We start from the raw sequence: 114,899 nt of genomic DNA, 5'->3' as shown, positions 1-114,899 counted from the left end.
CGTCGAAACGCTCGTAAAGTCGGCCCCTGGCCAATTTTGTTTTCTTCCGTGTTTAGAAAATATATATCATAAGCTTTCCAATGATATATCATTTCACTTTAAACAATATCCAGAAGCGGAGTTATGGCTTGTTAAACGTTGCTCCTTCAGTAAAAGGGTACATTACTTTGGTCCTAATATTATTTCTCTTTTTCCACATCGCTGGTATTACATATCAAATTGTCATAATTGGCGGTCACTTCAAATCATCCCCAAGTCAACGAGCTTCAGCAATGTCCTCTCATTGTTGATTCTTAGTTAACCCATCACAGAATTTGGTCAAAGCAAACAAAGACTAGAGCTATTTACTAACTATATGCATAAGTATAAGCTTTTTATTCTCTTCAACAATATGATTAAAGATTGGCGTTTGACTGATACTACATGTAAAATGAGAAACACGTAGGACAAACATTACATAAATATGAATACAACCTTTATGCACATTTTGCACTGTAACTCGAAATACAACTTGCCGACTTTACGAGCGGTTTGAGATGGATGGTCCCATATTGTCTAATGGTATCAAATGAGTTTAAATTAAGCGAATTACGAAACATGCTTAGAAAGGTAAACACAGATATGAATAAACAATTCAAAATTATGTACATGTAAACACATTCAAGATGTTTCAAAATGTGAATGACACAACGCTTAGTTTGAAAAACATCGGTTCAAGTGTAAGGCGGGACCTCATTTTAGGGCCGGTAAAGCTATCGTCGCACGACTGGGGATAACAACATTTTAGTTAGGGATCTAAAAAAGACCAAAATAGCTCGAAATAAGTTTTAGACAGTATTGTGCACGGTTAAATCGTATTTAGCTTGTCGTTGTCGCCCTCATCAATGCGCTGATAGCATTATACTTATCGTCCTTAATATACGCCCCGGAAAGCTCAATTTATACTACATCGCTGAGCGATAGCGATTGGATTTTGGCCAATGAGGTGGAGCGCTTTTTGTTGCGTTGGGTTAAGCGCGCTACCTCATCGGTCAATACTAATCGCTCGTCGCTCAGAATGACAAACGATTACCATCATATTTACCTGGTATTATTGTCTCCTCATAGGCATCGCATACTGCGACGCGGAATAGCAGATAAAATGGCAAATTATATTGAAAACAATTAAATGTATATAAAGAGATGTACATACAAGCTAAGATATAAACTAAAATATGTCGTATGTACCATAATTGCACTTTTATGATAAATCTCCAAAACGCAAGTTATTTGAAACCAAGCCCTTCAAGTTGGCAACTCGCCAGTTTAATTCGGACATTGGCCATATATCCCACATAACACAACCTGATCAAGTAAGTATTTTTGAAAAGCCTGAAAATTGCCCATTTGTTTATGGCATTAAAATTCAAAATATATGGAGGATAAACGACCTACAGGGCAATCGTCGCACTCAACCTTCAATCGTACTTCGTGTTCTAGATACTCCTTCCTCTATCTTGTAGTGTATGAACTAAGAAATAGTATGCTAGAGCTCTTCGTGTTCTTCAATCTTTAAACACGTTAAGCTATAAGCCTAATAAATGATCGACGCGTGGTCAAGAAGTGGTTATGAACATTAGTCTAGATAAGCTTTGACGGACAGCCCGCGGCTTGAATTTGAAACCGTTCCACTATCACAACAAATAAAACTGGTATGGAATTACATCCTATTCAAAACCACACAATCGAATTCAACAGCAAATTTATACAGGCACTGTAGTGCCTACTTATAAGACCACAGTTGGCCGCGTGACCAAGATGTTATAACCACGCTTTATTTACAATAAAAGTCCCTGTCTGCCTATCAAACTATAGACAGATATGCAGACGATACTTCATACATGTTTTTTTGGTTTTTTTGGCAGCTGAATTGAAATGATTGGCCGCTTTGTGCGACAGTCCTGATTAAGTTAGTGTTTCGCGCAATAATACCGAAAGTTTACTGTCAGTGGACTTTTCGTAATAAGTTGAGGGGCACCTATCACATCATGGCCACATACCCGATACTTCAAATTAAGAAACTTCTCTCAAGAATACTTGTCTGGGACCACTAAACCTAAACATTGGCGCATCATATTAATATTAGTTTAGCTATACATTTTGTTCAAACTTTTGTGACATTTTAAACTGATTCACTTCGGGCTTTGTTCCATCCAATACAAATCTTAATACATAATATTAATATAATAGTCGCCGGTGAAGAGCGATTGAGATCTCTTCAATGGGGTGGATTTTTACTGAGGTAATGTAATGACGATGGCATTGATTGGTTAAAATGTTTATCGCTTGCCACCGGATGATGGACATAGCTTAAGTGCGGAGAGGCTATTTGCCAAGTTAAATAAACCTACTTGTGTCGAGTCTGGTAAACATATCCTTGCGGTCATCTCGTCTTAAATCGGCTTCTTGATCCAACATGTGATAACTGAAGTTAGTGTAGATACAATGATCCTCTTGCAAGACATAAGAATTATGTTCGGGATAATGTTTTCCAATCTCATCAAAGAAAAATGCCCTGTCAAAAATACATTTTATAACATTGTTGATTTGAAAGTAATGGTGTTATGTATTTTTATATCCGCAAGCATTATCTTGACATGTTATTATTTCCCTATGCGATTCAGTATCATGATTTTGCTTAAGGGAAGGCTATCGTTTACGAGATACTTCCTGAATAATATAACTCTTTATCCTTGAAGAAACACGTATATCGATCCATTTATCTGAATGCTTAATAATACTACTATATAGGGTTCCCTGCACGCAAAATGTTAACGAAAACAACACGATTCTTTTGAAATAATTAACAATCGAAACCAAATATGATGTTATCAAGTAAAATCAGTCGGAAGACGGATACGTTGGTTTTGATATATAGCCAAACAAAGGATGTACTTCCCTTTGTTTTCTTTTGTTTTGAAAACTCTTTAACTGCTCACATCTTTTGAACTTGTCGTCCAAAATGTAGCTTTCTGCTTGATTGATCACAATACAAATGTGAACCGCATTGTTCATTGGATTTCGATCCACGTTAGCACAAATTATCCCAATGGACTTGAATATACATATTTGCCATAGGTATCACCAACAACAGTCCCAACTAAAGGTTACCCATAAACCACAACTTAACCGTTCATTATACTGAAACCGGATCATCCTAGATGGAACCCTTTGTTTATAACCTACATTTTAGTGTTAACAAGCTGGAATAAGACTTTCAAAACATCGCACACATCGATTGGTTATCAAATTACAGAAAATGTGTTGACTAGAAAAGGTTATACAAATATACCTATCTGATGTACTGGCACGTTGACACTATGGACATTTACGATTTGTTTAAGATAGGAAGGGTCATATGTTTCTAGAAGTGAAGACATCTTAGAAGTTAATCGACAGATGTAAGCTAGTAATGTCTTTATAATAAATTGTGCCTATGACCAATATGGTCATTCACTTTAACTTAGGTTTGTTTGCTTTGTTGGTAAGTCATGAATTGCCCTTTGTACAGCGACTAAATAACTAAGGAAATAAAGACTGCGTTGACAAATATTTCACTAAATATCAAAAAAACATAATTGTCAATTATTCTCTTATCCGCAATTTGATATATTACCAAATTGTCATCATAAATAAATTAAAGTTCACGTTTTCAATGTAATGTTCATAAAGAAATTAAAAGCAGAAAAAAAAATCAGTGGGACTATTCATCTGTTAATTGATCAATCCCCTCGTGCAGAACCAATTGTTTTGTGCATATACGCTACAGAAGTCTTCACTAAATTGGTTCTATTTTGGCAACGTTATAGCTTTAAAAGGGTAGGAACTCATTTATCCAATATAACTAAAATACTTCAAACATGTGACCTGGCATTCTGAAGTTGGATGGAGCAAGGTCATCTGATATTTTATTGTTGTTTTTTTAAGAATTGCTGTCAAGAAGAATTGCTTAAAATTTAAAAGGGAACAGTAACGTAATAGAAATTAAACAATCAATGGAGGTACAAGTACATTTTTTTTCTATTTCTTAGATTATCATGATTGAGGATCATAAATTCTAAACAATTTATTGAAAGACATATTTACGTATAAATATAAAAGACAATTCTAATGAAAAAAAATCTTAAGTATTAATGTATTAATTTGAAAGACAAACACATGGTGCGAAACTAGTTAAATGAAACTTATTATAATGCCATCACGGACACCTTTAACTCCCTATGATCATAGGAGGACACATTTACTACAACCTATGACACCCAATACTTTCTCGTTCGTGTAAATATTTACAACCCTCTTTCAAATTACCTGCAAGTAAATTCTTTTTCGTCTAAGCAAGCACGTGCGCATTCCTCCACATCACCGGTTAAGATCGTCTTCCGATGCTCTCTCATGTGTAAGATAAAAGTAGTTGATATTTTCCTCTGAAATCCAGCTAATAGATTTTCTGTTGAGCCTGTAGATGGTAAACATTTATAGATTAGTTTCAAATCGAGGAATATGTGTAACGTATGTACGTTATCAAAAGTTGCTAATTCCTGCCATTTGTCATTATTATTATTGCCAAAATAAATAAACCAATAAAATGCATGAAGAGCACTCAACATAATGAACCAAACTGCAATGGGAGAGAAAAAACATAATTATAATCAATCATCAGGAACGAAATGGTTCTGGAAGATGTATATAGACAAACGCCGCCTCTCTGATGCCAACAGTCTGGAGGCTGGTTCCAGAGATTGGGGCAGGCCACATGAAAAGATTGTCACCAGCTTTCCTCAGTGTGCTTCAAGCACACCTGGTTCGTTACCAGAGTCTAACTGTGAGCATGGTTTGAGTATTATATATGCATGCCGTGAATTATGTATTTTGATGGGGTCCGTGAATTTGAGTACGCATATGAATGTCAGTCAGAATTAATAGGTAAATTTTCACGGGAAAATTTTCTGGACACGTGACACCCATGGGCGCAGACATATTAGCATTATGGAATGTGACCCCGAGCACAGCGGGTGTTCTTCAATGTATTTGAATAGGAAGAATTCTTCCTTTGAGGCAAAATAAGTTACTTGTCGCAAGTTAATAATGTTATGGTAAGAGTTTCCGTAGATAAATATTTTTTCCGTAGATAGATATTTTTGAAATTACGTTTTGATGATATTGTGAAAAAATTAAGATAACATAATATTCAATAAATTTGCAATGCACAAATTTCTATCAAAATTGCGGTCAAAAATACTATTCCAATTCAAAATTACTAAGACTTGAATAGCGAGGTCACCGCCGGGGGTCAGAGATCAGGCTCGAGGTTACACTCACATTGATACGCATTGGTCACGTGTCCAGAAAATTTTCCCGTGAAAATTTACCTATTAATGTTGACTGAATGTGTATGATAATGAGGGTAAGAGGGAATGTTTTTGGTCAACTTTTGTATAAATTGGATATTATTTAACACACCCATCTAACCCTAAAGTCGAACTACCTCTTTCCTGGAAACCACTTTGCTTCAATCACACTGGGTGCGTTACCGTAGTCTAACTGTGAGCATGGTTGACTACGAGCCTACCTTAGGACCTGCATAAACAAGTCACATGGATGGGCCCAAAAATGTTATTTATTTGTGACACCTAAAAGAATGAAAATTTATGATGCATTCAAACCCATTGTGATGCTGATAACAATAGGCTACTTCAGTTGGAAGTTTCATGACAATAGCCAGTGGCCACTTTAACCAGTGGTGTGTGAAATTATGTATTACTAGCCAAAAACTAGTCATATTCAGACAATCATACAATTCTTGAGGATTGGTGTGCTCGAGAATTATGATCCCCAAGTCAATCCCTGAGTATGTGTCCACATGACTCAATTACAGCCTGTTTTCCAATATCTGACTCTGATGTCGCAAGATCTGGAATTGCAACCGGTAGCTTACTGTAACCATAGATTTTAAATACCTGCTGTAACCCAAATTGAGCCGTATTAAATATATTAATACAGGGTTATGCTCAGCACCCAAGAATCGGAAAATGTATCGGTTATATGGCAGTGGAACCCGAGGATCACTTGGGAAATCATGAAATTTCTTGGGGATAAATTTGGGGATACATTTTGGGGCAGACTTTAGAGATTAAAATCCTCGAGAGCGTATGTACGGCAGATTTCCCGAGGCTTTTGCTTGAGAACTGCATTGCTTAAGCAAAAAGCCCTCCGTGTGGACGTGCCTAGTACTGTGATCAGTTTGTCCTTCATTGATTTATCTCTATTGTCTGGTAGGTGACAAATCTATGAATGGACTGTGTATTCAGTCCTATTCAGTCAAATGGATGAATGGGGTTTATTTGTTGACTTTCTTGGGATTAAAAGTGTGTCCTAGTGCAGGAGCCAAGGTAGACTCGAAGTGACATGTTGAGTACTATAATGCATGACGTATTAATGTTGTATTTTGATGGTGTCCGTGTACTTGAGTACGCATATGAGTGTGCATGATAATGCGTGTAAGAGTGAATGTTCCTGGACAACTTTATGTATCGAATAAGAAAATCTTCAACACTCTAGTATGTGATCTATCAGTCGTTGTCCTCACTTATTGGTTACTAGTTCAGTTGGAAAGAATTCTTATTGAAAAACGAGTATTACATTTCCAATTTCGACCACTTGAATGTTTGAAGCGACAGAAGAAGGTCGGAGATTGACTCTGGCCTCCTGACCTATCTATATGGTGAGTTAGCATAAAATTCCTTTTAGCGATGTGGATTTCTATGCTATGTGAAGCTGGTCATGCATTTCAATGGACTTTTAATATGTTGCCGCCTTCTTTTGATAAATATTCTGAATTTTGTGCAATTTGTACAATTGAATTCAATAACTGTTCTGATTGTAGGAATCAAATAAATGTCGCCTTTTGCTTAATCTTAGTTTATCAATTTTTAAATTTTCATGTATTTGATTAAATTCATTTACTGCAGCAAAAATATGTGACATGTTATATTATTTATTTGTTTGCAATAATGGTGCACAATTACTAAAGTATTAATGATTATTTTGAGTATTTAACTTTTATTATATGCCAAGAAACTTAAACACTTTTAAACAAGCAATCTTAATAGAGGCTGGTTCCAGAGATTGGGTTCAGCCACATGAAAAGATATGTCACCAGCTTGCCATTTCAAGCAAGGTACCACAAGCATGGAAGCATCCTAGAATGAACGGAGCAAACATTGTACATTACAATATGGGCTAATTATTGAGAAACGTTGGTGCTAAATATGAAGAGACATATAAATCTACAGGAGAATATTTTACTTTATTGTTTCCTTGACAGGAAGCCAATGAAAGGTACACAAAAGCTGTGGCGAACTTTGGTCCAATCTACAAGAAAACACTTATCACGCAGGCTTATTTTGCATGCGTTGAATATGCTTGAGGTCGACTTCCCTAGTGCTGTATAATAAACAGTTGGCATGACTTCTCTCTAACTATGATTGGGGTAAATATCATATTAATTTACTCCAAAGAGTACAGATAATCACTCCAATAAAATAATTTAAAGAAAGAGTAGGAAGTAAATTCCACTCTTACTAGAGAAAACTAGTCTCCTGCGCAAAGGGCGACATTTTCATAAGAGTGAAATTGGGTCATTTTGTGTGACCACCACTGAGGCACTTATTAAAGAGTGATAGATGAAACTGTGAGAAATCTTTCCTTTGGGATTATATTATATAGTAGCCACAAACAAAATGAATAATGATGAGCCCTAGTAGACGTACATCTATCTACGCGGTGATTTCGAGGTAGTTGATTATTACGTTGCTAATTATTAATTAACGATGTTTGTATATGTGGACGAATAGACGTTTATTGTACACAGGTCAGCAAGCCCTAATTATTAACAAATATATAGTTTTATGAGGTATAGCAGCCAATAAATGCGTTTCCACGTAATATAAGAAAAACCGTATGAGAAGAAAGTAGGACACACAAGCTAAGAAATCACAAAGCCCAAGGCTACATGCCCAGCAACAAGGGTATTTGGATAATAGCTTCGCATCGACAAATGAGATGACGAAACCAGCACAAAAAGAATGAGCGTTTGAATGAAAGCGAGAGGGGATAATCGAATTATATTTCACCACACTCGTGACGACTATAAAAGCATTTTACTTCACGTAAAATGTCACAGAAAATTTGTATGAGGCGGTTCGTATTGTTTGATTGGATTATAATACCAAAGTAAATAGCAAATGCAAATGACAATGCTTCCTTGAATTTTAATTTCCCAGTTTTGCTTATATTTCCCATAAACCTGTGGGACTAGTGTTTGTTGGTATTAAAATGCCACGTGTTGGTTTAAGCTCAATTTGCTTTACGTAACATTCACCTACTCAAATATTTTATGGTAACCATGGTGACAGAAAAATGCAAGGTTCATCACAAAAAACGTGGAACCGATATTTGTCAAGGTCAATTTAATCTACTTTCAGAATTTAGATTCAGAATTTTTTTCGCTTATGTTGTCGAGGCGGCAATTAATGAAAATCTGAAGGTTGGGACTAATAGCATACCAATAAGTTGTTCTCCTGCCAGCTGGCAAGAACATTTTAAACATAATACTAAAAAGTTGTAAAGTATCAGTTTACCCAAAATACGTTAGGTTGTACTCCTGTTATATAAGAAAGTTATTAATACCCCCAAAGATGTTTCTGGTATTTTGGCGAGGGTGTCAGACTCAGTCCACAAAAAAAAAAAAATGAAAGTAACATCTAGTATTTAGATGTAAAATTCACAAAAATAGCTCCACAACTGAAGGAGGGGTGGGCCCCAAATGCCCAAATTTTTGTCTTGGGCCTAGCCCCGGCTCACTGAATAGGCCTACTGCTCATCTAACCTCAAGTCGTACTACCTCTTTCCTGAAACCATTTTGCTTCAATCACACTTAGTCAGTTACCCGAGTCTAACTATGAGCATGGTTTGAGTACTATATATGTATGACGTTTTAATGTTGTATTTTGATGGTGTCCGTGTACTTGAGTACGCATATGAGTGTGCATAATAATGCGTGTAAGAGTGAATGTTCCGATATAGGAAAATCTTAAACACTTTAGTAAGTGATCTAGCAGTCGTTGTACCCAATCATTGTGTACTAGTTCAGTTGGAAAGAATTCTTATTGAAAACGAGTATTACATTTCCAATTTCGACCACTTGAATGTTTGAAGCGATAGAAGAAGGTCGGAGATTGACTCTGGCCTCCTGACCCATCTATATGGTGAGCTAGCATAAATTCCTTTTAGCGATGTGGAATTCTATGTTATGTGAAGCTGGTCATGCATTTCAATGGCTTTCAATATGTTGCCGCCTTCTTTTGATAAATATTCTGAATTTTCTGACTGGACGTATTAAAGTGTATAAATTAAATGGATTGTCAACTGATTGTAGGGCTCAAATACTAATATAGCTGTCGTCTTTTGGTTAGACATAAATTAGAAAATTTGTTTGTTGTCATGTATTTGATTGAATGTGAAGTATGTTACAATAATTTATTTGAATATAACTATACATTATAATAAGGAACATACTTTTAGAGATAAATTTAGTAAATCTTTAATTCTGCAAGCTCTTCAATTGCTTTATGTTAACATTTTCATTTATAGTATACATTGTGACAATAATAAATTGCTAATTTTATATCAATATTAAAAACACAACATAAAAGTAATTTAGTATGTATTATAATAAAATTCCGACAAATTTAAAGTTAAATGTCTCCACTCTACGATGTTATGATATATAGAACAAATCCATTCCAGAACAGTTTCCAATTACTAAAGAGTATTACGCGTCATTTCTGGTATACATTCTACAGTGAAGATATATTTCCGCGGCATTTTTGTTCATCCGAATCCTATCTTATGTACATTGTGAGTATTAAGCATTCAAATGATTCAATTACCACAATATATCGCATGTTGCATTACATGAATGATCAAACAGACAAAAGTAATAAATTGGATCTGCAGTTACGTATTAAATGTAAATTGATTCTGGATGTATATCCCAATATTCTTCCATTTTATTGCATTTAAATTGAAACATATACCTGCTGGGAACAAATTCTTATTTCAAATTACAAATATTTGTATAATTCAATAAGCGGATACTAGTATTTATTTTTGAAAAGACGTGGTGTTATATTTAATTCGTACGTTTATGGTAATTTATGAGAGGTAAATTACATTTTATAAATAAGAAATGAGAAATATTTTGGATATAAGCCGCACTGAAGAGTTGGCAGACAGGTTCTTTATGGTGTAACCGCGTCTCTCCCCATTGGAATATTAAAATTAATGTATCCATAATAACAAACTGTTAGCTGCTCTCTGTAATATTTATATAACACCATATAAACTAGGCCAATACGCTCTTTTTTACAGGGTGCCCCAAGGACCATAATTGTGCCCTGTTTTTCTCCTAATTCGGGAAAGTTGATCAAACATATTTTAGTATGTAAAGAAACCTTTAATCGTTAGCTTTAGAAATATTTTAATCGGCTCACTACATTTTAAGAAATGTGCTCGTTTTTCACTCTGTCCACGGATGAGGTTGTGCTATATCAAAGATTTAAATGAAACACACATTTAATGACATGGAGAGATAATACGCAAGGCCATATTTACGGCAAAGTCGAAATCGAGCGGTGATGTTGTCTTTAAAAACATGTACCGATACTAATAATATCATTGCATTTATTTATTTTCTGCAACCATACTGGGGCGCAGTGCGTACGCGAATCCTCACCCTAACCCTAACCCTAACTAAACACTAAACCCAGCCATAAGTTGAACCCTAACCTGAAATGCTCGGTGTATTGCGGCCCAATATGGTTGCAGTGGTCCATTATGGTTGCAGAAAAAAAATTAGCGTCCGGGCAGTCTCTACACTACATAACAGTAATTTATGTTGTTTAACTTATTTAACGATAGCTTGATATAGCCAATCCGTCAATTCTATACTTACATATAGGCACTGGACAGTCTTCTCTTTGAATAATATCATTCTCATCACGATAATAACACCATGGAGTTGAACTATTATCAGGACTTCTACAATACGATTCTACTAAATCTGTAAGTAAAATAACAGATAAAATTCGATGAATTTTGTATTCAAAATTCAAACAATTTTTCACTCTCTGCATGTAATCAAAGGCAACATGTATTGTAATCTTAGATCGCAATGCATTGCTCTCGTCCTGACCAGTCATGTCATACATACGAAGACGGGGGATGGGTGTTGGGGTGTGTGTATGCCACATCTGTTTGGGATGGATTTTCTGTACAAACAGCCTATTTTTACCTCTAGTCTGCTGGTTCCATTAATACCAATAAGCTAAATTCTATCCATATGACGTCACTATGGAGTCATTAAACAGGAAATATTTTAGTTCCTGGTTGACCCAATATAAACTTGAAGGCCAGTATAGTATTTTCTATTAATATTAATTGTCAAATAAAAGCATACGATGTCCAACATAAACGCCTCATTATAAAATACTGATGTTCTGTATTACTTTTGGTGCCCTCTAATTAGCTATCCCAAGATAACAAACGTAGGTACATTTATTGAAATATTGCAAATTACAATTTACGGCAGTTACGATCGAATTGCACTCTGTTCAGGATATGTGACCCGATTGACCAAAAGGACATTGTCGGTAAATTCGTTTTTGAGTTAAGAGTTGATTAACCAATGCATTTAATTGTTAGTTTCATAACATTGCCAATGGTAATATCTAACGATGAGGCGAATTCAACGTGTGAATGTGCATATTTTTACGCATGACCCTGATAGGTTGCTTTCCATGGATTTTGGAAAAGGTGCAGGTCTGTAGCGATAAAGGGTCTTGCTAGATGAAGAGTTATTTTTTTAAATGAAAGCACTTGTAACTTAAGTACGTAGCCACCAAGCTGAACACCTTTTCGCATTCTACTCTGATTAAGCTGATTGTTGGCTCATTTTGTGGAATCGCTAGGAGCATTTCATTCAAGTATTGCAGCATCCAATAAATAGAGGTGTTTGATAAAATTTGAATACTGAACACCTCTGTTTCGTAGATACCGCAATATGGACAGTGATGTACATGATCTGACTAGAATGATGGTAAAAAATTCGATGTCTTCCGAGGGGATTATAATTCCAAATCAGAACTCACACTATTGCCTATTGCCATGTGTCATATGAAATGACTTAAATAATTCTTTCAAAGAGTTGGATAAAAATCAGCCCTTCTGCCATAAAGTAGTGATTGCGGGTGAATATTCTAAAGAATGTTGTCGCATTTGGGTACCAATAGTGTCAACTAACTGTTTATTGAATTTGCAACATATCAAACGTATCATAGTCCAGAACTTTTCTGTTGTGACACATCGATTCTCTCAATATGTTTACATTTCATTCCGATATCTATCTCAAAAGTAAAAGTCATAACATTTGTACGTGAGCAGACATATATTTTATCATAGTTAAAAGGCTTAAAAGATAAAATGGAAAACATACTTCTATACTAAATCGATTGCAATGTTATTTTTATCACTTCTGGATAACCAAAATCTTTGGTCAAGACGGAAGTTTATCTTGTGCCTTAATCGGGGCTGAAAATCTCCACTAGAATTCTTTATTTGTTGAACGTGTTATATAGACGTAATAGAAGCTTTTAATGGTTGCAGACATGCCGTCTTGGGGAAAACGTGTTTATTACAAAAACACTACAGAGCAATAGCTGTCTGTATATAGTGCCCTGTTATAACCCATTAAAAAAATCTGAACTGGTCAGTCTAAATTTACGACAGGTTATGATTTTATATTTCATTCCAAATCATGACCTCTATTATTATCATTATTATTATCAATAAATACTTTCATGGACGAGGTTCTTTTTAGATAAAGTTAAAAAGGCACAATCACTTAACCATCGTCCAATCCATTAACCCAGGTCCTATTACGAGGAAGTGGTTGGAGTTTGTACTACCCCCATAGGCGTAGATCGGGGGAATCCCCCAACATTTTGTCAGGGCGAGGGATGGTCCATACAATCACCCCCCCCCCCCATGTTGACGCCTGTATGTGGGTTTCTGAACAAATTAACCTCATATTTGACAATTGTAGCCCCAAAAGTGCACATTTTTTCGCGCTTTGCGCGAATTTATTCCATTTATTCTATTTATACCATATTTCAACAATTTAGCTTCAAAATAGCAAACTTTTCCCCGCGCTTTGCGCACATTTGTACTATAAACTTATTATGTCGCCATTTACTTCAAGAATGTTTTTTCCAACCCCATCCCCCAATGTCGAAAAGAAATCTACGCCACTGACTACCCCAGCTCTTCACAAAGCATACTATAAAAACTATTAAAACTCTCGTATTTGTACCGGAATGACATGAGCTTATCGTTAATCCATCCTGTGCACATTTTAACCTAGCACCTTACCCTGGGATAGAGTCAAAGCCCACCATAGGTTTTTTTAGTACAATCTATGATTCTTTTTCGTCTTGTGAAATTCTTCTGAAGGGATATTGGGATGTGCCCTGTGTAATTTAATTTGATCGTTTATTTTTATTTACAATTTAAAGCTACTTCATGAAAGTTGGGAATCCCTTTTGGTCTGGTTTATGAAACAATACATCTTTGAATGTAAATGGTAACAGGGGGATGCAATGCAGGCCTGTTTTCCATTGGGAATTGTGTGAAACGTGAAAGAGCTTCATTTTGGAGATTGTCATCTGTGCGAGGAGTTTATACACAAAGGATATGAAAGTATTCGGAGGACTTCGCTGAACAGTGATCTTTGCAGGATAAGTGAACCAGGATATACATCAAGAACAGAACTTTGTAATCAACAACAAGAAGAAGGCTGCTGGTTAAGTAATATTCATATCTATGTATTTGATTGGTTATACAGTGCATGTATTTTTTGTATAATGTATCAGATAATTAAAAAAACCCAGATTTTACTTTTCATTAAAGATTCAGATAATTGTCAACGTAGTCAAACGATGTGTTTTGTTTTGCATCCTGAAGTGAATTTGGGTAAAAATGTGTTTTTGGCGAGTTATTACCGACTCGTAACAGTATAGACTTAAATCTTGCAAGTTATAGGTTTTATTGGAGTATTTGTATAGAGTATTTGTATAGAAATAGAAATTGGACATTCATATTCATATTTTGCAGAACAACCAGTAAAAGTGTATGTTCTTGGAATCGTTGGCCGAAATCCAATTTCGACCAATACTTTTATTTATAGCTAGAGTTTGCACCCAGTTCATATTATGAAGTCATTCATATTGCGATATTACGTGGAAAAAGTTTGTACTTATATATTAGTATAACTGGGCAGAGGAGACCATACCTATACATCGGTTGGAAATATAATAGCTATATTATTCAAAATGTTCGAGGTTGGTGTTAACGAGGTTAATTAATTTTCTTGGTTATGTTGATATTCCGTCATCGGTGAATGCTCATATTTATTATTTCTTGACAACCATTTTAATTTAAAAATCTTAAGTTAAATAATAAAAAAATGTTAAATTATTTTAGCCGGTAATACACGAACTTGTTATTTATTAATTTTCAGACCTCGAATTTTCAGATAAAAAACTCGTATTTGCAAATTTGGATACAGTATACAAAATGGCTTAATATTAACACTTGGTACATATTCAGCTGTTGGGCTTCAGGAACAGCATTATACTATTCTAAATCAGTTTGCATAATGCTTGAAAATCAAGATACTATGGTGAAATAGTATTAATATCTAAGAAATGCTAATGTATACCTCAGAAAAACCGACATGGTAATGCATTAATCATTTGCTGCTAGGCTCCTTTTTAAAGAAAAAAGCAATCCTTTTAATTTTCACAGATCCATGTTGCATATTTTTTCTCGAAATGTTCAAGAACCTCTTTCAGGTAACTGAATATTCTAACATATATTCGGAATTACATGCGTACCTGCAAGTGGATGAGTTGATGGGTTAATAGTTTGGTCTAAGGCTTCGTTCCAAGGCACACACTGGTATCCAGTTTTAGTAAACATCGCCGCATCCCTGTATTCAAAGGCTCTGTTTTCCACCATGCATCCCGCGTGGGCTGTAATAGGAAAACATACTTAAAAATCAAAAACAACACTTGATTTACACTTAGTGGAGGTCATCTGGAATATAAATGTAGTATTAAACTAAAAACGTGAGGATATCTGTGCAAAAAGTATTTTCAATAGAAAAAGGACAAAAAAAAGACAAGTACATTAGTACACAAATTTGCAAAAATAGAGCTCTCGAACTTGATGATAGACAGATATAATGTGAAGTAAAGAAATAATGTTTTACGGGCTAAAAGTATAAATGACGGTAGAGCAAATGACCATAGGTATAATAAATGTGTATCACTTGTTGACAAAAATACACACATACTGAGATGTTGTTGCGTCTAATGCACGAGCCCTGCTGGGGGTATGGCATTAGACGCATCGGCATCACAGTGCAGTATTTTGCACAATTTCTCGGGCAAGAAGTGATACGCATTTTAAACCTATTTCATACACAAGAAAAAAGCCCAATGATTTTTGTGATTATTTATAAAGCTTTAAACGGATTCGCTTTCAACAAGTTTATTTTAGAGAAAGAACATTGGAAATTTATAACACTTAATTGTCGCTTTTAAAATACAAGTTCATACGAGGCAAGTGTTCTTCCGTTTTACAGGTGCATTAGGGATCTAAAATGAGCGTTTATTGCGTTTCGACGGTATTTTCTGTAGGACATGAGAGCACCTCAGACCTATCGAATTGCATTCTGAATACGAAGCATGTCTTTCTGATATCAAATATTTTTCATTTTTGAAAATCACAATATAATACAAATTTTATGACAAATTATAAAAATTTGATATTTTTCAAATTTTGATATAAACAGTCCTCGAAGTAAATTATATAAATCTAATGATATATTCTTAAAGTGTATGTAGCAGGGAGGAAAAGCCGACGGTCAATTGAAAATTTTGACCTTTCATATTGAAGATATGGATTTTTTTCCCAAAAAGACCTATTTTTTTGGGTGTTTTGGGAAAAAATCCATATCTTCAATACGAAAGGTCAAAATTTTCAATTGATCGTCGGCTTTTCATCCCACCTACATACACTTTAAGTATAAATCATCAGATTTATAAAGTTTACTTCAAGTACTGTTAATATCAAAAATATCAATTTTTAATGATTTGCCATAAAATGTGTATTAAATTGCGAATTTCAAAAAATCAAAATTATTCGATATCAGAATGACATTCTTCGTATTCAGAATGTAATTCGATATGTCTGATGTGCTCTAATGTCCCAAAATAAATACTGTCCAAACGTTCATACCCCACCCCTTAAGCCTTTCAAATGTCAGAAGGGCTCTAACTTGTATCAAAATTACGAGGTGAAGTTTTCTGTGAGTGGCGCAAATGATATGCGATAATTTTTCACTTGCTAGTTTCCTCCTGTAACATAGCATTTGAGACAAAGCAAAACACTCCTAAAATTTATTCGGCTTATTAAAAACAATAGCTCATATGACGTGCACACTACTGTTGCGAGTTGCGCAATGTGTGACTGTCGCGCATAATACCGCAAAGCACAAACTAGCCTAAGTCTTGCGTTGAGTGATGCGTGACTGGCGCCCGCTTATGTGAATTTACGCGAGCGTAAATTGGGACTTAATTAACGAACGCTGTAATAAAAACGGAATAATTTTCAGCAATATTACAAGCAGAAGAAACTTACATTTGGATTATTTTACACGACAAACAATTTGAGACCAGTTTCGAGCATTGTTCAGCTTTTGGCCTGTGGAGACGAGAACTTACGTCTATTGCACACTCTTATTATCTTTACCCCCTTCCGTGTTGCAGTTATTGAGAACACATACCATCACAGGGGCTGATATGACATGGTGAAAAATGAATGTAGTTTATCTCAGTATCGTAGACATAGCAATGCGGCGGAATAGTGTGGTTACTGATGAGCCGGCAGTAGTTTCTGTCCTTTTCCGGATCAACTATAATAATGAAAAATAAACAAATAAATAAAATAAATAAATAAAATAAATAAATAAATAAATAAATAAATAAATAAATAAATAAATAAATAAATAAACAAATAAATAAATAAATAAATAAATAAATAAATACAGCAATCAATCAATAAATAAAATCAATAAATTGTCCAAAACAGAATAAATAGATGCTTGTTTTGGAAGAATGTAAGATGTCTAATAACGACTCTCTCAAACATCTGAAATGTGTATTGCTTATATTGACAAGTTAGTACAATCTGTGAAGATTATACCGACAATTTATACATAATTGTGTTGTATGCAATCCTCCTGTCATTTTGAATGTTAAATGTTACATATCGAAGGACTCGATAAGTACTATAGTTGCGTTATGTCATTGTCAGCGTAAAATAAGCTCAAATTTATGATTTAAAGACAAGATTTGAGACATTTTTATATCATCTAACAAAAAAAACAAAAACAAAAAAAACATGGCGTAAATCATATGGCGTTCTTAACAGATTTCGGCTAGGAAACATGGGCGGCAGCGATCTCACCTTGTCATTGTTCTATAACCTTGTCTTTAGAATGGTAAAATATTCTGAATTGCTTATCATCTTCATATAATTCAAGACAATGTTTATATATTCATCCACGTCTATTGTCATATAACATATGAAATAAGAGGAATTTGTTTTACATAAAAACCGCTGCTGAATTTTTAAGCTCTCGCATAAAACCAATTTACATTGTAATTTTACGTTTTGAAAATAACCAATTTATTCCAAATGGGGGATTTGTGGCCCAGTCTTATGCATCAGGCTGGATTTACTACTTGTTATAAATCTAAATAACAAAATCCGATGTGTCGTTCATCCTTGCCTTATTTCAAGGTTGATTTGCCAGAGATAATTTTATGCGAAGTCTCCCACTAAATCGAATAATTGAATTCACAGTAGTAATACCAGATTTGAATTTCCGTGCGTGAAGTTGCTGCTGATGTTGGAGGTGTCGGTGCTTGCGGTGGTATTGGTTTTGTTGTGGGTGGTGGTGGTGGAGGTGATGGCAGTAAATTGTGTGGTAGTAGTATAATTTTTATGAGAAGTCTCCCACTAAATCGAATAATTTAATTCACAGTAGTAATACCAGTTTTGAATTTCCGTGCGTGAAGTTGCTGCTAATGTTGGAGGTGTCGGTGGTATTGGTTTTGTTGTTGATGGTGGTGGTGGAGGTGATGGCAGTAAAATGGGTGGTAGTAGTACAGGGTGTAACAATAAAATTTGTACAATTTTAAAAATACAATGACACAAGTATACCGCTTATTTTTCTGGTTTGATATTTATATATCTATCAAGATAATTTCTGTAGCCACCTAATAAGCTTTGTTCCCATAAAATCGATGGTATACAAGTGAAGATATGACCAATTATGTAACCTAGTCTTAAAACCGCTTGGGCCACTTTCGTCTAAGTGTTACAAAATTGACTGCATAGAGTTGAACCATGGACCAGTTGGACGGTGCTCTTAGGTAGTTTTAAATAATGGGGTAATCGAAGTGGTAGAAATGATTACATAATCCTTGAGTTTTTGAAAATCACAACTAAGCACTGACATTACAACCTCATTTACTAGAAATCGTGGCTGCAGCTCAACAACTTCAACCCCCATTCACGTTGGAAGAGCGTATTTTTATGGTTGTGACAATCGGTAGCACATGGAGTCAAGCAGAAACCATAAGATTGTTTATAGCTCATTTTCCAAACTCACATCTTCCATCAAGGCATACAATTACATATAACTGTGAGAAGTATGTAGAATCTGTTAACAGAAAATGCTGGCAATAATGGTCGCCCCAGAACAGCTAGAAGCCCAGCTGAAATTAATTTCAAAATTGTATTGTTTTGTACTTATGAATGCAAAAACTGTTCTCATTTTATCAATGATATCTCAGAGATAATGGGAAATTAATGTACTTTATTTTAATTTGAAAGAAATTTCATGACTTCATTTATAGATTTTAAAGAAATATCATATTATTATTAAGTTCATGTTAATTACATGAAGAAACACCGCTTATAATTCTTTTTTGTCAGTTCTTTAATGCACGATATCTACGAGGTTCTAACTTGATATGCGCAAAGGTGGCAAAAGTGGCCCAACACGTTTTCTGGACGATTTAATTAATCGGACATAACTTTTGAACCCAAGCTAAGGAAAGAAACCAACTAAACGTCTTCTTTTAGCCAAGATATTACTGATTAAAGTGCAAATAACATTTGTGCCAAAACTCTTTTAGTTTTTTCCCGAGAAGTCAAAATGCAATTGTACATTATTTTATTGTTACACCCTGTATAGGTTGGTGATAGTTGTGGTGGTGTGGTGGTGGTGGGGGTAGTGATGGTGTTCGTGGTTGTGAAGGTGGTGTTGGAGGTGGTAATGTCTACTTCATGGTTGTTGTTCAGTAGATGAGGCTCGCAAGTAATATCATGTACAAGCAATATTATATTACCTGAATATATTGGCTTCCCTTCTTGTTCAGCGTTTCTCCACGACATGCACTCGTGACATGTTCCTTCATAACAAGCCTCTGCGACGGTGCCTTGGTACATCTGTGTCTTTGTAATGTAACAATCCCGTTGTCCTGTAAAAAAGATAAAAAATAATCAACACAAGGATTATAGTATTTTCTTTTTTAATTCTATATTGAAATGTACTCTGTATTTTCCGGTGCTTGCGATGGTGGAAATACGGAAATTCGTTTGAATGCAGAGGCGAAGAAGCTTTAGGTCCAGATGCCTTTACAATCGTCGCCAAATGGTTGAATTGGTTCCTGCAAGGTGTTAGCAAAATAGTGGTGAGAGAAATAATGGATGTGTCTTGCGGAGGATTTTACCAGCCTTAGGTTCTTCAAGGTCAAATGGGCTCCATAGGGCACCGGATAACCTTGAATCGCACCAAAACAATACATTTTGTGTTTTGTATGTTATTATGACCTTAATGGAGTAACCACGCGACTTCATTACTGCAATTGAAATTCTTCAACTCTCGCAAGATGTCGGCCATCTTTGACCGTTATTTACTGGGAGACAATAATCCGTGATCGGTTAGAAAAATCCGTGATGAATCTGTAATCTAACACAAATGTTCACGGATTTTTCAACTAGTCGCAGATTTTCCACGGAAAATTGTCTTCTTACTTCTTGTCCAAACAACACTTCTATACAACCGTAGTCAGTAACCATTTTCCTGATACCTTGCACAAATCAATTAAACCATTTAGCGACTATGATTCTAAAGGCATCAGGGTATTTTGGGGACTAAAGTTTCTTCGTCTCCGTGTTCAAACGGATTTTCATTTAAGGACTTGAGTTGCACACATTGCAATCTAGCACATAATGATGAAGCGACAGAATATGGACGAATGTGCAATTTACAGTTTGCCATCTTTTCTGCGATGTTGAAATACATATTGTACGGGGTATGTACCATCTGTATATATAGCGTGTGTATATAAAATCTAATGAAAAACTATCAGTGCAATATTTTACCAAAAAAAATTGTAGCTGACTGAAAATATTTACAATTTGAAATTTTTGTTTGAGATATTGTTCTTATGACATATGAAATGAAATAATAATGTTCTTTGAATACGTAAGAATATTCTAAGTGCTTCTAACTTGTGATAAATGGCTTAGACCTACTGATGTGTCACATGTCACATCGAATATGAAAAGGTCAACTGATTCTACGGCCAAATACCTTTCATAAATTGCATTTATCGGATGTGACAATATCGTGTTTATTCCGGAGATGTTATCTTTACCGAACAATAATATTATTCTTTGAACAAAACGTTTGGCACATTGTAGTGATTTTTTCTTGATGTCATGTTTCATTAATAGGTCCCTGTTGGAGGCTAATGACCTAACGATTGTCGTGAATTTAACAGCGTATTAGTACTTAAAGCGGAGAAAATCGTAACTGCTAATATCTTGCCCACAAAGAATTGATTTTACTATAGGAACCTATGATGACCTCATCAATCCCCATTGATGGCCAGCCTTACCGACGCGTAAGGTGTTAAAATGGATATCTCTAAAATGAAAACAAATGACGGATATACACTTAGCTTTTCATCTGAGTGTACGGTACAGCTTCGCTAAAACCTTCGATACTAACAAGCGAACAGTATAATAGTTTGCTGATATGTATCAGAGCCTTCAGCAAAGCAGCAGGATTATAAAGACTGGTCGATGAAACAACCGTAATCAATAAGCCTTAGTGTTCAGTAATTACATAACGATATACTCAAATGTGTGGAGTCATTGTCTGCGGTCAATAAAATGTCAATTAGGTGTCAATGGGTTGTCAATTCAAGCATGGTCGTAAAATAGATTCAGACGATTTTTAGTCAACGGTAGTATCGGAGCGGCGTGTAAATTCACCAAAGCCTGTCAGTTTTCTACATGCTTTTATGGATTTTGGTAAAGCCGACGCTAGAATGCGTCACCGAAGGCAGCGAAGCTTGACTAGGCTCAGTGAACCACTTTGGCTGTCCTCCCTTAGAAACAAGCTCAATATACACAATGTAAAATTTACAATTTCGTTTAATTTTGATTCTAAATGTGGATGGAAAGAGATAGTGGTGTAAGTTTAGATACACCGTATGTTTTAGCCATTATTGTAAAATATATTAAATCCTTTTATGGTTTTAACTTACATCCGAAAACCAACACGCGTGATTAGTATGTCATCGATATCTTTTTGTTACCAAAAGTCAAGGATCCTTGGTAAAACGAGTAAAACGACATGCTCAATAGGTATATCACATTATTGTCATGGCACTGAACTTCATCATAACATCATTTTGAGGTTCAAGATGACATAAGCCGATAACTGGAGTAGTTAAAGTTATAATGTAACAAATCCATACAAAAATTGATGTGTATTTTGTATCACAAAATGTTTGTTTCCATGTCAGAATTGTTCATGTTTAATTTTAGCCCGAACAAACTAGACAAAACAAAGGACAATCTTTGCTTTTTAAACAGTTATATCAATTATTGCTAGAATATATTCAAAACTTATTTCAAATTTCTTAGTCAGACGTCAGTCAAAAGAGGATAAGAAGAGCATTTTATGATGTTAATAATTTATGGAACTTTACCACAAGTATCAAGCTTATGTTTGTCCATGTCTCCTGGGATAAAGCTATACAATATTTGACGATGCGAATAAACTGTCATTAACATGTTACAGCAACTCCTGCGTGCTACTACTCCAGAGGGATAACATAGCTCATTTGATTATCCTCAGAGACGATGATTATGTTCTTAATATAAAAGAATAGAAGAACAATATCCTGTTAATTTGATATAAAAATGATATTGAATCGATTTTATTGACGAAGATATTTACTTGGAATTCGATATCTGTTTAAATGAATTTTCGATGGACTAGGACCAGCGCTGAAAACAATCTAATGTCGGTTGTCAGTAGCAGTCACTTACCATATGTAGCTGAAAAAGGCATTAGGGTTTCCACGCTTGCATTATTGCATTATTTAAACAACATTTAGAAACCAATGTTACAAATACACTGCTGCTAAAAATAAATTCCTCACGGAATTTGATGTCTACAGGACTTGACGTCAACGATTTTAACATTTTTCTGCAGATGTGCCATAATTTGATGTTTTTCTGTTTTGTTTAGATTCATTCAATGATAGATTTCTAGTTTGTCAATTTCTATTATTTCATCAATTATTTTGTTTCTCTTTACCCGACTGAGTCGACCTTTAAGTTCCTCTACAGTTCCCCTAAAATATGAAGAGACAAGATAGTACTAAGCCGTGTCTATATCGCCTATAGTAACACTCTTAGCAGATAATGTAAATTCGATTGTACGTTTTATAGTTTCTGCTTCCCTGCAGAATGATACGTTGTACCGTTACTTTCCAGCATTCTAGTGTAATAATTATTGAGTAATAACCCGTAATAACCACTTGCCATCAAGGTCAATAACTTGTTGCTCACCAAGGCGATAATGACTACATAGATAATTCGTCGGCTGTATTCCATAGTGGCGTATAGTGCTTTTTGGTCATTTTTTGAAAATTGGCACATATGTTTTTAATGATGTTCTCTTTCATTTTTCTAAGTCTCATCAGTCATAATTAGCTATTTTAAATTAATTAGTAATTAATTAATTAAATGTGGCGTATAGTTACAAAGTGACATTTTTGTATTCCATAGTGGCGTATCGACTTTTCGCTTTATTGATTCGGCGTTCTCCGAGATCGACACACCGGCCCAACAGAACGCTCTTCCGAGTCATAGTGGCGTACACGTATCGGACCTATACGCCACTATGGAATACGAACGACGAAAAGTAACGCCATAGGGATTACACGGCGACCGAGGTGGCGTACAGTTAACGTTAGGTTAGGGTATTGCGTTTTGTTTGTTTTCCATAGTGACGTATAGTTTTATTTTCAGTTTGCCAGCAATAGTATGTATTTATTTCTTTTGAAAGATATATAACAATAAAATCTATTTAGTTTACTACAGAAATTTCACATCATTTACAAAATATAATGAATGTCTGATTTACACAACTCGATTTTAAATTGGCATTTCATCAAACCCGATTTTCTCGAAAAGTTGTTTATTCGCGGCGCCCCACTATACGCCACTATGGAATACAGACGACGAATTGGGATGTTTTGAAAATAGGTAAAGACGGGTTAAGTCGTGTCGTAACAAATGCTCACATGTCGAAATGCCCATCTCTTTTTTATTGACGCTTGGGCCAGACTCCCCTGAATTAACTTATGGTAGGTGGAGTCGCAACATCCCCCGTACAACGAGTCGAGTCTGTTCTACCTTCCCAGCAGTATATTATGCCGGTACCAATTTGCACACCTGGGTGGAGAAAGGCAATGGAAGTTAGGAGCCTCTAATAAAGGATACAAAACTGTAGAGCCAACGCCAGGGAACCAACAGCCTTCCAATTATGAGACAGGTCTCGCACCGCTAGATCACCATGCCCCCAAATGCTCTAGAGGTTTGAATAATAATAGTGAACGTATCACGATGGCTCATACTGTTAGTACACACTGCTGGGGTAGTACAACACTATAGGAACATGGCCTCTACTTTTATCATACTACGAAGAACCTAAGAGGTTTATGGCTTTTATCTATGAGGAACCCTAGGCTGTGTACTAACACCACGGTTAGGAAAAACATGCTATACGTGAGTTACATGTAATTTAGCGAATGCGTTAACAAAATATTATACATTAATGATTAGAAACTAAACAAATAACCTTGACTTGGTACTTGGCGTCAAGTAAACAATGTTAACGTTGATATAGCGCACCTATAAAAGTCACGCGTCTATTTTTATGAAATTGAATATTTGATTTCTACATTTCTTTCTAGTATGGCATGCCAGTTCTTACATAATTTACTTGTATCCATTAATGTGTGCAAAGCAACACTAAAATTTGGTTAAAGGACATATATATATATTGTTCGGACAACATCATATCATTGGCAAGCTAATATTATGAGGACAATGAAAATTACTCCTTTTTTTTAATAGAAAATAGGTCGTTTAAAATTGATATTCCGCAAAAACCAACTGTAAGCAGTGAGTTCCTTCGAACGAGACAGATTTGACCTAGAAAATAGTGTGATGATGTCATGAAATGAAGTGTGCCCACTTTGAGAGAATGGACTGTCAACACTCTCAATGCACAGAACGTATGCTGTTTTTGTTATCAGAAAAAAACTCTGAATCAAGTATTACAAGTTTAATGGTCTTTACACATATGGATAAAATCAGGCCGCTGCTTTATTATATCTTAGTAAATTGTGATATTACAATTCATATCAACTTAATTAGAAACATTTGGACTAAAAAATAAAAAATGTTACCGTCCGAGCTTAGAACTTGAGCGTGTTGTACAGACTTGACATTTAATATGGAATATTTTTTTGCAAAATTCCAAGACTGGTCTGGACCGAGTCTGTGTAAACCGCACGGGCTAAATATTAATTGGGGTGTGTCGGGAGATGGTGTTAAATAGTTGTTGAATAGAAAACGTGCTTTCCATAAGTTTACATTATGGTGCTTTTAATGTAGCGAATTTGCCTAAAATGGCGGATTTAGGGAGGCTGAATTTGAGCTTTGTGGGGGACACAATTTCGGACTTTATGCAATATCGTGCTGCTATTATCAAATTTATAGGGGTTTGAGGTGATATTTCTTACACTTTGTCAGCAATTGGCATTCATCACAGCTGAAATACGCTTGTAATGTACCAATTTTTTGAACACGGGAGGAGCTTAAAAATAGGGTTCTTAAGAGTGGTACATACTCAGAAAGTTTGAATGGGCCCCTGGGGTCAAATGTTATAAACTTGCGGTACAACAACAACTACAAGGATTCCTGGTTGTCCAATAAACTCACGCTGTTCCTTTGTGTATATTAAGTTTATAACATTTGGCCCAGGGGACCATTCAAACTCCCTGAGTGCGAACCACTTTTAAGAGCCATATTTTTTAAAGCTCCTCCCACTTTCAATACTAGTAGATTTCAAGTGCATTTCAGTTCTGACGAACACTTATTGGTATTTATGTTCAGTAAAATCGCCTCAAACCTCAATAAATTTAATAATATCAGAATAATCTTGCTCAAATTCAGAAATTTTACCCCACAAAAATCAAATCCAGTCTCCCTAAATCCGCCATTTTAGGCTAATTCACTACATTATGAGCGCCATAATGTAAACTAATGGAAAGCACATTAAATTTGTCAAACAATATTTTCAACCATCTCCCGATACACCCCAATTAATATTTAGCCCGTGCGGTTTATGCAGATCCCTTCCAGACCAGTCTTAGAAGTTTGCGAAAAAATATTCCATATTAAATGTCAAGTCTGTATATCCATATTGTATTTATTATGCAAATAAACAATTTCAATGGCCTATTGTTGAACATTCCCGATTTCTCGTGGTACAAGGTCACGCATTATACACATGACTGACTATCAAAAGAGCTCATATCGAGGGCTCATGTGTATAACTGCTTGTGAACATTTACTCTTCATTTACTGTGACGTCATCAGTATCCTGCATTGGAAATCAGTTTCGCTTCGAACGGGGGAAGGACCGTACGAGGCAGTATTTTGCCGACACAATCTCTCTTTTGTCAGGAGGAATACGAATAAAAAATTGGAAAGAGTGTCAACTTGTAATATAATAATTATTCTCTTCGAATGGAGTTAAACTTGCTTTTGCAATGGATATGCCCTTTAAATATTATATGGCTGAACCACTACGTGTATTCAATTAAAGCACAATAGTTGAACATTATATAAACATCTCAATTGGTATTAAAGGTACGTGGTGATAATTCAGAAATTTATTGAAGGTTGACCAATTTTTACGGATTTAAGAGTGTAATTTATTTTCTGCTCCTGGATATCCTCACAATATGGAAGTCTATCCTGCTCCTGGATAACCTCACAATCAGCAATAAGGTAGTCTTTCCTGCTCCTGGATAACCTCACAATAAGCAATAAGGTAGTCTTTCCTGCTCCTGGATAACCTCACAATAAGCAACAAGGTAGTCTTTCCTTCTCCTGGATAACCTCACAAAAAGCAATAAGGTAGTTTTTCCTGCTCCTGGATAACCTCACAATAAGCAGTAAGGTAGTCTTTCCTGCTCCTGGATAACCTCACAATAAGCAATAAGGTAGTCTTTCCTTCTCCTGGATAACCTCACAATAAGCAATAAGGTAGTCTTTCCTGCTCCTGGATAACATCACAATAAGCAATGAGGTATAGTCTTACCTTCTCCTGGTTAACCTCACAATAAGCAATAAGGTAGTCTTTCCTGCTCCTGGATAACCTCACAATAAGCAATAAGGTAGTCTTTCCTGCTCCTGGATAACCTCACAATAAGCAACAAGGTAGTCTTTCCTTCTCCTGGATAACCTCACAAAAAGCAATAAGGTAGTTTTTCCTGCTCCTGGATAACCTCACAATAAGCAATAAGGTAGCCTTTCCTGCCCCTGGATAACCTCACAATAAGCTCCTTCATTCACATCATAATTAGCAATAAGGTTGTCTCGCTTGCTCCTATATAACCTCACAATATACAATAATGTAGACTCCTGCACCTGGATATCTTCACAATCAGCAATAAGGTGATATTTCGTGTTCCTTGAATATCATAAGAAGCGATATGGTAAACTTTCCAGCTCCTGGATACCCTCACAATATCCAATAATGTAGATTGTCCTGTGTCTGGATACCTGTTTGGCCGATAACATTCAAATGTCGCGTTTTGAAATATTGATGGAAAATAGTCGAACACAATGCTATGTTGACGAAATATTTTGCCAAAATGTTTGCGAAAAAAAATTACAATAAAGTTTAAACAGTAATTTTTAAATGTTATTGTAGTGTTTTCTTTTCATATGAAAAAATTACGAATGTTTTAAGACGTCTATGTAGTTAATACTCCGACCCGTGAGATCAGCAACCTCAGCATGATTATTGGGTAGGAAAAAAATCGAAGAACACGTGTGTTAGTTAGTTTGTTTTCTTTCTTTTTTCCTGGGACACTCATTCAGTTGAAAACACAATTAATCATCTATACGTCCTTGAGGCTCAAGGAAAGACATCGATTTGTTTGTTTTTGATGTTAGTAGCCTCATCTTCACATTATCTACACACTATAAACATAATAAAAATAGAGAATTCGATACAGCGGAGACTCATTATTTTTGTTATAAGCCTCACAAAGTATTGGGCTCCAATTTGGCTGTTCTGTTGTATCATGCAAACAAACACGTATACTCGATAGATACTATGTCACCACACATATAAGGCGAGAGATTAAGGGGAAGAGCCATTTAATCAAGGTGTAAACTGATGCAATTCCAACATCCTCTACATTATCTCAAACGCGCCTTAGAAAATTAGCTCGTTTGTCGATAGAAGTAAAAGAGCCCAGTGGCACGTATATTGCCTTGATTATTAGTACAAATGAAGCTTACTTCTACATAGTCAATAACACGATTTGAAGTCGGCACTAGGATCCTGGTGTTTTTAAACAAATACGATACGATAAAAAATTACCATCGGTACCTCTTCGGGCACCGATAGTGCTATAGGACCAAAAAAGATATTGTGCCTAGCAATTGAACAGCCGAGGGCGCAGTTGAAAAATTCAAATATCAGATAACCAGTTTGTATAAGTTATTTTGGACACAAACGCGCCAGGAAAGTATAAATATAACACACTCTATTATGCACAATATTAGTTTTATGATCTAGCTGTTTTTGCATATTTTTGCCATTACAAGCTAATAGCCTTCCAAATTTTAGGTAAAAGAAACTACACATATATCAGTGCGTTTAAGTCCATATAAAAAATCTGTTTTCCGTTTTTAAACCAGAACACCTCAAAAATTGAATCGTTCTTCAAAACAAGAAACATTTTGTAGAAGAATGGATAACTGCTCTTTTTTAACGTAAATATTTCTAACAGTGTAACATTTCATAACTAGAGGATAAAAATTTTCATTCAGAATAAGGTGCCATGATTCTTCCAGCGATGTTAAGGACATTCAGGCAGTTTAAAGCTTTCTAACACCTTTTGAACCTTTTTATTACAGTTCAGATTGCTGTACCAGGCGCCTGTCTGCTCAGCAGATTCGTAATGTGCGATTGCAAAGTTGACCAATAAAGTTGCTTATACGATTACTCTTATTGGTAAGATTTGTGTATCATTGACTTAAAAGGTCACTTGTCCATCCAATACATGGAAGAAAAAAAAGGAAGGTTTTATTTCAAACTCTAATGGTGACCCGCAGGTCAAATTGCTAGAATTGTACATTAAACACACCTAAACAGACACAGTGTAATTTGCAAGCAGCAGCTTAATCAGCGCCAATATTGCAACATTGAAACAAACAACTATTATACAAACATCCAATCCAACCCAACCACATCCCCCAGTAGGCAATGAGGATAGAGTGCCTTGCCCAATGACACAACACGTGGGTACGAGCGGGGCTCGAACTCACAACCTCCGGATTATGAGTCGGGCGCCTTATCCACTCGGCCACACGTGCTCCCACTGGATTGGGTAAATGATGTCAATAATGAAAACTGTTCCTATATAATATTGGATTATATGTGTAAATCTAGAAAATGGCCAATGTCTACAATACATTCCTCTATATCTCAGTTACGTATGGCATATATTTTATTTTGCTTCTTTACAATGACGTTGAACGGTAATTTGTGTGTCCCCATCGAATTGACAATATTGCTTAATTGGATGAGTTATATATAACTGTTACCTAACAGTGAAAATGCACATTATGAGTTCTTCCCGCCCAATAATGAAATGCTACTGCTTGAATACCAAACAGTTGAGTCTAAGAAAATGTCTAACTCAATCTACCCCATCTGATATGCAAAACCACTCACCAGACTCACAAAGTGAAAGTAAAAGCCTGCCACACGTACAGCTATTAGCATTATGCAATTCCCCACTTTGCAAGCATGGCTGTAGATTTTTTTAAATTGTTTTTGATATATGAGGCATTGTCGAACAAGAAATTCGAATAAATATTTCACCAAATTAGAGTAGGAAATATTTATAGGTAATCAATTCGTTGATCGATAAAACGATTGGTAAAATTGTTTTTATTGGTTTCAGGTGACATAAACCACCAATCTCAGTACTTCCTAAGAAAGCTTATAAACTACATCAGCATACCCGAAAAGGAAATAACATGCCTACGTTTTTAGTTTCGGATACGCGTAGACATGCCAGCTAAAGATATAAACTGTGCTACAGGTTTTTGAACCCTTCATATTGAATTAATATAAATGTCGATAATGAAATAAGTCATACGTGCTATTTAAAATGTTAAAACAAATACAAACTTTTATATTTTTGATCCAATCAAATTAGTTAGCTTCGACTTATATATTACTCGACAGCCGATTATCATGCATAACTTGTTCCCTTTCTCTTACCATTAAAGTTTACAATTACAAATTCCATGCACGGACCTTTCTAATAGATTCTGATGACTGTTTATTTTCAGAAATTTGTAAATTGATTAAATAAAATCCACGTTTTGCTTTAAAGACACACCATGTACCCCCACATTGGGTGCACTCAACATACTCGTACTATTGGATATATTAGCGATATTACAGTCATGGACAAAAGTTTGGAATATTTTTATTTTTTTGCATAACCCTGTTTATTAGTGCAGATTTCTTACCAATAATGACCCGTCAGCCATTCAATGGATCACGGGTGTCTGACAAGGTCTTAGGTACCATTCCATATCACACAATACCTAATGTAGGACAATGACTTCTTATGCCTGACCAATGAACCATCGGGCCTCCTTTTTGCAGTTATTTTAGCGATATAATTTAAGGTTACATTGGCTTTTGCATTACAGTGTGAAGAAACCAGCTTTATTTTGTTGCATCTGTCTGTTGTATACGATATTTCTGATCATGGGGTACGCCCGGTTCCTCCTCTATAGCCAAGATGACCGATTCAAGGTCCGAAGACAGGTTGGTCAAGCGCTGCTTGAGGATTGTATCCTTCTTAGAGTCCATGGAGATGTTGGCAGAATCACAGTAGCTCGAAATCCCACCTCTACATGCTAGAAGGACACGTGAACCAGGACCAATACCTGTATGTTATTGATATACATGTAGTTATGATTCCGTTTGCAAGAAGAGACTTCGGGAACAATTTCGTGATCCAAGATGACAACACCACGGCACACAGAGCCCTACGCGTGAGGGAATTCCTTGAACATGAGATGTAGAACACCTGGACTGGTCGGCTTTGAGCCCGGATATGAACCCTATAGAGAACTTATAGGCAGAAGTATCCAGCAGGATAGGTAACATGGACAACCAACCAATCACCCTGCAGGAACTTAGACACGCCCTCATTGCTTGCTGGCAAGATATTCCACAAGGGACCTTAGCAAACCTGGTCGAGGGAATGTCTCGTTGCGTAAATGACCTTGAACTGGCAAGGGGTGGACACACCAAATATTGAGATGTGTTTTCTTAAGCAAGAGACTTATCTGAACATGTCACAGTGAGAGTTTAAGTTTTTGTTTAAACAATAAAGTTTGCTAGTGTCTTTATTCTCGTTTTGTGATACAAAGAGGCCGCCAAAAAGTATTTCGATTGTGTGATCCTTCCATTGCAATGCGCTTCTTCAGGTTATTCTTTGTTTAATTGACAAACTGTGTGATATAAACATCAAAGGACATTCATATCTTTCAATTAAATTCAACTGAGCACTACTCCAGAACAATAAATCTGTTCCTAATATGATTGAAAACTGCATTTGATACAAATATTCCAAACTTTTGTCCATGACTGTAACTAATATGTTATGATCACTTCATAAACAAGTTTTTATTACTTCATTGATATTTATCAGAATTACCACACTCGTTTTGATCATACTTATTCTGTTCAAAGGTCAATTATTTTCTGTAAGCTAAGTATAATATTAGTGTAACTCATACAGATCATACACCAAGCCTATACCCACAAGGATTTCTTATTCCTCTCACAACTAGAGATTGAAACCCATTACTAGAAGAGATCACCAACATTACCAGTACTAAGTCATTCAAAGCAGCAGCTACAGAGCACTGCTTCAAGTAACTTCGTCAGTGACGACTGCTTAACCATCAATCATATCCACTTAGCTCCAACTTTTGGGGCGTGTGACAGTATTCAACAATACAAGACGAGACAAGACCAGAATAGGCTTATTTCAAGAATTGACAATTCAAATATTTCACTATTATTAGTCTTGTTTTGCTTTTTTTACCTTTTCTTCTCCTAATTGTTTTTCTTTGTTGTTTTTCTTATTATGTTGCTCTAGTCAATCTAGTATCTCCTATTGCATTCATACCCACGAGTGCAACCGTATTGACTCTTATAAGGTGACAGAAGAGTCGAAAACTAAAATCACGTCGATTGCAATTAATTCATGTATATTAGGTATTGAAAACATCAGGTGTGCATTAAGGCTTTCCATTTATGGGAACGTTAAGTGTTTATTTGTCTCATCTCTTTTTTCGTCCTTGCTTTCTTTCCTATCCCCACTCTTTTGAAGTCATTTCCTCTATTCTGTAACATTTAAGGTGTATGCACCGGATTTGCTTCTAAGTTCTATTGAGATCCGCCCCTGAAAATGGATTAGTATGATTCGAGGTTATCGTGGTTGTAGCACGATAGCTTGGCTTTGGGTTGCTTTTCATATTACTCTAGGGTGCTGAAAAACCATAACCACAGGTATTGGTTAAGACTCATGTGTCTTTTTAACCCACATGTCTTCATTTTCTTGACAGTTATCTAACCTAAACAAGTTACATGTAACCTTAAAATGTCAAAACAAAATTGAATGGTTACCAACTTCGCACGGTTATTCATCTTGTGTCCAAATATGTCACAAGTAATCATTGAAATGTTTCTGGTTTCCTCTGGTACTCATAATATTAAAACAGAATGATAAAGATTAAGAGTATTATGAAAATGCATGCCAAGAATTCAAAAAAATGTCACAATTTTCAAACAATAAACGGCTTTTCCTCCCAGCTACATTCACTTTAAGTACATATCATTGGATTTATAAAGTGTACTTCGAAATATCAATATCAATTTGTAATAATTAAGTAAGACCAATATGCAGTGTTTGGGTTTTACAAACTTTTTTCTCTTAATCTTTTCCGAGCATTAACTATAGATCATTTTTGACCTTAAATTACAAAGAAAAACGGACATTTTCCTTAAATCAACGCTGACCTAGACATGGTCAAAACTGCACTGAAAACGTCAATCATCTGTAACTGCATGTAATCTATCTACCACCAGTCAGCGGCCATAGCTTTGAAGTTAAGCGTGTTATCCGTTAGCTTAGCGTTACATGGTGCGTGTACATATAGTTTTACGTGCACGATCAACGTGGCGCATATGTACACGCAAGAAACAACGTTAAGCCAACGCAGTACACGCTGTACTTCAAAGCTAGTGCCGCTGACAGGAGGTAGATATAATAGACTATAGCTTTGGTCTCTGTTAGTTATCTGTTCATGCAGTCACATTGAAGACAAACATAAGTCACTAACGCGTTTTATAGATGGATGCCAAGGTTATGTCGGTGAGTGATAAAAACAATGTTATACAATTAACAGAAAAAGTTCAACAAATTACTGCATTTTAAGTTTGAAAAACACCTTGGTGATATTTTTACATAGCTGATTTCTGTTTAAATTAGTAGTAATCATAGTATTTGTTCTAAAAAAAGCCTTTTAATAAAATAGTCCATCGCAAATTCAAAGTAAATGTCACAATTAGCTTATAGTGAGTAAAAGTTAAGGACCTGATCTTGAACGAAAAACATCAATCGAAATAGAAATATCGTGTTAATTAATGTTTGATATGTGTAAATAGGTCGGTTGAAACGGAGTGCTGAAAGTAGCCAAGTTTATTAGATTTATCATACAGTCTACGTTATAGAATAGAAAGTGAAACTAGTACACAGGCCAACCTCCTTTATCCAGACCTTTGCCCTAAAGCATTTATAAAGACATTTATAAGTTGAATGTCAAATGCCATCTTTCATTGTTACTATCTGGAGTAATACTTTGTTTCGTATTCTTTTGACGAGAACACGATAACCGAACATTAATGGCGTTCGACAAGACCACAAGGTTGTGGATCCAAACCCCATTTCCTCGTCAGGGCCGATTACTTGGGTCCTTGGAAAAGACAGCTGCCCCACTCTACCCAGTTGTAAATTGGGGGAACTTTTTTGCTGGTAGGTACACTTTGTGATACACCCAAACATCGCGGATAGAGTTGAGTTCACGCTTGTTAGATTAGAATGGTGATTGATTTCATATTTAGCAAAAGATCCGAAGAAAGAGATATCAAAAATACTACTTTACATCGGTAATGGACAACAACTTATTGCAACATGTGGCCAACGTATGAACGTATTCTCAGTTTTCTCCTCTATTTGCGAGAACTATCTATCTCGCTATTCCACCAGAGACTTTAAGTAAGCAGAAAAAAGGTGTCATAGAACTGGCTACGTCAATTAATCTGAAGTTTGAAGTTTACCTTGTAACAATAGAGGATTAACATATTTGGTTAAATAAGATTGCAGTTACATTGCATACAGTCAAATTTTCGCTCTCTGTGGGATTATCTGGTAGCAAAATAGGCATTACACAAGACAAACAACGTTCTTACATACATCGGATAAGCAGTTCCTAAGAAGGTCACAGTGTGACATTAATATTAACCAAGACATGTTCTATACGAGGATGAACAATAGGTAAGCAAGCACACTAGTAAAACACGTAGGGTAAGAGGAACAGAGGATTAACAGATTTGAGGTGAAATATATTTAACTTTGTTACCTAATACCATGAATACTAATACTTCCCAGATAAACCGGGATGCTAGTGTACATCAACACATATCTTGGGTATGTTGTTTTGCAATATCTTGAGTAATGTTGCCCTTTACTCAGCTGAATGTTATAGAAAGTAAGTCTCCAAGGCTTTCAATTTATGTAGGGAAGCTTCAGATTCTGTCCACAAAAAACTATACGTATGTAACCGCATCGTGTATTGTAACCTTTGGCTGGAAGGTGGTAATATGACGGTTTATTTAGTTTCAGATTTGCTGGATTTCAAAGTTAGTTGCTACAAGTCGGTCACAAATAGGGTATATGCCACATTCCTTGTTTAAGTAGTGTCTGGATTCTGTATCTATGTGACCCGATTCCAATATTGATTGAACATGGGAATGTGTAACTCAAGTTTCATGCATTAAATACAAACTGTAAGGTCATTAAATGAATAAAACATATCAGTATGACTTGATGAAGCCATCACCAACTTCGTTTGACGTAAACTTAATTAGGAAAAGTCTAGTCTAGAAAGAAGTAAAGAAAGAAAGAAAGAAAGAAAGAAAGAATTAAAGAAAGAAAGAAAGAATTAAAGAAAGAAAGAAAGAATTTAAGAAAGAAAGAAAGAAAGAAAGAAAGAAAGAAAGAAAGAAAGAAGGAAGGAAGGAAGGAAGGAAGAAAGAAAGAAAGAAAGAAAGAAAGAAAGAAAGAAAGAAAGAAAGAAAGAAAGAAAGAAAGAAAGAAAGAAAGAAAGAAAGAAAGAAAGAAAGAAAAAAGAAAGAAAGAAAGAAAGAAAGAAAGAAAGAAAGAAAGAAAGAAAGAGAAAGAAAAAGGAAAGAAATAAAGAAATAAATAAAGAAAGAAAGAAATATTAGCTATTCTTAAATAGGTGAGAACGTTCTTGTAATCTTATTGGTACCCGTGTGATATGAGACGATAGATGCACGGCAGCGGCTAAAACAATACCCTTATTCTCTAACAATAACAACAATAATAATAATAATAATAATAATAATAATAATAATAATAATAATAATAATAATAATAATAATAATAATAATAATAATAATAATAATAATAATAATAATAATAATAATAATACTACTACTACTACTACTAATAATAATAATAACAATATTTGAAATGCAAATAGCTTAAGAAAAACTAGGACAGATTTTTAAGAATGAACTGTGACTATCACTATAGGGAGCAACAAGTACGATTTGTAATAATGACAGTCTACAAAACGAAAAATACAAAGAAAGACTAATCTCGTTAGCATTATGATAAGAATGTTTCTAAAAGCAACATACAACTATGCCGAAGGGACGACTAACGCAATACATGATGCAATCTGCGTAAAACGTCCCTACTATGAGGTGCCTGTCTCGGAATTTGACGATCGACTCGGTTGATTAATGAAAAAATACAACACTAGCAATTGATATACAACATTAGCAATTAATAAACTGGAATCAATTCTTGAAGAAGGCTGAACAAACAAACTTGGGTAAAAATATTTTGCTTCCGTGTTTGTAATCTTTCAGAGTAACAACTTAACGTAATACTTACCACGACTCATATTCGAAAATATATTTTCGTCAAATATACATTACGTTTTGTTACCTAGAGAGATTTGATCATGTCTCACTTCCTTTTCCAACCAAATCAACGGTAATAACTCTTGTAGTGAGGGATCAACATTTAACCACAAATTGCCTCAGGCAAAACCCACTTCCTGGGAACTAAATACCACAAAGGTCATTTTTATGTAACTCATTAACCCATTTGTGTTATATACTGCCTCTAACTATACGGTCCACAACTTATAAGTTTCCTCCCTAATACTTTTTAAAATAAGACAAACAATATTTTACGAAATGTAGAAATGTAAACAGATATTTATAGCCCTATTTGTTTTACACATGTGTCAAACGTCATTGCGTTCAGTCGCAATGGTTAATTGTGTAAGAAAAGAGGCCGTTTTAAAAGTTGCATCTGAGTCCATAGTGAGTCAGATTTTCTTTAACAAACACATGAATAGACCTGGCTTACTGTATTGTTTGAGAGCTGACTCCTATGACTCCTAAAACGATTTCTTTTTTTTACATAATGAACCATTGAGACTAAACGCAATGACATGTGACGCTATAATTTGGTCCATATGTGTACAACAAATACGGCTACCCATACCGTTTTACATATTGGCATTTTGTCAAATATTTTTTGATTTATTTTAAAAAGTATTTAGAGGGAAACTTATAAGTTGTGGACCCTATATAATGACATCCTTGTGATCTGGTCAGCTCATTGACAGGTACGAACCTTAGGAGGGAATTCAATTTTGATCAATTCTCTCAAGGTAATGAAACGTAATGAATGGCTTTTTGATCATGAAAAATGAAAAAAAAAAAAAAGAAAAAAGATAGCAAACAAATTAAGGACGTCATTTGTTCATCAAATTCCCATTTTCTTTTGGAAATATATTTGGTTGCAAGTTTTATCTCATTGATTCTTACCAACGACAAACCAAGTTATATAAGCTATATACCAGTCACATTGAAATTCATGATACACTTAAAATAATTAATATGTTATGTTTGTTGATAAGGCAACTAAGTGAGATTTACAAAGCAATCTCACAAGTCTCACGACTTGTAACAAACACTCTACTATTTGACTCTTGCATGATCCATTTCATGATACAACGACGGGGTGTTGCCTAGTTGCCTATAAGCAACAAGGTCTCCCTTTGTTGGATTTTTAAAACATGTCGCCTCGGGTCGTTCTCAATAGAGGTTGAACACTCGCGACGTTACATTGCTAAGGGGTTTTGACAATAGGAACTATAACCTTTGCACTCAAAGGAGTTATATCAATATTCAGGTGACTAATAATGTTTTGAATCGCGACCTGTAAATTTATTCTTGATTAAAACAAACAATGGTTTTTTTATGGATTATCTTAAGAGTAATACAATGATATAATGCTTACATTGTACTTCTATGAAGATTTACCGATGTCAAATAATTTTGATTTTTCTTTTAAATACAAATTTATTTGAAATACAGAAATCTTCGACGTGACACTTTGTGTCAAACATCAAAATAATTATTATTATCATTTTATAGTTGTCAATATATAGCAAGGTATGAAAAACATCTGAAGACTATATAAATAAATGCTACGGCGACAATTACGTCCACACCAACTACGTCAATGACTCTGCAAAGATAGTTGCCTACACCTCAACATGTATCTCATGACATTGTGCCAAGAACAAATCCACATTGAAGCTCAAAGTATCGCGGCTATTCTTTATTTAGCTAACGTATTATTGATTCATCATGTGTGCGAGTAGTTCAGCTCAAAAATATAGAATTTAGATGAAAAACATTGGACTGTGTGTATTTAACAAGATACGTATGGATTATAGGGGTAATGCCATCAAAAGTTCACGATGCAAACATGTAACAGTATAACCAAATTCACTGACGCCTTGTAATAAGATTACAGTGTAACATAGCTGCATCAGTTGTACTGTACTTTCATATTGATTTCAAACCTAGCTTTGAGGACACTGTGATATATTTGTCGTGAATGAAGGCTGACAAGTTCTCAAGAAGTCGACATGACCAATAATGGGCTTTCGAGCCCAGCTTTCGAGCTATATAATCCGCCAAAAACCGATAATTTTGATTCATAGGTTAGATCCAATCGTTTCAGTGTAGCGAATGAGAATGCGTGTTTATGATGCGTTTTTCAGTGTTGCAAAACGATTTGTTCAGTTAAAATATATACTTGCTGGAAAATTGTTTACGATGTAGGAATGTTCTGTTTTTACTGGTACTAAATCAATTTTATTTAGAAGCAGGTGACTTACTGAAAACACAGAAAACAACAATCTAATGTCATTATACATTTGTACTTTTAAAACGGGTTTAACATTTTGCCGGCGTTCAGGTCCTCACATTATTTCAAATATTTTTTATCTCTTACGCGTTATGGTGCTGAAAGGTATGTCGGGTGTGTAAGATCCGCCATGGGGTTGCTGTTATTATTATGATATACCGGATATAAGTTTGTGTGTTGCCTATTTTGTAACGGTTGTGTAAACAAATTTTTATTTAACTAAAATGATTTATTGTTGATTGAGATCCCAAATGAGATGTCGTTGCCTCGATTTAACATATTAGATCTATGTAAGACTATTAGAGAGTAGCATTTGAGTCAAGGCATTAAGGTGGTATTACACCCCCTGCAAAATGTTGTAACTAATTTTGCATTTTCCTCAAAAAATAACTACACACTGGTAACAAAAGTTATGTATATTATAGGGGCAAGGAATCCAATTACTTCACTGAAATGTCAGTGATTCAAGACAAGTGGTTTATTAAGAAATGATGTACCGCTTGTCTTGAATCACTGAAATTCCAGTGTACTAACTGGATTCCTTGCCACTATAATGTGTTATTATTTTTTGAAAAAAAAAGCAAAAATAGTTAAATTTATCAAGGGGTGTAGTACCACCTTAAGGATAACGATAGTAAATGACACATGAACACCTCCACTTACAAACATCACCACACACCAACCGCCTCGCTATCCCACCTACCATGCCATCCTATACACACATACACCAACAAACAATAGCAGAGAGATAACAGAAGAGACAAATTATAAAGTCTGCATAAAAAGTAACTCAGCTGTTGTAAATACGCCTATAGCTTCAGGACTAATAATTGTTTCCACAATATTTAAACATAGAAAGAAGGACGATTTATTTGCGTTTCAATTTCGTTCAATATTAACATCACAGCAGTGTTTTTAAAGAAAATTACCCGAATTTAAAAGTTGCAGCTATTTGTATTGATTTGAAGTCAGCGCGAAGATAAATGGAGGGTGTTACGTGCCACAATGCTTGCGTAAAAACATTGATCGCTGTAAACTGCAACTTTTAAATTCGGGTTTTTTTTTCTTAAAAAGCACTACTGTGTTGTTAATATTGAGCGACATTTGACAAATGGGGTATCAAAATGCGCGTAAATAAATCGTCCTTCTTTCTATGTAGAAATATAGTGGGAATAATTATTATTTCTGAAGCTATAGGCGTATTTATAACAGCTGAGTTACTTTTTGTGCAGACTTTATTTCAACTCATCGGGGTGTGTGTGTGTGTGTGTGCTTCATTTCGTCGACATCTCAACATATCCTAACACAACAACCCAGTTTCTAATCATTCAATTAGGCATACTGAGGACAATATCATTAGAATCTATCAGATTAAGTTAAGGATCATTAAATGTACCTTTCTAATTAGCCGCAGTAGACGTCAAAATAGCCTGGCATTCTGTGCCTTAGGGGCGGGGAAATTACATCCGGCGCTGGCAAACAAACTAACCGAATAATTAGATTATTAGATCAACTACTTCAAATACGCGACATTCTTGTTCCCGATTCCTTGTGAGGTCTCTGATAGAATTAGAATTAAACATGTGGGCAAATAAAGGGTTCATTCGATGATTCTTTTGAAAATAAATTTATATGTGTATTCTTTATTCTTAAAAATAAATGACTGACTTGAACAGCGAGTGATGACATTCATGTAAAAGATACAACATTTCTCACAACGTCATGCCCTGCAGTACCCTAACCTCGACAAAAGGACACATATTGATTATATCCAGGTAATGAAGCAAGACTGCCATGTTTTCATTGACTTGCACACTCTCATCAATCGTAAGGGTTGAATTTTTGTCAGTTATTATTTAAGTACATTTTCTTGAAGCTATCCAAGGTGGAAACTCATTGAAGGTACCTTTATCGTGGCAACGTAAGGCAGTGGGCTCCGTTTACATTGAAATGCGTTTGGGCTTTTCAAACCTGTAATATACATGTACTATAAATAGATTTACATTTACTATAGATATTTGTTGGCATTTACGACCCATGACCTTTAATTACAAAGAATACAAAAGGAAATTAGGTGAAGATTGTCTAAAATCAACATTGACAACGACATGGTCAGAAGTGCACTGGAATCGACAAGCTACTGCCTAGAGCTTATGTTTGTTTACGTTTTCGTCCAGATACATTTAGTAAAGCACACTAATGAACGATTTTGATAAAATGGCAGATAGAGAATACCACAGAAAAGTGATAATATCTATGTTATGCCTCCCAAAAAGTCCTTATTTTGCCACAAATTAAGTGGCTGTAAAATCTTCGTATAGTTGCCAATATACAGTTAAGGTATTTCTACAATTGAATACATGAATACAAAAGCCACCCAAGTCCATGGGAAGTGATTTTGAGAGAAAAACCCGTGTATCATTTTAATTCCTTCAGTTAGATTTACCTGGTCAATATGCTAAGTTTTACGTGCAAATGAGTGGATTAACCTGTTTTAGGTATGACGATTAGCATTTCAGGGACTTCGTGGGGTTCATTTTAAATTTTGGACTTGGGTGGTTTTTTGAATCATATACAAAGAGAACAATGTTAGAATGAGATTACCACTAGTAAGATAATACAAAATAAAGCACACCGGTATGTATAATGTTGATAAGCATTCTGCCATGTAATATAAACCACACACTCTCCTTTATTAAACCCGTCTTTTTCAAAAGTCACTCTAGCAATGAATGTGTTACAAGTGGACTTTTATACATACTGGATTTCAATCAATGTGTTACAAGACTCAAATCATGGAATTGGGTGATTCTTTCATACATGCTATTTTTCACATGCTCAATAGACACAGAGGATGAATTTGAGTTGTTCTTTCATACATATGACAGGCCTATGTATAGCAACAATTTCCCATGCTTAACTCAATTTGGCCAAAGTATGGACTTGGGTGGCTTTTGTATTCATATATTCAATTTATCACACTGGGTTTTAGAAAGATGTTGGTGATTTAATGTCACCCTAAAAATCGCAATGATCTAGCGTAAAAAAGGCCAGATGGTAAGAAAAGACTGGAGCTAGTACCAGTTTATGGTCTGATTTTGAATAACTCAACTCAATCAAATAATCAAAAAAGAATGACACCTTCATTACATGATAACAAGAATTAGCCTACACTTTGGAATACATGGTATTATTTTAATATTTTAGTAATCATATGGTCGCTGAAACACTAGATCATAATCCCTCTCCGATATTAACCATGGAAAATGGTTGAATATCCTGTAATCTGGAAAGCCCCGGATCGATTCCTACTGGCAAATTTTGTCAGTCCACCCACGTACGTTTATCTTATTATTTTTAGGCATCAATAGACTAAAATCCTTTGCCCAACAATAGAAAATGTCTTGGTTAAATAACCAAAATCATTACAAATACACTTTTCATTTACTTAACAAATCATTTGAAATGGTCACAATATTTTCTCTCTAAACCTCGCTGGTTTTATAAGAGCCTCATCAAAACACTTCAGCGGTCACTTATAATTATCACCTTGGCGCTTCTGCTTATTCTTCTGGATTTGTGTCTTGATATTTATCTATCGCGTTTACAAGTCGTGAGTATGAATGAAGAGGATTATGTATGAGCAACAACCGTGTCCAATTGAGGCGCTGAGATAGCAGCAATCTCTTAAGACCAGTGTAGATTTACATTTTACATCCGCGTTTTAAGGGTAGACTAGGTATTGTTGGTCGAAGCTGCAAAAAATCGATTTCCATTATCTAAATCAATATATTATTGAAAAATAATTTGATGTTTTGCAAAAGTTCATTCTTCAAATCTTATACTTTGAAAACTGGCTTGATTTATTGTTTTGAATGAGTTATGTACGTTTTAGAAAAGTATTGTTGCTTCAGCCCTCTTTACATATTACAACACAACTCACGAACCACATGACCTACAAAAGTATATCTGTGATATTTGGATTTTTCTACGCACTAGCTATGAATTGTAATGATAAATGCAGAATGCTGTGAACTACCAACTCGCAACAGTTTAAAATAAACATTTCAAAAAAGTTTGTATTACAAATCTGTAAAATGCGTTGGAAGCAGAATTATTCATTTCTGCCCATTTTGACACCTCATTTGAAGCAATTGACTAAATATTGACGTCATCGCGTACATTTAAATCAATGTAACCCAAGATTTAAAAGTTGCAGTAAATTGTATTGATTTTGTATTCAGTATAATGGAAGGAAGTTTTTGTAGTGATATCTAAGTGTTTTTGTAATGTATGTAAGTGCAACTTTCAAATCTGGACCTTACTACATTAAATTGGCCTGTGTTTTATTGTTTTCTAAGCTATCGTATCAAATGAGGTGTCAAAATACGCAGAAATAAAATCCGCTTCCAACGCATTTGTAATACAATAGCCCCTTGTTGAATAATGGCCATTATTTAAGGGGGTTAGTTGTTTAGTTTAGAGATGTTTAGTTGCTAACCTTAATATCACATGCAACATAATACTAAGCTTTTGTATTAATAGGGGTTAGTTGTGTATGTTTTGTACTGCATGACCAACTTTACTACTGTACTACCTCTTTCTTGAAAACAGAAACTCAAAATATATTTATACTGGAACAAAAAAAAAGAAGCCTAATGTTGTTCTGGGAATTATTAGTTTGAAATACTGAAATCATTGTGCAAAATATTTATACTTTGTTGATTATAACTATTTTAACACGCTCTTAGTTGCCCCAACAGAATGTTCTTATTGTACGCATGTTTTGTTACATAAACATGATAAACGTCTCGAGATCCTTATTGCAAACTTAATACCCCTATCCTGGACGATCTACAAGCTTAGCACATGAAAACAAAAAAGAGGCTAACTGCAGAATGTATAAGTTAACTACATTTGTTATCCTATATTTTCAGACAAAAGGAAAAGTTAAGGGGTACTACACCCTCGATAAATTGTGTCTATTTTGCATTTTTCTCAAAAACTAATAACACACTGGTTACAAAAGTTATGTATATTATAGGGGCAAGGAATCCAATTACTACACTGGAACTTCAGTGACCCACGATAAGCGGTTCGCTATTTATGATAAGAAATAAGGTACCGCTAGAATGTACCTCATTTCCTATCATATATACTGAACCGCTTGTCTTGAGTCACTGAAATTTCAGTGTAGTAATTGGATTCCATGCCCCAATAATATACATAACTTTTGTTACCAGTGTGTTATTATTTTTTGAGAAAAATGCAAAAATAGTCACAAATTGACCACAGGGGTGTAGTACCCCGTTAAGCAAGTCATGTTTTATAAAAGCATGATCATTCGTCTCACTATAATATGTCTATCTCAGTGATATACCGTTGCACTGAGCACATAATTGGAGTGAAATACATTCAATGGGGTTACCTGACTCTAATACTCCCAGATAAACCGGGATATATCAACACATATGTTGCGGTATGTTTTTATTAATATCTTGGGGAGTGTTGTCCTCTTTCTCAGCTGAATGTTGCTTACAACCAAACTTTCCAACGAATTTCTCCAAGGCTTAGACACATTTCAATGTATGTAAGTAAGTTGTGTTTGTCCACAAAAATACGCGTGAAACCGTAACGTGTATTGTAATGTAACCGTTGGCTGGAATGTGACAATATGATGGTTTATTTACTTTCAGATTTCCTAGATTTCAAAGTTACTTACCACAAGTTTTGCAAAATAGGGTAATATGCCGCATTCCTTGTTTAAGTAAGTGTCTGGATTCTATATCTATATGACCTGATTCAAATATTCATTCAACATGGAAATGTGTTTAAAAGTTGAGTATATTTCGTAGGACCGGAAGATCACTATAGAAATAAAACATATCCGGATGAATTGAATAAGCATATGTTATGCACCACAAATCTAATAATGTTATTCAACTGCTGAGATAGGGCAAGTATTGTTTTCAAGGTCATTTTATTATTTGCTCTCCCCAGGAGTATAAACATGCACAGCCCATTATGGTGGATATATCTAGAGGAGACCCTTGTTAAAATAATGTGCGTTAAAAGATTTACGTACTGGTTAATTCCATAGGCTTAGTTTACACACGGATAAAAAACGAATAAGCAAACGTAACTGTGTGAAGTAATCAACACTATAACCTTGCCATATACCAATGTAAACGAACAATTGCTGAGGTCATAGACTTAAAATAACGCGTGTCTAGGATGCCAACTTTACTAGAAAGTGTCTCATGAGTGCTTTATTGAAATCTTGTCTAGCCTATAATGCCGTAGGTAGTTAATGCAAATAACTCACCGAAAAACACAAGATTAACAAGTTTGAAGTGTGCTGTAAATGAACGAAGTTCAATCACAAAGAGCATATGGAGCAACAAGTGTTCTGACCTTGATATAGCACTCTGTCATATTCAAAGTCTACAATCGGAGGATACAAGGTAATCTGCAAGAAACTTCGAAATAAAAAGACTAATCCTATCTGCATTATATGCTAGGCTAAGACTGTTTCTAAAAGCAACATATAACTATGCTGAAGGCGCAAAGAGCGCAAGACATGGTTCAACTGGGTAAACCTTTCCTATGGCTGTTTTGTGTGGAACTGTATAGGAATTAAAGGACCGATCTGAACGGATAAAGAAAAAACTACGACGGTTGAAATAGACAACACCAGGAGTTGGCAAACTGGAATCAATTACGGAATAAATCTGAACAAACAAACTATTAAACAAATTGATTGATATGAAACACATAGAAGTGCAATTGACATGATTGATATAAAATATCAACCAACGAGACAGCGAACTTATCTGTGCAATATCCACACGCTAACATTACCATTGTGAACAGTTGCTGAGGTCATAGATTCAAAATAACGTACTGGTCAATTAATTGCATAGCCTTTAATTTTAGACATAAGATGTCAACAATGTGGTTAACAAGGATAAAAACGAAACAGCGAACGTATCTGTGAAGTATCGACAATGAACGCTATAACCTTGCCATATACCAATGTGAACGAACAATTGCTGAGGTCATAGACTCAGTACGATACGTGGCTAGGATGCCAACTTTACTAGAAAACGTCTCATGAGTGCTTTTTAAAATCTTGTCTAGTCTATAATGCCGTAGGAAGTTGAAGCAAATTACTTACGGAAAAACACAAGATTAACAGAGTTTGAAGTATATGCTGTAAATGAACGAAGTACGATCATAGGGAGCAACAGGTTTTCTGACCTTGATCCAGCACTCTGTCATAATCAGAGTCTACAATCGAAAGATACAAGGTAATGGAAATAAAAAAAGACTAATCCTATCTGCATTATATGGTAGGCTAAATAAGACTGTTTCTAAAAGCAGCATATAACTATGCTGAAGGGGAAAAGAACGCAAGACATGGTTCAACTGGGTAAACATTCCCTATGGCTGTTTTATGTTCAATGTTGAACTGTCTGGGAATTAAAGAAAAACCAAACAAAACTAGACAGCACCAGGAATTGGCAAACTTGAATCAATTACTGAATAAATCTAAAATTAAACAAATGAATGTTAAATGCATTGATATGAAAAATACAGAAGTGCAATTGAAATGGAAAAACAAAATGTCTACGGAAGAAGTCGTAATTGAGGGCGCCATTAGTGTTCATTCAGTTTTAGTAGCGTTTTATTTGAATACTATTTGCTTTAGGCATATATGTCATGCACTAGATAAGACCTTGTCCTCAAAAAATAAATGTAAACCTCAATGCTTAAAGAAACAGGTGCTCCAGTTGCATTATCATTGCACCTGTTGATCTCCATACAAAGAACAGGTGCATCCGAGAAACAAACCAATTTCATGGCTAATTTAGCGAACTCCACAAAGACATAAAGACATGAATTTGGTTATGGTAAAATATAAGAGCTCATTTTGCTATAAAGGTTTAAAAAGGGGCATTGCTTAAGGCGACTGGCAATTCCTAGAAATGATTAAGAAGTTGGGGAACTTTTACTTTACAACGAGGAGTATTCCAGCGCTCTCCATAAAGTCTTGACTATACGATATCTCATAAAGTTTATATCGAGGGAATGGGCAAAGTAAGGCTCAAATTTCGATTTTGTTAAGGTAAAGTTAAGATCATGGTTAAGTGAGAAGAATGAAACCGAAATTTACTTTTAAGGTAAAAAATTATCGTTATCAAGATTTTTTTTTCGAAGTCAAAGACAATGGATTAATGCATACTTTTGGATCATAAAAAAACCCAAAGAAGCGATTATCACCAAATTGCCACGTTAAGGGATCTAAAATGAGCGTTTATTGCGTTTCGACAGTATTTTTTGTGGGACATGAGAGCACCTATCGAATTGCATTCTGAATACGAAGCATGTCTTTCTGATATCAAATATTTTTCATTTTTTGAAAATCCCAATATAATACAAATTTTATGACAAATTATAAAAATTTGATATTTTTCAAATTTTTGATATAATAACAGTCCTCGAAGTAAATTATATAAATCTAATGACATATTCTTAAAGTGTATGTAGCAGGGAGGAAAAGCCGACGGTCAATTGAAAATTTGACCTTTCATATTGAAGATATGGATTTTTTTTCCAAAAAGACCTAATTTTTTTGGTGTTTTGGGAAAAAATCCATATCTTCAATACGAAAGGTCAAAATTTTCAATTGATCGTCGGCTTTTCATCCCACCTACATACACTTTAAGTATAAATCATCAGATTTATAAAGTTTACTTCAAGTACTGTTAAATATCAAAAATATCAATTTTAATGATTTGCCATAAAATGTGTATTGAATTGCGAATTTCAAAAAATCAAAATTATTTGATATCAGAATGACATACTTCGTATTCAGAATGCAATTCGATATGTCTGATGTGCTCTAATATCCCACAATAAAATACTGTCCAAACGTTCATACCCCAGCCCTTAAAACAATGACATCATGTATCGAGCACATTCTTATTTCCGATATAACTCTTAATTCTATTTAATACACTTTAATACAACATGTCGAAAAAAGCATGTAAAACACTGTGGATATTGCATGATCCATTCCATGATACGACGATAAAGTGTTGTCTGTCGCAAAAAAGTCCCGTTTGTAGGATTTAAAAACATCTCGCCTCGAGTCGTACTCAACGGAGGATGACACTGGCTACGTGATATTGATAAGGGGTTTTGAAAACAGGAACTCTGATCTTAAGAGCTCAATGGAGTTAATAGCATTACTTGATACCTTAAGCCAAACAATAATATTGGAAAGTTTACAATATGGCTGTAAATTCATGTTAAAATTTATTTATTCTAAAGCTAATATTTAAGGAGCAATATAATACTTTTACCTGCTAATATTACAATTATAATACTTTCCTACAATGTAATGTAATGTACTATGGCAATTTACTAAATTGATGATTATGTCATAGCGGTATTTCAAGTAAAAGATCCTATTTTTGAAATGAAACATTTGAAATTAAACACCCACAACTACATTATAGAGAATATGTAACTATTTACTCATACTCACCTCGCGATTAATTACCCACTCTCTTCCATTGAAATACTGAACCTTAATACAGATACACTTTAATACAACGTGTCGAGAAAAACATTTAAAGATGCTTAAGGGAGGTGTAATGAGCGTGAACCTGGTTTGGATGCAGAGGGAGTGTGCCTGTAACAGACACAGCCACCAGAAAAGGACCAGCTCAGATCGCGCGCCAAATAAGTTTGCAGTCCAGTAATTTCATTTTTTTCTCAACCTTGCAAAAAATAGGCAGAGGCGGGAATCGAACCCGGGACCTCGGTGTTGTAAAACCTACTGCGTTACCACTGAGCCAACTGACAATCAGCTATGAGAAGTTTGATAGTAATCCTTGATATTGCTGAATAGAATAAATCAATACTGATAGGTCTATTTATCTAATGTACGATGCTATTCAAATTGGCCTATAAACTAGGAATATAATGTGAAATGACTATCAATCGATCAATCAATCAAGTTGTCAAGTTATCAACAATCAATAATAAACCGACATAGGCCTATCATGGAATATTACTAACCAGGCCTACTAACTAATATACCAAATAAATAAAATAAATAAATAAGTCAGTAAATAAATAAATAGGCATAGGCCTAAATAAATAAATAAATACATAATGCAGAATGCAGTTAGTATTTTAGTTGCAAAATTCCAAACATTCTATTCACACATTCTATTATAATTTTCTGCTATACACGCAAAGGACATGTGCCTTTAATATGTCCGCGCCTAATCAATAATGAGTCTTTCACCATGCTCACACACCATTGTATCCCTGCAAGTATTATCTACTGACCAAGTCCTAACAATGAAATGGATGCTATAACGTACCCAATCAAGCGAACATATCAAGGTCATATCAGGGCGTTATACAAAGAATGGTCAAAGGTCAACGTTTCCAAAGAAGTATAGTAATAGATGTAGACACAAGCTTTCGTGCGGGAAACATAAACACATAGTCGTCAGTCGTGTGGTTTTTATGAGATTTGATACGGCGCTGAAGTCTATTGGCTGTCCCAAAATCAGTACCAGACCCGGTTTCCAGACGGCAATGTGTGTGTTGTTACAAAGAATGCAAACTCATTTTATCAATGAGTGAACCACATAGAGGAATACGACATCTATCGTGAGCCAATCTGCATTCTGTTGCCTGCAAAAGCCGACGATCAGGTAAAAATTCTAAAAGCAGCGTGACTAGATATTTGCGTTAATTTCATGATACGTGTAAAACGCATTGAAAACGCCAAATTGCAGTCATAAAATATATAATATTAGTAAATCACCCAATCGAATGTTAACGTAGGTATGTGGAAAAGAACTGCAATAACAATAACAAACTATGTGCCCAAAGAGTTGTCTTTGGCATGTCGCTTTTTGAAATATCACCAAAAATATCAAATTTTGGAAAAACGCCCCAAAATTTAAAACAAACACGAACCTTCCAAAATAAATATATATTAGCACTCGGCGGCCCAGTCACTACCTGTCGCTGTGATTTGGGGTAACTCATTGCTTCCCCTCTCCAGATACCGGTACTTCAAGGTCGCTCATACCCCAGCCCTTCAGTAACCAAATAATATCCAATGTTGATACGTGACATTTAGATAATAAAACTCAACTATAACTTCGACCTTGTCCTTACTGTCTTGCTACGATGGTTTCCTTATAGCATGAATTAAAACATACAACTAATACACGTGATTTAACGTATTAATCAATACCAGGTATTAATTATATCACACGTGTTGAGCCTTCAAGTGAAGCTATACCTTTGAAGTACTACAAAAATATGTATTAGGTATGTATATTCTAACAAATTGTTTGCGACACGCTAAGACCTTGAGCTGAATAGGGTGGTTAAAGTTAATGAAAAAATACATATATGGATTCCAACCCCGTTTATAAGTCATCTGTAGAGGGTGTAACATAATCTCATCTAGTTATTAAAGGGGCATTTCGTGATCCACAGCCTCATCCCCCACTTTTCCCAAAAAAGTTGAGATTTTTACACCACTGGATACCTCTGGCTACATAATGTTTATGTACCAAATATGTCTTGCAGATTAATTCGTTTAGCAAAAATATCGCCAAGTTTGGATTTCGTTCTGGTGCACCAGAACGAAATTACAACACATAATCATGCATATCTTGCAAACGCAAAATCGGAATCAACTGAAATTTTGGAAATAAGCTTTTTTCGTGGATATCTACTAAAAATGTCATAAAAAGAGGATGCTAGGATCACGAAATCCTCCTTTAAGTCAGACAATTTATATTTTGAATTGCACCAATTATTGCTAAAATCGAAGCATATTTTCATTGTTAAGACATATTTCTTACACAATTCGATATGACAGTTTGTGTCGGAAAAAACCATTTAAAGATGTTTAAGTAAGCAAATGATATCCAATATTAATACGTGACATTTAGATAAAATCAACTATAAATTCATTCGACCTTGTCCTTACTGTCTTGCTACGATGTTTCCTTATAACATGCATGAAAATATAAAACTAATACACATGGTTTAAGGTATTAATACAGGGTATTAATTACATCACACATCATATAAAAATATATGTATTATGTATTATATTCAAACAAATTATTTGCGATATGATAAGACCTTGAGCTGAATAGTAGTGATTAACGTTAATGATAAAATGCATGCATGGATTCCAAGCCCAGTTTATAAATCATCTGCAAAGGGTGTAACACAATCCCATCTAGCTATTGAGTAAGACAATTTATAATTTGAATTACACCAATTATTGTTATAAAAAATCAGAACATATTTTTTATTGTTAAGACACATTTCTTACTAAATTCGATATGACAGTTTGTTTCAAAAATCCTAATGTTATCAGGTTTTCATCATTGTCAATATCTTTTACGGTAAAATATAAAGCATAATGAGAAGTAATATGTACTTTGGGGGGACAAATTGAGTTCACACAAACCACGTCAATGTTCGTAAAGTGATGTTGTCTTAGACCTCAACATTTATCTCATTTATCTCATGATATTGCACCCCCCCCCCCAAAAAAACGTAGTTCAGGTCTAAAATATTGAATGTAGGTGGAAAATTTTTGAACTAAGTGTATTTATCAAGATGTATGGATTATAAGGGTAATGCCATAACAATTTCACCAGAAAAGCATGTAATAGTCGAACCAATGTCGTCAATGCCTCGTAAGAAGATTACTAGCAGAACATAGCTGCTTTACTTGAAATGTACTTTCATTATTGATTTGCTTTTCGGATACTGTGATATTTTTTGTTGCGAATGAAGGCTGACAAGTTCTGAAGAACCAATAGGACCTTATTATATACTTGGGCTTGGAACGTGCGACAATTCATTTTATAGGTTACATCTAACCGTTATGTGTCGAATGAGCATGCGTATTGAAGTTTATGATGTGGCTGTGGGTGTCAGAATTGAGTGTGCTAGGGAAATGTTGACGTTTCTGCTTATATTCGTACTACATTAGTTTTGGTTTGAATCTATATAGTGCTACATGTTTTAAAACTAAATTTTTTATTGTTTGATTTATTTCAAAACTGGATAAACTCTCAGAGTTTGGAATATTAGTTTAAGGTGTTTTTTAAACCTATGAATAAAAATCAGTAAAAACAGACAAAAAATCCTTATAGTTAAATACCCTAGATTTGGATTCCATTTACTCTCGATTTGACTTCCGTCAACTAACCAGCATAATTCATTATTTATATCACAATAATGTTAACGGACTGCCAAATTCACATAACTGACAATGTTAAACGATAATGACATCTCTATTGAAAGGTAATACTATATAATAGCAAATATTCATGAATTTGTCATATTACATTTAAGAACACAATAATCACCTTCGAAGGTAATCGAAAAAATAGGTATTTTATCCCTCTAGGGTCGTAGCAATACGTGTTGCTCTGTAATATTAACACCGTTTTACCCGAATTGACAAAGATTTCTACAGGAGAAATATCCCAGGAGACATTAAAGAAACATGAGAGTTTGACACTTTGTAACAAGTCCTGTAAATTCGTAACACAGTCCAATGCTTTTATTTGCCCTCTCTGAATGGCGTTTGCCAAAACATTTTAAATTGGGATTAGGATGTAACAAATAATTGATTGGAAAAAACTATTGGAAAAAAACATACTAGTAAGATATCCTACGCTCGCATGTACATTAGAGTTTGAATACAACTTCATTAATACTATTCATGGAGCAATACAACAAGTTTTATAGTTCCAAAATGTGCAGTGTTATCGGTTACAAAGAGACCAAGAAGTTGTGAGCTCGTACCACACACTAGAAGTCAGAGAGAACGTCACGCTCTGTTTTTTGCGAAGGCAATCTTTGGTGGCAATTCTTAGCCCAGTGTCAGTCCCTTGTTTCAAGTTATGATATTTCGTTTCTCGTCTCCTTATTTTTCACCAAAAAATCAGGGAATTAAAAAAAGAGGCAATCATAACATCTAAAGCTGAATTTATACTACATCGCTGAGCGACAGCGAATGGTTGTTTTACCCAATGAGGTAGGGCGCTTTTTGTTGCATTAGGGAAAGCGCCACTACCTCATTGTTCAAATACCAACCCGTTTTTTGCTCAGTGATAGAGTAATAAATTCAAATTTACTGTAGAAAGGACACATAGTTTATAGTAGGATAGTGTCATGATTGTGCTAAGCTTATTATCGGATACATATCCACATTTGTGTTTATAATGTAGAAAATTATATGAATCGGATATCAATCAATCGTGGATGGTCACAAGTCTGGTGAGGCATGGGTGCTGAAAGTATAAGCGTCATGAAGTTTTTGTTTGCTTGTTTGTTTGTTCGTTTGTTTGATGAGCCATAAGCGATACATAATGAACCGAAATTGCTTTCTACAAGTTTTAAGTTTCGAAAAAAAAACCCGGTACAGACAAAGGTATTGCTTTCTACAAGTTTTAAGTTTAAAAAAAAACGGCACAGACAAAGGTATCGGTAATAACGTTAGTCAAGAGCTCAGGCATGATATTACACAGGAAACCACATGACCAAGACCACAACAATTCCAAAAACTTATTACTTGAAACGACCGAGTGTCGAATGTTTGCGCACTTCCAAAAACTAAATCTTATCGCTAAAAAGCATAGTATGTGCATTGTGATGATACAGGATGACCTATACATTTGTCATATAACGTATTGATTCAAAGAACGCTACCCAAGGTGAAAAGTTATTTCAGTGGACTCTGTTTATATTAAAAAGTCAATATGATGTGTTTGGGCTTTTCAAACCTTTAATAACCCACACTGGGCATTTATAGATCGTTGCTGGCATTCATTACCAATTACATTTAATTACAAAGAATCAAAAGGAAGTTTGTCTTAAATCAACGCTGACAAAGACATGTTCAACATTGCACTAATAACGACAAGCTGTTGCCTAAAGCTTATGTTTTATACGTGTTCACTCAAGCACGTTAAATAAACTGACTAACAGACTATTTTGACAGTGGAATGTCCAAGTACTGTAAAGTAAAAAAGTACTGAAAAGAGATAACTGAACAGACAAATTATATTTCATCTCATCTGCTTGTGTGTTTGTGGGTGTGTGGGTGTGTGTGTGTGTGTGCTTCATTTCGTCGACATCTTAACATATCCTAACACAACAACCCAGTTTCTAATCATTCAATTAGGCATACTGAGGACAATATCATTATAATCTATCAGATTAAGTTAAGGATCATTAAATGTACCTTTCTAATTAGCCGCAGTAGACGTCAAAATAGCCTGGCATTCTGTGCCTTAGGGGCGGGGAAATTACATCCGGCGCTGGCAAACAAACTAACCAAATAATTAGATTATTAGATCAACTACGCGACATTCTTGTTCCCGATTCCTTGTGAGGTCTCTGATAGAATTAGAATTAAACATGTGGGCAAATAAAGGGTTCTTTTGAAAATGAATTTATATGTGTATTCGTTATTCTTAAAAATAAATGCAGGACTTGAACAGCGAGGGGTGACATTCATGTAAAATATACAACATTTCTCACAACGTCATGCCCTGCAGTATCCTAACCTCGACAAAAGGACACATATTGATTATATCCAGGTAATGAAGCAAGACTGCCATGTTTTCATTGACTTGCACACGCTCATCAATCGTAAGGGTTGAATTTTTGTCAGTTATTATTTAAGTACATTTTCTTGAAGCTATCCAAGGTGGAAACTCATTGAAGGTACCTTTATCGTGGCAACGTAAGGCAGTGGGCTCCGTTTACATTGAAATGCGTTTGGGCTTTTCAAACCTGTAATATACATGTACTATAAATAGATTTACATTTACTATAGATATTTGTTGGCATTTACGACCCATGACCTTTAATTACAAAGAAAACAAAAGGAAATTAGGTGAAGATTGTCTAAAATCAACATTGACAACGACATGGTCAGAAGTGCACTGGAATCGACAAGCTACTGCCTAGAGCTTATGTTTGTTTACGTTTTCGTCCAGATACATTTAGTAAAGCACACTAATGAACGATTTTGATAAAATGGCAGATAGAGAATACCACAGAAAAGTGATAATATCTATGTTATGCCTCCCAAAAGTCCTTATTTTGCCACAAATTAAGTGGCTGTAAAATCTTCGTATAGTTGCCAATATACAGTTAAGGTATTTCTACAATTGAATACATGAATACAAAAGCCACCCAAGTCCATGGGAAGTGATTTTGAGAGAAAAACCCGTGTATCATTTTAATTCCTTCAGTTAGATTTACCTGGTCAATATGGTAAGTTTTACGTGCAAATGAGTGGATTAACCTGTATTAGGTATGACGATTAGCATTTCAGGGACTTCGTGGGGTTCATTTTAAATTTTGGACTTGGGTGGTTTTTTGAATCATATACAAAGAGAACAATGTTAGAATGAGATTACCACTAGTAAGATAATACAAAATAAAGCACACCGGTATGTATAATGTTGATAAGCATTCTGCCATGTAATATAAACCACACACTCTCCTTTATTAAACCTGTTTTTTTTTTCAAAAGTCACTCTCTAGCAATGAATGTGTTACAAGTGGACTTTTATACATACTGGATTTCAATCAATGTGTTACAAGACTCAAATCATGGAATTGGGTGATTCTTTCATACATGCTATTTTTCACATGCTCAATAGACACAGAGGATGAATTTGAGTTGTTCTTTCATACATATGACAGGCCTTTGTATAGCAACAATTTCCCATGCTTAACTCAATTTGGCCAAAGTATGGACTTGGGTGGCTTTTGTATTCATATATTCAATTTATCACACTGGGTTTTAGAAAGATGTTGGTGATTTAATGTCACCCTAAAAATCGCAATGATGTAGCGTAAAAAAGGCCAGATGGTAAGAAAAGACTGGAGCTAGTACCAGTTTATGGTCTGATTTTGAATAACTCAATCAAATAATCAAAAAAGAATGACACCTTCATTACATGATAACAAGAATTAGCCTACACTTTGGAATACATGGTATTATTTTAATATTTTAGTAATCATATGGTCGCTGAAACACTAGATCATAATCCCTCTCCGATATTAACCATGGAAAATGGTTGAATATCCTGTAATCTGGAAAGCCCCGGATCGATTCCTACTGGCAAATTTTGCCAGTCCACCCACGTACGTTTATTTTATTATTTTTAGGCATCAATAGACTAAAATCCTTTGCCCAACAATAGAAAATGTCTTGGTTAAATAACCAAAATCATTACAAATACACTTTTTATTTACTTAACAAATCATTTGAAATGGTCACAATATTTTCTCTCTAAACCTCGCTGGTTTTATAAGAGCCTCATCAAAACACTTCAGCGGTCACTTATAATTATCACCTTGGCGCTTCTGTTTATTCTTCTGGATTTGTGTCTTGATATTTATCTATCGCGTTTACAAGTCGTGAGTATGAATGAAGAGGATTATGTATGAGCAACAACCGTGTCCAATTGAGGCGCTGAGATAGCAGCAATCTCTTAAGACCAGTGTAGATTTACATTTTACATCCGCGTTTTAAGGGTAGACTAGGTATTGTTGGTCGAAAATAAAAAAAATCGATTTCCATTATCTAAATCAATATATTATTGAAAAATAATTTGATGTTTTGCAAAAGTTCATTCTTCAAATCTTATACTTTGAAAACTGGCTTGATTTATTGTTTTGAATGAGTTATGTACGTTTTACAAAAGTATTGTTGCTTCAGCCCTCTTTACATATTACAACACAACTCACGAACCACATGACCTACAAAAGTATATCTGTGATATTTGGATTTTTCTACGCACTAGCTATGAATTGTAATGATAAATGCAATTTTTGCCAAATCTCATATACCACTCGCAGGATGCTGTGAACTACCAACTCGCAACAGTTTAAAATAAACATTTCAAAAAAGTTTGTATTACAAATCTGTAAAATGCGTTGGAAGCAGTATTATTCATTTCTGCCCATTTTGACACCTCATTTGAAGCAATTGACTAAATATTGACGTCATCGCGTACATTTAAATCAATGTAACCCAAGATTTAAAAGTTGCAGTAAATTGTATTGATTTTGTATTCAGTATAATGGAAGGAAGTTTGTGTAATGATATCTAAGTGTTTTTGTAATGTATGTAAGTGCAACTTTAAAATCTGGACCTTACTACATTAAATTGGCCTGTGTTTTATTGTTTTCTAAGCTATCGTATCAAATGAGGTGTCAAAATACGCAGAAATAAAATCCGCTTCCAACGCATTTGTAATACAATAGCCCCTTGTTGAATAATGGCCATTATTTAAGGGGGTTAGTTGTTTAGTTTAGAGATGTTTAGTTGCTAACCTTAATATCACATGCAACATAATACTAAGCTTTTGTATTAATAGGGGTTAGTTGTGTGTGCTTTGTACTGCATGGCCAACTTTACTACCGTACTACCTCTTTCTTGAAAACAGAAACTCAAAATATATTTATACTGGAACAAAAAAAAAGAAGCCTAATTATGTTCTGGGAATTATTAGTTTGAAATACTGAAATCATTGCGCAAAATATTTATACTTTGTTGATTATAACTATTTTAACACGCTCTTAGTTGCCCCAACAGAATGTTCTTATTGTACGCATGTTTTTTACATAAACGTCTCGAGATCCTTATTGCAAACTTAATACCCCTATCCTGGACGATCTACAAGCTTAGCACATGAAAACAAAAAAGAGGCTAACTGAATTAGCTGCCTAGAGCATAATGTATAAGTTAACTACATTTGTTATCCTATATAAGACAGTCACAGGTAACGTAAATAATTTTCAGACAAAAGGAAAAGTTAAGGGGTACTACACCCCTCGATAAATTTGTGTCTATTTTTGCATTTTCTCAAAACTAATAACACACTGGTAACAAAAGTTATGTATATTATAGGGCAAGGAATCAATTACTACACTGAAACTTCAGTGACCCAAGGTAAGCGGTTCGCTATTTATGATAAGAAATAAGGTACCGCTAGAATGTACCTCATTTCCTATCATATATACTGAACCGCTTGTCTTGAGTCACTGAAATTTCAGTGTAGTAATTGGATTCCATGCCCCAATAATATACATAACTTTTGTTACCAGTGTGAAATCATTTTTGAGAAAAATGCAAAAATAGTCACAAATTTACCACAGGGGTGTAGTACCCCCTTAAGCAAGTCATGTTTTATAAAAGTATGATCATTCGTCTCACTATAATATGTCTATCTCAGTGATATACCGTTGCACTGAGCACATAATTGGAGTGAAATACATTCAATGGGGTTACCTGACTCTAATACTCCCAGATAAACCGGGATATATCAACACATATGTTGCGGTATGTTTTTATTAATATCTTGGGGAATGTTGTCCTCTTTCTCAGCTGAATGTTGCTTACAACCAAACTTTCCAACGAATGTCTCCAAGGCTTAGACACATTTCAATTTATGTAAGTAAGTTGTGTTTGTCCACAAAAATACGTATGAAATCGTATCGTGTATTGTAATGTTACCGTTGGCTGGAATGTGACAATATGATGGTTTATTTACTTTCATATTTCCTAGATTTCAAAGTAACTTACCACAAGTTTTGCAAAATAGGGTAATATGCCGCATTCCTTGTTTAAGTAAGTGTCTGGATTCTATATCTATATGACCTGATTCAAATAGTCATTCAACATGGAAATGTGTATAAAAGTTGAGTATATTTCGTACGGACCGAAAGATCACTATAGAAATAAAACATATCGGGATGAATTGAATAAGCACATATTGATGCACCACAAGTGTTATTTGCTGAGATGGGGCAATTATTGTTTTCAAGGTCATTTTATTATTTGCTCTCCCCAGGAGTATAAACATATATTTAATGCACAGCCCATTATGGTGATATATCTAGAGGAGACCCTTGTTAAACAATGAGCGTTAAATGATTTACGTACTGGTTAATTTCATAGTCTTAGTTTATACACATGATGTTTAAAGCCCGGGACAAAAAACCGAAACAGAGAACACTTCAAAAAGCCGAAACAGAGAACTTATATGTGCAGTATCCACTCTAATGAACCCTAACCTTGCCATTGTGAATTGCTGAGGCCATAGACTCAAAATAACGTACTGGTTAATTTCATAGCCTTAGTTTAGACAAACGTTGTCTGCAATGTGTTTTATAATGATAATAAAACGAATAAGCGAACGTATCTGTGAAGTAACCAACGATATAACCTTGCCATGTACCAACGTGAACAAGCAATTGCTGAGGTCATAGACTTAAAATAACGCGTGTCTATGATGCCAACTTTACTAGAAAATGTCTCATGAAGTGTGCTTTATTGAAATCTTGTCTAGCCTATAATGCCGTAGGTAGTTAATGCAAATAACTCACCGAAAAACACAAGATTAACAAGTTTGAAGTGTGCTGTAAATGAATGAAGTACGATCATAGGGAGCAACAGGTTTTCTGACCTTGATACAGCACTCTGTCATAATCAGAGTCTACAATCGAAAGATACAAGGTAATGGAAATAAGAAAAGACTAATCCTATCTGCATTATATGGTAGGCTAAGACTGTTTCTAAAAGCAACATATAACTATGCTGAAGGGAGAAAGAGCGCAAGACATGGTTCAACTGGGTAAACCTTTCCTATGGCTGTTTTATGTTGAACTGTATAGGAATTAAAGGATCGATCTGGACGATTAAAGAAAAAACTACGACGGTTGAAATAGACAGCACCAGGAATTGGCAAACTGGAATCAATTACTAAATAAATCTGAACAAACAAACTATTGCTTGATATGAAAAACATAGAAGTGCAATTGACATGATTGATATAAAATATCAACCAACGAGACAGCGAACTTATCTGTGCAATATCCACTCTAATACACGCTAACATTACCATTGTGAACAGTTGCTGAGGTCATAGATTCAAAATAACGTACTGGTCAATTAATTGCATAGCCTTTAATTTTAGACATAAGATGTCAACAATGTGGTTAACAAGGATAAAAACGAAACAGCGAACGTATCTGTGAAGTATCGACAATGAACGCTATAACCTTGCCATATACCAATGTGAACGAACAATTGCTGAGGTCATAGACTCAGAACGATACGTGGCTAGGATGCCAACTTTACTAGAAAACGTCTCATGAGTGCTTTTTAAAATCTTGTCTTACCTTTAATTGTATTGTAATGTAACCGTTGGCTGGAATGTGACAATATGATGGTAATATTTACTTTCAGATTTGGTAGATTTCAAAGTTACTTGTCACATGTCTTGCAAAATAGGGTAATATGTCACATTCCTTGTTTAAGTAGTGTCTGGGTTCAATATCTATATGACCTGATTCAAATAGTCATTCAACATGGAAATGTGTTTAAAAGTTGAGTATATTTCGTACGGACCGAAAGATCACTATAGAAATAAAACATATCGGGATGAATTGAATAAGCATATGTTATGCACCACAAATTTAATAATGTTATTCAACTGCTGAGATAGGGCAAGTATTGTTTTCAAGGTCATTTTATTATTTGCTCTCCCCAGGAGTATAAACATGCACAGCCCATTATGGTGGATATATCTAGAGGAGACCCTTGTTAAAATAATGTGCGTTAAAAGATTTACGTACTGGTTAATTCCATAGGCTTAGTTTACACACGGATAAAAAACGAATAAGGGAGCGATCGTTATTTATGGCAGGGGGGAATGGGTAAATTTAGGGGGGAACACACAATTTTTTTGTGGTCTTGAGGGGAAGCCTGAAATTTTAGTTGAACCAGGAGGGGGATTGTTAAATTTTAAATGGAGAAAATTGGGAAAAGAAGGGGAACGCGAAAATTTTGAGCGGACGCGAGGGGGGAACGCGAAATTTTTGGTCGATATATTTGCCAAAACACCCATTCCCCCCCGCCGTAAATAACAATCAGTCCCTAAGCGAACGTAACTGTATGAAGTAATCAACACTATAACCTTGCCATATACCAATGTGAACGAACAATTGATGAGGTCATAGACTTAAAATAACGCGTGTCTAGGATGCCAACTTTACTAGAAAGTGTCTCATGAGTGCTTTATTGAAATCTTGTCTAGCCTATAATGCCGTAGGTAGTTAATGCAAATAACTCACCGAAAAACACAAGATTAACAAGTTTGAAGTGTGCTGTAAATGAACGAAGTACAATCACAAAGAGCATATGGAGCAACAAGTGTTCTGACCTTGATATAGCACTCTGTCATATTCAAAGTCTACAATCGGAGGATACAAGGTAATCTGCAAGAAACTTCGAAATAAAAAAGACTAATCCTATCTGCATTATATGCTAGGCTAAGACTGTTTCTAAAAGCAACATATAACTATGCTGAAGGCGCAAAGAGCGCAAGACATGGTTCAACTGGGTAAACCTTTCCTATGGCTGTTTTGTGTGGAACTGTATAGGAATTAAAGGACCGATCTGAACGGATAAAGAAAAACTACGACGGTTGAAATAGACAACACCAGGAGTTGGCAAACTGGAATCAATTACGGAATAAATCTGAACAAACAAACTATTAAACAAATTGATTGATATGAAACACATAGAAGTGCAATTGACATGATTGATATAAAATATCAACCAACGAGACAGCGAACTTATCTGTGCAATATCCACACGCTAACATTACCATTGTGAACAGTTGCTGAGGTCATAGATTCAAAATAACGTACTGGTCAATTAATTGCATAGCCTTTAATTTTAGACATAAGATGTCAACAATGTGGTTAACAAGGATAAAAACGAAACAGCGAACGTATCTGTGAAGTATCGACAATGAACGCTATAACCTTGCCATATACCAATGTGAACGAACAATTGCTGAGGTCATAGACTCAGTACGATACGTGGCTAGGATGCCAACTTTACTAGAAAACGTCTCATGAGTGCTTTTTAAAATCTTGTCTAGTCTATAATGCCGTAGGAAGTTGAAGCAAATTACTTACGGAAAAACACAAGATTAACAGAGTTTGAAGTATATGCTGTAAATGAACGAAGTACGATCATAGGGAGCAACAGGTTTTCTGACCTTGATCCAGCACTCTGTCATAATCAGAGTCTACAATCGAAAGATACAAGGTAATGGAAATAAAAAAGACTAATCCTATCTGCATTATATGGTAGGCTAAATAAGACTGTTTCTAAAAGCAGCATATAACTATGCTGAAGGGGAAAAGAACGCAAGACATGGTTCAACTGGGTAAACATTTCCTATGGCTGTTTTATGTTCAATGTTGAACTGTCTGGGAATTAAAGAAAAACCAAACAAAACTAGACAGCACCAGGAATTGGCAAACTTGAATCAATTACTGAATAAATCTAAAATTAAACAAATGAAAATGCATTGATATGAAAAACACAGAAGTGCAATTGAAATGGAAAAACAAAATGTCTACGGAAGAAGTCGTAATTGAGGGCGCCATTAGTGTTCATTCAGTTTTAGTAGCGTTTTATTTGAATACTAGTTGCTTTAGGCATATATGTCATGCACTAGATAAGACCTTGTCCTCAAAAAATAAATGTAAACCTCAATGCTTAAAGAAACAGGTGCTCCAGTTGCATTATCATTGCACCTGTTGATCTCCATACAAAGAACAGGTGTATCCGAGAAACAAACCAATTTCATGGCTAATTTAGCGAACTCCACAAAGACATGAATTCCAAATTTGGTTATGGTAAAATATAAGAGCTCATTTTGCTATAACGGTTTAAAAAGGGGCATTGCTTAAGGCGACTGGCAATTCCTAGAAATGATTAAGAAGTTGGGGAACTTTTACTTTACAACGAGGAGTATTCCAGCGCTCTCCATAAAGTTTTGACTATACGATATCTCATAACGTTTATATCGAGGGAATGGGCAAAGTAAGGCTCAAATTTCGATTTTGTTAAGGTAAAGTTAAGATCAGGGTTAAGTGAGAAGAATGAAACCGAAATTAACTTTTAAGGTAAAAAATTAACGTTATCAAGATTTTTTTTCGAAGTCAAAGACAATGGATTAATGCATACTTTTGGATCATAAAAAAACCCAAAGAAGCGATTATCACCAAATTGCCACGTTAAAACAATGACATCATGTATCGAGCACATTCTTATTTCCGATATAACTCTTAATTCTAACAGTCATATTTAATACACTTTAATACAACATGTCGAAAAAAGCATGTAAAACACTGTGGATATTGCATGATCCATTCCATGATACGACGATAAAGTGTTGTCTGTCGCAAAAAGTCCGTTTGTAGGATTTAAAAACATCTCGCCTCGAGTCGTACTCAACGGAGGATGACACTGGCTACGTGATATTGATAAGGGGTTTTGAAAACAGGAACTCTGATCTTAAGCGCTCAATGGAGTTAATAGCATTACTTGATACCTTAAGCCAAACAATAATATTGGAAAGTTTACAATATGGCTGTAAATTCATGTTAAAATTTATTTATTCTAAAGCTAATATTTAAGGAGCAATATAATACTTTTACCTGCTAATATTACAATTATAATACTTTCCTACAATATAATGTAATGTACTATGGCAATTTACTAAATTGGTGATTATGTCATAGCGGTATTTCAAGTAAAAGATCCTATTTTTGAAATGAAACATTTGAAATTAAACACCCACAACTACATTATAGAGAATATGTAACTATTTACTCATACTCACCTCGCGATTAATTACCCACTCTCTTCCATTGAAATACTGAACCTTTTACAGATACACTTTAATACAACGTGTCGAGAAAAACATTTAAAGATGCTTAAGTAACCAAATAATATCCAATGTTGATACGTGACATTTAGATAATAAAACTCAACTATAACTTCGACCTTGTCCTTACTGTCTTGCTACGATGGTTTCCTTATAACATGAATTAAAACATACAACCAATACACGTGATTTAACGTATTAATAAATACCAGGTATTAATTATATCACACGTGTTGAACCTTCAAGTGAAGCTATACCTTTGAAGTACTACAAAAATATGTATTAGGTATGTACATTCTAACAAATTGCTTGCGGCACGCTAAGACCTTGAGCTGAATAGAGTGGTTAAAGTTAATGATAAAATACATGCATGGATTCCAACCCCAGTTTATAAATCATGTGTAGAGGGCGTAACATAATCTCATCTAGTTATTAAGTCAGACAATTTATATTTTGAATTGCACCAATTATTGTTAAAATCGAAGCATATTTTCATATTTAAGACATATTTCTTACACAATTCGATATGACAGTTTGTGTCGGAAAAAAACCATTTAAAGATGTTTAAGTAAGCAAATGATATCCAATATTAATACGTGACATTTAGATAAAATCAACTATAAATTCGACCTTGTCCTTACCGTCTTGCTACGATGTTTCCTTATAACATACATGAAAATATAAAACTAATACACATGGTTTAAGGTATTAATACAGGGTATTAATTACATCACACATCATATAAAAATATATGTATTATGTATTATATTCAAACAAAGTATTTGCGATATGATAAGACCTTGAGCTGAATAGTAGTGGTTAAAGTTAATGATAAAATACATGCATGGATTCCAACCCCAGTTTATAAGTCATATGTAGAGGGTGTAACATAATCTCATCTAGTTATTAAGTCAGACAATTTATATTTTGAATTGCACCAATTATTGTTAAAATCGAAGCATATTTTCATATTTAAGACATATTTCTTACACAATTCGATATGACAGTTTGTGTCGGAAAAAAACCATTTAAAGATGTTTAAGTAAGCAAATGATATCCAATATTAATACGTGACATTGAGATAAAATCAACTATAAATTCGACCTTGTCCTTACCGTCTTGCTACAATGTTTCCTTATAACATGCATAAAAATATAAAACTAATACACATGGTTTAAGGTATTAATACAGGGTATTAATTACATCACACATCATATAAAAATATATGTATTATGTATTATATTCAAACAAAGTATTTGCGATATGATAAGACCTTGAGCTGAATAGTAGTGGTTAAAGTTAATGATAAAATACATGCATGGATTCCAACCCCAGTTTATAAGTCATATGTAGAGGGTGTAACATAATCTCATCTAGTTATTAAGTCAGACAATTTATATTTTGAATTGCACCAATTATTGCTAAAATCGAAGCATATTTTCATTGTTAAGACATATTTCTTACAAAATTCGATATGACAGTTTGTGTCGAAAAAAACCCATTTAAAGATGTTTAATTAAGCAAATGATATCCAATATTAATACGTGACATTTAGATAAAATCAACTATAAATTCATTCGACCTTGTCCTTACTGTCTTGCTACGATGTTTTCCTTATAACATGCATAAAAATATAAAACTAATACACATGGTTTAAGGTATTAATACCAGGTATTAATCACACATCATATAAAAATATATGTATTAGGTATGTATATTCAAACAAATTATTTGCGACACGCTAAGACTTGAGCTGAATAGTAGTGGTTAACGTTAATGATAAATTGCATGCATGGATTCCAAGCCCAGTTTATAAATCATCTTCAAAGGGTGTAACACAATCCCATCTAGCTATTGAGTAAGACAATTTATATTTTGAATTACACCAATTATTGTTATAAAAAATCAGAGCATATTTTTTTATTGATAAGACACATTTCTTACTAAATTCGATATGACAGTTTGTTTCAAAAATCCTAATGTTAATATCACGTTTTCATCATTGTCAATATCTTTTACGGTAAAATATAAAGCATATTGGGAAGTAATATGTACTTTAGGGGACAAATTGAGTTCACACAAACCACGTCAATGTTCGTAAAGTAATGTTGTCTTAGACCTCAAAATTAATCTCATTTATCTCATGATATTGCACCCCCTCCCCCCCAAAAAAAAACCCGTAGTTCAGGTCTAAAATATTGAATGTAGGTGGAAAGTTTTTGAACTAAGTGTATTTATCAAGATGTATGGATTATAAGGGTAATGTCATAACAAGTTCACCAGAAAAGCATGTAATAGTCGAACCAATGTCGCCAATGCCTCGTAAGAAGATTATTAGCAGAACATAGCTGCTTTACTTAAAATGTACTTTCATATTGATTTGCTTTTAGGATACTGTGATATTTTTGTTGCGAATGAAGGCTGACAAGTTCTGAAGAAGTCGACCTCGACCAATAGGACCTTATTATATACTTGGGCTTGAAACGAGCGACAATTCATTTTATAGGTTACATCTAACCGTTATGCGTCGAATTAGCATGCGTATTGAAGTTTATGATGTGGTTGTGGGTGTCAAAATTGAGTGTGTTAGGGAAATGTTGACGTTTCTGCTCATATTCGTACTACATTAGTTTTGGTTTGAATCTATATAGTGCTACATGTTGTACAACTAAATTTACTATTGTTTCATTTATTTTAAAACTGGGTAAACTCTCAGAGTTTTGAATATTAGTTTGATGTTTTTTTGTAAACCTATGAATAAAAATCAGTAAAAACAGACAAAAGAATCCCTTTAGTTAAATACCCTAGATTTGGATTCCATTTACTCTCGATTAGACTTCCGACAACTAACCAGTACGATTCATTATTTATATCGCAATAATGTTAATGGACTGCCAAATTCACATAACTGACAATGTTAAACGATAATGACATCTCTATTGAAAGGTAATACTATATAATAGCAAATATTCATGAATTTGTCATATTACATTTAAGAACACAATAATCACCTTCGAAGGTAATCGAAAAAATAGGTATTTTATCCCTCTAGGGTCGTAAAACTACGTGTTGCTCTGTAATATTAACACCGTTTTACCCGAATTGACAAAGATTTCTACAGGAGAAATATCCCAGGAGACATTAAAGAAACATGAGAGTTTGACACTTTGTAACAAGTCCTATAAATTCGTAACACAATCCAATGCTTTTATGTACCCTCTCTGAATGGCGTTTGCCAAAACATTTTAAATTGGGATTAGGATGTATCCAATAATTGATATAACTATTGGAAAAAAAACCATACTAGTAAGATATCCTACGCTCGCTCGTATATTAGAGTTTGAATACAACTTCATCAATATTATTCATGGAACAATACGACATGTTTTATAGTTCCAAAATGTGCAGTGTTATCGGTTACAAAGAGACGTTGTGAGCTCGTACCACACCCTGGAAGTCAGCGAGAACGTCACGCTCTGTTTTTGGCAAAGGCAATCTTTGGTGGCAATTCTTAGACCAGTGTCAGTCCCTTGTTTCAAGTTATGATATTTCGTTTCTCTTATATTTCACCAAAAAGTCAGGGAATTAAAAAGAGAGGCTATCATAACATCTAAAGCTGAATTTATACTACATCGCTGAGCGACAGCGAATGGTTGTTTTTACCCAATGAGGTAGGGCGCTTTTTGTTGCATTGGGGAAAGCACCATAACCTCATTGGTCAAATACCAACCCGTTTTTTGCTCAGTGATAGAGTAATAAATTCAAATTTACTGTAGAAAGGACAAATACTAGTATATAGTAGGATAGTGTCATGATTATTATCGGATACATATCCACATTTGTGTTTATAATGTAGAAAATTATATGAATCGGATATCAATCAATCGTGGATGGTCTGGTGAGGCATGGGTGCTGGAAGTATAAGCGTCGTGAATTTTTTGTTTGTTTGTTTGTTTGTTTGTTTGTGTGTTTGTTTGTTCGTTTGTTTGATGAGCCATAAGCGATACATGATGTTTTAAGTTTCGAAAAAAAACCCGGCACAGACAAAGGTATTGCTTTCTACAAGTTCAAAGTTTAAAAAAGAACAGGCACAGACAAAGGTATCGGTAATAACGTTAGTCAAGAACTCAGGCAAGATATTAAACAGGAAACCACATGACCAAGACCAAAACCATTCCCAAAACTTATTACTTGAAACGACCGAGTGTCGAATGTTTCCGAAAACTAAATCTTATCGGGTAAAAAGCATAAAAAGCGTATGTGCATTGTGATGACCTAAACATTTTTCATATAACGTAAGGATTCAAAGAACGCTACCTAAGGTGAAAAGTCATTTCAGTCGACTCTGTTTATATTGAAAAGTCAATAACGAGGTGCTTGGGCATTACAAACCTTTAATAACCCATATTGGGCATTTATAGATCGTTGTTGACATGCATGACCAATGACATTTAATTACAAAGAAACAAAAGGAAGTTTGTCTTAAATCAAGGCTGACAAAGACATGGTCAAAATTGCACTAAGAATGACAAGCTGTTGCCTAAAGCTTATGTTTTATACGTGTTCACTCAGGCACGTTAAATAAACTGACTAAAGCAGTATGCAGACTCCGAGTATTAGACGTACAATATTGTATGTAACATATCTACGTTATTTAATCTATTGCCATTCTATTTCAAGTAATGTTTAAGTTCTAACGAATGTTTGATGACGTAAAATCGATAATTATGTTACGTATAATATCTGGTAGAAATATATTATCGATTTTACGTCATCAAACATTCTTTAGAACTTAAACATTACTGAAAATAGAATGGCAATAGATTAAATAACGTAGATAATTATGTTACATACAATATTGTACGTCTAATAAAAAGTCTGCATACTGCTTAACATATTATTTTGACAGAGGAACGTCTAAGTACTGTAAAAAAGGTATAAAATCGGTGTAGTTCTATCTTCCAAAAACGCGTTACTTTGCTCCAATTAAACAAAAACAATATCGTGGATGTAAAATGGCTATTCCATTTGAAATCCACACTACCCATGTGGAAGATTTTGGAAATATCTTCCACAGAGGGAATTTCATCCACCCTCTGAGCAAATGGAATTTCAAATGGAATAACCCAATCTACGCAGTCTACATTTGAGTTCTAGAAATATGTCAAGTTGTAATTCTATTCCAGTAACATTTATGTCTATTATGAGTCATAGTAGTTATTTATGTTGTGTTTTAAATAAGGCATTTTTGAGAAGTAATAAATAATAAAATGTTCAAAATAAATGATGTTTAATAAAAGCTCAAACTAAAAGTAGTAATGATGATGGACAGGTTGTTAATTGAAAAGGAAATGTTAGCACCAGTTACAGGTCTGATCTGAAAAAAAAAATGTTTAAGATATGAAAGTAGGTCGGTTGACTGAGGAAAGTGATATGTCGAAAACATGATTTTTTTTACACGTCACAAAATATCTAGTTTAAAGATTGAAAACAGAAACTCGTTTACTATGCACCTACTGAGGCAAACATTGTAACACGAATGTACGTTGTTCCGCAATATTATATAAATGTCATTTACTGTGTTATTTATGTTTGTCAAAATGTTAGCGCAGTTTTTGGAAATTCTGCATGGCTCTGTATAAAAGTATAGGTTGACACCGATTGTGGCTAAAGAGCGTCAAACATGCGATTTTCAGCAGATCTGCTGAAAAAAGTGTTTATTTTGACATAATTACTAGTCCATATCTCAAAATTTGAATCATGGATTTACAGTTGAAACATATAGTGAGCTTCCATAACTACCCCTAACTCCCGGATATGATGTTGGGTTACATTTCTAGTCAATAAAGTACTGGATCTAATAATTACCTGCATTTTTCGAGTGCAAATGCAAGCGCTTTAGTGCTTAGTGTGCCGGATGAAAACCTTAAAGGCAGTTCCCGGTTCTTAGGACTAGGGTTAATATGTAAAAAGGTTTTATGCAATAATTTCCCGGTTCCTATAGGACTAGGGTTAATATGTAAAAAGGTTTTATGCAGAGTTATAATGGAAGTAAAGTTGACAAGCGGTCTCGGTCTCATGTCTAGCAACATGTACTCATTTAAACTTGTGTCTAGTTTCATGTAATAATTTATGTGTGTATGACATGTGTATCAATGGGCGATCAAAAGAAGGGGATTTGTAAGCGACTGCATCAAATTTTCTCTCGTTTGTTTCGTCAAGTGGGTTATTGGTTACACTTCAAGACAAAATACTCTAGGTTGGGCGCTTATTATAGTACCCTATTCCCACTCCAGGGCACTCAGTTGCGTTCTCAGGCGTTTTTAGGAGGGTGTGGGGGAGGCGACTGTCAAGGGAAACATTATTGACAAAAATTGTTTTAAAAAAGGCCTAAAACGTAAAATATCTCGGCGGCCAGCATCCAACAGGGGGAGGGTCAAGTAGGAGGACAAAATGCCCCATGGGGTAGCTGCCATCCCCTTGGCTAACGCCACTGCACATCCCTGTCCACTTCCAATGCTATCCCTCTCCTCCTCCTTACCTCCTTTCTTACCAGACGAAACCTATGACATGTTCTATTTTAATTTATATGCACCTGCAGCTATACTCTTCCAGAAGTATGCTACACTACTCGCTCAAGTAAAAACATGCCATTTATACAGGAACTTGCCGTTGAAATTATTACAGAACTCCATTTCGTAAACTGAATTTTTGTACGTCATGTGCTCACACTAAGCTTCACGTATTTTAACTTAACTCAATTTTTTTTACCAAAACCAAATTAGATTTCCAATAATTGTTCCTTTAACTAGATAGGTAATTTTGTAATCTATGAGGAAATGTGGAAACCATTGTTCTTAAATTGAAGTATTTCTGTTCATAATATACTGCTCACTACTCACTGCTTACTTCGACTTCTAGAGGCTTTAATGGCAGGGTGGTTTCAATTGATAATCTCTGTAATTCTCTCAAAGTTGAAGTTTTTGCTTTTGAATCGCTTTTCGCAAACTCTATAAATGTCCACCACGCCACACGTAAGTGACAAACGCATAATAGCATGGACTTAATTAAATGTTCCTTTATTGCAATTGAAATACGATATTTTTTTATCATACAGGGTGTCCCAATAAAATACAGAACCCTCATTGCGCCCTCTTTTTCTCCTATTTCTGAAAAGTTGATTCAAATGAATCGTTAGCTTTAATAAACCAAAACATTTATTTCAATCGGGTACATTTCTTTAAAAGATCATATCTTCAAAGGTTGTGAGCCGATTAAAATATTTCTTTCGGTTTGTTAAAGCTAACGAAAAAATAGGGGAAATCGAGGGAGCAATGAGGGTTCTGTTTTTAATGGGACACCCTGTATTTGAAAAAGATTGTACGTACATCTTATAGAACACCAAGCCTACCGAGTGTTCAGATTTTTGATGCAAGAATGATACCTAAGAATACTAATTTCTGAGTGTAGTTAGCCAATAGTGTCAATAATGATATTTTCGCATCATTAAAGAAATGACACCATATAATACAAAAGTGTATCTTACAATAACACAGACTTTCTTTTGAAAAATCCTTTCTTTGACTGATAAAAAGGTCTTGGGGTAAATAGTTTAATATTGTAAGAATTATATTTGGCCGCTGAGACACCCGAAGGGGAGATAGCATAATCATTATCCGAGGTTAACCATGGAGACAGTGACATGACATGGGTTGAATCTCCGGTTATCTAGAAAGCCCCGGATTTTTTCTGTTTCTCACTATTCTTAAATTGTTGATTAGATGAGGGAGCACGGTGGCCTAGCGGAACGGGCACTGACTCATGATCGAAAGGTTGCGGGTTCGAGCCCCGGCGACGCCATCGTGTTGTGCCCTTGAGTAAGGCACTTTATCTCGATTACTCCTCTCCACCCAGGTGTTTAAATGGGTACCGGCATTCTTAAATGCTGGGAAGGTAACAGACTCGCTGTAGAGGAGGTGTAGCGATCCCCCTATAGCAATATTACATGGAGAAGTCTGGCCCAATCGCCAATGAAAGAGAGATGGGCACTCCGTTCACTGTTTATACAGGATCGTCTCCTTTACCTTTACCTTTTTAATCATCGTTTATTGATTAAGTAAACGATTTGCTGAAATTGTTATGATCATTAATATGTTGGCTTGTCATAAGTTGCAAGATCCTTTCAATAATCTGCACACATTGTCAAATGTCAGTAAAATAAAACCTCACAGCCGACTTCATTTATTTCATATCAATTCCCCATTTCATTATATTGCCATATTACTTTTAGCATTTATTTGACAAATTTAGAGTACTTATTTTATAAGAAGGTACGCTTGGTACTGAAAATTTGCTAAAGTATCCTCTTTCCCGTCTCCGTTTGTTTTATTCTTATTTTATAATGATTAATGTTTAAAATTTCTATTAAACTTTATGATATAATACTAAATAACTCATTCTATTTGTTCAAATACGATCCTCATCTATAGAAGATTTCTTATTCAAACAACCGAAACCATTAAAATCAAGCCTACGTTATTCAAGTACTTCACACATAATTTGAAATAGTAAAAACGTCGCTGATTTTATAACAGCTTCATCCAAAACACTTAAGCGGTCACTCATAATTACCATATTGGCGTTTCTGCTTGTCCTTCTAGGTTTATGACTTGCTATTTACATATCGCGTTTACCTGTCGTGACTTTCCATGAACAAGATAATGTTTGAGCATCATCCGTGCCCAATTGAGGACGCTGAGATAGCAGTAATCTCTTAAGACGAGTGTAGATTTACATTTGACCTCGGCCTTTTAATATCAACTTTGGGTTTTTGTGTTAAGAATTGTTTATATCGTCTACTGCAGTGGAACTTTAATATAACATTGGCGTGATCAGAGGCGAGAGCGATGAAAGTATACTTGTATAAACGAGCTCGTGTGCAAATACTTATAAATCATATGAAATTGTCAAAATTGTTTCGAATAATAAAGAAGACGGTCGTATCAGCAGCTGGCAGTGGTGCACCGTATATTGAAACTCGCTAATTTATATCATAATTATAATGATCAAAAGTCAGATGAGGCAAATAGCATTAGATTGTGTTAAGAATTTATAAGACTTTAGTAAAAGGTGTCAAAATCTTTCTTGTGTCACACGGGATAAAGCTATACAATGAGTAATTTTGTATGAAAAATAAAGAGCAACACATCGGTGCTACGACTCTGCATGGATCCATATCTTTTCGTTTGATTAGCTTTGAAGATGTTCATTATGTTCTGAATAGTCATAGAATAATATGCGATATGCATGTATGCAATATTAATGACAATTGATATTACCACCAATATAGGGACGACATTTTAATGATGCAAACTAGATGCATTCATATTATTAGTATTACCATTATAACGGCAGAGATTAAAGTGCATGATACATACCAGTGATCCAAATTCATAATCGTCCCCATGAAGTGAGCTCCGAATGACTTCACTGACTAGTAATATATGCGACATCATGCAGTTATTGTTAACTACATGTATGCACACAACACAGGGGCACTCACAATAGGCAATTGAACCCTACTGGTAGCGCTGTGTGGTAGCTATATGGGATGAACTAGTTAGCATCATATATCAAAAAGGAAAAAACCTATGATTTTAGTACTTGCTCTATGTTTCAATTACATATTCTTTTCCAAATATCTGAATCTTCAACCCGGTACAAGCTTTAATAACGGGGGAACATACATTTTTATTAAAAGATATCCTACCATCTATCCAAACTCGCCGTGTTATTCCAATGCACATTTTGCTTCACCGGGCAGCCATTTTTTGGTCGTATTTGGAAGATTGGTGTCATAAAACCGTCATAGGTACAAATTTAGTACTTTCTGGCAATCAATTATGACTTATTCTCTACATGTCAATCTTTAAATAATTGGCATAGTCCTTATAATATCGGTGGTCCGCCTTGATGAGTAAATGAAAGCAAACAGCTGCAAACCAGTGAAAATACTCCAAAACTCGGTCAGTGGAACTCCGCTCATACATGTCAATAGAGTCATTATCGATTGGATTAGTCGTCCGTAGCGGACAATTCGGTCGCTCATTGGATCAATATTATCAGGTGGTAATAAATTTGCATTGGACAATAGATTACTATATAATGGTTTAGTACTGCATATATCGGTTTAATCTTCAATAAGCGGGTTTATGGCTGGAAAGGTCACGGTGAATATGTCGTGGACGACACTGCACTATTCACGATTTTAATCATACATCTCGGTCTGATCCTTTATACAGGATAAAGTGATAGTATATGTTTACTAATTATCATTAGTAAATATTATATACAGTAAGTGATGACGACTAAAGAATGCAATTTGAATGCATGGCGGGTATGCTGGAATATGTAAGACTATGTACTATATTTGGGATTATTTGGGCAACAGGAATGTATATATTGCAGTTAACACAATTGTTTATTGTGATTATTTATAATTTACATAACATGCAATTTTCAGTTCTTAATATTTTCAATGTCAACAGCTTTCACTCGTATTATACACATATCATTTTTTGTGGTTATTTTTGTTTAATATATTTTGTGTGAAAATTGAGGGCGCTGTTTACATACATTTTTTATTTAATTTAACCAAATACTCATGATGAGTTATTTCTTTCATTTTACTATAATAACTAATTAGAAAATGTCCTTAATATTTTTGTCTCGCTTTTCTGATGTTATATCACCACTATTCGCCAATTGCATAATGCGAGGAGAGCCTTGATCTGACAGCATTGGAATATAAACCAATCATCATAGCGAGCAACCAAGACAATTTTGGTATGCTCATTCGAATTCGCGGAATTAAACATGACAATCTTTAATCTGAATTGTTTACGACTGGTTCAAGAGCTATTTAAGTGATAGAAAACAATATGTGAATTTCAATAATAAAAATTCTAAACATTAAATTATAATTTGCGGAGTCCCTCAAGCCTGAACAATTGGACAGGTATCCACACATGTAGGCCTAATTGTAATTCGTGGTCGGTTTTGAAAAGATAAGGTTATATTGTTTTAATAGTTACAAACAAAGTATTAAAGTATCAAAATATTAAATGCAAAGCTGAAGGAATATTGAATATTATGCAGCACGGACTCATATGTAGCGGAATCCATACAAAAATGAGAACGAATACGTAGGGATGAAGATCAGTCCCATGAAAATACAGGAAACTAACAATTTTTTTTCAAACAAATCTTTGAAATCACCATTGCGAATGTAAATTTCTAGTGCAATTTAATATTATAGTCATGTCTACCATTGCCCACGGGAGTTCACGGTAACGATTTAAACATTTTCTCTGCCATAATTTGATTTGTGTTTGTTTTGATAAGACTCATTCAATAATTGATTTCTAGTTTACCAATTTCTAGTCTAGCCTATTTTCTGTTTTTCTTTTGTCTTGCTTCTGTTTTCCTTTTATCTGACTAGATCGATCTTTAAATTCCCAGACAGTCCCCGCTACAACATCCATAGGCATGTTTCACACGTATTGCAACAAGGTCGTGCACGTTTTGCTCCCTTTGGCCTAGCTGCATAGCACCTTTAGATTCAGTCTTGCGCCCTTGGATACATTCTTACTATATATTTAATGAAAATTAAATTAACTGTTTTGTTCCCCGCAGAATTACCCGGGAGAATTACCCCTTGTTTTTGTATCAAGGTCAATAACTTGTTGCTCACTTCAAGTGACTAAACTGCATTCTACAAAACTGCCTCTGTGCTATTTTCATCTTGCTATTTTTATCTTTTCCTTGAGTAATTTAAATAAAATGGTATACCGCTTATATCGGATTTTTATTTGCTCAAACTCCATAACGATATAGTTTTACGGATGATGGGCGTCTGGATTAATTTAGCTTTAATCAGAAGCACACACGCGCACGTATGCTTGTAGGTTTTACGGTATTATGACCAATAAAAAAGTATTTTTATCACGATATTTCACCAAAAGGGATCCTCTCTAAACACATATCAATACAGGGCTCTGTTGTGTCACCTTAAAGATCCCTTTATGTTTCTATATAACCATTCAAAATCTCTCATGTTTTTGAAACTTAGGTCACTGTCGAAATATCGGAGTGTCTTCCCAACCAAAAAAACAGTATGTTTAAACAAAAGTATTCCAAACTATTTTTACATGACTGCATAAGAGAACTCAAACTGCAACGGCAGAAATAGCTAATACCGAGCATAGAAACTGTTTGTTGCAAATACTTAAGAAAAACAATCCATCGCTAACTGAGATTAAGCTTCTGTCGCTTGCGAGATTTACAGACTTGACATTTAATATGGAATATTTTTTCGCTAACTTCCAAGACTGGGCTGGAAGGGGTCTAAATAAACCGCACGGGCTAAATATTAATTGGTGTGTGTCGGTAGATGCTGTTAATAATTTTTTGACAGAAAATATGCTTGCCATTAATATACATTATGGCGCTCATAATATAGTGAATTGGCCTAAAATGGCGGATTTAAGGAGACTGAATTTGATTTTTGTGGGGGTAAAATTTGAGTTTGAGCAACATTATTCTGATTTATCAAGTTTATTGAGGTTTGAGGCGATATTTACTGAACCTAAATGGCAATATTGTTCGTCAGAACTGAATTGCACTTGTAATCCATCAGTTTTGAAAGTGGGAGGAGCTATAAAAATATGGTTCTTAAAAGTAGTACGCACTCGGAAAGAATGATTGGTCCCCTGGGGTCAAATGTTTTAAACTTACTGTACAAAAAGAAACAGCGTGAGTTCAACGCGCAGTTGTTTTTGTACCGTAAGTTTATAACATTTGACCCCAGTGTGGCCATTCAAACTTTCTGAGTATGTACCACTTTTAAAAGCCCAATTTTTAAGCCCCTCACTTGTTAAAGAAATTGGTACATTCCATGTGTATTTCAGCTGTGATGAATGCCAATTGCTGACGAAGTTTAAGATATATCACTTCAAACCTCTATAAATTTGATAACAACAGAACAATGTTGCATAAAGTCCGCAATTGTGTCCCCCACAAAGCTTGACTAAATCCGCCATTTTAAGTAAATTCGCTACAATATGAGCACCATAATGTAAACGTATGGAAAGCACATTTTAATTAAGCACAAATAATTATTGTACACCATCTCCCGACACACCCAAATTAATATTTAGTCCGTGGTTTATGCAGACCCCTTCCAGACCAGTCTTTGAGTTTTGCGAAAAAATATTCCATATTAAATGTCAAGTCTGTATTTGGTTATTATCCAACCAGCACACTCTTAGCAACCTGGGTGACTTGGCATGACTTAGCTTATAGGGAAAGGGTCGATGCATGTTCTTAGGTACTGCTGGAGACCCCATCGTAGTGCTTGGTTATGTTTGGTAAGTCTTAGTTCAGAATGATATTTTACGGAAAAGGTAGACAATCCCTAGTGATGAGGCAAGTCACGGATCAGATCAAACGTGTTATTAAGAAGTGTTATGGTTGTATCAGTTTTCGTAATAGCTGTTTGTTATACATTTTTCTATTTCTGTCTATATATTTCGCCCTACATCTGCTTTTAGTCTGCTGTTATCTAAGCAAATACGTTATTAAGTTTCATATAAATTTAAGTTATACATTTAAAACATTTGCTATTGGGCAAATTGCCATATTACTTAAGTTTGTAAATACAGGTTTAGAGAAAACAAGCCAATGTTTGTTATGAATAAAACTTTATTATTTAAAATGTTTTTCAACATATATACTTTTTTTTTCATAACCTTTCACGAGAATTATCGTCACAGTCACCAGATTATTTACTCTTGTACGTCCTTATAATATGCAACAATTAAAGCATGTTTCATACCCATTGGATATTACCGTTTTATTTATTTAGTATTTATTTATTAGACTCTATACACTGGTGATTGCGCAATATCATAAGAACAATTAAATATAAAATAGTAAAATACATTCGGAAAAGATTACAAATGATACCAGTGCAGAGAATGGAACGAACAGGTGCGTATCACCTCTAAAACCATCTCACCTCTAGACCAAAAATAAGCAGCCCTTCCCCCTAAGCAGACGTGCACATAGTGCAGTTACATGAAGAAAGGCCAGTGCAAGTACTGTTGGCCTCGAAATTTGAGTTTATAAAAAGAACCATATTAGTTTTAAAAATAGAAAAAGATACAGAAGACCTAGTACTAGGGGGAAGCTGATTCCACAAAGATACAATGCGGTTGAAAAGGATAAGTTGAATGCCTCAGTCCTACAAAAAGGAGTCGTAAGAAGAAGAGGAGCAGTAGATGATCCCGTGGTGGTATGCCATTGTCAATACCCAGGGTTGAAACATTTGACATATGTGATGCGATCAAGCAAAATCAGTCGGAACTCGGCAATAACAAATTCTCACTTTCTTATAGGATAGTAAAAAGCATTTACAAAGCTGGATTTGCAGAAAACCCCACTGAAATTGAACAACCAGTTCCAAAGATATCAGCAATTAAAGAGTTTCCAAAACAAGAGGAAACAAAAGGAAATATTTTCTTTGTTTGGCTATATCTCAAAATCAATATTTCCGAGTTCCGACTGATTTTGCTTGATCGCATCACATATTTGTTATTGTCCAGCTAATACGTACCGGTAATACACTTAAAACTTAAAAGGTCAATATGTTCCCTACGTCATGTAAGAGGGAGCAAGTTCAATTGGCACAAACGCTCCAGATAGTCCAAATCAATAGGGAATAATTTACACCACATGGATACCCCCATCATAAGAAATAAGGTAAGCTATTTCCCTGTTCCTGTATACCATCACACAATAAGCAATACCAAGCTGTAGAGAATAATATGCACATATACCCATAGCTCATTATATTACCTACCTGTGATTATCCAATCAGATGTTGTACAGGAAAACAACAGCATGATATGAAAGAAAAACAAAACAGAAACATTCCATTAGAAAATTAATAATCAAGATTACATACTAATTTTGGTCAGCAAATTCCGCGTGAAATTCATGTTTTCATGTTAAGTGTACCAAGGCTTGTGGAGTTATTCATAATTATTCATAATAGTTTATAAATTACTGGGTGAGGATGGTTGTGGGGTGTGTGTGGGGGTGTGTGTGAGTGTGTGGGGGTGTGTGTGCTTCAGTTTTCGGCAGTCATAATATCTTAGTACAGTTTACTAGTCATTTACTTAGGTATACTGAAAACAACATCATTAAAATCTGGTTAACAAAGTTCTCTCACATTTTTGATGAGTTCCTGACTCAGGGATCAAGAAAATCCCTTGAAGGAAAACAGACTGGCAACTCCAAGATCAACGCTGGAACTACTTCTAGCGTCGATTGCCAATAGCAGTCACTACCCACCAAGTGTTGATAAAGACAACAGGTGTTGTTGAAACGTACACAAGTAAGTGAACATTCTGGATCAGATACAAAGAACTTTGTTAACCAGTTTACTATACCGATCCTGATGAATCTGTTCAATCATTAAAATCTATCATTAAAGATCATTAAATGTATCTTTCCAAGTAATCGTTGCTTTATATGCATTTAGGCAGAATGGATTTGCTATCAGCTGTAATGTCAGGCGTTGGTAAATAAACTAACCAAATCATTAGATTATTAGATCAAGATTAGTTCAAACTTGGCAAAATAGAAGACAGCCTTGTTACCGTTTACACTTTCTTTCTTTTCTATTTATTTTCCCTTTTTAAATAGAATTTAATGAGGAGTGGATTGTAAAAACAATACCTTAAATAATAAAACATATGTGCTAACCTTTTTCTGGATAATAAATGCAGGACTATAACATGACGGGGTAACATTAATTAAAATGAATAAACAATACTCAAGTATACTCTAGTACCCTCACCCGACAAAAAGACACAACTTTATTATGTAGTAGATAAATGGTGAGAAACAGATCATTAGCATAGATAATCGGTGTCTTGTTGGGGTATGGTGAACATGTTAGTCGCACGGAAGGCGAGACCCCGAAGGGGTCGAGCTTTCCGAGCGACTAACATTCGAAGAGTCCTCTAAGATCTGGAGAAAGGCGCTTTATAAATCCAAAATTTATTTTATTATTATTATTATCTTGACCTGTCCACATTACTTGATATAATCAACAGTTGACCAGACTTTGAACAAAAGAAATACAATAAATAGAAAAAAAATTGTTTAGACCTTACTTATGTATATCACTTTCCTGAAGCTACCCAAGGTGAAACTTATTATAGGCTCCTTTGTAGTTGCAATTCAATCAATTAAATGCAGTTGACGCCGTTTACACAGAAAAGTCAATATGATATGTTTGGGTATTTCAAACCGTTAAAGGGGTACTACACCCCTGGCCAATTTTGTGCCTACTTTTGCATTTTTCTCAAAAATTATAGTGCATTGGTGACAAGAAAACATATGTATGTTACAGGGGCAAGGACTACAACTACTGCACTCAAAATTCAGCAACTCAGGGCAAGTAGTTATTGATTTATTGATCAAATATTGGTTTTCCCTCATTTTTGACTGTAACTCCACAACTGTTGTCTGTGCTGAAATAAAGTTTCCAGTGCAGTAGTTGTAGTCCTTGCCCCTATAATATACATATCTTACTTGTCACCAATGCACTGTAATTTTTCTGAAAAATGCAAAAATAGGCACAAAATTGGCCAGGGGTGTAGTACCCCCTTAATAACCTTAATAACCACATGAACTTTAATTACAAAGAAACGAAAGGAAATTAACCGACGTTTGCCTTCAATCAACGTTGACAACGAAATGGTCAAAATTGCACTGAAAAAGACAAGCTACTGCCTACAGCTTGTTTTGTACGTGCTCATGCAGACGCGTTAAAGACACAACTAATGGACTAACTTTGATAAAGGCATATTAAAACACTGTAGAAAGATGTTAAAACTGTGCTATTCTATCTTCCAAAAAGTCGTTATTTGGTAAAAGTAAATAAAGCAATTTCGTGGATGTTAAACCAGGCAGTTGCACCATACTGCAGTTACTGTCCGTTTTCCTATACACAATACACAGTGCTCTCACCATTGACGCGTGACCTCTAAAAATGATGTACGTTGGAAGAATGGGCACGTGCCTAGTTAACATCACTGTGTGAAAAATAACCAGCCAATATTTTAGCTATTCTCCAAACTTCTAGCAAATATATTTCTCTAACATGACCTAAAATTACAGCTAGGTTAGATGTTCAGAAATAGTCGCACTTTTGTAAAATATGAGTGAGGGCAAGGCATAGCTAGCCAACTCCCCGTGTTAATTGAATGGAGATTTGACCGAAAATATTGGTATCGGACCGCTCACTTCTGAAGGATGCCACAAAAAAACGGTACAAGCTACATCTTAACTATTCTAAATAGGTTCTAGAAAATATAGTTTTGTAACATGTCCTAAATTTTTAGCTAATTTAGATGTTTGGAGAGGGTCGCACTTTTGTGTTTTAGGAAGGATATGTAAACGACAGATAACACCAAAAATATGAAGAAATTATTTCCAAACCGTGTTAAGTCAACAATCATTATGTTGCTCATTTTGAAGAATGCTGGTTAACAAAAAGCAGGTCTTTGTCTCATTTCGTAAACAAAGCTACACATACCATTGTTTCCTTTCGTTTCCTTTATAATCGGTTAACCAACTGAAGCTATAATACCAGCTTTATTGCGATGTCGCACATTGAAAACAGACACTTGTGCACAACCAGAGAAGATCTGATTTATTCAGTTGAGCTGCTTCAATGAGTGTTATCTTGGTTTAATAGCTTTTAATGGGGTTTAAGTCCTGCAAAGGTCGAGATGAATTCTACTGTAGACATGACTGCATCATGCGTCAAAGCATTTATACGGGTATGTGCTTCTACATGTACATCAAAGAGATTTCTTCTTATGTTGAGTCAGTTTGAGTATGTTGAGATATTTTTGTTTAAATAAGGTTTATGAAGATAGTAAATAATGAATATCACAAATAAATGATTTGTAATGACAAGGACAGGTGGTTATAGAGAAGACATGGAGCTCGTATAAGTTTAGAGTCCGATCTTGAACAAAATAAGTTTATCATTTGAGAGTTGTGTAAAATCATGTTTGACATGTGTAAGTTGGTCAGTTGAATATGGAACGTATTTAAGTAACAAGCCGAAGAAAAGTTTAAGAAAAAAAATCTGAATATAAAAATGCATAAATTATTTCTTAATATGCCAATAGTACCATTACACTTTCAACGCATTACAGAAATGACACCATAGCATTACAACGACTTGTGTAATACCACGACCTTTCCTGAGCCCTGATAGTTGAAACTATTGTAAATTAATCAATATTTTAGCAATTGATCACAATCATTGGGCTATTCCTTTTAATATCCAAAACCCCTTGTGGAAGATTTAACTAAAATCTTCCACAGTGGGAGCATACGTTTCGTTTAGAATAGACAATTTGGTAACTTCATTTACAATACTCACTCCAGTTGTAGAATACATGGGTAAAGCCATAATACAGGGGGAGTATGGTTTTCAAAATGATTAACTCGGACCAATTACACTTGAAAAATATACTCCCTCTGTGGAAGATATTTCCAAAATCTTCCACAGGGGCAGTGTGGATTTCAACTGGAATAGCTCATTCTCCGACGATAACAACGGAGGCAGTAAAATGGCAAGTGGTTATATCTCGATCTGTAATCTAGATCGGTTCCCACTGGTTCCGATTTTTCCCGTTCCTCACTTATTATATACTTCATTAATATATTCTTGTTCATTGATTGGTTAAAAGTGGATCACATGACCAAAAATAGTTCTACCATCAGTACGCCTATCCGTAAATAGTACCTCTAAGCCGTAAATAGTATTTTCAATGTCCCGGATGAGCCGTAAATAGTACCTCCAAGCCGTAAATAGTACTTTTGACCATGTCTTCCGCGTGCGCGCATTCGGTGCGACGGAACAGTTCACGCACGCGAAACTGCCATAGCGTGATTTGGCGCTGCTGTAATTGGTTAGCCCGATTTTAGCCTATTCGATTTTTTGAAGGGCAAAATAATAGGTTGTGCTTAAATTGGTCGTGCTGTTTACTTAGGATAGAAGCTGGAGAGTCAAAACGTCAAATTATTTTCTTTTAACCAGTCAATGAACAAAGAACATATTAATGAAGTATATAAAACAAATATATAGTGCCTTTATTCGAAGTTCTGGTTAAAACTATGGTTCCTCGTTGAGATCAATTAATACTATTTTCCTTCGGGGCTGCGCCCCTCAGGAAAATAGTATTATTGATCTCACCTCGGGCCCATAGTTTTAACCAGAACCTCTCATGGCAGTATATATTTGTATATTATGACAGTTCACCCGACCTTGTTTATTTGCATATTTTTCAGACATGTTATTTTTGGCAGGAATAGCGTTAAAGGGCTCATTTATGGTGCAATCATCGTTGATTGAATTCAACGATTTCAAGTTCAAAACTTTAAAAGGTTCGTTTGCCCTAACATGTAAGATCATTTTAGATTAAAAGCCTTCACCCCTAATTCCATTTCCTTATATAAATTTCCAATATTATTATTCAATCTAAGATTTATATAGCCCGATATCCCTTCGTACCCACGTCATAGAGTTGGCTATCGTAAATACTCCACGGACAAGCTCTGATGGTAGCGATTATCAACCAAATATCTGAGGTTATATACCCAGCAAACACAACACGTTTTACAAAAAACCGTTAAAATGTCGGGTTGGTATACCAGCTGCAGCTATGAACTACAATCAGGGTACTTCGGTTATATTTATAAATACGGTTTTATACGCACGTGACCTCATCCGCGCTGCCATAACAGCTTGCACCCAGTAAGTCTCGAAGTGACCTTCTACACAGCGGATGGTCTTCCTATAAATTTGAATGCAGAGAACAACATGAGGCTATACCATAAATTATTTTGAACTACAATCTAGGCAACTGGACTTACGTTTTTGAGTGGGAAATTTTCACGTTCTATCCTGAACGCATCATCAGCCCGACTGATCTTCTGGCGGTAAAAGTTCATTGACCTGTGAAGCGGATGTTGTTTCACGTAAATTGCTAATCACGTAATAAGGGAGGAGCCTTCACTGAACAGGGGAGGCGGCCTACGTCACAACTTGGCCGGGGCCTACAGTTCAGCGATTAGGAAGATCCCTCTCAGGTTGAACTCGAAGGTGACCTGTGATACTACAACATCCGCTTCACAGGTCAATGAACTTTTACTGCCAGAAGATCAGTCGGGCTGATGATGCGTTCAGGATAGAACGTGAAAATTTCCCACTCAAAAACGTAAGTCCAGTTGCCTATAGATTGTAGTTCAAAATAATTTATTATTTACTACCTGGATGAATGATAATCTTCACAAACGTATGAGGCTATACCGTGCAGCAAGGTTGTCTCTTTTGTTCAATTTTGCGATTATATAGTAAACAGTGGACTTCGGTTGTATATATAAATGCGCATATATAAATGCGCACGTGACATCTACAAGTCGCCATACCGTATTAAACGATATAAGGTACCCGGATGTACATAAACTCCCCGTGCAAAAGTATGGGGGAAAATGACAGGTCGCAAGGAAAATTGCTTTTGCAAAATAGTGGCATTGATTGCAAAGGGTAAAATAACTTGACCCGAAAGATAAACTCTATATTAAAGTTTTCCATCACGGAAAAAAAAATTAACTGCGGAAAAGCTTATATTTCATAATTTCCGTGCTAAATGGGCGTGCCAATCGGCCATATCTATGACGTAGTGCTGGTTTCATACTATCATGCTGCTTGCCGCCGAGCGGCGTGACACACGCGCATTGTAGACAAACAGACACAATCAAGACTTGTGAATGGCTGATAAGTCATGCCTCTTGTCGCAACGGCATGAAAGTATGAAAGGGGACATGATTGGCTTTAAGGTCAGAACTGTGCAGGCGGCGGATGACATGATCGAGCCGGCAACTTGTGAAACCGCCCGGCCGTATGGCATTTTCCAATATAGTCGGTTAATTTTGTGGGGTTCATTATCGAACCCCAACGGTTTTAGCTTGTATTTATATTATTTATCAACATAGGCCTATTTGTTTGTGATATTTCAAGCGTTTTAAAATTTCAAAATAATCCCATTCAATTACATTCGGTTGACGATGAAAATTTACTGAATTTAGAGAATGCAATGCGGCCACCACCTGGAACTGTGGTCGCAATTTCAGTGATTGACAGTGAGGTAACACGAACATGGCACTGGCCATCTGGTCACGTGCGCATTTATATATGCGCATTTATATATACAACCGAAGTCCACTGGTAAATGTTTCCGTCGTTGAATATTTTTTTCGTCGTCAAATACTTTCAAAATGTTGTGTTTGATAATATATTACAAATTCTGAATCCCCCATGTGTAATAATGTTGCTATTCAATTAATACTTAAATTTGATGATATTTATCTACAGAGGTCCTATCCTTTTCTGCATAGTGGTCAATGCATGAGGATTTGGTCACGCTTGCTGGTCTTGGTTTGTCATGCCCATGAGTCACGTGCATATTTATAAAAGCGCATTAAATATAACCGAAGTACACTGGCAATAAAGACAAAGAAAGGCATACTCCCTACCAAACTCCTTTGTCAAAAAAGATCTGACCCGGTAATCATGAGTTATGTGGCATATAAGGTAAACAGTTGGATGGTTTTGGAGTGTATGTAAGTACATTACCTTTGGCTAGAGGGAGGCAATTATAGAGGTTATCCACTTTACTCATGTGTGACCGTAGTATTCCTCATTCACACCAATTCAATGCACGACCTCGGAGTTACCTACATGACTTGGCGGGTACTTCTTTCGAAAGTCCTAAACAATATATAGCAGTCGCTGATAGGATATGCAGCTTATAGAAGACGGATAACCTCTAGGCCTATATGACGGTTTATTACATTTCGGATTAGCTAGGTTTCAAAGTTACTTGCTACAACTTCCTACAAGTAATACAAGCCTTACAAAAGTAGGCTAATATGCAACATATTTCTTGTTTCAGGAGTGTCTGAAATCTATATCTAGGTAACCTAATTCCAATATTGATTGAATATGGAAATGTGTAACAGAAGTTGCGTGAATTTAATACAAACTGTAAGATCATTAAATGAATAAAACATATCGGGATAAGTTGGAGAAGTCATGTTGTGCACCACAAACTTCGTTAGTGTTATTGAGCTATATAACATGACCTGTGCATATTGCATCATCTACAGCTTCAGAACAGCCTACTCGGGTTATTTATGTTAACAGTGTTTGTGTTAAAGGCGTTAATATAGTCAAAAATAAGGAAAATAGAGCAATTTAAATAGTTCTGTGGATATCAAAGGTTGAGTTCATTTTATCGCCAGTATCCTACGTGGTATGATTTTCTTAAATTAGTTATTTCATGTGGTTAAAATCAACACGTTGATGATACTAAAAGTGATATTTACATTCCGCTGTCGTCTATATATCCCAGCAAACACACAACGTTTTACAGAAAAGGTTTAAATGTCGAGTTATATATAGAATGTTATTTAACTGTCGACAAAATATTTTGCAAACATATTTACCCAATATAGTTTACAATAACGTTTCAAAAACGTATTCATGATCTTTATATTACCCGACATTTATATGTTAATAAAACGTTTTGAATAAACATTTTTGTGTTTGTTGGGTATTGTGATTGGGACAATTTCTGAAAACGTTAAATGTGTTTTCCGAATTGTTTTTCTTTCATTGTTTAGCAAGAGGACATATATTTACATAATTATGACGTGTTAGAAGTAACGAACTGTCTTAAACTTCTTTTAGTCAAACCCATGCACTATACCGCTGATATAATAAGGTGCCCATCAGATGCCTGAGGTGCTCTCACTTATATTATGCCATCCAATTTTGTAAGGATTACCATTTTAATTGAGTTGCAATGTTCCACATTTCTCATTACAACATAATTATTGCAACATATTTTTTTCTAAAACATGCATCCAGTAATGTGACAAACGAATAAAAGATTCAATGTTAATGCAAGAGCATATTGGCACCTGTTTTACTAAGGGGCTACCCCCACCTGACAGATTTATCGGGGCACACTAAACGCTTAACATAATGTTGATTGATATAAAAAAAAAAATCACACATAAACCTGTAAGCACTTGATCATTGTCATTCTTGGCTATTCACGATATAATACAAATTTTATGACAAATTATTAAAATTTGATATTTTTCACATTTTGATATATAACAGTCCTCGAAGTAAATTTTATAAATCTAATGACATATTCTTAAAGTGTATGTAGTTGGGAGGAAAAGCCGGCGATCAATTGAAAATTTTGACCTTTCATATTGAAAAATCCCTATCTTCAATACGAAAGGTCAACATTTTCAATTGATCGTCGGCTTTTCATCCCACTTACATACACTTTAAGTATAAATCAACAGATTTATAGAGTTCACTTAGAGTACTGTTAAATATCAAAGATACCAATTTTTAATCATTTGCCATAAAATTAGTATTTCATTACGAATTTCGAAAAATCAAAATTATTTGATATCAGAAGGACATTCTTCGTATTCAGAATGCAATTCGATATGTCTGATGTGCTCTAATGTCAAACAATAAATACTGTCCAAACGTTCATACCCCATCCCTTAAGTTGTTTTTATATAATTCAACATTGTGTATAAATTTGAAGGAAAATCAAAAGTTATATTCAGGTTGTTCACCTTCAGCGAGAGCATAAATAGCATCACATCGTCTGATTGTAAAATAGATAATTGGACTAAATTTAATGAGATAAACAAACTTTAGGAAGAGGTGAAGTTGTAAACAAGTTTCGTCCATTTTATAATAAGGGGAGTTTATGACGGTAAAATAATTGTTGCTTAACAAATAATTTATAGTTATTAAAATGAATAATTTTTAACTGACTAAGAATGAGAATAAACGATAGGATTTTTTTTACCATCCTCTACCTATGATAGACGACATGCAGGTCGAATATTTTTATCGTAGTATTCAAAATATTGGACCTACCTGTCGTCTAGCACACGGTAGAGGACAGTAAAAACGAAAATTCCTATCGTTTATTCTATAATTAGAAAACGGCACCTGACAACTTGATCCGACGAGCGCACATAAACAATATATTCCCAAAAACTACATTTGAATGACTTGAAATAATCAAATTTGACAAATACTATTATTTACCGTTAAAAATAATAGAAACCAATCAGAATTTTGTCACGAAATTGCCTTGACAGTGTGTCACATTTTCGTCATCTTTTTTGCGCCGTTTTATAGTGTTACAATTTGGAAAAACACTGACAACCTGTACAGCGGAATGACAAGGACACCCAAATTGGATCATCTTGGAATGCCCATGCAGGGCAGTTTTAACACCTTTCAAAACATTCATTTTTAAATAAGGTAGCTCCTGTGCTGTATTTCGATGTGGCAGTTTTGTGCATAATTACTGGAAAGTGGTAGGTGCAATTTTCTGATACACCCTATATTCTGATACACCCGTTGTCCCCTGGCCTTTAGTCCTTTAGAAAATATGATCTTTATGTTCCATCACATGGTTACCATGTGATTGAACATGAAGAGTATATCTTCAACAGGGCTCCTCCACTGGGTCCACATGATGTGTCTCAGGAAGCGAAGTTGACACTGCCTTACTAAATTGACTGAGAGGCTGATTATCAGTCATTACATAGATTCGGGCATTGCTCACACAGTCAAGGCGGTTGATGTTGAGTATAATTTTGTAGCAGAATGTGTTGAATGCATCTTATTTTCCATGTCACCGGATATATACACACACAATTCACAGCCATATGAAAGTACTCTTACACAGGTTGGGTTGGTTGAAAAGCCTGATTTTGGTTACGATGGAGATTGATGTAATTGTTTAAAAAGTAGACCAAATAAGTGATTTCCGCCTAGTTCTAGGTCGCTAATACTAGAAGCCATCATTGATGCCAGCTATTTGAAGTTGGATAAATGCTTGGTAGGTTCGATCTCTATACACTTGAAGCACTGTATGCGGCTGTGGGTTACAGTTGACTATCATTTACTTAGTTTTGGGCACGCTGCTAATGGGACCGATCGTTCTAGTCAGTTGCGCCTGTGCTCCAGTAGCGTAGCCAGGACTTTTTAAGAGGGAGGGGGCTGTCGTCAAGGTATCTTTCAAGGGGGGTTTACGAAAATTGTCAAGCATATGATCTTGGCTGGATTAGATCAAAAAGTTTTCAAAAATATAACGCCCGCTATCCACTGAGAATAACTAAACTGACACAATGACAAAGCAGATGGTCTGTGAATTTCAACATCCCGTCGGTCGACTGCTGTAGTAGACGAAAATTTTGGGTTGCTTTAAAAGCCTGATTTTGGTTACGATGGAGATTGATGTAATTGTTTAAAAAGTAGACCAAATAAGTGATTTCCGCCTAGTTCTAGGTCGCTAATACTAGAAGCCATCATTGATGCCAGATATTTAAAGTTCGATAAATGCTTGATAGGTTCGATCTCTATACACTTGAAGCACTGTATGCGGCTGTGTATTACAGTTGACTATCATTTACTTAGTTTTGGGCACGCTGCTAATGAGACCGATCGTTCTAGTCAGTTGCGCCTGTGCTCCAGTAGCGTAGCCAGGACTTTTTAAGAGGTAGGGGGCTGTCGTCAAGGTATCTTTCAAGGGGGGTTTACGAAAATTGTCAAGCATAGGCTAAAAAGTATAAAAAACGCCAAACACAAAAAGCGCCCAGCATCCCACATAGGGGGAAGAGTGTGAAAGATCTCTCAGGGCGGTAGCTCCTTCCCGTGGCCACGCCACTGCCGTGCTCGTAAGATGGAAGAACAATCAAAGCAATGTCGTCAGCAAAATTAAGATCATTTATGATCTTGGCTGGATTAGATCAAAAAGTTTTCAAAAATATAACGCCCTCTATCCACTGAGAATAACAAAATTGACACAATGACAAAGCAGATGATCTGTGAATTTCAACAATCATGTCGTTTTTTAAGCTTTTAATTGAAGACTGTGATTTTTTTTTCTTATAATGATGCAATTACCGTATGCAGACTATCAGGATTCAGAGGCGACACTGAATCTTAAGTAAACATTCAATCATATAAAATGTATTGATTCGAATTGATTAATTCGTCTGATGACATGGGGCAATGCCATAACCATACCACTGATCACCTGAGTGATCCACTACCACACAGTATACCCAAATGAATAGAATTACTTCAAAATTTGTGTGAAAAATTAGTCCAGAATCCAAAGCCAAGGCTCAGCAAGGCATTGTCTTTTTGCCTAATTGCCCCGCGTCTTCCATCGTACGTAGGAATATACCCAGTGGGGATATATACAAGTGAGTAATAAAGGATATAAAAATGTTTCTTCAAAAACTACATGTGAAAACTATGGCCTTCGATGACATCAATAGTATTATTGATGGCAACATGGACCAATAATTTTAACCATAGCCTCGAAAGAAGTAGCATATGTGAAGACACTAATATGATAACTTGTCATATTGATGGTAATGACGCGATGCATTGCCAGCGGTGATTCCGGTGAGGCCACGCCTAGAATCATGGGAAAAAGTTAAGGGCGTAGCAATAATCTCGGGGGCCCATGGACAATGAGTAGTGCGGGGCCCATTTACATTTATTACCCCCCCTTATTTTAGTTTCGCTTTTGCGCGGGGTCTCTTAACCCTTGGGGCCTCTGGACTTCCTTCACGGTTGTTTGATGATGTGATCATTTATTAGTTTTTCAAACAAAACATCATGTACAACCCAATTTTAGGCTTAAACATCTTAAAGCGGTATCATGCTAATGTATACATATGCTTTAGAGTCATTTTCAACTTTAATTTCTCCTTATTTACAACATTATTTACTTTCACAACATTTTTAAAAGCTTTTTCGGATATAAAATGTATGTATTTATGACAAGATTGGGGCGCTATTTACATTCTGGAAATTACTCTTTCAGGCTTTTAATACAAATAATTTCTTTAATTTTTTGATGAAATATGTTTATAAAAATTCTTTGTTGCTTGTTTCACCTATTCCACCTGTTTTAATGGCAGTATTGATTACCTACCCCTTGCAAATTAAATAATATTATTTATAATAAATAGCGCCACCTATAGTTTGCATTTACTTAATAATGAAGCCAATTCTATATACACCAAACAACCGTGCCTTTACCCTGTCCACCCGCTTGCTAAACCCCTGGACAAGTCCACATACAAAGCCCGCGTAAAGCAAATGTTGCGTAGGAACACGTGGTAATGATTAGATCGATTGTATAAACATGTCGATCACAACGATCACAACACAAAAGTACTCCTTTGTTGTGTTCATTCTAGTATATCTGTCCACTTGCGTGGAAATAAAATCCAATGATGACAGAGATGGCCACGCCAAACGCTGGCGGCGCATATTATTTTGAAACCCGTAGTTCAAGCATCCTTCGGAGGCCAAGGGGCATGGAACTTCAATCCAACAATTGATATCATATAATCAAACGTCAGTCAGAGGAGGCGAATAGCACTAGATTGTGTTAAGAATTTATTAGACTTTATCAGAAGGTGACAAAGTCTCATGTTTCTTCATACCCCCGGGATAAGCTCTGCAGATCTTTGATGATGTGAGTTATTTTTTTATGAATATTATAGAGCAACACGTGCGTGCTACGACTCAGGACACCGCTGTTTGATGTATATAGAATTGGCTTCATTATTAACTAAATGCAAACTATAGATGGCGCTATTTATCCTAAATCATATTTCTTTATTTGCAAGGGTTGGGTGATTAATACTGCCATTAAAACAGCTGGAATAGGTAAAACAAGCAACAAGGAAATTTTATAAACATATTTTATCAAACAATAAAAGGAATTATTTGTATTAAAAGCTTGAAAGGGTAATTTCCAGTAACTAAATAGCGCCACCAATTTTGTCATTAATAGAAACATTTTATATCCGAAAAAGCTTTAAAAATACTATAAAAGTGATTAATTTTGTAAACGAGGGGAAATTAAAGTTGAGAACACTCAAAAGCATCTGTATACATTAGCACGATATCACTTTTTGATGTTTAAGCCTAAAATTTGGTTATACATGATGTTTTGTTTGAAAAAGTAATAAATGATCCCATCAAACAACCGTGAGGAGGTATAAAATACGTATTCATTTGATTAGCTTCACGGATCTTCATTCTGAATAGTCATAGAATAGATAATGTGATATGCATGCATGCAATATTAATGACAATTGATATTACCATCAATAGCGAAGACGTTTTAACGATGCAAACTATAGGCGAATTTCACAGTCAAAATTATCATTACCATTATAACTATAATAAAAGTCAGAAAAGAAAGTTAACGTCTTATGATCCTATCAATCGAACTAAGTAGAATGCTAATTACAATACATTTAAAGATCCAAGGAAATATTGAGATGTCACTGGAGCTATATTAGATAATAAGAACTTTTGAGATGGATTTTATGGTTGAAGGTGAAAAACTAAACATTGGGCACGTTGTTTTTACCGCTCAATTCAAATATTTCAATCATCACGACAAAATGTATAATAATAAACTTGTATGTATTTTATTATATATCAAGTCAAGTGTAAGGTCTGTTTATGTGTTCCACTGAAGTCACATTATGAGTGATTAGAATTCAGAATCGATCCCTATTTTAATTATTGGTTGACCAGAGATGAGCACGTTGCCATGGTCAGATTTTACATTTAAGCTTTATGCAGAATAAAGCGATACTATTTAGGCTATTTAGTAATTAGTATTATTATTATTATTGTTAATTATGATTATATAATAAGTGATGATGGTTACAAAATAGCGCTATTTCTTTAAATTGAATATGTGTGTCAAATATTATGAAGCCGTTACCAAATTCTGAATGTTCTTAATGAAAATAAGAAGTCACCCACAGTAGACATTTATACTATTTTAGAGATTACATCCGGATGCAGAAAAGTATCCATTGCTGCTTGTGAGTAATAACTGAAATCAAGGAAAACTTCCATTTTCATGTCAAAAGTTACCTTACCTTTCAAATGTTTGCTGACATAGCTTAAACCTCTTATCCATATCTATTATAATACATATACGGTCTTTTGAAATATTCACAAATACTGAAATCGATTGTGATAAGAAAGCTTTTTACTACTTCTAAAAGCTCTGAAGGGAATACCATAATACATTTGTTTGGAATAGATAGTGTTTGACATGAATAATGGAAGAGCTGGAAGCCGGCGAAATGTTAAACCCGCTTCTAAAGCACATATGTGTAATGACATTAGATTTGGTATACTGTGCATTACGAAAGTTAAGCGTTTCTTAAAGAAACATCTTATTGTAAACTCCTTTTAATAGGTTTTATGGATGAACAAAGAGGTCAAATTTAAAGAGTGAACTTTAAGCAATAGTTAATGAAAAGTAAGCTATGGACAATCTCTTGTGTATGAGTCGCGCTTTTGGAATATAACTATTCCTTGAATAAAATAAGATGCACAGTCACAAGTTGCACTAAAAAGCTACTCATTTTACCATTACATTCTCTACAAGTCATAACTACTCAAAATGCACTCTGGGAACTCATGACTTAATTTTCGTCCTACTTAGCCACATTTGGTAACACAAAATACGAAGAGCAATTAATAGATATGGGTCCCCTCTATCCAGTGATACCAAAATAAGTACAATCTTTCTCCACATAATATCGCTGTGACGTCATAATGTGAGCGCGCCCTCGCATAATTGGGAAATCCTGACTACGTACAAAACTATATATTATAAGCTTTTCTAGGGCTAACATTTTTCACCAGATTCTCTTTTAAATATGAAAGTAACTAACTACTACGTCCCTTGGAATAATCTCACAAGATTGGGATCATTCTATATACAAGAGCGAAATGAAAATCATGGATTTTAATATAAAGTATGCACAAAAAGTAACTCAGCTGTTATAAATACGCCTATAGATTCAGAACTAATAATTGTTTTCACAATATTTCAAGATAGAGAAAAGGATGATTTATTTACACGGATTTTGATACCCCATTCGTCAAATGTCGTTCAATATTAACAACACAGTAGTGCTTTTACAGAAAAATACCCGAATTTAAAAGTTGCAGTTTGCAGCGATCCATGGTTATAATGCCATCACTGTAACACGTAAAGCCCGCCATTATCTTCGCGCTTAATTCAAATCAATACAAATAACTGCAACTTTTAAATTGGGGTATTTTTCTTTCAAAACACTGCTGTATTGTCAATATTGAATAAAATTGGACAAATGGGGTATCAAAATGCGCGTAAATAAATCATCCTTCTTTTTATGTTGAAATATTGTGAAAACAATTATTAGTTCTGAATCTATAGGCGTATTTATAACAGCTGAGTTACTTTTTGTGCAGACTTTAGAAACTATGGCTGGCCGCACAGCACCCTACCCACTATGGATATTTTGACAGTCGATCCTACCCCGGTAAGATGCTGGGATAACAATAGATTACGATTAGTGTAAGTCATTTGGGAGTAAACACGTACGCGGTCCCTCCTGTTTTGAAACGCCGTTTTCAATATCATAGCGTAATTCTTCAACCTACATTGTGTATAACTCGAGGCTGTATGTTTTCAAAATACTCTACAACGGATATCGTTTTGTGTTCACGCAACATCTTCGATATAATGATATTTTTGTATGTGTGTATTTTTACAAGTTGTCAGATTATTATATTTTATTTTTTTGTGAATGGCATTTAGCATGTTTAGTTGTCTTACCAACAAACATGAAATGGACTTTTCATGGTTGTCAATGATGTAAAGATCGGGTTTTTGAGCAGTAGGCAGGATATTAGGTGGAAGAGTGCCGCCTGTTATTGTGTATCGGAGGAGGTCGGCAAAATATTACAATTGTCTTTGATGGTTTTGGACAGCACATTGATAATATGTGTGAGGATACTATTGTGCCGCCAGGTATATCTGCTTTACTGGAGACACACAGACACAATTGTTCAAAACACGGAGGAGGGTTTGAGCGTTGTGCCATAACTTGCATTTCGCATTGACTCTTTTACCCCAAGTTCGGAGGTTGGTGAAAGTGGGTAAAACGTCAATGCAAGATCTAACAGCAAAACCCAAGACCCCCTGGGTAAGTTATAGATCATCGACTTCCAATAAGGTCGCTGTTTTCAGCCCCAATAAGCTTTAGCATGTTACCCTGGGCGACAAGGGGTTGGATATAATTTCTCCATTCCCTAGTTTGTTCTTCCCATGTGAGTTTCTTTTTGATGCTTTCCTTGACCACCTTCCATTTGGGCCTAATTTCTTCAGTAGCAGAATCTTTTATTTGAAAACATCCCACAAAGAATGCATTACTTTAATTAAATTTCCTGGTAAATTTAATATCATCGTCATGTCTACGATTTAACTTGACGTCAACAATTTTCTTCCATAATTTGATTTTGGTTTTGATCAGACTCAATTCACTAATTGATTTCTAGTTTGCCAATTTCTATAGTCTAGCCTGTCGATCCCTAAATTTCCAGACAGTACCCTTGACAACATCCACAGGCATGTTTTACACAGAATGCAACAAGCCGCGCACTTGTTGATTCCTTCGATCTAGCAATATAGCACTTTTATATACAGTATAGAGCTTTGAAATACATGCATTCTCAATACACATTAATACAAACAAAATTAGTAACTCTGTATCCTTGCTTATTATCACACTAACAGACCGCTCTAGGAATAATTTTTTACGAAGGTCAATAACGTGTTGCTCACTTTAACCACAAGAGTACATATTATAAACAGCATCTATCTTATACTTAGTCTAGTTCTTGATTTATTCCTTGAGCAACTTGAATTTAAAATAAAGTAGTCCAAAACGTCATTATTTTTGTAGAGTCTGTGCCAACATTATCATTACCTGAATCCGCGGTCCTGAACCCTCGGGGCCTAGACCGGTGCTACACGATTCGTATATTTAGTCAGTGAATATGATTTTGAAAGTAAACAAAACATGTTGACTTTCCCGGTTATAAGGAGCCTCGTCGCGTCAAGTAAGCAACAAAGTTGATTTCTACCGTCCCTGGATAGCCTTGCAAATTGATTCTGCGGGTATGGGGCATGGTTAGCGTTATCTGGAGTGGATATCACACAGAAAGTTTCGCTTTTAGCTGTTTTACTAAATCGGCTTTGGTCTCTTTAGATAGTTATAGGAATTTTGTTCTGGTAAACCATTATTGTGGATGCTCCAATATTAGGATATAGGATAACAAGAACAGATTAAAAGTACTGAAAATTATAACAAATATCAGATGGCCATCGCGGGTTATCATATCACAGCGCAAGGCAATAATACCCTTGGGTATTGACGCCTTTATATATAACTCAAATGCCCGTAATTTCTACAGCCGTAGCAGCTACTACTAAGTATAAAATCTAGTTCTTGCTAAAAACCAATCCATCAAAAACTGATTACTGGAAGTAAACATCAGTCTTGTCCAATCAGCACAACATAACCGTCGGGATATGGTAAGGCTCAGCTTATTGGCTAGGTGTCAAACGCTTCGTGTAAGTTACGTTCTGAGCCAGTGAGTCTTAGTTCAGAGTAATATCTTTCACGGATCAGATCAACCATATTACTATTAAACATGTATTGAATTAGTGTTTGTAATAACCTTTTCCTCCATTTGTTATTCTTTTCCTATGCATTCCATATTTTGCCCAGTGTCTGTGTTTATTATTTTTCTTACATAAATGTAATTGGATTTTTATATTGAAAAGACTTTACCTGATACAATTATTTAAATTGAATCCATACAAGAATAGAGTTGAGACCATTTCCATGGAAATGCAAAAAACACCAGCCGAGACAAAATTGTTACGAGTCCCACTTGACTCAAGGCCAAAATCACCTTTTACCCGAACTCACACGAATGCACAACACAAATACACTGTTTGATTTTAAGCTAACAAATCTAAGTCTTTAATTGAAAATAGAGTATGCTTGGTACATATAACAACAATTACAATAAAATCACACAATCAGTTTTATTATATCGGTACTTAACCAGCGGTCTTCTTGTTGGTGATTCTAGAGTTCTTGCAATGTTCTGGACGACTGATGTAATATATCCTTATTCACTTGTTCTGCGAAAATCAGCGAAGTCCATCGTACACTTGCATTTATAAATCCTTGCACATAAAATCCTCATACGAAAATGATGATGCTTCCTCCAATCTCCTTTGCGCTGCTATCTCCACAAATATATCTCCTTGCGCTGCTTTCTCCACGAATGTATCTCCTTGCGCTGCTTTCTCCAAAAATGGTGTTTCTTTCACCATTCTCTCTTTCTCCAGGGAACAGGTTTCTTTAACACAGCTCCGCTGTTTTTGACAGATGCGTGGCCTTCACAAACCCAGCAAACTCCAGCAATTTGACAGAAGAACTTTTAATCCTTTGATGAGGAAGAGCACTTTTGTGTGCTCGCTGTCTTCTTCGTTGCTGTATTAAAATTAGCTCAATTATTGGCTATATAAACTGGTTAAAATGTACTTCTTTTTTTGAAGCACGAAGACCATCACACACATGTGGAGTTTTCAATCTCCCATGGCATTCTGTAGAAGTCCCACAAAAGCCTCCAGCTTTTTTATATCAGTACTCATGCAAAAATCCCATCATCTATTAATAAACCATTACTTCAATCACATTTTCACAACATTGCTGCAATCTTGGGATTTCCCAATATTAATTATACACATTCACCTTTCACATTACATCACTTCCTGGGGGGTTTTCCTGATGGTGCAATAATGAACTGGGGCTTTCCAAGTTCCAAACATAGCTCTGACTTTGTTTACAATAATTTGGGGAATTCCAAAACGACTTTCCACACCATTATCTTGCAGGTACAATGGGGTCTCCCATCTCATGAAATACTTTCAGCTTGTAAACAACGTTAAGTAATTAAATTAAATCAAATTACTCAGGGCACATCACAAAATAAAGACACCGAATATTCAAAATCATGCTTCCGTACTTCTGTTTAAACACCCTTTCTAACCAAATTTTCGAATGTATTGACAAACATAAATTTCCTAGCTGAATTGAATATTATAGTCATTTCTAAAACTTACCACTTGACGTCAACCATTTAAACAGTCTTTCCAGCCATAAATTGATTTCTGATTTCAATAATTGATTTCTAGTTTTCCAATTTCTAGTCTAGCATATTTGTTCTTTTTTTTTTTACTTTATCCGACTAGGTCGATCCCTATATTCCCAGGCAGTTACCGTACCAGCAGCCAGCATAGGGATGCTTTACACAGATTGCAACAACTTGTGCGCTTTTTGCTCCCGTCGGCCTAGCTACATAGCGCTTTAGATACAATATAGCGCTCTTAGCTACGGTGTTATAATATAATGTAAACTCAATCAGCACTTATAGTTCCCTGCTTTATTATCCAACTTTATCAAGGTTTTTCTCGTTCTCACCCGTACTTACACCCTTATATTTGTTTATAATCCTATTAAAAAATGAAAGCGAGGAAGTTTCGGTGTTTTTACATATAAGCCAAGGATTAAGGCGTCGCGAACTTTTGTCAATATATTATATATTAAAAATAACACTTTTGCAAAACTTCATTCAACAAACCATATACTCTGAAAACTTGCTTGATTTATTGTTGTTGATGAGTTATGTACGTTTTACGAAAGTGTTGATGTTACAGCCCTCTTTACAACATAACTCAAGAACCACATAACCTGCAAAAGTATATCTCTGATATTTGAATTCTTCTACGCGCTCGCTATGAAATGAAATGATCAATGCGATTCTTGCCAAAGCTCACTATCATTCGCAAGATGCTGTGAACTACCAAATCGCAACAGTTTAAAATTGTAATACCAAAATGCTATAAATACCTCAGTGCAGTGTGTGTGTATTAAGTTATCCAATTAGCCTATGCTCTTGCCCCAGTCTCTTTAACCCAAATGTTATAAGTAATAGATGAAAAATGGTGTACCAAGTGGCTGTAACCTTTTAGATCATCGGAAGCCCTTTTCCCTAAAAGAAAAGCAACCCAGTCTTCTTTGTGTGTTTGGTGTATGTGGTAGGCTGGTTGGTTTTAAAGGGAGTAGGGAGTGAGCGTGTGGACATGTGTCTATGCAAAGAATACTGTGTATGTTTAACCTGATTCATGTATCAAAATTGTGTTATCGCTGCCACGGTTAGGTTATATAATGGTAACACCATCCCACAAACAAAACATTTTTTTAAAGTCAATCGTTTGAACGGAAATGGTTAGAAATTGCTTTTCAAACACTGGAGAAGGTGAGCAAATTTTAGCTCCAAGGAAATGCCTAACTCGATCTACTACATCTGTGTTATTCAATATTATTCACCAAACAGAAATAAAGTGAAAGAAAATTCCTGCAATACACACAGCTATTAGCAGTATTGGTATTCTCAATTTGGTAAGGCTGCTTGAAGATGTTTTGTAATGTATTCAATTGTAACATTGTTTAACAAGAAACTCGAATAAATGTTTCTCAAAATTAGAGTAGTGAATCTTTATATCGATATCGAATTCGTTGATTGGTAAAACGACGTGTTCGTATTGTTTTAGGGGAAATTAAGACAGTTACATAAGCCACATTAGCATTGCCGCCAAGGAATATCATGCTTAAATTTCCCATTTCGGAGGCATGCCCACTAAAGATAGAATACATGTGCTTCATCATTAATACACACATGTTGTTCAAAAACTTGCTTATTGAATAGACCAAATTCGGTGCTTAAAACTTTTAATACAGTTGTAAACTTTCAGCAGTTTGAACAATTCAGCACGTTATATCATTGTCTACTATTGTTGAAAATACAATATTTAATATTGTGAGAATAGAACAGGTTAACTTAGCATTAATACCCCTACGGGCCGCCCGCTATAGACTCGACAGTCGATGTTCATCCATAAATTGTTCACTTACAATTCTCATCATCCTAGTATACTTTTATACATTATGATGGCAATCGCAAAACAGTTTTGTTTCAAGGTACACTTTTTTGAATACCATACTCGCACATAAGATAGCACTCAACATACCATTGCCACCGGGCACATTAACGATATGCATTATTATTATCATTTCCCATGATTATGGGTTGTCATTGCCTGTTTAACTGATTAATTTGCAAACGTTGCAATTTTCACAGTTACATATTTAAGATTTTTACAGTTCTACTCCAGAAGTGCAACAGTAGCACTTGTAGCATTCACATCAGTTTGTTACCGTTTAACCACAACTGGAGCCAACATAATCATGATAATTGATCAGAATGCGATGACACGTCACAACAACTCTTCCAGTTCCACATAGAAATCTAGTTTCATGACACGTTATGGTCAATCATTGTTATCATTTAGATTGAAGCTGTTGCTCTTTTAAGATGGCCCAAAGGAGTATGAAAAAGGCTTTACAACGCCATGTCTCCCAAACACACACCCCACACCCACCCACACAGACCATAATAACGTCTTGTTCTTGTTCTTGATCCATAATGCAAAGCGATAAGTCAAGATTACGGTTTAGTTTATTGTAATACATTTGTCGGGTATGAGCAAAAAGTCATAACACACATTTGGACCTTTTTTGATAAACTCCGTTTCCATTGAAAATTTAGTGTAGATTTATGATAAGGATAATGAACTGAGTGCAATGCATTCGTCAAGATAATCGCACGCGCCGTGGAGTTATTGCATTTAGCTCGAGAGCCGATAGGCTCAAGAGCTAAATGCAATAACTCCATGGCAAGTGCAATTATCTTGACGAATGCATTTGCACGAGTACATTATCCGTCATACACTTTGAGTGTAGGCCTATTAAAATAATAGGCAATATTAATTGCTGCATTCATTATATTAGTTTTAATATTAGGGAAAATATCTTACATTTCAAAAACACCGTCAGGACATTGACCAGCTACGTAGCATTTAACTGGTAAAGAAAATCAATCCCTGTATAAGTTAGCTATCAATGGTATCGATTGCGCCATACGTCATACTTTAGTAACTTATTCACGCATGGTTTGTAACCAATTGACTTTATGTTGTGATCATTTAGAGCACTGAACCAGTTCACCTGGAAACGATCGATTTAGATGTCCCACTAGTACTACGGTGAATATCAACTGGACTTTATAGCTCTATAATTTGAACTTTAAAATCTACTTATATTAAAACACACGACATTGGGATTTAACCATTTGTTTAGTATTATCATAGGCCTTCAAACACATGTGTTTGAAGGCCTATGGTATTATAAAGCATGATCATGATATTATACGCTAGTGTGTGTTTCCCGGGCCCGGCTATGTTATTTTAGATATAGGCCTACATGTATTTCATTTGTAAAATGCTGAATATTTTGCAATGGTGTCATCTTGTATAATTATGATCCACCTGTTTTTGGCCCTTTTTAATTAATAGAAGCTCGATTATTCTCATTTGATGTTTGATTTATTTGAGGTCATTAATCATAATTTATGACAATGATCTTTGCACGAGCGATTGCCGAATAGGGTGCAACTCTACTAGTCTTATTACAAGACTGCCCTACCCCAACCCTAACCCTAAACTCCGTAAACGAGGACTGGACTCAAGTCTAGCGAGTTGCACCCTATTCGGTAATTGTACCCTAGAATCTATTGTTTAGCGTGCAGGTTTTAGATAATGCATGTTTAGCGTGCAGGTTTATATAATTTGGGCTGTGAAGGGTAGTTCGCGAAAATAATGCACGGGAGAAGAATACATAACGATGAATAGAAACGGGCACTAGAAGTGTATAGTTTGATAAAGTACAATGAACATCTACATCTGATTTTAGAGATCACTGCTATCTCACCGATTTTGGTACGGTTGATGCTGATAATACCATAGTTGTAGGTGACGATATAATAGACGCAAGATTTCACACTGCACTAAAACGCTCAAATAGGAGCTCTAATGGATAGCGTGGTCAGTTAAACTTGAAAGCTAGGGAGGGGGAATTTTAGCAGTCAAGCTAGCTCAATCGATAAGGCGTTCGACTATGGTGCGAGAGGTTGCGGGTTCGAACCCTGGTGGTGGCTAGTACGCTCTCGTGGAAAATTGAGTTAGCTTGAAATTTCCCTGAACTAGGAACTTGCTGCTAGTTGTCTCGTTGTAACCCGTACGAAACTCGAGGAGCTGGTTGAGGTAGTCATTTGTGGAATATCTAGAACCTGCAAAGCCCTGTGTTGTTGTTACATGGTTTATGGAATGATGTGGGCCGTAATGATCAGCGACAACCTGTAAAGTGTGCTGAGGCTTGTGGATCAACGTCTAGGGGTTTTACCTGTTCTTTTTTCCCAAACGGTAATTAAACTCCAAATCAGACACAAAGAAATACCCTTTGGAATAAAAATAAATATATGTAACATCAGCGTGAAACCAAGGTTGGTTTACATTATTTCTATCACGTATACCTAGGGTCCTTTGACAGTGCCCTTTCAAAACCGTTTAAAGTTGTTTTAAATATACCTGTATGAGCATATAAAAATATCGACTAAAGTTTGTCGTTTCCAATCCCATTTTGACCATGTCTTGGTCAGGAATGATTTAATGACTTATGTCGTGAATGCCAATAGTGATCTATAGTTTTAGCTCAGTATAGCTTGTTGTAGGTTCGTAAAACCCAAACAAGCCAATACTGATTTTTCCATCTGCCTTCGTTTATTTCATTCGACTGCTGCGACTATAATTGAAGCCCGAATTAAAAAGACTAGTTTGCGTCTGACGTCATTGCAAAGGCGCGACGTGATTGGTTGCTGACCTGCGCAGTACGGCATTTTTAGTCTGGTTGACAGAACGTCATACGCAAACTAGTCTTTTTAATTCGGTCTTCAATTATACAAAGTTTCTTCAAGCACCATGAGCTATATCTAGTGAGGCAATAACATGTGGCTGTAAATCGTTGTCAGTATTCCCCAACCAGTGGCGTAGTCAGGGAGGCAATAGGGGCAGCTGCCCCCTGTGAGAAGTCGTGCCCCTCTTCCCCCTCTCAGTGTGGGATGCTGGCCGTCCTGATATTTAAGATTAACATTTTCGTACTTGTTGTACTTTTTAGCCTATTTTGTTACCCCTTGTTGCTGGCTACGTCGCTTCCCCCCAACAGCTTCTGTATATAAGTCACATAGCTTGTCCTCTGTCGTCCTGGTCTCCTTTTGCACATGTTGGAACGTAAAGAGCATATCTTCTATAGGGCTCCTCCACTGTTATCCTCAGGATGGGTCCGATGAAGAGAAAGAAGTCGACGGCGCCTTACTAGGTAGATTAGAGGCTGCTTGTCAGTCATAGCATAAATTCGGGCGTTGTTCACACAGTCAATGCCCTTGATATTGAGCATAATCTTGCAGTATGATACATGTCCATGTGCCTTAACGATAACAGAGCACAGTGGAGAGTTGGAGATGGTAGGTCCTTTAAAATAAAATCTAAAACACGTTTGCCGAACCCTTTTAAAATTGATGTAGATGTATAAAGCCACAATGGAAGCTGAGCAGACTTTATTCATTTTCTAGATAATATGTGATATGTCAGCGGTACCATATTGTCATGAAAATCAACCCTTAATTTGATGGGTGTTTATGACATTAGGAAAAGACAGTATTTTGGTCCAATTTCATGGGACACCATGCCTCTCTTTTCCGTCCGTCATCGGAGCTCCTACTATAAACATCAGAGCTACCAATAATATACACGTCATGTGCACTAAACAAGGTACTAAACCTGGGAATACATTATAATGTTCATGCAGTAATATCACATTGCATGTTTTAACGAAACCCGAGATATGTTGTAATCATATATGGTGAAGATTTCAACCCAATCAAAATGGTAATCCTTACTAAATTGAATGGTAAGACGGAAGTTAGAATACCAAAGGCATCAAATGATATTAAAGCCATAATGTGTGATTTGCTTCACAGTAATGGTTTTTTCTTCGAATTTTTACTTTTTGCACCATTGTAACAGCCATTGGTGTATATAAATGCCCTGTGAAAGACTAAGCCTGAAGTGCTTTAATTACAGTAAAATTTGACATTTATAAAAAAGAAAATATTTTGAGCTCACCGATCGAGTGTTGGATAAACACATCGCGTGCGTTTGTATCATTGAATCAGTGACGTACAGTATAAACCGTATGCATATCGCCATTCGTCTTACGTCTTGTTTGTACATCCTATCAGCTGCGTGGAGCTCCCGATGTAAACCATGATACTAATACGATCGGCGAGATGATACCCGCATTGTAGGCGCTGGAATGAAATAGCAATTTTCTTCGTTTTACCTCGAAATTAAAAGGGGACAGTGTGATTAGTAGCTATCAGTGAAAACTAACATTTAAATAGGAATCTATTTTGATGCAAATCACACATTTATTGTTTTAAGTAATGTGTTTTTGACTAGTTTTAAACTCGTATTCTTTCCTTTAACTTGCTATTTTATATTATGTGTACAAGTGGTTACTTTGTCAACGCGTATTTAATAATCTTCCTTTTGTTAAAAAAGTGAAATAAGTGTTTTCTGACAATACAGACGACAGGTGAGTGTAAATATGGCGTTCGCCTCCTCAATGTATTCATTTTAACCATCTGGAATAACATGAACTAGTTTAAGAAAACCATCGCTTATATACTGGCGGTAAAATAAACTCAACCTATGATATCCGCGGATCAAGTTATCCATTTTGCATCACCAATCTCGATTACATTAAAGCACGGAAGTAGACCATTGTTTAAAGCACGTTTAAAGCACTTTTTTTCAAAGAACTAACCTAATCAGATTTAAATGCGATTTTTACCAATTTGTTTCCTAAATATAGAGGAAATGAATATTTCAACCTTATCGATATGTAAAAAGACAATAGCTATTGGAACAATTTTATAAGAGCGAAATGAAAATCATTGATTTTACTAAATCAATGAAGAGCTTCACCCTATATGTCGTCATCTTTGATAGCCGGCCCTACCCGCGGGTAAGGTGCTGGGGTAAAAATTCTATAACTAAAATTAGCGCAAAGGATGTATCTACGATTAGCTTAGGTCGTTTGGGCGTAAACGCGGATGACGGATAAAAACTCTTGGGGCTTAGTACACCCCGGTAGTCCTAGGGTTAGCACTATATTGACTGCCAGAAGTGGGTAAATGCAAAAAGCTGCCATCTGTGGACATTTGTCAATTTACACACAGAATATTGTACTCATAAATGTTATGATTCATTTAATTGTTTTGTTTTCCTTAATATTTCTGTCTCTGATCCCTTAGTCACCCATGCAACCATAAAGATTCATTGAAGCTAATTTTGACATAAATGAGGATGTTGAAAAGTGCAACTTCTTCTGAAAGCATCATTTTTTGGAAAATGTGATTATTTTTGGCCAAAACAGAAGAAAAAACTTTAGGAGGGTAGAAATACGATTCATTTATTCACAGGTTTTTAAATTTTTCAAATCAGCGAAATGTATGTCAAGTTATGCAAAGAAATGTTTTTAATTTTAGGGGGAGTTATTTTTGTTAACCCTTATTATAACACATTGCAGCTATTTTACCTTACCCCTATCTTCAATCCTAGAGAGCGTTATTGTATTAAAGCTACATATATTATATGTACTATAAAAATCAAAAACCTTCAAATCAGTAATTCACTGATTTTATTCACAAACGCTCATGATCAAAGTAAATATACGAATATATAAATAATTCAAGTTGCGAGTTAAGCATTATAATGTTCTAATTGACACATTGGTGTCTTAGAAATAATGGCCTTCAAATATCTTTTGGAAAATGCATAATTCACCCTGTTTTTATTATTACTATTGACAGTTATGTTTTCAACTAATAACTATCACGTACAAAATATAATACAGCAAGTACACGAACCTTGATTTGGACTAATAATGTTTGTGTTATATATAAATTCTGCAAAACGTTTGTTAAAAAAGCGCAGTGATTCATAGTACGCTACGCACAGGCATAAATCCATTGTATTAGTATCCGCTGACCACTGTTACACAAGACACAAGTCAGGGACTTGCAGCTATACATACCACAATAACCCATCGCAACCATGATCAGTTCCCCAAGTTCTTGTACTGATAACCAAGACAATAAGCAGGCTATATTTTGATTTGCTACATGTACTAACATCAAATATAACATTGTCATGTAAAGTGTGAATAGAAAGAGTTAAAATTAACCCTTAGCATTATATTTCAATAAAAGGATAACATTGAGGGGAACTCTGAAATGACTGTGACAGCAGGTGGTAGACGTATGAAAGCATTATATCATTTTGTTTCCAGACATATAGTCATAAAGCATTGACAAGTGTCTTTATCTTCAAGTGGTTGAGACGGTACTCTAATGTTAGTAAACCAAGTGCTGGGGCTCCTCGTAGAGAAACACACTCTACACAGTCGTTGAAGAGGTCAACTTATGTATGTGGTGACACTTTAATATGGGTCACCATTCTTCTAGAGGTCGTTAACTGTAAGATAACATACTTTTTTTTTAATCAGAAATGTCAAATGAAAATTAATTCAGGGGTTCCACTTTGCTTCATAGCAAAACGATAAAGCAATGTATGGTTTACCGCAGGGCAACAATAAATATATATAAATAAAAAAACCAGTATATTAAAATTGAAAGTTAGCCTCGCCCCACGGGACTCTCGGGAGACGAAAACTTACCCTCGTCCTTCGTCTTACTTAATTTTGCCCGTGGATAAGGCCGACCGTCAAACATTGGGCTGGGGTGAAGCCATAAAGCCATAAATTTCTACAATAAAATCCATATCTTCATTATGCTCTTCTGAAATCATTCTAAGGAATATGAATTTTAAACATAGTAAACTGGCCTCAAAAAAAAAAATTATGTGAATTTTGGTCCAGAAAGGTGTTCCATGTCACCTTGGTTACTGACATGTGTTTAGAGTAGAGTATTGAAGTAATCCTGTGTGCAATTTTTATTCATTTTTATGGAGTGGATTTTAAGATATGACCTTGTGAACAATTATAAGTTTCTTTTTGAGGCCAGTTTAGTTTGGTTAAAATCATACTTAGCTGGAAGTTTGGTAACACTCGTTCGTTCGATATCCCAATTAGACGTCATAGCACATTACGTGGAAAAGGTCTCAACTTATTTTGGTATCCTTGGATAAAAGAGACCTCTATTAATTGGTAGCAGTATAATATGATGTTTAATATAGCTAAATATAGGAGCTGCAACAATCCAACCTCGTACTTTACAAAATATGCCTCAGTACGCTGAGGGTTATGATTCTTTAGTAACCTCGCAAATTCATCAGATATATGAACTGTTGACATAGACTTCAACGTAAAAACATGTTTTGAGATATTTTCTCAAAATATCAAGAGCTATCTGAAGAACCAATGAACCAATGCTTGTTGGTACTCATTTTAATGCATTTTCCACGCTGATTTCAAATATGATCATGAAATTTTACAATTCTGAAATTTGTGAATTTTTTTTAATTGCTTCGAAACTTGAAGAGAGTTAAGGAAATGATCGGGTGGGTATTTGCTCGTTGTGCTAAAAGAAATATAAACTGAGCTCAAAAATAAACTTATAATTTTTCACAAGGTCATATCTTGAAATCCTGTCCATCAAATTGAACCAAAATTACACACAGATTTACTTTAATACTCTACTCTTAACACATGTCAGTAACCATGCAGTTATCCAACTGACACAACAGCAAAATGCACTGACATGGGACAGCTTCCTGGACCACATTCACATCCCAGCCCTGTTTCATTAAAAAGTGTATGAAAAGCAGAAAGCAGCACCGTTTTATCATCTGTGCAAGGATCTTGTGTGCATTCTCACAGATTTTTTGTCCTGGGTGCCAAATGTTGGGCTGTGAAAGTGAAGGAAGTCCAGGAAGCTGTCCCATGACAGTGCATTTTGCTGTTGTGTCAGTTGGATAACTGCTTGGTTACTGACATGTGTTTTGAGTAGAGTATTAAGGTAATACTGTGTGTAATTTTGGTTCATTTTGATTGACAGTATTTTAAGATATGACCTTGTGATTCACAAGTTGTAAAAAAGTATAAGTTTCTTTTTGAGCTCAGTTTATATAGCTTTTTGCAGTTATTGAACAACTATTGTTGAATAACGTAACACACAATACTGACTTAATTCCGATTTACCTGTTTGCTTGCATGAACTGATTGAATTGGAAATGATATGCAATTACAAAATATTTATTCAAAAATAATTCGATATATTTACCAAGTATGGTATGACAGCGAGTGTAAATATAACTACCCTTTGAAGACCACAAGTGCAGCCGTGTATTTAATCACAAAGCCCATTTTGCCAATACCTGTTGGCTCCCAGTTTTATGTTGGATGCCCATTCAGTGATTTGCTCATCCAGATGATCGTACAAATCATCACCTTGACTTTGTTAGAGTCATAGAAATGCTAACATAGCCTGCTAGTGGTTAAGCTAAGAACTGCGTAGTAAAGACAAATTAAATCTGCACAAAAAATAACGCAGCTGTTTAATATAAATATGCCTATATCTCCAGAACTAATTATTGTTTTCGCAATATTTCAACATAGCATGAAGGGTGATTTATTAACGCGCATTTTGATACCCAATTCGTCCAATTTCGTTCAATATTAACAACACAGCAGAGTTTTTAAAGAATTTAAAAGTTGCAGCTATTTGTATTGATTTGAAGTCAACGCGAAGATAATGGAGGTATGTGCTAAAATGCTGCGTAATAACCATTGATCGCTGTAAACGGCAACATTCAAATTCGGGTATTTTTCGTTAAAAGCACTACTGTGTTGTTATTATTGAACGGCATTTGACAAATGGGGTATCAAAATGCGCGTAAATAAACCACCCTTCTTTCTATGTTAAAATATTGTAAAAACAATTATTAGTTCCGAAGCTATAGGCGTATTTATAACAGCTGCGTTACTTTTTGTGCAGACTTTACATGGATCTGTAATATCTCTACTTAAGTAGTGAAATTAGCTACATGTATTGTCAATACTGATGTTTTCCTCCTGTTTTTGCCAACTTTTTCATTTCAAAAATATCTAATGACAATTTTAATGACTTTTAGAAATTAATTTGTTTACACCTTCGCTTTGATCGCCGAATAGGCCTTTAATGTCCAGGTAAGTGCATTCAATTTAACAATACATGGGCAGTATTAGTTGTCCCTGAATGACATTTGTGGTGTGATCAAGTGAAATCAGTCTGAAGTCGGTCATATTCGATTTCCAGTTTCTTATAGGATGTAAAAAGAATTTTCAAAGTTATATTTTGAAATTGAATAGCCACTTAAAAAGATATGAGTAATTTAGGAATTTCCAAAACAGAAGGCAACAAAATGAAATATTTCATTTGTTTGCCCATATCTCAAGATCAATATTTCCGACTTCCGACTGATTTAGCTTGATCACATCATATTTTGATGATCGTGACGTGACAGTAGGACTAGCTGAGAATAAAGTCGACAAAATAAGTCTTTTACGACATGAAATATCAAGAGTAATGATTAAAAACATCGGTAGACGTCGTCAGGAGCAGCAGCAATATTTTTAAATGCATGCAATACTTACTTACTTTTATCCACCACGTTTGCCTTTCATAGCGTCGTGGGGAAATGTAACTTCCTTTCCTGGGCGAGTCGGGTACCCTCACTCATGGTAATCACATGTCTTGCGAGTACTTCCTTTACTCCTTCTGCCCACCTCTTCATTGGTCTTCCTCTAGCCCTAGTTCCTGTTGTTTTGCTGTTATATGTTCTTGCTGCAGGTTGGCTAGGGGCCATTCGCATAAGGTGACCGAACCATCTAACTTGTTGTTTTGCAACATATTCTGTGATTGGTGTGGTGCCTACCATCTTTCTAATATCCTCATTCCTGATTTTCCTTGACTTATTAGCTGCTCTTCTTATACTTTGATCAGCAGGTAATCGGCGGGAATTGTTAGGCTTTTACCACTACGCCAAAAAGTAGACCCATGCTAAGAGTTACGTTGATCTGTCTGGTTTACATTGGCGTATCAAAGAAAGTAGATGATAAAGTATAGGACTTGAATTAATAATTTGGGAGAGATTTCAGAAGACAATTCTCGAAATAAAATATATTAATATTAATCCGAGATGTTATAAGGCCCGCCGATTACGAGCTGATCAAACTATAGGTATCTCATTTCACAGGTGATGAGCTTTTGGGTTTTTCTTTTGTTGAGAGTCCATGTTTGGTACTGGTAGCAGAGAGTTGGGGAAAATATGGCATTGATGACTTTTGCTTTTGTATCCATCGGTATTGCATGATGTGTAAGAAGTGGGCTTAGTTGGTAGATGGTATTATTGGCCTTTTGACATCGTGTCTCTATTTCTCTGGTGATACTTCCAACCTCAGAAAAGATACTTCCCAAGTACTTAAACTCCTTTGTATGTTTTAGCTTGCTGTTGTTAATGGTGATGTCAATATCCTTGGGTAATCGGCTAACCACCATAGTCTCTGTTTTGGCTATGCTGACGTTCATATTCATGCTGACTTTCATGTAATTATAAGCATTTATTTTGCAATATGATACCAACCTATCTTAGTCAGATTAATAACCTCAGAATTATATTTTTCTTAGCTAATGAAAAATGTCCCCTATTCCCTTTTTATTTCAAGAGACATGTATTCAGTTTGGTGGCATCATCCACACATCATCCATACGTTTCACTATCAAAGTAGAGGTTTTCATACAGCGGAAACCCATTGATAACCTTAGGTCTCAAAATAATGTTTCGCTTGGTTGTAGCAGGCATCAACGTGTTTCAATGATAGGTAGTCTAAGCTTCAGCTCATGATATTATTTTGTTACTTTTATCTAAACATAAATAGACCTTAATTTGAAACCGTAATGGTTTGAAGTAGATGCTATTCAATTAAGGTGTAAATTTCACATGTCTTATCAAAATAATGATTTGCTTGGTCTCAAAATAATGTTTTGTTTGGCTGTAGCAGGCATCAACGTGTTTCAATGATAGGAAGTCGAAGCTTCAGCTCATGATATTATTTTGTTACTTCTATCTAAACATAAATAGACCTTGAAACCTTAATGGTTTGAAGTAGATGCTATTCAATTAAGGTGTAAATTACATATGTCTTATCAAATGCAATTTAGTAAAATAAAAGAAGCTCGCTGTTGGTAAATGAATTCCAAAGCATACGCATTGTCTTCTTAACGTCGTGCTAACTCTTTCCGAGTTTTTCAAAATCTTGTCAAACTGTTTTTAATAGTAACGCAAAATGATTTACTAGCAAACTCTAATTAGCAGGAAAAAACCGTTAAACTAATTAAGTAAAATGTTTTATGTCAAAACTAATGATATTCACAGTGTTATATGAGACGATAAATGAACGACAGTGGCTAAAAACAATACCTTTGTTGTCATTCTTAAATACTTCAATTCAAATAAAAATCATAAGTATACCAAATTTTAATCAAAATATATTTAAATCCTACATTTTATAAGGAATTACCTTCAATCGATCAGTCCCTTATTGTTGCACTTCTCGCCGATTGGTTCAAATAGCTCGTACGAGTATCTCGTCGACCCGCACATGTTGTACTGTGCTAAGAACCAATGAGATGGCAGAAACTTTCTCAAGTATTTAAGAATAATAGTACAGTAGAAGTTTTTATTCTAATGAAATCCGCTACTTTCTTTTTTTGGCTATGGAACATTGAAGTATATCTACATTCTAGGGGTACATTATTTTGTTCTCAATTATGGTATTATTCAAATATGACACTAGATAAGCTTCATAGTTTCATCATCTGTAACGAGCGATTACTAATTTGACTAAAATGAAAGGGATTGCAGTTTTTCTGAAAATAAGCATTTCCTCTCATTGGTCAGTTGTCATTTGCACATAATACTGCCAGACGTCGATCGACCGCTCATCAGGTCACGTGTTTCGGGTCCTCGATAACAACTGAAGAAGAGTTTTACGGACGTGACTCGAGCAATTGTTTATAGCGTATGTTTCTTGTAAGAACCGGTTCGAATGATTACCCACAGGCCATCAGCAAGATAGTGATGTTCACTTTCTTTTATCACTATATTTTAATTACAATTTCCAAGCATGGACTTATATCCATTTTGATGACACTTGCACAACGGGGTTTAGTTTTAGAATTTGTTTTTTGAATCTTGTTTTCTTGATTTCTTGTTTGGTTGCTGTAACCAGTTTGATCGCATCTTCTCATAAAAAAACAACCCAAAACTTTATGGCACAAATGTGCCATCTTAACCATATTATATGTGACCTGTTACAGCGAAATACACCTTATTTGTCAAAAACGTGAGATTGAAAAATTTGTAAAAAATATTAGCCTTAGGCACAACATCTAATTTAGTCCTATAGCACTATCGGTACCCCAAAAGGTACCGATGGCTCTTTCTATCGTACCTTGAACATTTGCATAGTGCTTTAATTTTTTATTCAAATGAAAAACGATAACACTATGCAAATGTTAATTATTATGCTTGGTACAATTGATTATATACCAGGGTATGAAAACAAAGAGTCATCGGTACTTAACCGGACACCAACCGTGCTATAGGACTAAATAAGATATGGTGCCTTAATGATACCTAGATTATGATTACAGGTAAGTTCAACTAATTCATACAAGCTAAGTTTTTATTGTCAAGTCACATCCGTGAAACTCTTCTCCAGTTATTACCGAGGACCCGAATCAGATGACCTGATGGGCGGCCGATAGACGTCTACCAGATGGTGTCTTCCCTGGTCCTTACTTAGGTCCGGTTACGTGGATTGGGTGTGTATCGAATATTTCGAACCATTTGTTATAATTTTAACATTCTGAGAGATGATTCAGTTGTTATCGAGGACCCGAAACACGTGACCTGATGAGCGGTCGATAGACATGTAGCAGATGGTGCCTTCCAAGGTCCTTCATATGGTCCGGTTATGTGGCTTGGGTCATCGCTTCTTTCGAACCATTTACTATGTTTTTGTTGGCGCCTACAGGCACCTACAGGGGAGGTGTTTCCTTTGTGTTCATTGAGTTTAGATCGTAGGGAGTGAGCGGTTTCGCCAACATAGTTGGGAGGGCAGTTCGAACACCTGAAGCTATATATATTGCACCTGGTCGATCTTCTTTCTTGCGTTCGTCGTTTGGAGCAACTAGCATACTGCGAATGGTATTAAGGGGGTACTACACCCCTGTGGTAAATTTATGACTATTTTTGCATTTTTCTCAAAAATTAATAACACACTGGTAACAAAAGTTATGTATATTATTGGGGCAAGGAATCCAATTACTACACTGAAATTTCAGTGACTCAAGAAAAGCGGTTCAGTAAATATGATAGGAAATGAGGTACATCCTAGCGGTACCTCATTTTCTATCATAAGTATCGAACCGCTTGTCTTGGGTCACTGAAATTCCAGTTCAGTAATTGGATTCCTTGCCCTATAATATACGTAACTTTTGTTACCAGTGTAATATTAGTTTTTGAGAAAAATGCAAAAATAGTCACAAATTCATTGAAGGGTGTAGTACCCCCTTAATGGGGCGTACGTGGTTAATGTTCTTATTATACCGAGTTTATGTTCCAACTGTTGGTGCATTGTGGAATCCGAATGCTGAAGGACAAAGATCGAGCAGTTTGGATTCCTGGTGATCATGGTGTCCATCATGGGAATACGGTTATCATTTTCATCTTCCACGGTGAATTTATGATATCTTGATTTTGAAAATTGCAAGATTGGTTTTTAAGTTACGATGAATATAGCCAATATTTTCTTTTATATTTTTCTATATTTTCAAGCTTCATTTGTATATTTCTCAGAATTATTAGGCCGATTTAAAGTAAATTTTGCTGGAACTGGTAACATTTGACATTAATAACACGAATGAAATATGGACATTCTTACCTCTACTGGAGTAAATTTCAATACTCTACATAGAAGATTTTTATTTACTCATAGTTTACTATGACATAAAGAATCTGAAAGCATATCTAGAGGGAAAAACGATGTATACGCAGATTTGATTATGGTGAGAAATTACACTAAAACACCCAAAGGAAATCAGATAATACATTATCACTGTGTTCATACAGTGAAAAATATCTTCACCTTTTGGAAATAAAGTCTAGATTTGTTTAAACCTTTTCATGATTAACTTATATTTATCGAAAATTTTGAGCTAATTACAATAAAGTACATCGAGTAAACTACGAAAGGCAAAGCAAGTTCACCTCAAGAAGTACAGCCGTAAATACGCATTGAAGCGACAACAGAGAGAAAACATAAATCTCATGAGTATAGATAATTCCTAAAAACTTTAGTTAATCCATGTTAATTCGAGTTCAGTTAATTCCTGATAACGTTATCAGATACCTTCTCCCATGTGAACACAGATTCTGTAATTTTTGTTCAATATTATCATGATTGTAGCAGACAGCTTTGCAATACGTGTTGGTTTTCAATATTTACTCTTAACTGTTGAAAAACACCATATAACCGTAACATGTCACACCAAATATTGGTTGTTACCATGGCAATGGTTTTAATTAGATTAATCAAATCAATTTTAGGAAAAATGTTAAGATCGCTTCCATCTCGCAGGGATCTTCATGCTACTATATTCCAGTAAGTCACACATATGTGACCGTCCACGGCGAATGAGCCGTAAATTCCTCCCCGGTCAATTTTGTTTTATTTCGTGTTTAAAAATAAACATCATAAACTTAAAAATGGTATATCATTTGACTTCAAACGATATCCAGAAGCGGGGTTATGGTTTGTTAAACTTTGCTCCTTCAACAAAATTATAGCTTTTACGTTTTTACATGTGTCTCTTTTTCCACATTGTTAGCAATAAATATCAAACAGTCATAATTGGCGGTCATTTCAAATCATCCCTAAGTCAACAAGGTTTAAGAAAGTTCTCTCATTGTTAATTGTTGGTTATGCATACCTGTACAGAATACAATGCCTGGTAACCCACCACTTGAACAGGATTTAGCAATATAAGCAAACAAAGACCAGAGCTATTAAAAGTTCTATAGCCATTTCAGGTAGAAGCTTATTATCCACTTCAACAATAGGATTATTGATTAGTTTTTGGCTATCGAAATGAGACGGATATCGGGCCCGCTTAAGTTACCGATGAATATGACCTTCGTACACATTTTACACCGTAACACAGAATACAATTTAG

General features: G+C 35.2%; 1 protein-coding gene and 1 long non-coding RNA gene across 2 annotated transcripts; both read right to left on the bottom strand.

Moving 5' to 3' along the window:
- Nucleotides 1-1,084: 1,084 nt before the first annotated feature.
- On the bottom strand, nucleotides 1,085-4,494 carry LOC140143985 (uncharacterized). Its single transcript, XR_011857818.1, has 3 exons — nucleotides 4,348-4,494; nucleotides 2,391-2,554; nucleotides 1,085-1,117 (listed from the first exon to the last, which is right to left on the bottom strand). It is a non-coding gene; the product is annotated as an uncharacterized lncRNA (long non-coding RNA).
- Nucleotides 4,495-10,618: 6,124 nt separating this feature from the next.
- LOC140143989 (plasminogen-like) lies at nucleotides 10,619-109,539 on the bottom strand. The gene is made up of 6 exons (XM_072165818.1): nucleotides 109,338-109,539; nucleotides 19,641-19,772; nucleotides 17,006-17,134; nucleotides 15,051-15,188; nucleotides 11,054-11,161; nucleotides 10,619-10,644 (listed from the first exon to the last, which is right to left on the bottom strand). Exons 1-6 carry the CDS (start codon nucleotides 109,537-109,539, stop codon nucleotides 10,619-10,621), a joined length of 735 nt encoding a protein of 244 aa, XP_072021919.1.
- Between the last annotated feature and the right edge of the window lie 5,360 nt (nucleotides 109,540-114,899).

Source organism: Amphiura filiformis, unplaced genomic scaffold, assembly GCF_039555335.1.
Source record: "Amphiura filiformis unplaced genomic scaffold, Afil_fr2py scaffold_35, whole genome shotgun sequence".
In the NCBI taxonomy this organism is placed as follows: domain Eukaryota; kingdom Metazoa; phylum Echinodermata; class Ophiuroidea; order Amphilepidida; family Amphiuridae; genus Amphiura; species Amphiura filiformis.
The sequence above is the reverse complement of the archived record's forward strand: the minus strand, read 5'-3'. Positions and strand labels throughout refer to the sequence as shown.

Bases quoted from the DNA above. Each gene is read 5' to 3' on its own strand.
- LOC140143989 (XM_072165818.1), bottom strand. From the start codon at position 109,539: ATGGTAGGCACCACACCAATCACAGAATATGTTGCAAAACAACAAGTT. The intron at 17,135-19,640 runs GTAATATAATAT...TCATTATTATAG, and splicing joins AGGGAAGCCAATATATTCAG to TTGATCCGGAAAAGGACAGA. The intron at 11,162-15,050 runs GTACGCATGTAA...TTTTACTTACAG, and splicing joins ATCAACTCATCCACTTGCAG to ATTTAGTAGAATCGTATTGT.